Below are 144,179 nucleotides of genomic sequence, written 5' to 3' on the forward strand. Positions count from 1 at the left end.
GAATTGAAACATTGATCCCACAAAGAGAATCAGAAAATGAATCAACCACAAAGGAACCAATCAGAATGATATTTACCTACACTAAGGAGAGCCACAAGATACGAAAAACACTACAAAAATGTTGGCATGTGTTGCAAAAAGATCCGGATATAGGCAAAGAAATTGGCCAATTTCCACAAATGACATTCAGAAAAGCACCGTCCCTGTCGGATAAATTGGTCAAAAGCCACTTTGAAAAAAAGAAGAAAAAATCTAATAACTGGCTAGATGGAAGACGTAATGGCTTTACAAAATGTAGCCATTGTAAGGCCTGCCAAGTGGGACGTAATCTATCTAAAATAAAGAATACAAAAGGAAAAAATCTTCACTGTTGAAAGCACTATTACCTGCAAAACAACGCATGTGGTATACTTATTACAAAGTTTCTGTGGCAAAAGATACATCGGAAGCACCATCTGTCCTTTACACAAAAGAATATTGGAACATATTCGAGCAATTAATAATCGTGATCAAAGCTATGCTATGGCGAAACATATGCTGACCCATGAAAAAAAAAAAGGACATGGAAGGACATGACATACAGTGCATTGGCCACAGTGCCGATAAAAGAGAGAGGTGGATATAGACTGATGACCTCACATCGACTGGAATCGAGACTAATCATTCGATTTAAAACAAAAAGCCCTGGTGGATTAACCTCATAAGTGCTGCGCCAGTCCAACGGCCGATGGCACCACTACCTCGGGAGTGATGCCGTCGGCCGTTGGACGTTCCAAATGCACCTGCGCAATGGAACGTTCAGCACTGGAGCTGGACGTTCCATAGCTGCTAAGGTGTTAAATGGGGATGAACAACTTTATGTGCACCTTTGAGTAATTCTAACCTCCCTAGATATAATCTGGTTAATGCAAAGATAAACAAGGGTTATTAATGTACAATGTATATATGTCTTAGAAATTGGGCACTAAGTCCCTATATAACTCAAAATGCGCAAAATGTCCTGGTAAATAATGTGATGTTTTAGAAAATGGGTATTCACATGCAATCATACCATGGATGCATGTAGCAATGTTTATCCACTTGACTCACTGAGAGATTAAATATGAAACAAACTGCGATGTTTAAGAATGCGCAAACATGAATTATCTCAGACAAATACACATTTGTGCATACCTGTGCAAGAATATTAATGTAACCATGCACAAAACATTTACCACGTGTTTTAAATGTAAAACAATTTATTAATTTCAACAAGTAACTACCAGAACCATAATGCATCATTATAGTGCTGCTATGACTAACTGGTATAAAAGGTTGAAACTAAAGATGGACAAATGTTTGTAACCGTGAACAAGATCGTAAGATCGAAACCCGTATTAAAGGCTGTGTGCTGTAATGGTTCACTGTTAAAATAAACCTGCTAAAAATCGACATCCTGGTGGAGTGCGAGTATAATTCTTTTTGGTGGTGAATATATATATACATATATATATATATATATATATATATATATATATATATATATATATATATATATATATATATATATATATATATATATATATATATATATATATATATATATGTATATGTATATATATATATATATATATATATATATATATATATATATATATATATATAGATATATATATATATATATATATATATATATAGATATATATATATATATATATAGATATATATATATAGGTTCCTGCAACACACCACCTTTCGTCTCCTTGGTAAGCAGACACGGACCCAGTATCAGTGCAAAAACTTCAGTTTATTCTTCGTCGGCCATTACGCGTTTCACCACCTCAGTGGCTTGATCACATGACAACGCTAGTTGGATTCTGGACCAATTATAAAGCTGCACTATTTTGCACGTGACTAAGGTGAATATTAGACATAAACAAAACATTTTGGTGCCTGTATATCAGTCAATGCTTTTTAAACATATGATGTAGCAATGTAAAGCTTAGAAAGGTCAAATAGTTCAGATAAATTCACTTTCATGATTTTTACATAAAGCCAAAAACTCTAAAAAATTAACTTAATATCTATTTACAAATACAAAAATAGATTTAAATCTTTATAAATATATAAAATCTTCATTGGTAAAGGGAGCTTTAAATATATCAGATCAATGAAATTGATACATGGACCCTATAAAGAATCAGTGGATTTAACGGATGTAAAACATTTCATGTATGATATAAGAACCGCATAAATGCATTATTTCAAACACTGATTTAATTTTAAATGATTACAATGATAACCACCTAAGTTTTGTCATGTAACTAAAAAAAAGACCCATTACCCTTGAAATAAAGTGCATCTAGTGTAAAACATCTAAAATGTTAAAATTTGAAAACGATCATCAATATGGAGAAAGGACAGCTCCTATAGATAGTTCCATTTAATTATTATTACACAAGGGAAATACAACAATTCATATATTTGTTAATGGAAAGTATATCTAATTGATTGTCAGAAGGCAAAACACAGAGAAGGATTTACGGGTTCAAACCTAAACGGGGTATTATAAATTCATAAACAAGTATGCAGGGCGTCCGTATTGTTAAGGCCTCCAGGATTCTTACTATATATATATATATATATATATATATTTGCTCCAAAAATCCCCTCACACAAAGAAGGAAGTGGCCGCACTCTTGTGGTGTTATGCAGCAGTTTATTTACACACTGCAAATTTGCCTTTTTCCCCTGTGTCAACACAAACAAAGAGGCTCCCGCCATTTAAAGCATTCAAACAAGGATAAAAAAAATTCTCATTTGCCTCATTAGTTTCCACTTCAGTTTGCAAGGGTTTAGTTCATAAACATAGAGAGCAGACAAAAACATCAATCCCACTCTGGGGGCCATCTTAGAGTTTGTCTATATACAATATTTACATGGAGCATCTTTCTCTATCGTCACTTTTAAATCAAATGAATAAAATGTCATTACCTCATGATTTCAAAATAATATACTAACTCTCAGTCCTATTATTCATATGTACAGTTATATCCATCATTTTAATTTGAATGCATAACGCATAATTGAGCCCTGGATGGGCATCTAATTCATACCACTAAGAAAGTGTTAAATCAAAAACATAATTGAGCCCTGGATGGGCATATCTACAAATTACAATTCGATATATTTTGTGTTTCGCTGCAGCGGATGTGTCGTCAGAAAATAATACTAAAAGAGATTATACTCATCATCAATCATTTCATATCGAATCCAAAAAGCAATCCTCTATATCCACACAGTTTCAAGAGCATATTATATACAAGCAGGGTCAGCAATGTATTACACCTTCAGTTACGTCAGAGCCATCTTATATATATATATATACACACACACACACAAACACACACACACACCTTGTGGCATTACATTTTCACATGGGTTTTAGTTTCAGGATTAAAATTAAGAAACAAAGTTTAGAGATATCATATTTTACACAGAGAAGTGCAATTGATTCAGCAAGGAAGCCTTTCATATATATTTATTGTAGTTACTATTATCACTTTAGAATGTAATATCATTTTATCTTGTCATATTTGTTTTCCCAACTGAATGCCCTCATGTAACACAAATGACCTGCAGTGTAAGAGGTAGACCATATGTAGTTCAATTAAATATTGCAATATATATATGTGTGTGTGTGTATATATATATATATATATAATATATATTATATGCACTGTGTAGTTAATATATGCACTGAGCAGTTATATGTGTGTATAGACCGGTTGTGGCCTCAACCAGGCGGCTAGTACACATAGATGGGGCACTAATGACTCGATATTTAAATCGATGTTCATCTACATTTGGGTGTCATTTCACTTGTCAGTGCACATTGAAGGAGCTCCGTTCCCTGGCACTTATAATGGCTGTTGCCTATGTGCCAATTTTTAGCATGATTTATTCTGTGGTAAAATTTTCGTTAAAAGTTTCAGCTTCCTCATTTCTGTGGGGTATTTATTATACAAAGTAAAAATGGTAGATTGCAATATGGTTATGTGTCTTTTATAAGTATGAATACATTATTTGTTAACTATTTTGTCATAGTATGTTATATGACCAACAACCCAACTAAAATGAGTGGAATGCATTCACTGAAGAGTAGCATGACAGTTAGCTCCACTGGCTTACAGTGAGAGAGCGAGTCAAGTTTAAAGCTCTCTGCTTGTCACACAAACTCCTACAGGACAAAGGCCCCCCCATCCTAAAAAAATTCATCAGGCCCTACAAAGCTTTAAGATCCCTTCGATCTGACCATGAATACCTCATCACTATCCCCAGAGTGAAGAGGGCGCGCACTGGTGGACGGCGCTTCTCTGTCAACACAGCCCGCCTTTGGAATTCCCTCCCCCGTGACCTTGGGACGGAACCAGATTACCTCCGATTCAGGAAGCGGCTGAAAACTCACCTGTTTCCCTGATCTCCTTTTTTCCTCTCTCCCCCTTTGTTATCCTCTGGTCTGTCCGGATCTTAGCGCTGGGATACTTACGGATGACTACGCGCTTTACAAAAACCTAATAATAATAATAATAATAATATAGAGCTCGTCTGCTTGGTTTAAGGACCAAGACCTCTACAGTCAGGCCTAAATGCTGTGCAAAGAGATGAAGTGAATATCCTTACAATTATAAAACACAGAGCAATAAAAATATAAGAACGTGTTTCATGATGAAAAGTTCAAGAGAAACACAACTTTAAGAACATATCATAGGAGTTGAAAAGGCACAGAGCTGTCTAATAAAGTAAGGTCCAAAAGTGTACATTTGGCAGATATGAGGTAAAGTTAATAAATTCTAGACGTTTGCGCTTATATCTTAATGCCACCTTGAATTTCTGAATCATAGCTGTTGCTAAGTACTTGGAGGAGATAATACTGAGTGAGCAACTTCTCGAGTTCTGGAATGTTCAAGTCCTCTTTTTGAAGCAAGGAAGATTTATGTAATTGTTGCACCTATGAATCTACACATGAACTTGAGAAATAATTACTTACAACTGCATTTATATTTCAAAACGAATAGTGTATGTAATTGAGCTTATACTGTGCTTGTTCATGTTTAAAAATGTAATTCAAATATGATATTTTCAAAATGATGTAAATTGTAAATTGTAATTCATGATGAATGTGAATATGTGTTAATTATTATGAACAGGTCACATATTCCTGTGTTATATGCATTTGAATTGCATGAGATATTTTAAAGGTTTTCAGGCTTTCATTTCAACTTCTTAGAAGTATTTTCAATTTACGTTAGGATTGGAAATGTTTGAGAAGAATGTTATGCAGATCAAAGTCTGAGAGCTGCGAGTGACATATGATTTCAATGTCCACCTCTGGCACAGTGGGTGGTGACAAACCATCAAAATCAGTCAGACACAGACAGGCACGAGAGCAGTGACATCACACAAAAGACGACATTGGCACTCTCACATTGACCGATAATATCTAATTTCCAAACTATTTGTAAAAAATACAGTTTAATTGTATGTGTGAAACAGATTCTACCCCACCAAAGCTACACACATGCTATGATCTATGGGGCCACCTGTTTATTTTAAATCGCATGTTGGCAATCACCCTGCTTCTGTATGCTGAATTTTAAGTCTGTGGGACTTGTATGGTGTAGCGCGATCTTCTAATGTGTCTAGTCCTACTTTTTAAGCTCATTCTAAACCCAACATTTTACCTTAAAGTTTTAACCTACTTTTGTTGATAACTTCGCCCCGTTCCACCGCGGCAAGCTGCCGCTTGTTGTGGTGGCCGTCAATTGTGTTTCTGCACCTCCCTTCGTGTGATGCATTTCCGGGTTGCAGGGGGCAGGGGGTGGTACTGGCCATCAGCGCTCACCTCTTTAGGATGGTGGGGCCGCAGACGTGCAGAGGACGCGTGCATCAGGAGCACCGCTGGCGCGCGCCGAAGGCTCGCCTAAAGGAAACCCCGTCTGCGCCCATCCACGCCTGGCTGCCGCTAGACATGCTGGCAGTTTGGGCAGAGACAAGCTCGCTTACACCAGCAATGTCCTGCTGGCTATCAGAGAGGTAGGGAAACCTTATGCACATCCTTTGGGCAAGGGGCCTGAAGGTCATTTTTACTGTATACACTGCGGCTTTGATTCCTGGGCCTCTAGCTTGCCTTTTACGAAACCCCCCTTGGCGGGGCAGAATATTAAGATTTGCAGGCCTGAACTGCCGCTCATTAGTGAAGCACTTAGTGCCCACACCGCCACCCGCTCCTCCCCGCACTTGAAAACATTTTACCCATGAATGATACACTAGACACTTTGTTTATGGGTAAAGAACTGCTGCAGGTTTATTATCATACAACCATAGTATGACATTAGTGGGTCATCTTACGGGCGATCCAGGGCAGGCAGCCCCTCACTGCCCCGCCCGCCTGTAGAGCCAGCCAGCACTGTGGGTCGATGCCCGGACAGCAGTGCCTCACCTTGTAGATCTTTATCTTGGACTCCCGCCCCATTCAGGGTGGAGCGGAATGGCACACCCCCGGTTGGTTCAGGCCCCCCAACCGCCCGAAGGACTAGCGAGGCGCCGTCGTGGTTTCCGGAACCTCCTGCGGCTCACGGTCTTAGGCTCGGGCACCCTTACTGTGCCGGGCAGAGGTACCCTTACTGTACCTGTCTGCCGCAGAGGTACCCTTACTGTACCCGTCTGCCTCCAGATCGCCCTGTAACTCCACCTGCAACACAGAAAAAACATTAAAACGTTCCAATGATTTTGCGCCGCCTAACATGCTGCTGGGTGAGCGGACAGGGTGGGTGCAGTACTCGAGGGGGGCGGACGGAGACCTAAATCTGCACTTTAACAACTCCAGCAGTCCCTCAGTTGCCAGCTTCCTGGCCGACCTTGAAGCGTTACAGCTTACTCAGTTGGTGACGCAGCCCACACATTCAGGGGGTCACACCCTTGACCCGTTTTTTACCAATCTGACGGAAGTATGTGTCACCAGCTACACACCTCTGGCGTGGACTGATCATTATTTGATACAGTTCCACTGCCCTATCGTGGCTAGTCCATCTAAGCCAATGGTGTGTTCTGTTCCAAAAAGACGCTGGAACAAACTTAAGCTAGATGAGTTCTTCCATCTCTTATCAGCTGACCCGCTTGACGTCTCAGGTCCTCCGGATCAGATGTACGACAGGTTCACCGACTGGGTCTCCAGGGCCTTGGACACCCTCATCCCCTTGGTGACCCGCAGAACTGGTTTAGGTAAGGCCAGCCCTTGGTACGATGACTCTCTGCGAGCCCTGAAGGTGTCTTGCAGGCGCGCAGAGCGGGCTTGGCGCAAAGCCTACTCCAGCTCTAAGAAAGTCGTATATCAGGCTACAGTGAAGGTGTACCATCGGGCGGTGTGTAGAACCCGTGCCGCTTTTTATGCGACACAATTCAGGAACAGTTCGAACCCAGCAAAGGCTATCTTTAAGGTAATGAAAGACCTCACTGCCAAAAAGGTTGTAGCATCACATCAGAGCTCTCTGGAGCACTGTGAAAAGTTGGCAGAGTTTTTTCTAGAAAAGGTGAATGCTATTTACCGGGGCTTCCCTGTGGTCGTTCCCTCGGTGATGACATCATCTAAGCCTCCACCATCTGAGGGGCTGTGTTCTTTACCTTTGGTAAATCCTGATAGCCTAGGCACTTTGGCTTGCAAAGTGAAATCTGGGTCCCCTGAGGATCCACTTTGCCCCGAAGTGTTCAAGGACCTGGCGGTACATGACATCTCTCCGCTTTGTTCCTTGGTCAATGCGTCTTTGACTTCTGGCGTCGTTCCACTTAAGTGGAAGCGAGCCATGGTTCGACCGATCCTGAAGAAACCTAGCCTGGATGGAAGCAAGCCGGAGAGCTATCGGCCTATTTCACTCTTGCCGTGGCCGGCCAAGGTGATGGAGGCACACGTAAATGCCGCGCTCTCAGAACATCTCTGTCGAGCTGACATACTCGACGCTACGCAGAATGGGTTTAGGGCAGGTCACAGCACGGAGACGGCTCTGCTGTATATGGTGGAGCACCTCCGCTCCGTGCTTGACGCGGGACAAACGGCAGCGCTGGTGCTATTAGATCTAAGCGCTGCCTTTGACACCGTCTCGCACCCTATCCTTCTGCAGCGTTTAGAGGATGCTGGTGTTTCCGGCATAGCACTCGACTGGTTCCGGTCGTTCTTATCAAACCGGGCCTTTAGCGTGACCGTCCCACCCTTTCAGTCTAAATTCCACCCGTTGAACCTGGGCGTCCCCCAAGGCTCCTCGCTGAGTCCTACGCTGTTCAACCTGTACGTAAGGCCGCTAGCTGAGGTTGTCAAACTATGGGGTATGACCATGGTATCATATGCCGATGACACCCAGCTAGCGGTCACGATCAGCGGGGATGCGGAGGTCGACGCTCCTAGGTTTCAACAAGGACTGAGGGCGGTCGCTAGGTGGATGACGCTTAATTGTCTCCAGCTAAACGCTAGTAAGACCGAGGTGATGGTATTTGGTAGGCGACCGGAACTGTGGGGAGAGAGATGGTGGCCGGAGGAGTTGGGTTCCGCTCCCATCCCAGTCGCCGAGCTTAAAAACCTCGGGGTCTGGTTGGACCCTTCCCTTACGTTTGCATGCCACACTAAACGCACGGCTGCTTGCTGCTTCGGCATCTTGCGTGGGCTCCGTCCGGTGCTAAAGTTCTTTGATGCCCCCACCCGGCAACTCATGATCCAAGCTACCGTCATATCTAGATTGGATTATGCTAGCTCTTTGTTGGCCGGACTGAATGTAGCTGAGATAGGGCGCCTGCAGCGGATCCAGAATGCTGCTGCGAGAGCGGTGGTGGGTCTTCCTAGATTCTGTCCCACCTCCAGCACCATTCGAGCATTGCACTGGCTCCCTGTGGCGCAGCGGATTCAGTTTAAGGTCCTCTGCGTCGCCCATAAGATCTTGAAGGGGTCCCCTGCAATGATCCTCACGACACTCATGGCCAATTACATTCCGGCACGACCCTTAAGATCGTCAGATCTCGATTTGGCTGTGGTCCCGCGCTTTAAGCGAAGCAGGGCCGGTGGTCGCTCATTCCGAGTGCGGGCCGCTGCTCTGTGGAACTCCTTGCCCCCGGCAATTCGCGCCATGAGCGATGTGCTCTCTTTTCGTCGCGCCTTAAAAACATTTTTATTTCCTTAGTTTGTGTGTTCTGTGCTGTTTTATTTAGTTGTGTTGTGTAGCTGCCTTGTCTGGCGCCAAGACGCTCCTTAGCTGGAGCATTTGCGCGCCTAATAAAAACCACATAACATAACATAACATAACATAACGGACGCAGCCCGCGGACGGTGACCGAGCACTGGGCAGAGGCAGGAAGCAGAGAACGCAGCAAGGATGGACCAGGCCTTTTATACCTGGCATGCCCACCCCGGGAAGGCCCTCTCCCGGCTGAAGTGGCATACAGGTACCTGGGAGAGGCATGGGGGCTCCCTGGATCCCCTCCCAACCCAACCGCGCAAAGAGAAAACAGGGGGGAGGGGGTTGGACTAGTGGCCACTAATGGGCTGCCCTGCCAATGTCCCCCTGCGTGGGACGCGGGCAGCGCCAAAGTGCCCACACCGTCACCCGCTCCGCCCCGCACTTGAAAACATTTTACCCATGAATGATACACCAGACACTTTGTTTATGGGTAAAGAACTACTGCAGGTTTATTATCATACAACCATAGTATGATATTAGTGGGTCATCTTACGGGTGATCCAGGGCAGGCAGCCCCTCGCTGCCCCACCCGCCTGTAGAGCCAGCCAGCACTGTGGGTCGATGCCCGGACAGCAGTGCCGCACCTTGTAGATCTTTATCTTGGACTCCACCCTATTCAGGGCGGAGCGGAATGGCACACCCCCGGTTGGTTCAGGCCCCCCAACCGCCCGAAAGACTAACGGGGCGCCGTCGTGGTTTTCAGAACCTCCTGCGGCTCACGGTCTTAGGCTCGGGCACCCATACTGTGCCGGGAAGAGGTAGCCTTACTGTACCCGTCTGCCTCCAGATCGTCCTGTAACTCCGCCACAGCTCTGGAGGAAGCTACCGTCGATGACAGAGCCCCCCACCTCTCTGTTCCTTACTTGCATCCCACAGTTTCAAGGGCATCCTGCACATCCATGAGGAACATATCCCGACTCTGCCACCTTGACCAGACACTTCCTGGTTATGTTCAAATTATCCATGGGGCCCCTAACACTGGGGTCACAACAGGTCTGAAGGAACCGTGCAAGGTGTACCTCCTAAGACATTGCACCTTTCGTGAAGTGCCAACCTACAGATGGCCGGACCCAGTTATCCACCTGTGACCCTAGATACTTATCCCAGTAATGGTGTCGCACTACCAGATGGTGGGTCACATATCTAGCTATAGCCCTTTCATGGTGGATTTGCTGGGGACCCATCAGTGTCCCTGCCAAAGCAATGGCCATCTCCCTCCTTGGGGACTATCCTGGCATACTGGCTCTAGCGCAGGTGTAATTATCGGAGTTGGGTTATGTTGCGGTAGGCTTGAGCATCCATTTCTTGCTGCATGCCTGCAACCTGGATGTAATCGCTTTAGTTGTGTAGGCCCCTGCCTGGCAACAAGCTTAGTTAGGACCCTGTTGTAATCACCTGCCTGTACAGGGCGGCTAGCCATCTACCTAGGCGTCGGTCCCTAGCTACCAAGCTTACCTCTCTAGGCATGTCACTACTTGTCCCAATCATGCGTTGCGGGCTCTTTTGAGATCTACTTAGGCAATCTCCCTTCCAGTACTGTGCAGGGGACCTATTCTGTAGACTCGTGACCAATCACCCCTTGGGTATTCATAGGATCCCAGGTGGCCATTTGACATGCGCGCTGTTCAGATGGAAATCCAGTTGGGCAGCTTGGCCTATTACTTTCTCCCTATGCACTTTCGGTCATGGAATACTCCTTATATCTCCCCACCCTAGACCCTGAATTCCCACTTAAATCAATCTGACTCAGGCCGTACGCTTGCTAGTGCACCTAGCCCAGGGCCCACCACTTCGTGTGAACCCCAGCAGTTCGCATTAAGACACTGTTGTTACCTGCCCCGTCTAGACATGGAGCACACATCTTCAACCAGGCCAACTGTTTGCTTGATGCATGCCTCTCAGTTGCATACAATAAATGAGCTATAAAATAGCGCAAACTCCCCCGGAGATCAGAGTTCTTTCCTATCGCACTAGTCGCATTATGGAGGCTCAGCATGGGCGGAAAATCCGTTCCGCTCGCGTATTTTGCGGATTTTCGGTAAATTCGCAATCCGCGAGATTCGCGAATTTCCCGCAAAATCCGCAAATTCGCAGGCAGCGGATTTTTTTTTCTTGGTGGTACAATTTTGCGGCATGCGGCGTTCACTTACCGTCATTCAGCGTTTGCCAAGTTGTTTTTCTCGATATTTTGCGAGTGCTGCGCCATTTTGGATCTTGCTGCGGGATCCCGCGTGAGTTTGGCGACCGCGATTACGTCATCGCGGCTTGCCACCTTGCACAGCGAAAGTTTGTCAACGCGAGTACGCCGTGATCACGTATCGCGGGAGTTCGCAATTGCGAACACGTAGATGCGGCGGGCAGCAACAATCTCACACTCGCGAAACTACAAAATTTGCAATTCTGCACAAGAAATCCACCAGCAAGCAGCATAAACCTTCTGGAAATGATGATTTTTATCAGAAGAACTCCTCAGGGTGACATTTGCCTGCACTTTTTTTTGCAAGGAGTCAATTTTTTGGGGGGGGGGTGGGAGGAAGGATGTGCCCCACAGTCTCCAACTTCCTGTTCCTGTCCAGCAGGCTCCTCCCAGTTCTTTCTTCATGTGCTGGTCACTTTCATTCGGATTCTTCACCTGGAAGGATCACTTTTTGTGGATGCTGCTGGATATTTGGATTTGAGGCCTTTTTGACTTTCTTTGAATCACTTTTGGATTAGAAATTTCACAAGTAAGTTTGTTTGGGGCATTACAGTTGCTGCAACTACAATTTTGGAATTTTCGATTTTTGGGCTGTTGTTGGGGCCATTTGCCCAGGGGTACTCAGTGGTGGGTGGACTGAGTCTTTCTGTGGGGTCTCTTTAATAAAAACATCATGGAGGGCCTGGATGGCTTGGGATTGTGCTGATTTTTCTGTGATTTTCGTTTTTTTTGGGCTGTTGTGGCCTTTTGCCCAGGGGTAGTGAGTGGTGCATGGGTCTTGTCTTTCTGTGGGGTGTCTTGAATTTAAACATCATGGAGGGCCTGGATGGCTTGGGATTGTGCTGATTTTTCTGTGATTTTCGTTTTTTTGGGCTGTTGTTGTGGCCTTTTCACCAGGGGTATTGAGTTGTGCATGGGCCTAGTCTTTCTGTGGGGTGTCTTGAATTTAAACATCATGGAGGGCCTGGATGGCATGGGATTGTGCTGATTTTTCTGTGTTTTCGTTTTTTTGGGGTGTTCATGGGGACAGGCCATGTGGGTGGGGGCCATTTTGAGTGCTGCTACCCGCAGGCCCTGGCCAATTGCTGGGAGGCAGGGGGCCATTTTGAATGCAGGCAGTGTTCTTAGGTCTGCAACCATTTTACCTTGCTTTCAACCTTCATGCCCAGGGGTGGTGAGTGGTGCATGGGCCTAGTCTTTCTGTGGGGTGTCTTGAATTTAAACATCATGGAAGGCCTGGATGGCTTGAGATTGTGCTGATTTTTCTGTGATTTTCGTTTTTTTGGGCTTTTGTTGTGGCCTTTTCACCAGGGGTATTGAGTGGTGCATGGGCCTAGTCTTTCTATGGGGTGTCTTGAATTTAAATATCATGGAGGGCCTGGATGGCATGGGATTGTGCTGATTTTTCTGTGTTTTTCGATTTTTTGGGGTGTTCATGGGGACAGGCCATGTGGGTGGGGGCCATTTTGAGTGCTGCTACAGGCAGGCCCTGGCCATGTGCTGGGAGGCAGGGGGCCATTTTGGATGCAGGCAGTGATCTTAGGTCTGCAACCATTTTGCCTAGCTTTCAACCTTTATGCCCAGGGGTAGTGAGTGGTGCATGGGCCTAGTCTTTCTGTGGGGTGTCTTGAATTTAAACATCATGGATGGCTTGGGATTGTGCTGATTTTTCTGTGATTTTCGTTTTTTTGGGTTGTTGTTGTGGCCTTTTCACCAGGAGTATTGAGTGGTGCATGGGCCTAGTCTTTCTGTGGGGTGTCTTGAATTTAAACATCATGGAGGGCCTGGATGGCATGGGATTGTGCTGATTTTTCTGTGTTTTTCGAATTTTTGGGGTGTTCATGGGGACAGGCCATGTGGGTGGGGGCCTTTTTGAGTGCTGCTACAGGCAGGCCCTGGCCAATTGCTGGGAGGCAGGGGGCCATTTTGAATGCAGGCAGTGTTCTTAGGTCTGCAACCATTTTGCTAAGCTTTCAACCTATATGCCCAGGGGTAGTGAGTGGTGCATGGGCCTAGTCTTTCTGTGGGCTGTCTTGAATTTAAACATCATGGAGGGCCTGGATGGCTTGGGATTGTGCTGATTTTTCTGTGATTTTCGTTTTTTTGGGTTGTTGTTGTGGCCTTTTCACCAGGAATATTGAGTGGTGCATGGGCCTAGTCTTTCTGTGGGGTGTCTTGAATTTAAACATCATGGATGGCATGGGATTGTTCTGATTTTTCTGTTTTTTTCGATTTTTTGGGGAGTATAACTGAACTGATGTTCCTCTGTCTTCCATTGCTTTTAGGTGCACAAGATTCAAGAGAACTACCAGTGCCAGGAAGAAGTCCTGCAGCGGTGTGTGTGTGCAGCATAACGTCACAGGACGCCACGTCTGGCCACAGACTACTCTGCAACTCGTGCAACTGCGGCCTGCTGTTCTGACCTCTGAAGAAGATGGCCCCCAAAAAAGTTCCCTGTAGCTCCTCCAGTAAGGAGCAGGAGAAGCAAGTTACCAAGGAGACTGGGGTGCCGCCCGACACATTTTTTGGGAGTTAAAAAAAAAGTGTGCCTGCAGCAACAGTGGGACCTGCTGGGGACCAAGCTGGGAGCAGCACCCCCGCTCCATTGGGCTCAGTGCCACCACCACCACCACGCCAACTGAAGTCCAAGCCCTTGAGTGCTGCAGAGGCACTTAGTCTAGTTGTTCAATCACCATCGACCAGTGATGTTGGCTCATCGCAAGAAAGTAGCTGCAATGTCCCTCAATCAACACAGGTTGTTGTAACTCATCTGATGAGTGTTGAACAACCACAGCCGCAACAAAAACCACATGTGCAAGTACAAGCCCAAGTACTTGAGGAAGGAGAGGCAGCGCAAGCAGAGGTGCATGGAGGGTCACAAGTGCCCACAATAGTTGTTCCTCCAGATGTAGGGGCACATCAGGAAATCGACAATCAAGCCGAGGTATCATTTGAGGAAGCCACTCCTCCTGATCATTCATTGTCTTCCTCATCCCTAGCAAGAAAAAGATCAAGGGTGGTGTCTACATCTTCTTCAAGCACACCTCCTTCTGATGATACGGATCAAAATTTGGAACCAGCACCACTGCCGTCTGAGAGTGAGGCACACCATGATCTGACAAAGGTAGTTAAGTGTAAAAGGAAGCTCGTCCAACGTATCATAGTTATGGAGTGTGATGAGTGTGATGAGGCTCAACAAGAAGTGGCGGATACTGCTGATGATGAAGACTCTCACGACGACGACCCAGTCATCATAAAGGTCACTGCAGCCCCAGCGGGCATGCAGCAAACAGACATTTTGACCCTAGCCCGAGAAGCTGCTGAGCGTGATGATGTTGTCGACGAGGAGGCAATGGAAGAAACACCACAATCATTGGAGTTAACTAGTACACCAACACGTACCGCTTCCATATTTCTTCCTCGCCAGAAGGGACCTCCATCCACCTCGACTTTAATTAGTGGTGGTGAAAGTGCAAAACGTACTAAAGTTCGGCAATCCACATCCTCTACTTCATCTGGCATTAGCAGCAGGACCACCACCACCATTATCGCCGCCTCCTCCGGCCCCCAAAGACATTTCAAGTCCGCAGTTTGGGACTTCTTTAGTGTTTGCCCAAAAAAGGAAAACTTCGCCATTTGTAGCATTTGTAAGCTTGCAGTTAGTCGTGGTAACTATGGTACCGGAGGCCAGAGAGGTCATCTTAAGAGACAGCACGCTGTCCAATGGTTTGCGCACCTAAACGAGATCAAGGAAGCCCGAATTGCAAGTCAAGAAAACGTTGATGTTTCATCTGATGATGACGAGGAGGAAGAAGACGTGTCAAACACTTCACTTACACCCAGTACCCCTGTCAGCAGCACAGCCCATGTGAGCCACACTAAGAGTGTGGGAGAGAGTGAGACACCAATGCGAAAAAGTTCATCAGCGAGCGTAACTGGGTCGAAGAAGTCATCATCATCATCCTGTAAAGGCTTGGTCCAGGGTAACATTAGAACCATGTTGTTTACAGAAGCGCCATATGAACGCAACCACCCACTGACGCGTCTGTATAACACTAGGCTGGCTAAAATGCTAGCTCTGGACCTTCTCCCTTTTTCTTTTGTAGAAGGGATTGGTTTTCTAGAATTAGTGGCAGCGCTTTGCCCTAAATGGAAGGTTTATTTATTTATTTATTTGCGGGTTTGTAACGCGCTAGGATCACCTCCCAAAGGAGTATCTCTGCGCCTTTGGCAACCTTCCTGCACATAAACAGTGGGTATATACAATGTACACTAGTTTTGAAATAAAAAGGTTTTTCGCTGTTTTCTAAACAGGAGATACTCCTTGCAAAGTCTCAAGGAAAGTGGGAGGCTGTTCCACAGCGTTGGGCCAGCAATTGAGAGGGCTCTACCACCCTGTCTAGCCTTTTTTGCTCTCGGGACCTGCAGCAGAGCTTGTTCACTAGGCCTCAAGGATCTCAAAGGTTTATAGGGGAAAAATCTGTTAGACAAATACACAGGGCCTTTCTTCTGGAGACACTTGTGTATAATGCAACAAGTCTTGTACTTCACCCTTTGCTTGACGGGAAGCCAATGCAGGGTGTTCAAGAGGGGTTTAGAGGTGGTGCAAGGGGGCTGGTTTAGAACAAGACGGGCCGCGGTATTTTGGACTACCTGCAATCTGGCAGTTACTCCCTCATTTGCTGATAGAAGCAACCCATTGCAATAGTCTAAGCAACTCAACACTAAGGCCTACACTAACGTCCTCCTGGTTGAGTCAGGGAGCAAGGGAAAAACTTTCCACAGCATTCCGATGACATGGAAGCAGGACCCCACCACTTGGTTGCTGTGTTGCTTCAGGGACAGCTCCTGGTCCAGACACACACTGAGATTTTTAACCACCTGCTTGGGCTCCGGGACTGGGCCAAGATCTTGTGGCCACCAGTCGGGGGACCACAGGAGTTTGGCCTCACCGAACAGCATCACCTCCGTTTTTGCAACATTGCATTGAAGGAAGTTAGATGCCATCCAGTGGGCCACTGCCTTCATCCCCTGGGAAAATGAGTTCCTGACCTCATCCGTAAAGTATTTAAAAGGAAAGAGGAGTTGGGTGTCATCCGCATATGACACAGGGAAAAACCCATGGGACCTCATGATGTTCGCTAGGGGGACCACGTAGATATTAAAAAGAGTGGGGCTCGACCAAGAGCCCTGTGGCACCCCCTTCAAGATCCCCAACTCCTCTGACCTATAGGCACCCAAGGTAACTGTTTGGGTGCGATCTGTCAGGAAACTCCTCAACCACGCTAGAGCCCCACCTTCCAGGCCGATGTTAATAAGCCTGGTGGTCATGATGTCATATGACACGGTGTCAAACACCGCAGACAGATCCAACAGAACCAGGATAACAGAATGACCTTTATCCTGGAACATGTGTAGATCGTCTGCGACTGACAGCAAGGTGTTCTCGGTGCTATGTCCCCGACTGGGATGGATCCAGTCCATTTGTCTCCTCAATGTATCTAGCCTATTAACAAATTTCTCTATCACTTTACCCATGAAGGGAAGGAGAGAAATAGGTCTCAAGTTGGTAAGTTCCATCCAAGGAACGGTGGTATTCTTTCTCAGCGGTCTCACGAGTGCCCTTTTCCAATCCCTTGGGACCTCTCCCATGCTTAGTGACAGGTTAATTAGCTCCTGGATTTCTGGGCCCAGGACTTCCACCAGCATGGGCATGATGCCGGCAGGGATGAGGTCCTCAGGGCTACCACTCTTAATCTCGGTCACTAGAGCAGTAACTTCCTCTAAGGAGATAGGGGGGAAGCTTCTTAGACACTTAGCTTGTGACTTCTGCTGTGTATTGTTATGAGAAAGGCTGTTAGGATCAACCACCTCAGTTATCTTTGAGGTCATTATCTTTCCGTAGATTGCATCTATCTTCTTCATGAAGAATTGTGAGATCCCATCACATAGATCTTGAGATGCAACTTGTACAGTCTTGCATGCCGCAGGCTTAGTGAAAGTTTGTAAGATTTTAAATAAAACTTTAGAGTCTTTTCCTGCCTCGGTGAGTTGAATCGTGATGTGGCTTTTACGAGCTGTCCTTATGGCCTTGTGATACCGGTTCCTAGCCGGTTCTATTTTGCCAGAGTTGCAGTTCCAGCACTACATGAAGATGTGCTGGAGGTGATTGGGGCAGCTTTGCAGAAGAGTGCTGTTCACACTATACATCTGACAACAGACATGTAGACCGGTGGCGCAGGCGCTGATTACATGTGCATCACTGCACACTGGGTCTCTTTTTCAGGGGTTAAAGCAAAGCTAAACACAGGTGTTGACCCGGACCAAGTTTTTAAAGCTGCTCGGAAACATGCAACACTAGCCATGTTTGGCTTGGAGAAATGTCACACAGCAGAAAACATTTTGAATGAGTTTAACACAAAGGTCTTTCACTGGCTGTCCCCGAAAAAACACCAGATTGGTTATGTTTCCACGGATAATGGCGCCAATGTAGTTAAGGCCATGGAGCTGGGTCAATATTTCAGAGTGCCGTGTTTGGTGCACTGTATAACCCTGGTTGTTAAAAAATTCTTGAGTGATGTAGACAGTCCAGCGTGCGAGTTAGTGGCCACCTGCCGAAGAATGTGCAACCATTTCAGCCATTCTTTTAAGGCCCGGAAGCATCTGAAGAGCCTGCTACATGAACGTTGAATGCCAGTGAAAGCACTCATCCAGGAGGTGGCAACATGTTGGAACTCAACCTTCTACATGCTTGAGCGTCTGTATGAGCAGTACACGGTACTCGATCACTATTTCTTAACACTGGGTACAGCTCAGAAGGACCTGAGGCTAGATGCGGCGCAATGCAGCCTAGTTAAAAGCCTGACAGACATGCTTCGTCCTTTTGAGGTCTTCACACGTGCAGTCAGCAAGGAGGATTGTAATTTGGGAAAAGCTATCCCATTGTTGCGCATGCTGGAGCACCAACTGAAGGCGGTGTCTTCTATGTTTCAAAAAGATGAAGAAAAGAAAGACGCTTTTCTTTTGGCAGAGAAATTATTAGAGCGCCTACTTGGTGATGAACGTCTTAAAATGATCCACTCAGAACAGCATTACAATTGTGCTACTATTCTGGATCCACGCTACAAAAAGGCGCTGGCAGGCCAAGCATTCTTTTCTTTTGGTGATGAAGATGGTACAAAGTACAAACGTTGGCTAGCCTTCTCAGCCAAGAGGTTTGAAAGAGAACTGCAGCAAATTGAAGGAAAAGTCAGTACATCAGCACCAGCAGGCCATCCCAAGTCAAAAGAATCCACTTCTGCACCTGTGGCTGTCGCACAAGTGACCTCTCAGCCGTTAAAGACACCGGCAACCGGATCATCTGCACCAGACACAACAGTAATATTGGATGCAGAAGAGGATTGGCTAACTCGGCTTGGGTTTGGTTCTCAAAAGGTCATAGCAAAAAGTAAGCAAAGTGGAGGAACCTTAGAGGACCTCGAGTCGATGGTGCAGGACTATCTGAATGACTCAACAGAGGTCTATGTTAATGCTGACCCCTTGGCGTATTGGCATGGGAAAAAAGAATTGTGGGCACAGCTCTCCAACCTGGCTATAAACAACTTGTCTTGCCCACTCGCAAGCGTGTCTTCTGAAAGTGTTTTCAGTCCTGCTGGTGGCATTTGAACTCCCAAACGGAGCCGCCTCTCGCCCAAAAATGTGGAGAGGTTAACATTGATCAAGATGAATCAGCACCTCATACCACCAGATTACAAAGTACGAGAAAGCATGCCAGATGAAGACGAGGTGGACAGCAACGTAGATGAGGGAATTTCTTCTCTGTTAGGTGACACTGACCTCACCCTGCCTGAATTCGCAGAGTATGATGACAAAGCCTTATTCTTATTCACTGACACCGAGCCCTGAAAATGAGACAATGAATCAATAACTTTCTTTTTCGTCCTTATTCACTTTTATTCCTGTGTGTCTGTCTTTCTTTGTTGTGCACAGTTAATATAATTCAAACTTTAATCATCTAATCACAAAAACAAGCCCATCAGCAGAACTGTCTTCACTTGTTTGCTTATTGATTTGAAGGTGCCGCAGTCTGCATTCCTCAGGTTCACAAGTTCACAAGAACATGCTCCTCTATCCTCCTCCTCTAGACTCCTATTTCCCTCAAAGCAGAGGGCTGGATTACGCCCAATGAAGAAAGACTCTGCACTTGTGGGGGTGTTCTACTTCTTTGCGGGTGAGTTGACGGCTCTGGGGCCATTGCTGGGAAGCTCTAATACCGGATAAAAGTGGTTTGGACCAAATCAGAGGCGAAATTATTTTTGCGTTTTTGCTGACTTGCTTGCCTTTGAGGTGCTCTTTGGAGGGGTTCCGGGTGTTTGTGGGTGAGTTTTGGGGTCTGGGAGCACTGCTGGGACACTCTAATTTTGATTGCATTTGCTTTTCAGGAAATCCGTGGTGGAAAATGGGAGTTATGAGCTAGCTGCACAGCGCGTTTGGACCGAAGGCCGATAAATATTGTAAGTATGAGATTTTCCTTTTTGGCTGTTTGGGGGTGTTGTGCTTTTTTGCAGGTGGGTTGGCGGGTCTTGGGGCATTGCTGGGAAGGTCTAATACCGGATAGAAGTGGTTTGGACAAAATCCATGCAGAATTTTTTTTGCTATTTCTGACATTTTGCTCAATGTAGCGTTTTCGGGGGCCTGTTTGGGGGGCTTCCTCGTGTTTGTGGGTGGGTTTCGGGGTCTGGGAGCACTGGTGGCTATGGATACTTTAGATTGCAAGAGGTTTGAAGCAAATCCATGGTGGCAGAGGGGAGTTAGGGCCTAGCTGCAGAGCGCGCGCGGAGTGATTTTGGAAATAGCCAAGAAAATGACTAAGTCCACATTTTTGTACTTTTGCTTTTTGGCTGTTTGGGGGTCTTCTACTAGTTTTTGTCTGGGTTGACGGCTCTGGGGCCATTGCTGGGAGGCTCTAATACCGGATACAAGTGATTTGGATCAAATTAGAGGCAAATTTTTTTTTGCGTTTTTGCTGACTTGCTTGCCTTTGAGGGGCTCTTTGGGGGGGTTCCGGGTGTTTGTGGGTGAGTTTTGGGGTCTGGGAGCACTGCTGGGACACTCTACTTTTGATTGCATTTGCTTTTCAGGAAATCTGTGATGGAAAACGGCAGTTATGAGCTAGCTGCACAACGCGTTTGGACCGAAGGCCGATAAATAATGTAAGTATGAGATTTTCCTTTTTGGCTGTTTGGGGGTGTTGTGCTTTTTTGCGGGTGGGTTGGCGGGTCTTGGGGCATTGCTGGGAAGGTCTAATACCGGATAGAAGTGGTTTGGACAAAATCCATGCAGAATTTTTTTTTGCTATTTCTGACATTTTGCTCAATGTAGCATTTTCGGGGGCCTGTTTGGGGGGCTTCCTGGTGTTTGTGGGTGGGTTTCGGGGTCTGGGAGTACTGGTGGCTATGGATACTTTAGATTGCTAGAGGTTTGAAGCAAATCCATGGTGGCAGAGGGGAGTTAGGGCCTAGCTGCAGAGCGCGCGCGGAGTTATTTTGGAAATTACAAAGAAAATGACTAAGTCCCCATTTTTGTACTTTTGCTTTTTGGCTGTTTGGGGGTCTTCTACTAGTTTTCGCCTGGGATGACGACTCTGGGGCCATTGCTGGGAAGCTCTAATACCGGATACAAGTGGTTTGGACCAAATCGGAGGGGAAATTGTTTTTGCGTTTTTGCTAACTTGCTTGCCTTTGAGGTGCTCTTTGGGGGGGTTCCGGGTGTCTGTGGGTGAGTTTTGGGGTCTGGGAGCACTGCTGGGACAGTCTAATTTTGATTGCATTTGCTTTTCAGGAAATCCGTGGTGAAAAACGGGAGTTATGACCTAGCTGCACAGCGCGTTTGGACCGAAGGCCGAGAAATATTGTAAGTATGAGATTTTCCTTTTTGGCTGTTTGGGGGTGTTGTGCTTTTTTGCGGGTGGGTTGGCGGGTCTTGGGGCATTGCTGGGAAGGTCTAATACCGGATAGAAGTGGTTTGGACAAAATCCATAAGGAAAAGCCTTTTGGCACTTTTTGTAACTTAGGGTTTGTTAGGGTTAGCCCTAGCAGCAGGTTTGCATGTGTTTCGGGGTGTTCTAGATTTTTGCAACTGAGTTCTGGGGTCTTAGAGTACTCGTGGGAATGTGTAATTTTGGTTGCAAGTCATTTGAAGAAAATCCATGGTGGGAAAGGAGGGATTTGGCATAGTTAAAGAAAGCCTTTGCCACTATTCTTAACTTAGGGCTCGTTAGGGTTAGCAGTATTTCTATTGCATGTGTTTGGGTGGGGGGGTTTTCGAGTCTTGGAGCGATGCTGGCTATGGATACTTTTGCTTGCTTGCAAGTGGTTTGAATACAATCCACAGTGGGTAAGGGAGTATTTGGGCCTACTTTTACTTTCAAAGTACGTTTTGTCACCAGTTTTCTGCTAGGCCTCGTTTTTTGAGATCTGATTGGGGGTCTTCTACATTTTTGCGACTGGCTTTAGTAAGGGTCTGGGTGGGAGCACTGCTGGGAAAGTCTGATTTTGTTCTAAAACACAGTTTACAGTACACCTAGCTTGAGGGGAAAGATCCGCTAAATTAATTTGCCAATACGTATTTATCCTTCAAAAGGAGACTCAGACAGAGTATGCACTTTCAAAAATATTGTGCTGTCTATTAGGAAACTCAAAGTTTGACTTTTTGCACTACACAGCGTACATACCTTATATTTATTTATCAGTGGTGTTGTAATATCACTTCCTGTTTTTCGTTCAATAATTACAGGCCGGGTTTCAGTCTGTGAAATGGGGAAAAAAAGGATGGAGTCAGGCTTCACATTAGCGAGCCGCAATTCAGCATCCGCCAGGCAGGCAGTGGACAGGGTGTCTTCTGGTCACCAACATTGATGGACAAAGCGTCAGCTGGAATGGAGGAGTGCCGCTAATAAGAGGAACTGTTTGCTGCATGCAACTACTTACCAAATTCAACAGGACAACTACAACAACATACAGATACAGTATCCATTGTTTTCTTCTATGAGTGTGACTGCAATTCTTGGATCTCTCTCTGCTTCTAAATTGATCCCTAAAGCCATTCTATAGGTTTTACTTCGGCTATTTTTTAAACTTAATTTAATGTAAGAAGTGTTTCTCTGAGTGCAGAGATGGGCAAGTGAAAACGCTGCAGCCCTGTTCTGTCATTTACGGTTGTCGAAAGTACTACTTACTTTTCAGTAACAATGCATGCAGTAGTGCATGCACTTCCTTTATGTCACTTAAAAGATTTATGGTTAGCTTTGTACCCAAAGATTTCTTTATCTTCAATTATTGTTTGTCCATGCTGTGCTTTTTTTTTCTTCTCTCAACAAAACCTACCCAAAAAGAAACCCCCATTCCCATCCATTTTCCAAACCCTAACCCTCTTCCCCCGGGCTGTGTGGTTTTGATTGATGTGTGACTAAAATACATCAATAATTCTACACACTTGCTGGGGAGGATAAGGTCATAGCAACAGGCTGGTGAATGAATCCGAGGATATATTCTAGACTTACTCAGCTTCAGTACTATTTCTTGTAGTAGTAGCCAATGTCAAAGAAATTCAACGCAAGTACTAGTTATACTTTCAATACTTTACCATTTGTTAGGCTACATTGTGGCACTGTTCTAGTGTACTGTCACCTGCTATATTCTCTATCGTACCGTTGTAATGCTACAGTAAGGACAAACCAGGTTTCATTTTCTTTTTTCCATAGGCATGCAACTGCCACTGTGTCACACCACTAGGACCACCGCAATGAGGAGGACATTTCATCCGCCCAGGATTGCTAACCTTAATCGCCATTTACAGTGGAGCCAGCACTGGGCCGAGCCCTACTTTCAAACACAAATTACAGGTAAGATAAGCGTTTGGTGGGAGGTAGTATAATGGAGTATTAGGTGAGACGAGAGATTGACGGTAGTACTACTAAAGTCCTAGGACTCTTGAATTCACTTACTCTGTGAGAGGCACTTAGTGTTGAAAACATTTAGCCATTTACACTTAAAGGAAGAAAATGACAAAGACTTAAGTTTCAGGAACACAAACTTTCTGTTAAACCCCCACCCACCAGACTCAAAAGCAGTAAAAAACAGGTATGCTCAGATAAAGTTTCAAAAAGTATATTTTTGTAGCTCTAACTAAATAATCTCCCGCAAGACCCTCCCTAACCCCAACGATTGTCCTTCAAAAGTCCCAAAAACAACCCAACTCCCAATTCCCACCCCCCAAAAGTCTCTAAAAAAGGGGCAAGGGACACTACGGCAGGCTGCTGTTCACTTTTGCGGCGAGGGCATCATACTCCTTGCGGAGGGTGGCATGTTCGGAGCGGAGGCCCTCCACCAAGGTCTTATACATTAGGACCTCCTGCTCCAGGTAGGACACTCTGAGGCATAAGCGGTGCTGGCGTGCCTTGCAACTCCTGTGGGGGGCAGCTGCTGTCTTTGCTGCTCGGCGGTGGCGGTTGGCTTTGGTAGCCCGGCTCCGTACCGCTGGAGCACTGCGCTGGCTGGCAGCCCGTGGGGGCACGGAGGAGGATGCAGCTGTCCCAGTGGATGTTGTACCGGTAGACTGCGTGTCCTCCTCCTCCAGGGCCACCAGCCACCGATATTCGGCGACAGTGGCATCCAGCCTCCGTTGCCGGGCCATTCGAGCCAGCTCCTTCCTTGATGGTCTGTTTGATTTGGAAGGAGCAACTATATAAAGAAAGAAAGACATAGTCTGTAACCAATGCTCCTTAAGATTACCACAAAATGATTGAGCAGAAAGTTGTGTCACAGTACAAGTAGCAAATTAATTGAAAGCACAGTACATAACTATTGAGGACAGTATCTATCTAACCTCCCACTTTTTCATCCTTGCTCTAACATTAGTGGGAGTTTAAGGAACAAATTCTACGAGCAATATGGACTTCCATTACAGTCGACTATGACAGTACACCAGTCTTATTCTTCTTCTTCTCTCTTGTTCAGGAAAATTGGTACGTTATCTTATGCAAGCCGGCATAATGCCAGCGCAGTGAACTTGCACCCGAGAAAAACAGACGCACACCATGATGAGTGAGACAGACTTGCGTTACTGTACCGGTCCAGTACATACAGGTAGTGAAGCTCTTACTTTTCTATTACGGGTGGCACTGAGAATACTCTGTTAAAAGGGCTACTGCTTAATTAATTTAGCTTTCACCCTACAGTGTAAATGAGTACTAGAAAAGGAAAATGAAGAAGCTAAATAATCTGATTATCTATCACTTCACATGAGATGTATTTGATTACATATGGGATGACTTTAGGTGCTTTGCTTATTATTGAGTGAACAGTGATACACCCACACATGAATGACTTACTACTACTAAACTAAAGTTATTAAGAGAGGTAGGGAGTGTCCACCGTAAGAACCGGATATATGCTGTGCTTGCAGTTGCAATACAAACTACTGCTACTATTCATGGTAGTATTTGGACGAAATTACAACTTCTTTTCCTTGCCTTTCATACACTGGAACGGACGTGCGGGTGCGGTGTTACATGCTCTTCAAAGTAACACTTAGTTCATCCAGTGACTGTCTACTCTCTCTGGATACACATATGCTATCTAAGAGTATATGATATCACAAGTCAGATAGTACCATGATCCAGGCATCCATCCATTCAAAGTATATGCACACATACAGTTTCTGTTTCACCCACCCAGGCTGTTCTCCTTCCACCCATCCTTGCTTCATCATTCACCCAGCCATGCACCATACCATATTCTTTCCTTCCCAGCCACCTCGGGGACCAAGCAAACACATATCATTCTTCTTTGCCAGTCATCATTAAATTTCTCGTCCTTCCACACTTACTTACACCCTTCTTTTGCTTTTCGTTCATCCCCTCCATCAAGTTCATCTCAGATCTGATTGGGATTCTTCTCGCCAAAAACTACACAGCTAAGTCGAAGTACATTTAGAGGAGGCTACTACCTGGTTGATTTATAATACACCTGTGCAGATAGCGGGTGCAGGCTCCTTGCACTTGCTGGTGTGCCCCCTCCCCCTCCCAGAGCCCCAGACAGCACACTCTGCAGTCTTCAATCTCAATAAGTAAGGAATAAATAGCTTACCTCTGCCCGCCACCACCGTGTGCACCCTCACAGGCACACTGGTGTCGTCCGGCACTTGCACCGCATCCTCCCCAGAAGTGTTCCCCTCATCCACCACCACCACCTCCGCGCTGGCCCCGCCACCAGATGTTCCACCTACAAAGAACATTTAAGAATGTTAGAATACACCACTCACTACTATATAATATTTGGTCTAGGAATAAAGAAATGTTAAAAAAAACAGCAAACAATGTAATAATTTGTGGTTGTCTACTCTAAAGTAAAAATGTCCCTTTTTCCAGGGAAGGCTGTTGTCTTGCTGCACTTTTTGGCACAACTGATGAATGCTTGCTTTTATTTTTAACACGCACCACTTTTTCTCCTAAGAGACAGAAGCTTGACTTCTAAGAACACGAGTAAGATCAAGTTCAAACCAGGTGAGAGCTCGGCTCGACCACAAGAAATGTGTCCAATTAACCGTCAGCACTAAGCACTTTTCCATTTTCAGTTAAACGTTTACTTTTATGACAAACTTGATTTTAATAAATGTGTTTACTTTTAATAAAGCTTTTAAACTTAAATAGACTCTGTGGTTTTTGGTCCTCCCGAATAGAGTGGCTGAGCTAAAAGTTTTGGAATTTTTGCAAGCATGAGTCTGTGCCTCTGACACTTCTTGACTCCGACTCCGTACTCTTGTGCTGCGTTGGATAATCTAATAATCATTGGGGATCAATCATCTGTGACTTTGGGAGCTAAATGACTCTGCCACAGTATCTAGTCAGTAAGGAGATTGGGGGTTCAACTACAAAGTCTGTTATCACTAAGGTATGTGGAAAGTCTAACAGCGCCTATTATAATTGATAAGCTAAGCAATGCATTATTTAGTGTCCATAGTTCTGTTTGTGCAGATTTGTCCCTGCAACAGTAGTAGAATGGATTGTCCTCCTATCCAAACCAAAAGTAAAGTAGTATCTTATTCTTTCTTGGTGGTCATTCACCTTTTTATTGTTGGCAATTGTCAAAGCATAAACATTTAGAAGACTTGAAAAGACAGTATGGACAATCCCAGAGAACTGCACTCAGTGCATAGACCTATTGCTGACTAGAATGGGAGTCCAATGGAATTGCCAAATGTGCAATCTTAGTTAGCTACACAGACAGACTAATAAGAATAATCTAGTAATACCATAGGGAGTCATAGTCGAGGCAGGATAAGAATTTAGATCCAGTCTACAAGAAGATCAAAGACGATTTAGAAAAAATTGAATGAGGAACGCTAGTAAAAAATAGGTACTCTATATTAAAATTAAAACTTACTGGGGCCAGCAAAGGAGCCCTCGCCTGCCCGATACTGGGCTGCATCCTGGCGAACAGCAGCCTCCTCCTCCTGTGTCCTCTTGCCCCTGGGGGGAGCTGATGTACAACATGAAAGAAAGAAAGACCAGAAAACATGGATGAGATTTGTCAACCAAATCAAACATTTCAAAAGTACAATAACAAAATATTTTGGCGAAATAGCAAATAGACAACTATTCCACGGGATATATTGACCGATCTCATGTGGTCTACTACGTTATTAGTATTGCTTGATTTGTGGACCGTCGACTTGGAAAGTTCTTATGTAACTCACTAAACAAAGTACTAAAAAGGTTTACCTAGGACTGGCAGGCAGCAGTCCGCAGCACGCGAAGTGACAGACAAAGTCCATCGTGATTGCAGATCAGCGACAACACTAAAGTTTCGAACTACATTAACCAGTCATTAAAATACTCAAACTATCAATCCACCACCACTAATTCTTCTTATCGCCATGTGTACAAAGGAAGGACTGGACTTGAGTCTGTAGGGGCTGATTTAGAAGCCCCTTGCGGCTCTTTTGCTCCATTGTTGCGTGACTTTTGTGACGCAGCGGCAGAACAAAAGAGGCACCATGGTGCGGCGTATATTAACAACGTGACGCATATGGGAGATGCATCATGTTGTAAAGCCCTGCGCCATCAGGGGGCATTCCAGCGCAAGGGAGGGCCTTCCTGCGCAGGAACGCATCCTAAAAGTGGCTGAGGGAAATCTACAAGATTTCAATCAGTCACTTTGAGGACAATGATGCGTGACTTAAACCCTGCGCCTGCTTGAAGCAGACGCACGGCTTGATGCGGCATTGGGGAGATAGGGCACCCCAGAGCATTGCTGGAGCTGCGCCATCGTTGCGACGCAACTCCAGCAATGCCCCGCCTTTACGGCACAGATGCGTAAAGCTTTGGTGACATTTTGGGCCCATGGTGCGCCGCATTGTAAATACGGCGCACCATGGGTGGTGGTGGCGTGGCGCAAAATTATTGGCGCATCCCTGCTACTTTGCAGAGATGCAACGGTAATTAAAAATCTGACCCTTAGTGTCTAGCATTAGGCAGTTCTTTAAACTACACTCATGCATAATTTCACAGACCAATGAAATGAGCACAAAATCGAAAACAAATAAGCATAGTAGCAGCGCTACTGAGAAGGAGAGCAGTGCACCTGAAATGCACAGAAGATTTTGAAATATAATTTACCTACAATGTAATCAGCAGCATTATTGCTCTTGGTAAAAAACAAAAATTTGCAAGATAATAACACACAGAGCAGGAAAAAACATAGTAAAGAAATAGCTACTACTACTCACCAAGCCCGGGGATCTCAAGGCCGAGCAGGTCGAGCAGATCGCGTTCCCGGTCCAGGACATCCATCCAGCGGTGGGTGGCCTGGTTGTAGGTGCGCCGGACCCGAGAGTGGTGGTACATGGCCCGGCACACCTTCTCCCACCGCTTCCGGCGCTCCTGGATCCCGTACCCGCTAGAGATCTTACCGCCTGCCATGATGGTCCTGGGTAGGCGGCACTGAACATAAAAAAATAGTGCGGCCACCTCCTCCGGGCTGAAGATCTCCCGGGGTGCGACCTGCTCCCCCCTCAATCGCCCGTACGGGAGCCGGGCACGGGGTGCGGGACCCTTCCCCTTCTCGGGATGCTTCCCGGCTCCCTTTACCATGGTCTGGGCAGAAAGGAAGCTAAATAATAAAGAAAATAGAATATGGAAGAGAAGAAAAGAAAAGTGTTTAAAAAAGTAGTTTAAAATTAACTAAAAGTAGCAGAAAACACAAAAATATAGAGCTAGAAAAATAGAGGGATAGATAATAAGTAAAATAGATTAAAAAAAACTTCAAACAAGCAAAGGATGGCAGAGATTCAGAGAGGATACAAAAAGCATGCCCAGAACCATAGCAATGAATGAGAAACAAGATGGCCGCGCCCGTTCACGACCGTGTGGGTAAGTTCGCGCCAGATTTTCCTCGCGAACACACGCGAAATTGTACTAGCGAGCCACACACTTTCCGAGATTACACATCGAGCCCTGAAATGGAAATACGTCATGCAAACAAGATGGCCGCGCCCGTGAACAACCGCGAGGGTAACTTCGGGCCGTTGTGCTAAAACGCACAAACCTTGCGAACTAACACGCCGCAAAAACAACAAATCGCATATTCGCACGAATTCGCGGCTTCCGAATTCGATCTCGCGCAAGTTTGCACCCCGCGAATCCCGCGAAATTGCAGAAAAACGAGTTTTGCAAAACTGAAAGCACTCAGCAGGTGCAAGAGTTCAAACTCATCATTAGTAACCAATCCCTGTAGTGCTTCCTGACTGGGGCCCCTCCAGAGTTCAGTTGCTAGTTGCAACAATTGTATGACCCTGCTCTGACCCTTACAGCAGGCTCATAGAATAGCTACAAGTAGGCCACAAAGATCCTGGAAAAAAATTGCACTGCAACAAAAAGCAAATTACTGATAAGGAAGCAGGTGCCAGACCGGAATTTTAAAACAGTGACACATTAATAAACCAACCCAAATTAATTAATGTCAGTTGAAGCAGGGCAGGTGTGCTTGCTTTCCCCCCCCCATAATCTACAGTGATGATGAACCAGAGGGTGGCATTGATGTACCAGAGGGTGGCATGGGTGAAACAGAGGGTGGCAGTGGTGAAGCAGAGGGTTCCCTGGAACCTGTGATGATGAACCAGACGTAGAAACAACATAGCTGCGACCGTTGTGAGCCGACAAGTAAGTTCGCAATTGCGAACTGGTACCAAACCCTTGCGAACTGGCAGAAACCCTTGCGAACACAAAAATAAACGCGGATTTTGCGGATTGCGAGTTCGCAAATACGCAAATTCGCGAACGCCAGATTCGCAAAATTCGCCCATGCTTAATGGAGGCATACTTTTAATTTTTTGGCTTTCACCGAACATGAACCTGGGTCCCCACCTTGAGGTTCGGCCGCCCTAAACGTTAAGCTACCCTCAAAGAGTCGATAGCTTCCTTGCCTAGCCAACCGAAGGCTAGCCGCCCCCCTCCATGTCCGCCCAGGTCTCAACTACCCTGTGTGACATCTCCATCCTTTTGGTGCATTATGGGTGGCATTAGGCTCAGAATGACACTTTATTGCTGGCAATAACCCAATGAGGAAGCGGGAGACCCCTTACAGTAAATACTCTCATGTGACTAGCCAGAAGCTCTAAGACCAGGGTTTGGGCACCTAGTGAGATATCCCTATCTTGGAGAGTGCCTCCTGCAACACTTCACCTTGCGGCCTGTGTTCCCCTGTACCTCACTAAAGGGTTAATTTTAAATCAAGTCATTAGCTGAGAACACATCTAGATTTGGGAGTGTATGCCCATGCACTATTGATAACTCTTGCCAAAGTGGCAAGAGAGCTGGCATATATCAAACGAAAACTGCTCCAACCAGGGGGTGGGGCCCTAAACAAGTTTTTACCAAGGGCAACTGATAGTCATGCCGCCTGTCTGCGGTGCACGGGAATGCATCCATACCCTCAAATCCTACAAAATGCAGCGTAGGAACGCGCCAGGTCCCCCAAACATCCTGAAAGCGGCTGTGCATTGCGACAGGGGAGGTCATCATAAGCGTGCGCCCAAGCAACACCAGTCAAGTAAACCACAGCAGCCAGCCCAAGGCATCTGTCGCACAGACGGGCCTGGAGTGAATCAGAACAAGTGCATCCCTGTGGCTGTCTATGCCGTGACTCTTCATGAGTAAAGCACCCGGAGGTCCCTCTTGTGTACTTGCAATGATAACACCTGGTGTAAACTTGCCCCCATTGCCCCACCCTGGATACCTGCATCCTGTTCCCTTTGTGCCAGCTGAGCCAATCAGTGCCTGACTGGCATATTGCAGTTTTTGTCATACTCCCGGATATGATGCAGCAAGAACATCATTGACAAGGTCGGCGGAGTTTGCTTAGTCAATGTTAGATGCAGAATGACATAGCGGAACTGAGCTTGTACCAAGTGTTGCAGACCATCATTGACCGGTAATCCTATTGCTAACTCGCTCGCCAGGATCAGAGCCCCTTACTTGCGTACTAGTTGCTTTTCAAAGGAACACATTCCATTATTTGCCCAAGGGGTGCATGATATGCAATACTTCCATGGGGTGTAACCTGTGGGCCCAAAACCCCGATAGTCACGACACCTGAGGAGACCCGGGAATCCCAAACCCTAGCACACTGCCCGCAGTGTGCTATGACCCTTCTCTTGTTGATAGTTCCGGTGGCCCGCCCTGTGATTAGGGCTGTTTTCCAGTGTGGCACCTGCATCTGAGACAAAACATCCATTAGAGTCATGCCCCCCCCATATACCGAATGGATTCTCCGCAATGAGGCAGGGATCCAATGCCCCCCCACGCCAACAAGGTAAAGCCTGTTTGTCTGTGACGAAAACCAATCTGCAGACTCGCTCCGGTGGACTCCAATGTGAGTAGGGTGGTTCTCCAGCGTGGTTCCTGCATTTGAGACAAAACATCCATTAGCAGCCCTGCCCCCCCTCCGTACAGTAATTTGGATTCTGTGCAATGCCCCCCACGCCACAGAGGCCAACTTGTTTTGTCAGTTACGGGAACTAGTTTACCCACAAACATACTCGTCAGGAGTAGGGTGGGGCACATACTTGCGTCCCTCCATCACCTGATGCAGAAGTGTACGTCTTGCTACTAAGTCATTCGAGTATCTAAAACTATATTCTCCTTAACTATGCAAGTGACCTCCCAGTGTGTTCTCGTGGCATACTTGCGTCCCTCCATCACCTGATGCAGAAGTGTACGTCTTGCTACTAAGTCAATTGAATATATAAAACTCTATTCTCTTTAACTATGCAGGTGTCCTCCCAGTGTGTTCTTGTGGCTTGAGAGTTTGCCATATATGCAGTATTATCCTTCTACCTGGTTTGGTACTTTTGTAACATGCACACGTCACTTTTCTATTGTAACACACTGATTGCTACCTCTTGCATTGTGTTTGGTTCCGGTACTTGCCCCAAGTGTCACCATTGCCTACGTGACGTTTGTTCTTGTGTTCGAGTGTCCACCATTTATTGTAGTGTTATACCTCTCCTTGTACTTTGTATGTTCTTGTAACTTGCACACATGTTACCTTTCCTCCTGTAATGCACTGTTTGCTACCTCATTTATTGATTGATCCGCGTCAAATTGTCCACGGGGCCCGTCAACCAGACACTATGAAAGTAATGATAATAAGTGCGCTCTTTTGAAGCTTATGTAAAGCTTCCCCGGGCATGCAAATTGTAGCCAAACGGAAGCAGTGAGTTCGCCATACCTTTACTGAAGTTATATTCCTAACATTTGTCTGCCCTTGGGGTATTCACGGTCTTATGGTCGATAAGGGCCCTCGTGCACTACCATGGTTGCCCACCTTCTATGAAGCGGCAAACTTGATTTTAACTGTAAAGTGCATCGGTTTAGCAAAGTAAGCGCCAATATTCAAATGAAAGTGGGAGCTAAAACAAGTACTGCTGGGTATCTATTGTGTTCTTGAGTTAGCTTGAATAAATTTAAACAGTACCCTAGGTAAAAGCGCAGGGCAGAACTGCAAATATATTTGGCACAGCCCAACCTTCAGCGAGCGCAATTCATAAATGCCGAGTGTGTCTAATAATAGTAACACATTGTAACAGCTCCTAAGCATTACGCCCTTCCGGTTATATCCTGATCCGCCTGTGCGCCCACAGGAAAGCCCTCAATAAAGTGTCAACACCCTTTCTTCTTGTCACAAGATTGATGTAAGTAGGGCCTACGGAAGACTCATAAATCAAATGTAGCGCAAATTATCCTGTCCACAGCATCTACATAACTAATGCTGGTACTCATGAACATGTGTTGGCGTAAATACTGTGAAAAGTTCACGAGGTTCTGGCGGGCAGTTCTGAAGCACGTGAAAGGCCCCTGCAGCCAGTACCTCAAGCGCCCGCCTATTTCTGAATGTACTCTGCACACGGAAGTGGACATGCTGGGGCTGATTCTAGGAATTTCGTCTAAGAACACCAGCCCGGCACGCAGGCAAGCTTTGTTTGCGGTATTAACTTCAAGTGTGCGTGGCACAGAGCCCGATTAAAGCGCGGCAAAACATCAACTGCACAAACAACTTTTGCCAAACCAAAACTTCGAAAATGTAATCGTAACGATAATGATACCTTTTGTATGGCTTTATGCTGCAGTTTTGCCATTTGTAAGAGCCGTGAATGGCTGGAGTCACTATTACTTAATTTAAAGGTGCTCAGTTTACGGATTACTTAAGGCTGATTGGACAGAAAGTCCCATCATTGCTCAGGAAAGCATCCTGCCCTGCCCCTTGTTGTTTTCCGAGACGGACACTTGTGGGGTGTTTTGTTTTCCCCTCAGTGAGCCAATAATGTATAAAAGTGCAGCAGGATTAATCTTATCTAAAATAGCCCTTTTCCCTCAGTAAAACAACTCTGAAATGTCAAATCCTCATAAGACGGCAGATCGATACAAGAAAACATGTTTCCCGGATAATCCGAATATCACACTGATTGCAAGTGCATTACTCCTCTTCAACAATGACTACACACTGGTAGCTCGAGCGCTATCCATCTGAATCTAAACATTACGCCAATTGCCTGTGCATTACTCCTGTTCACGGCTGTCATTGCCATAGTTCCCTCATCTTAGTTACTGGATTTTCTTCCCAAGAAAAGTCACTCAGTCCTTGAATGTCACTCGTAATTGCACTTAAGATGATGAAAACGTCACAAGCAATCTGAAAGCAAGGCAGCTATGTCGCTGTCTAATGGCCTGCCCCCGCCTTCCCTAAGGGATGTCCACCTAGTGTCTGGGCATACCTGCTGCTCCCTCAGTCGGACACCCAAACAAAGGACCGAGGAGCTGCACCTTCCCCCTGGGGACCACCTACCCAGGCAAAGACGGGCGGTTGGCCCCATTGAAAACACAGGACAGAAGGGGAGTGGGGCATGTACAAGCATGGGATGCAGCACAGCGAGAAACAAAAAGGGGGGGCGCACCTGTACAACAGTACCCACACTGTAGCGGAAATGGCGGCCCTGCACATGGACAAGCCCCAAGATGGCCCCCGCCGCCACGTGGCTCAGGCCGCACCACCGGCCCATGTGGCACTAGGTCAAACCTTGGATGTGATAACTCGCAGTGCTGCATATCTACGGCTTCCTTGGAAATGGGTGCTGTCTCTTAAATGACATTTTCCAATCAATCAATGCAACATCGTGGCTCTCTAACCAAGTTGCACAATTAAGGGCCACCCATGCGCCCAGCACCGGCTGTCTGACCTCAGAGCTCCAAGCCTGAGGTGGGAACATGGCCGCCGAGTCACCCACTCCAGAAAAGAAAAAAAAAAAAAACGCTGCGAGCTTGGCACGGCGCACGGGATGAAAGGCGTACCCCGGGCGTAGCACGGACAAAGAAACCCACTGTGCAGCTTAGCCCAATTACACCCGGAACCAGAAAACCCAACAACTCAGTAGGTGCAGAGTTTGCCGGAGCTTGCCTCATGACTGCCTTTGAGGTAATCCTGCATAGTCCCATGACCCATCTCCCTGCCCAGAGGGTGTTTGTATCTCATAACAGCAGCTACCGGCACCAAGTCTCTAACCCTACCAGGTGGGCCTCTGCACACAGCGCAGCAGCAGGGGGCAGAGGAGCTACTGGGGAGAGGATGAAATAAGGCACAACCAAATCTATTTGTTCAGTTGCCCCATTAATCCCCTGCTCATCCAATCGCCTCTCCCCCCTACTCAGCAACGTGACTCGTCCCTGCTTGCAGTCCGGGGCGGCTCCGGAGAGTTGCAACTTTTAATTTCAAGAGTCTGCTTAACGCTATTTGCAAACTGAACAATTGGACCGACATTAGACCCACAGATCACCATTCTTTGGACGAAAAGGAGAAAGCAGGTCACACAGAAAACAATGAAACGCAATCCGTTTCAGAGCAATTTAAAAGTTTGGACGAGATGTCCACATTAAGCAAGAAAAGAGCTAAACCGACCGCTAAACTTTTGATCGGTGTGAACTTCATGTGGTGCTCGTGCACGTAGCCACAGGGTGCATATGACCAAATTCACTTTTTAAAAAAAAACGTTTACCGCTCCTGTTTATCTCTTTCTGGTCGTGCTCTGTAATGCCGTGCAAAAACACTCTGGAGGCCATGTTTATCACATGCCACCAAGGACACTGCGAGAGCCCCAGACAATGCTATTGGGATCAAAGCCTTCCCTGTACAATGACATGGACAGTGCATAACATACAAGGATTCATGTTCACGGTTGCATATAGACATAGCTCTGCTGAGGTATACAACTGTTACAACGCATTTTTTACTACGGAATACCATAACCACGCATCTTTTACAACGCAAATACTTTTACGACGCATACATTTACAATGTATACTGTTACAATGCAAGTACTTTTACAACGCAGGTACTTTTACAACGCATTTTTTATTGATATGAGTTTATTTGAATTCGTTTTCTTTCTTGTTTTTTTTTAAAGGGTACTAGAGTATTAATTTATTTTTTAAATATATACATATATATTTTTTTAAGGGTACTACAGTATTAATTTATTTTTTATATATATATTATTTAATTTTTTTAATAGGGTACTAGAGTATTCATTTATTTTTTAAAATATATGTATAAACATTTTAAATTAAAAATGTAATTTATTACTTGCTGTTTAATACTTGAGTATTAGTTAAAAGTAATTAAATTGTATTTATATTTAATAATAAATTCATTTTAGACTATTAGAGTATTAATGTAATGTATTATTTTAATACTTGTTTATCATACTTGAGTATTAATTAAAACTAATGTAATTTAATTTTTTTTATTTATACATTTTTATAAGTCTAAAAGAGTATTAATGTATGGTAGAATATTTTAGAAATAATTAGAATTAATTTTATTAATTTTTATTATTTATTATAAAAAATAAATATTATTATATATTTGAATATTTTTTTGGGTGATAATTTTGTTTTTATTTTGGATTCTATTGTAATTTTTGGGGATGAGCACTTTAGAGTACTTGAGTATTTTATATTTTAAAAATATTTTATCAATATTTTTTGGATTGTACATATTTTTTTTTTTTTAAAAATATAGTATTTAATAAATTAGTATCTAAATATCATTGACATTTATAACTTAATAATAACTGATACATAGTATTATTAAAATATTTAATAAATATTTAATAAATTATTACTTTAATTTACATTTTAAAATTGTTACTATTTATAAATTTAAATATATAGTTATTTACCTAAATAATAAAATGACTTTTTTAAAATTTTTAAAGTATTATTATTTTATATTTTTAAAAATAAAATGTAAAGGAATTTATAAATTGTGTATAGTAAGTATTAAATTTAGTATTTTATAAAAATTATTAATTCATAAAATATTTTATAAGAATATTATTATAAAAATTACATATATGTGTGGTAAAATAGTTTGGTATTAAATATAGTTATGAAGAAAATTAAGGGAATTTATCATTTTAATTTAATTTTTGGTTCCCACGGTTTAACATTGTTTGCTATGGGTAATTTTGTCCTTCTTTTATTTTTAGGATTATGGATATGTGTTCCGCGGTTCGGAAATAGAATGAAGTAAAGAAGAAGAAAGAAAAGGAAAATAAGGGAGATGAAAGTAGAAAACAGGTAAGTTGTGAAAGTAGATAATTTAGAAGTGAAAAGTAAATTTATAGATTTAATGCTTTTAAAAATGAAAACAATATACATATGATAAAATAAAAATAGTTCATATTTTATTTTTCAAAACAACATAGAAATGAAGGTGGAATTTATAATGTTTTAATGCATATTTTTTTCAGATTTTTCAATATAACATAATATTTATTAAAAAAATAAGTTTATAATAATATAATATATATATACAAATATACAATAGTCCTTTCTTTATCGTTGCAGCATTCTTTGACATCATGACGTTAACGTGAGGGTAAGCGGCCATTTTGAGGAGCATCGTAGCAGGAAGCAGCTGGAGGCTGATATGCGTCCGGGTAGGAAACACTTTAAACCTTTTTTAAACCAAATATTGTTAAATAGATTAACATTTATTGGAAGGAAAGGATAAGTTGAGGTTGCTCAAATAGTAAATAATGTTCAATACGAACACATGTCGCTACTCGTATAACTAGAATATGCCTATGTTGGGTCTGTGGGTGGGGGAAGATCGGAAACTTAAATGTTTGGGGAAATAGTTGTTTATCATGGAGAAGAAGTGATTTTCAGTTAATTTTTCATAATTATGAAATCGTTTTGAAAGCAATGTTTTAAAATGCATTTTTGATAGTATCGAAAGTTTTGAGAAAAATAGAAATTGAAAAAGGTGGTTACATAATTGTTGAAAAAAGATTAAACGATAGTAAACTTTGATATTTCCATTGTTGCTGTCTTTGCTGTTATCAAAGGTATTGGTCTTTTCGTTTGGATGTCTTTTATAATATGGTAACAATAGATTATGAAGGTTGAAATGGATTTTACCGATTTCTGGATATTAGGGTGTAGGTTACATTTATTGTTTATTATTGTGTTCTTAAATTTGGAAAAAAAATTACCAATTTTGCAATTTGATTGTTCAGAGGAATACGTTGTGTAGTAAATTAAGTTCTAAATACGTTGTTCTGGAAATATATTATGCTATATAAATCAAGAACATTTTATATTAGACACCAGAACTGATCTTGTAAAAATGTACATGTTTTTTAAGGAAAATCAAAATGTAATGTTTTTGGTGAATTCAAAAATTTGTATTTATTTATGTTTACACAAAACATTGGATGTGTTTTTTTCACCATTAAGAAAATGAAGATCACCTTTTTAAAAAAATGACAATTTCAAAAAAAAATTGTAATAATTACAAAAGTAATAACTTGTCAAATTTTAAGAAAAAATTGAGTGTATGTTAAGGCTGATTGTAGATTTTTTGTTACTATGTTTTGCAAAATAATAGATAAATTGATGACAGTTTTGGAAATATTAATAAAAAATAAGCATATTGTGCAAATGTTTTGCAGAACAAAAATATTTTTGATCAATCATCATTGAAAAAAAATTATCTCTATTAATTAGGTTTTATTAAAGTATTTTGTACGTAAGGTGTTTGTAAAAAAATGTATACAAACTAGTTTTTTAAAACAAAAATATAATAAAAAAATAGGAAAGGTGACCCAACATAATTTTTAGTAAATTTAGAAAAAATAAAAAATATATTTTGCCAATTAAATTTAGAGAGGATGTAAATTTAGAGCAAAGCAGGAAAGTAATGTGAAAAATATTTTTAAAAAGATAGGATGTTAGCTAGATTTTCAAGGTAATCTAGAGCCACACACAACGAAAACTGTTGTATTAGTGCCAATAGTCGTTCAGACATTTCTTTAGTTTTTTGAGTAATCCGTGAGTTTAGACTACCTGTTAGAGTTTGAGATATTCTCATTTCTTGGAAACTTTGCTCCTTCTTCAAAGTTTCCAAAAATGAGTAGAAATTCGGGTGGGGTTTTCCAATTACATGGTTGAAGGAGTTATGCCATCCCTCAATGGCATTATTCTTTTAGCCTCTCCCTGTAGGCAACTCGAATAACAGTTCCACTACTCCACATGGAAACGTGGCTTCCTCCTGCGACCCGATCTGCCTAGGTGTCCAATCCATGTGTCTTCCATATAATTTAGAATTGGTGCCAATTTATCCTCATTTGTTAAATAATAATCTGATTCTGTAATGGCAGTGTAGTACTCGTCTACACTTTCGGGAGGGACAAAACAAAGAGCAGTTAGTTTTTTTAATTCGACTTGAAGTTTGCTGTCTGTTGAGTATTCTGTAACTAGGGGTGTTTTTTGTAACTTACGCCAGAATGCCTGGGAAAAATTGAAAAAACTCCCCTGAATTTGGGTATCCGTGTTCATTTTGTTGATCACATTGATCATGCTCAATTCAAAATCCATTATTATTTTCCTAGGGCTTTGATTAGTTTTTGATTTAATCACAGTTAAAAATTCTGTGTATGATGCAGGAGTCTTATCAGGCAGCAAACTATATACTAGGGGAATTACACTATTGGTAATTTTAGCGTGTATAGCATAAATTTGGCTGAATGGATGGGGCGTGCTTTAAAACGTCCCATCCATCATCCAAATTTCACTACTTTCATGTTTTAAAAGGTTGCGGGGTGTACAAAAAATTAATATACACTTTTGAGGGTTTTCATTATCATGCAGAAGGAAAGGTTCATTAGCAAAAGAAATAGTAAGTTCGTGTGGTATAATTATGTCAGAAAAGGTATGCGGTGTATTAGTTTGAGTATTACTTGCCTGCTTTTAACGTTGAATAATTCTACGCAAATTATGGATGGTAGGCATATTACTAGCTACATGTGAAGGGACATGCTGAGCAACCTCTCTCAAAATGGATCCTGTGGAATCATTGAAGGTGCTTGCAATTACTTTCATTTCATTGACTGTTTCTCTTACATCAACTTCCATTGCAGAGGCAGAGTGGTTATGGTCTGTTGTTCTTACAATAATGTCATCGACCGTAACCGCTCTGCCGCTGCTACAGGTTGTAAAGTATTGCACGCATCTCCAATGATTCCTTGGAAAACGTATCCTTTCCTTACAATAAATGTAACCAGCATGATTAAGTAGGCGGTTTCCTTTCCTGGAGTTGATATATTTGGCAGTAGGATGTGTAGACATTTCCTGCAAAGATAAAAAGTTGGTATTTTAGTTTCTTGTATATTTCTTTATTTTCTTTTTTGGAAAAAAACAAACATTTTGTGTACAGCATAAGTTTATTGGTTTTAGAATTTTGAAATATACCCCTACACTTTCTTGTGTTTTCTGTAGTGCACCACTTTCAAGGATTTTAAATACTGTTTTATATCTCTATATTTTCCAGCACTTTCCCTACTGCAGCACTTACCCTGAGTTGGAATAGTAATTTATAATTCTGTACTATCAAGCACTTTCCCTACTGCAGCACTAACTTGGAGTTGGAATAGTAATTTATACCTCTATTCTAACCAGCACTTTCCCTACTGCAGTACTAACTTGGAGTTGGAATAGTAATTCATACCTCTATACTAACCAGCACTTTTCCTATTGTAGCACTTACCCTGAGTTGGAATAGAAACTTATACCTCTGTACTAACCAGCACTTTCCCTACTGCAGCACTTATTTGGAGTTGGAATAGTAATTTATACCTCTGTACTATCCAGCACTTTCCCTACTGCACCACTTATCTGGATTTGGAATAGTAATTTATACCTCTGTACTATCCAGCACTTTCCCTACTGCACCACTTATCTGGAGTTGGAATAGTTATTTATACCTCTATACTATCCAGCACTTTCCCTACTGCAGCACTAACTTGGAGTTGGATTAGTAATTTATACCTCTATACTATCCTGCACTTTTCCTACTGCAGCACTAACTTGGAGTTGGAATAGTAATTTATGCTTCTGTACTATCCAGCACTTTTCCGAATGCAGCACTTACTTGGAGTTGGAATAGTGTTTTATACTTCTATACTATCCAGCACTTTCCCTACTGCAGCACTTACTTGGAGTTAAAATAGAAATTTATACCTCTATACTATCCAACACTTTCTCTACTACAGCACTTAACTCGACTTATAATATTTGACATAATCTATACATTATTGAGCACTTTCTGCACAGCAGCACATATTTACAGGTACTTTAGCAAATCATTTTTTTTAAAATCCACTTTTATAATGTGTGTCAAGTTTCATGGAATATATTTACCTCAAAGATTGCAGATTCTATTAGTGGAAAGGTTGTTTTAGGATAGATGGTTTCTTTGGCTGTTGATTGACAAGATGTGGGAAGTTTTTTTATAAGATTCTGGAAAAAACAATATACATAATAAAATGTTTATTATGATTTTCGATAAATGTGAGAGCATTTTAAATGATGATATTATTATGTATACCTATTTATTATTGCATTCATTCTTGTACAGTAATAGAGTTATAAAAAATTGTTGACACTTTTACATTTCACCACAAGTTCACTATTGTTGCTCTTCTATTGAGTTGGAATAGAAATTAATACCTCTATACTAATAAACTCTTTCCTTACTGTACCACTTAACAGGAGTTAGAATAGCAAATAATACCCTCATACTATCCAGCACTTTCCCTATTCCAGCACTTACCCAGAGTAAGAATTGAAAGTAATACCCTGATACTATCCAGCAATTTTATTATTGCAGCAGTTTCCTGGAGTTTGAATACTGTTTTATATCTCTATATTATCCAGTACTTTCCCTACTGCAGCACTTACCTTAAAAACACTCGTAATTACTATACTCTACACAAATTAACATACATTGTTGAAATATTTCATTAATCTGCTTTTTAATGTATTTACCATTTGAAACGAAGCTTGGCTTTCAGATTTTCGTTTAAAAGTCTGGTTTTTGCTTTATTGTGTCCAAAGCTCTGTTTACGTATCTAAAACATGGAGAAAAAAAACCATTATTTTTATTGTTTTTAGTTTATATGATTTTTTTCCCTTTGGAAATGTTCATGTTTATTTTTTTTATTAATTTAAAAAAAACCTTATTTGTGAAAAAAAAATATATAAATATTTTACTGTTATTATTTACCACACTTTGAATATGGTTGCCACATTTCAAAATATGGGTCAGTAATTACACTACGAATGTTCGATCTAATTTTGCACTAGTTCTTATTAAAAATAAATTTATTTACCTTTTGCTTAAGATGTCGGTTCACTTTATTCAGTCAGAAATATAATTGTATTTATTTATGAAGTGATGTTTTCTGTCAAAGTAAAAAAAAAAACAGGGATGCATTAAGTGTTTTATTTCGGCTTGTTTATTTTAGAGTACTCGAAATAAATGTGAAAATGTACCTTCTATTTATTTAAGCACAGTACTGTTGGTAGTGTTTTGAAGTATATTGTCTGTGGTTACACGTCTTTTTCCTCCAAGTCGTGAGTCCCTCGACTAATAAATTAAATACATTTTTACCACATGTTATAGCAAAATATATTTTTGCTTTATTAATTTCTTATTTAGTTAAATAATCGCATTTTGAAAAAATATATATTTCGTTTTAAAAAATATCGGCTTTTCAGTTCGTTTATCTGTTTACATTATTCTAAAATATATGTTTTAAAGTAATTACATTTATAAATAATAATATTTATAATGTTTAACATTTTCGTAAATTCGTTTAAAATAAATTAATTTCTTCAATATGTTGTCAACTAATAACGTTACTCACTTGTAAATCGATTAATACTTCTTCTCAGTTGTGATAACGAATTAGAAAAGGTGAAAAGGTCAGAGAGTCAGGTTTGGCGTCTGGTCACTCTGGTAGTTGAGGATCAACTGGTTCTAAAATGGTGTCTGACTCGTATTTATAAGTTTAGGTTACTGACTCAGTTTTTATTTTTAAAATATGCGTTAGAATTGCTTTTTTTGTTCTTTGTTTTATTTCTCTGTAAACGTTTATTTTAAAACTTAGGTAAAAGATATGTTCTTTGCGTTTATTCTGCCATTTTGGCATCCATTTAGAATGTTGTGTTGTGGTATAATTTATAAAAATAGTAGTAGGACTATTCTATGAGATACTGTTTGAAAATGGCGGCTAGTTTTAATTCCATATATGTATGAATTTGTTATGTGTTAAATATGATGTAATTTATTTAAATATATAAGTATATGTTTCATTTTTTTTCGATTTCGGAATGTTGTCTAGTGAAATAAGAGCATTTTTAGCAGTAAGAGTATTAATTTAAGTACCCAAGTATTCATTTTCATACTCGAGTATTAATGGGTTTTTTTTGCGCTGATTTGGTTTATAATGTTGTAGTTTTTTTTCACATTTTTTAATACACTTCCCCACCCAAAACCCCTATTTTCCCTGCATCCCGTGGCAGGTTTTATTATACAAAATAAAAAAATATAATTATATATTTTGCGTTGTAATGGTATGCGATGTTATTTGTTGCGTTGTAATGGTATTTTTACATTTACTTTACTATATTGCATTGTTATAGTACTCGTTGTAAAAACATGCGTTGTAATAGTTTTTGCGTTGTAAAAAATGCGTTGTAATGGTATGCGTTGTAATAGTACGCGTTGTAACGTCATATATCCCTCTATTGATGGCCCGCACTAGAGTTGACCCCCTTTGGCCCTCCTGGACGTGCAAACCACTCGGCGCCCCCTGCCACATAACCCGCCATTCAAAACCAGGGACAGTAAACATCCACAAAACTCTTGCTCTCCTCCCCCTCCCAAGCCTTGCCAGGGGTACGAGCCCAGTCAAGGCTGCATTCACTTGCAAAAAGCCCGCAGACGGGCTCGGGAAACAAGCCAGCACTCACCGTAAACCCATCGAAGAAAACCCGACGCAAGACCAGTGCAGCGAAACAGGCATGCGCAGGACGACCAGAACAGGGACGGACATGCAGCACTCAAGGGGGGCGGACGGACGCAGCCCACGGACGTTGGCCGAGCACTGGGCAGAGGCAGGAAGCAGAGGACGCAGCAAGGACGGACCAGGCCTTTTATACCTGGCAAGCCCACCCCGGGAAGGCCCTCCCCCAGAGGGAGTGGCATGCAGGTTCCTGGGAGGGGCATGGGGGCTCCCTGGATCCCCTCCCAACCCAAGTGCGCAAGGAGAAAACAGGGGGGAGGGGGCAGGACTAGTGGTCACTAATGGGCTGCCCTGCCAATGTCCCCCTGCGTGGGACGCGGGCAGCGGCATTCTCAATGTTCACAAGCTGTTGCAGGATGAAGCTCCTGATATTCTTTTTTTAACGGAAAGTTGTTTGTCAGCTGACATGGTGGCAGAGCCCAGTCTGACGCTCCCCCAAGATTTTAATATCATGACTCTTAACAGAGACTCTAGGGGGCGGTGTTGCAATGGTTTTTAAATCCTGTTATACCTGCACCTTCACCAAAATGGTTGTGGCTGGCTGAGAGTGTGCACGTTTTGGGATTTCCTTTAATGCAGCTTTTACCTTGTTGGAATTATTGATGTACCGGCCCCCAGGACCTTTAAAGAGTTCGGGACAGCACTCATAGAATAAGTCGGTTCATTGGTAACAAGAGCACCCAATTTTACTATAATTGGGGACCTGAATTTGCATTTGGACAATCCTCTGTATCCAGAGATAAGTAGCTTTTTGGCAGACTTTGAGGCAAGTCAGTTGGTCAACTGGTCCAAGGCCCTACTCTCTGTGCTGGCTACTTAGGGGATCCAGTCTTTTTGAACCTCCGCTCCCTTACAGTCAATCCCCCAGCCCCGGTGTACTGGTCTGACCATTACTTGATATCGATGAACCTAGCTGGGGTAGGTCCCTTTCAGATGCTGGCTCAGCACTCCTCCTGCAGGCGCCAATGGTATAAATTAAAGACCGAAAAATGTCATGAACTTCAATCCACAAATGCCCCAAACCTACCGGATGACCCAGATGCTGCTGACAAAGCATTGTCAGACTGGATTTGTCAGCCACTAGACCTGCTCATTCCAGCTAGGTGGTCCAAGTTCTGTAATACCAAGTCTAGCCCATGGAACAGTGATAAACTTGCCAGCATGCGTAAAATCTGCAAAAGGTTGGAACAGGTGTGGAGACGTGACTATGATTTGTTAGCAAAGGGGCACTCTTAGGCAGCTATCATGGACTACCAGGGGGCCATCCAGTCAGACTGGGCAGCCTATTACTCAGTTGAGATCAAGGGTAGTAAAACCCCTGCTAAATGTATCTTCGGTATACTTAAAGGTCTTAAACAGGCAGAGCTAACCCCACCAACCCGCATGATATCAGACGAGCAATGTGAGGCTCTCGCCACCTTTTTTGTGGAAAAAGTGGAGAATATCTACAATTCTTTCTTGCTAGTCCTATCTTTGAGCCCAACAGATAGTCCCTGCACAACCTATACTCTTGCGTATTTTCCATCAATTTCCTAGGACGAGCTGCGGGTGCTATGCAGCAAGGTGAAATCAGGTTCTCTTGCTGACCCTCTTAAACGGGAGTATTTAATGAACTCCTTACCCATGCTCCTGTTTTCTTTCTGTCAGGTGATCAACCTGTCCCTGTCCAAAGCAGTTGTTCCCAGGACATGGAAGCAAGCAAAGGTGACTCTCCTGTAAAAAAAGCCTTTCCTGGACACAACCTAATTGGAGAACTTTTGTCCCATATCTCTCCTGCCACGGATATCTAAGATTGCTGAGTCCCATGTCAATTCCATCTTGACAGGCTATCTGGGAGACAATAACATCCCGGACATTTCTCAGAATGGCTTTTGCCCTGGCCACAACACGGAATCAGCCCTCCTAGTAGTGACTGAACATCTAAGGGCTGCACAGGGTGAGGGACGAACTTCGGCACTGATTTTATTAGACCTTAGTGCAGCGTTTGATACGATCTCCCACCAGATTATGTTGCAATGGCTGGAGGAGGCGGTATTTCGGGCTCAGCCCTTGACTGGTTCATCTCTTTCCTCTCTGAGGGGACCTTTCAGGGGTCAGCTCCCACTTTCTCCTCCTGGATCCATTCTATTCAACAACGGGTGCCACAGGGCTCAGCATTGAGCCCTAAGCTATTCAATCTGTACGTTTAACCCTTAGCAACGGTGGCTAGGAACAGAGGCCTGACACTGGTATTGTACACTGACAATAATCAGTTGGTAGTGGAACTTTCTTGCACCTCCGCTCAGGATGCCTGCATGTTCCGGAGTCATCTTATGGCCATCTCTGAGTGGATGTCTGCCAACTGTCTGCAGCTTAACGAAAGCAAGGATGAAATCCTGTTGGTTGGGCAGGATGGTAAGCTATGGAGTGAGCATTGGTGGCCTACCACCTTAGGGTTTGTCCCCACCCTCAAACGGATAGTAAAGAATCTGGGTGTTTGGGTGGACTCCTCTCTCAGCTTTCAGGCCCCAAACAAGAAAGTGGCAGGGGCCTGTATGGGAATTCTATGTGGGCTCAAACCATTGCTAGGTTATTTTGACCAATCCACTCGGTAGGTCATTGTCCAGGCTGCAATCCTGTCAAGATTAGACTATGTCAACTCGCTGTACTTGGGGACCAACAAGTCAGAGATCATAAGATTACAGAGAGTCCAGAATGCGGCAGCTAGAGCCCTCCTTGGCCGCCTGAGGACTTGTTCTACCTCTGCCGCCATTCGTCGACTACATTGGCTGCCGGTGGTCAGACGTGTTCAATTCAAATTTCTTTGCATCGCGTTTAAGATCCTGAAGTCCTCTTCCCCGGCCATTCTGGCCACCCTGCTCTCGCCCTACAGTCCTTCCTGCCAACTTCGTTCATGGGTCAACACTTGGCTGTAGTTCCCAGGGTAAGGAGAGCACTGGCTAGAGGACGTGCCTTCTGCACACTGGTGGCCAAAATTTGGAACTCTCTTCCACTGTCTATCCGCAGCCTATACTATTATTTGGCATTTTGTAAGGCAACTAAGACCCACCTTTTCCCTTCACTGTAGGTTCCTTTACTTCTTTTGGTGGCCGCTCCTGCTGACTGCTTTAGCGCTGGGACGCCCCTTTGCTGGGGCAGCTGCACGCTCTATAAGCTATTTAACATAACATAACGTCTTAATGTCACAGGGAGGCATGTTACATAGTCAAAACCATCTCCTGTGTGGTTACGTAATCCATTTTAGGGACGCTAACTGTGAAAGTAGAGCAATTTGGGAGTGGTGTTTACAGTAGTAATACATCTCAATTAATTGAGGCCACACTGCTGTTGCCCAATGCTATACTCCTAATTATTTGCTTTAAAGTGCACAAATGGGTAATTAACATATGTATGAATCACTACCTTATTTGCATGCTTTTGCTACTTCCATCTGGCACAACATATGCAAAGGCTCGTTCAAGCCCTTTGTAGTTCGGACACTAGGTGTGCTTGTCTGTCCTTGCCTTTGACTGTGCATTTATGCTTGTTTGGGGAATATGTGTGGGGATTGTTTGTGTTTTTCTGTGTTGGCTGTGTGTTTATTTTGCAGGGTGCATGCATGTCTGGGGGTTTTGTTGGTCTTTTTACAGGCACACTGCTCTGCATAAATTAATTTGCCTTTATCGTTGGAGGAGAAATTCACCTACAGCTGATTTTTGTCTGCCCAGTAGCCAGAATCACTTGATTGATCATCAGTTTTATTTATTTTCATGTGACATCTCAGTCAATATAATGCGCTCTGTTGCTGCATACCACAACCATACATTTTGACCCATATTTCTTACGAGACAGTAAGGAGCATGCGAGGGGTGCGAAAAGATTAACCATAAAAAAATCTGTTCACAGGTCTCAGCAGATTGACTAGATGTAAGTATTAATGGACATTGAACAAATTATACTACTGGAACAAGACTCTTGAGATATATTACAATGGATGAGATTTTCTAAAATCATGGATTTTTTTTAGGTAATAATGAAGTGAATCAACCTGGAAAGAGAAAAGAAGAGAAAGAAAGAAAGAAAGAAAGAAAGAAAGAAAGAAAGAAAGAAAGAAAGAAAGAAAGAAAGAAAGAAAGACGTTAAAAGCAGGCACGAATTGAAGAAGGAAAGAGAAAGAAAGAAAAAGAAGGAAAGATGGACGGAAAGAAGGAAGGAAAGAAATAAACAAATGAGGAAGAATGAAAGAAAGACAAATGAAAGAAGGAATAAAGCAATTAGGGAAGAAAAAGAGAAAAAAAGTAAAAAGAGGATAACTTACTACAGAACAATTTCAAATTGAAACCATCTGGTATGATGGGATGTGTATCAGAAGCATTGGGCTATCACAACAGGCCCTAAACATATAGGCAACACTAAAGTAATTATAAAAACTAAAACAAAGGCACTTAAAAGAAAACGAGCTTATCTGTGGATGTGCTCCTTATTAGAGAACAAAGTACAGTCACTTAAAGTGAATTTAGACTGTGACATATGTAGCCTGAATCTCTGCCCCCATGCTATAAGCTGTAGTTGGTTGAAACAAAATTAGAATAATACAACAACAGACCAATGGATGAAGAGAGGTGGCTGAAACCCCTTTATTTAAGTATACTATACATATTATAGTCAAATCAAATGCCCTTGCTAACGACACACCTAAAAAGAGTTGTTTCCATAGTTTCACATCATCTTTAGAATTATTTTTGTGCTGTATTTTGTGATCATATTTCGCTATCTTATCTCATTTCCCTTGTTTTATAAACATGACCTTTTAGCTGTATGGCAGCAATCATGACATGTAAAGCCCCCTTCGTTTTTTTTTTAACCATTCACTTGTTTGTTGGAGAACGCAAAATAAAAAGATTGGAAAAGAGACGAAATTTTAGAGCGTTAATTGATTGTGCGATTACTGAAACAAATAGTTTTGCTGAATAATGAGAACATGCACTTTTCCTATTGTATTTCCACAACTGAGACAAACGGGCAGTAAAAAAAAAGGCGGTTACATCACTGAGTAATCTCCTTTATTCGTTTTAGTCAGGTTAATCAGCCTACCAAGCCACTTGATGTTAAGGACTCTGCAACAAAGCAGTTTCTCATTAAATGCTGCCTGGCACCACTCTCTAGAAGCGAAGGCACACTCAAATCACTGAATGCCTTTGTACTCAAGGCTCCTGCCAGGCCGCGGAGTCCAGCAATGGCACAAGCCCCACACACTTCCTGGCAGCCATCCAGCCCTATGCCTGCCCTCAGCAAGTTGCATGGGTATTTGCCAATCTAAGCAGCACGGGTGGCCACGCGAGGATGGCACGCGACTGCCTTGGCGAGTGGCCAAACATTCCGCTCCGCGATTTGACTTCTATAGAAGAGGAAGTATTCTTTTCTAATCAGCGCCATTTATATGGTAAACCTGCGCCATGATACAAAAGAGCACACATTTATCTACATTCCCTTTTTGCTGCTACACCTCGTTTTTCCAGTCTCAATGGAGCAGGTCAGGAATGTGTACGTGGGGTTATTTTAGTACCCATGGGCTGAAGTCTCTTGACTGAACGACCCCGGAGTCTTATCAGGCAGCTCGCAGGTGTGCTCCCATATTCAGCGTCCTGCTAGCCGCAGAGCAGTCTGGGTAAGCGTCGAGTGTCTGCAATCCAGAGCTGCCACGCATTACTAGGTGGAGATGTTGTTCTGCAGTTGCAAGGCAGCGCGCATGGACACAAACTTCGTTCGCTCTCTGCGTGTTTCTGGCATTCCATTTTTCTTTAAAATGGCACCCTTTTCTAGATCTTTTATGGGTTTACCTTTGTTCAATTTTCAGTCTTTTCCTAGATCCTTTAGAAACAAACCCAAATGCTATTACATCAGACATTATTTTAAGATATGTGTAGTACGTCTTAGTAGTAGGTCAGAAAGATAGCTTAATGTGTCACAGAGTAGCAAATGTACCCTCATGTCCTGTTTAATTAGGCACTATTCAGTTGGAAGCAGATACATAACATTGCTTTAGATAGGTGTAGCCTTAAAATATTATTCAGAAAGAACTAAAAATAAGTCTGACTCCCATCTTTGTTTTACTTAATAATTCAAGGTACATGCATTCGCATGCAGGGATTAATTTAACGGATGTTTCACTTGTAGGGGTATTCATAGATAATGCGTGCTAATGATAATGGCTTCGTGTAGCTCGTGCTTACGCCACAGATTGTTGTGAAATATTAGGCTGTGAGACGCTCCGGTTTGATGCCAGGTGGAAAAATCAGTGCCAGTGATGATGTTAAGCTGAGATGTAAGGCAGTGATGGGCCGTACAACCCCCACCTTCCAGTTCATTTCTTCCAGATCGCTGCGTATTCCCCTAACACCCGATCCGAAAGCGAGTTAGTGCATTTTCCATAAAGGGTTTCTGCGCTCTGTTAACCAATGTAACGTCAATCTATTTATTTATCATCGTTGACTTTCTTCCTCGGTGGCAGCAATGCATACTTATGGCTCGTTCATAAAAAGAAAATATAATCGTAACAACCAATAATAATGTGTATATATCGCATAACATCGTGTAAATGACAACCATTACCAAAAGTGCATTTGAGCTGCTTCCATGCCTAACGTAATGGGAGTGTTGCTTAGCAACAGTGATATTCGCGCTATAGCATGGAAATCTTCGGCCCTTTTTGATGAAAAGTAGGTCACACCCATTTTAATAACCTTGAATATCATTATGCTTCAGTGTGCAATTCGCAGGGAGGGGCACTGTCGTTTTCTTAAAGCTGTCAAGCTTTTTTAGTGATAGCAATTTTCTCTGCAATAATGAAAGTTTGGTAGGCGCAGGGGAGCTGGATCAGTCACACAATATACTATCAAAACAGTATGGCAACTTTCAGCCAACAGTGCAGATTTACTTAGCTAACGTAAAGAAAAGTCATAATTTTGCTAAAGACACGAGGTGAGAGGATTACACTTGGTTTTTCTCACTTTACCACAAAGAAGCAAGAAAAACACACTTCCCCAGAATGTCTGGTGAGAATTTTAGCCAATTACAACAGGAAACCCACCACCAATCGGAGGAGAGTACATCCCTTAAAGTACCACCGCTTCAGTCAGTACTTCCTCCTTTCCCTCATGACGATGATGATGATGATGATGATTAAATATATTCCTAAAGCGCATAGTGTTACCCTACTTGGGTGTCAAAGCGCTAAGATAATTGAAGCCAAGTTATGTTCGCTGGAACAGCATGTCTTTCTGCTCCTACGAAACTTCTAATGATTTGGTTCCTCTCTTTGAGGAAGTGGCAGGCTATTCCACAACTTTACAGATAGAAAGGAGAAAGATCTACTGCCCTTCTACTTAAAATTTAATGACAGTGAAGTTACGAGTAGTGCTTTGCCTGATCTTAAAGACCTACTTGAAACATACTGTTTCTTCGAAATACTCACTGGTCCAGTATGATAAAATGCTTGCTGAGTCAGACAATCCATTTTAAAAAGCACTCTCTGTCTTACCATACCACACTCTGACATAGCAATTCTAGTTCCTTCAATGTAGCATAGATTGAGTCATATTTTCTTCTTTGTGTTATGAGGCTCGCCGCCCAGCTTTGGACCCTATGACGTCTTCCCATCATTTTGGCTTGGAGTCTTAAGAACAAGACAGGACAGTAGCCAGGCATGTCAAAATCAGATAAACACTCCCTCCCAGGAGTTACTCCTGGTAGGGAACCAGAGGCTCTGGAGTCTCAAGTGTGAGCTGGCCTCCCAACACAACATATGTACACAAAATAACTTCCCCAACAATTTATAGAGATATGTGATGTATCCCTCCCAACGCTACTCAGTACAAGTGTTGGACATACAAAAACTGTAACGGATTTTCCTCACACACCACCAGGTGTCATGCGTCATCATGGGACAATCCTCGCTCTCCAAAATCTTAGTTTGATGGAGTACAGGCCTACACATGGAGTAAGGGGGTCAGGGGCGTAACACAGGCCCCTGCAGCCCCCGCATTGCGGGGGGTCCTCACCCTCCAGGGGGCCCCGTCAGCAACGCACTTCTGCTGAGGAGCTCTAGATTGAGTTCGTTACGCCACTGCAGGGGGTCACTTCTAATTAAGAATGTATCTATGATATAAGTGTGTTAAAAACCAACGTGGCATCCTAAAAGAGTTTGTTCATTAGACATGACACTTGGTGAATAAAATCAATTGTGGAGGTTTGGGGAATTTGTACCCCTTCACCACTGTTACTGTCTACATGTTTCTACCTTCTGCCTGAGTCCGTGGCTTTTCTCAGGACGGGCATATGGAATCCTAATGAGGCAATGTGCTTTGCCTCCAGACCAGAGTGACCTGTGCCTACCTCTTACTAACCTAGCTTTCCAATGCATGTAGATAGGCAAAAATATCCTCACCATTTCATATTCTACATGTTGGGAATGCATCATAATGCTTGTATATTTGAAAGCATGCAAAACTCGCATGCTTTGTGGTGGTGTGGAACTTCACATGTAAAGTAAAATAATTTCATTGTTACCACTTTGAGACCCACTCACGATCTTCCCCAATGATGGGTTTTCTACGCCAGAGCTACAACTCCAATGAGCCTTCAACAGGAAGTGCCCTTGGGTTACATGACATATTGACACAGAGACAACCCCTTATGGAGGTAGCTCTGGTTTCAGGAACAACAGTTCCGCTGATTGTAAGTCTCTTCCAGAATAAAAATGTTCTCTCTGCTCTCAATCAACCAATCAGTCCATCAGGGGAATTGTAAGTGTGCTACTCACCCGGGAGTGTCTCAAGGCGCTAGGGAGGGGGATACTCCGATCTGTTTAGCCGAAGAGCCAGGTATTGAGGGTCTTTCTGAAGGTGTTCAGGGAGGGGAAGTGTCTGATGTCTGCCGGTAGCTCATTTGAGGTCATGGCTGCAATGTGAGAGAAGGATCTTCTCCCTGCACTGTGGATTTGTGGGGTTTCAGTCAGTGCGAGGTTGGAGGATCGGAGGTTTCATTTGGGTACATGGAAGTTGATTCTGTCATTGAGGTATTCAGGTCCGTTGTTGTGTAGGCATGTTGGACTTGGCCCTTTTGGCAGGTTCACCCCTAAACTTTTTGCATTTTTAATGTGACCTGATGTTAGTTGTCTTTGGCCTCTGCGCACTTTATCATTGTGGCCCAGTGTAAAGTGCATGCGCACTCTGAGTGCATGTGGTGAGATGGACCTGCCCTCCCACAGGAATGCATGGGGTTCTATGTGTCCATGGTAATTCCTGGTGTGAGAGGAGTGCAGGGGCTAGTCTGGTAGGTGCGAACTCATGAGAATAAATGCTGAGCAGTGGTGTGCGCCGATTTATTGTGACTGGTGGAGAAGTGCCTCTTATAGAAGTTGGCATTTCTGTGTGCTGTGCGTATGCCTCATGTGGAGTGCAAGTCTGGCTTGTGACTGACAGGGGCTGGATGGTGTGCCTGGCTCCAGGAGCCAGGATGGGTCTGCCCGGTGGTGAATAGGGAGATCTGCATGTAGATGTGAGGGAGGAGTTGCACCCGGGACCAGAATAGGGCTGTGCCTTCCCTCCACAATGCTGGCTCCGCCCCCTGTGGTGCAACTGAGCACCTAGCCCCCACCTGACAAAGAGGAGAGGAGCTAAGCACAATAAAAGTGCTCCAAAGCTCCCACAAACCAGTTGCATCTGTTTTTCCCCAGCCATGTGCTGTATGAACAAAGGAAATATGTGTATAAATGTAGGGGTTGTGACCCCAGTATTCTGGTGTGCTTGTCCTGACACTGGGGGCTGCTGCTGCTGGGCTCCAGGAGGAACCGCCACAAAGGACTGCATCCCTGCTGGAGGGCCCTGTGTGCTGGCCTGCCTGAGCCCAGCCTTGTGCCCCCTGAACTTTGCCATTTATTTTTGAAGAGCACGTTGCTCTCTGCAGCTGAGGAGCAGCACTTCTAATTTCAGTAGCAGCAGAGAGCTGCGATTCTTTTAAAAAGGAAATCCCGGTATGGAGATTCCCCGCACATAATTGCCGCTTTTGTGCATATTGGAGGTGGATCGGGAGCCCACCCAGTGTTATTGCCGTTTTGAGGTTTGATTTCTGTACCTAGCGGGTGCCCACCCTGCATTGCGGCAGCCTTTGAGTGCTTCTACGCACCTTTGAACCAGCGGGTGCCCACCCCGCTTCTATGCGCCTTTGAACAAGCTGGTGACCACCCCGCAGTCCTGCCGCCGAAAGTAATAGCCGTCTGCAATCACCGCCGTGGCCCGGAAGCTGCCTGACTGTTGGCGGGGCCTGGGTTGTCCACGGAAGCCAGTGCCGGCTGGAGCAGGGCTCCCTTGAGGAGAGGAGAGCCCCGCACGGCAAAGAGTGAAACTGGAGCAGGCAGCCACAGCGTGACGCTACAGAGAGATCTTTCAAGAGGGACCCCAGTAGGTAGGGAGGTGGGAGTCCCACAGGCAGCCACAGCACGACCGTGAGAGACATTCTGCCAGTGGAGGAGAAGCTCCACAGTACCGCCACAGAGATCACCGGGGACGTGAGGAGACCGGTGAGTGGGCCTAAGTGCCAGGAGAAAGAGAGCACCAAGGAGTGGGGCTTTGCTGTATGCCCTGTCTGCATTCCCGGGCTGGTGCTTGAGCGGTCCCGCTAGATAGCGGGCCGCTCTAAAATTGGGGGAATATTTACACAGTGAGCCCAGAGCGGGGCTCCAGAGGGCTCATTGTTCTAGTACAGCTGCATCGCTGAAGCGGGCAGCTGCAACGTGGCCACATTAGTCTCCAGGGCCCCTGTGGGGGTCCAGGGGCACAGCTGTGCCCGTGTTTGGTGGTCTATTGGGTCCCCTAGACCCAGTGGGACAGAAGAAGCACCATGGTGCCAGAGCTTGTTTTTACTCAGTTCCTCAGCTGCCCTGCAAGCGCGCAGGCTGCTGCAATGTTGGGGGGAACATTTATTTTCAGTTAGGGTCCCAGAGAGGGGCTCAGATGGCACGGTGGTGCCAGGGCTTATTTTACAGCTGCCCAGCAATTAGTGGGCGCTGCTACGTTTAGGCATAAACTCTTGCGCACTCTTCTTTTGCTGCATGCGCAGCCAGACCTGACACTGTTGGACAAAGGGCATATGAGCCCCATGGAAGGCCAGTTGGCCTGGGGTCAGTACCTAATGTGATTCTGGTGCAAGGTGATTGCATACTGTGTTTATGATGGTAAATACATAATGTGTTTATACTGGGATGCCTATGGCGTAAATGTGATTTAGGCCTAATGTGATTCTTACCTCAGGTGTTTATACCTACAGTGATTGCATACTGTGTTTAAGCCTAATATGTTTTATGCCTAATGTGAATATTATTGCATAGTGTATTCCTAACTTTTACCAATAGTTACTGGTTGTGCTCTACATTTATTAGTTGTGCTACATTTACAATTGGTGATTTGTGATTGTTCTGACAGTGTCCCAATAGGCCCTGTCAGGTGTATATAATCCCCTGAAGATACTGCCCTGTGCCAGTTGGCACAGTGTACATTGTGTGATTATGATCTAATGTGTCTATGGTAATACAAAGGCTATTTTTATATATAACCTTGTGTGGAGTTCCTTTTGTGGTGTGCCTAGTGTGTTGCTGTTGTGTGTGTTGTGCAAACGCTTTACACATTGCCTCCGGGATAAGCCTGACTGCTTGTGCCAAGCTTCCAAGGGGGTGAGCAGGGGTCATCTTTGGCATGTAACTTCCCAGCTCTGACTAGAGTGGTGGTCTCTGCCTAGCTTTGGCACAAGCCTTAACCAACCAAAGATCCCATTTCTAACAAGGCATTTGGAGGCGTAAGTGAGGATTTTGAAGGTGACTCTTTTCTCCACATGGAGCCAGTGGAGTCTTCGTAGGTGTTGGCTGATGTGTTTGAGCTGGGGTATGCCGAGGACAAGTCTGGCGGTGGTGTTCTGTATTGTTTGGATCTGTTGAGTATGGACTTGTGATGCCGGCATGGAGTGCATTTCCATAGTCCAGTCTGCTGGTGATGAGTGCATGGGTGACTGTCTTCCTTGACTCAGAGGGGATCCATTTGAAGTTCTTGCCAAGGATCCGGAGGGTGTTGAAGCAGCTGGAGGTGACGGCGTTGACCTGTCGGTTCATTGTGAGAGATGAGTCAAGTACAATGCCAAGGTTTTTTGCATGGTTTGAGGGGCTAGGTGGGCGTCTAAGGGCAGTCTGCCACTAGGTGCTTTCCCATGCTGAGGGGGTGGTTCCCAGGACAAGGACTTCTGTTTTCTCGGGGTTGAGTTTCTGGCAACTGTTGGTCATCCAGACTCCAATGTCATGCATTCCTTTCTGGAAGTTGAGTTTGGCGGTGGTTGGATCTTTGCTGAGGGACAGGATGATCTGGGTCATTGGCGTAGGATAGGATGTTGAGGACGTGTTGTCGGATGATGGCTGTGAGGGGGGCCATGTTGATGTTAAAGAGGGTCGGACTCAGTGATGACCCATGTGGGACACTGCAGGTGATTTCCATGGGATCAGAGAGGAAGGGTGGTAGTCTGATGCTTTGGCTTCTTCCGGTGAGGAATGGCCGGATCCATTCCAGGGCTGTTCCTTTTATGCTGCCGTTGTGTAGTCTGGCGACTAGTGGGCGGTGGGAGACGGCTCTACTCCATACTCATAAAGACGAAGGAACAGATGCATCTAGGCTTATCATAAGGGACACACCTTGACGAAGCAAGAGATTATTTGATCACAGGGCCACAATATTCCTGGATATTAATAAATGTGGATGAACGTGTATGCTTCACACTAAAAGCTTTACCCCACCTTTTCATTACACTTTAAAGTGTGACTCCAGGGGTCCCTGTACCCTTCTTCCATTGGGCGTAGAAAACCCATCATTGGGCTAAGATTGCCAGCTGGTCACTGTAATAATGACATGATTTTACCTCACATGTGAAGTGTCACAAAACCCCAAAGCAAGCAAGTTTTGCATGCTTTCATATTTACAACCATTGTGGTGCATTCCCTACATGTAGAATATGGAATGGTAAGGATAATCTTGTCCATCCACATGTACTGGAAAGCAAGATTAGTTAAGAGGTAGACACAGGTCACTCTAGTTTGGAAGAAAAGCACATTGCCCCATTAGGATTCCGTATGCCCGTCCTGATGAAAGCCAGAGACTCAATTGAGTCACAAGGCAGAAACATGTTGACGGTAACAGTGGGGATTGGGTACTAATTCCCCTTATCTCCACAACTGATTTTAATCACAAAGTGTCATGGCTAGCGAACAGACTGTTTTAGGATGCCACATTGGTTTTTAACACACATATCACAAATTCATACTTAATTAGAAGTGCCTCCCTGACTCCAGATGAAGGCCTGCTCTCCATCAAACAGAGGTTTTGGAGAGCGAGGATTGTCCTATGATGAAGCATGGCACCTGGTGATGTGAGAGGACAATCTGTTAAATGTTTTTGTTTTCCCAACACTCGTACTGAGTAGCGTTAGGAAGGATACTTCACATATGTCTATAAATTTCAAAATTCCAGGGTAGAGTATCTTGTGTACATATGGCAAAATCTGAGCCTGGAATGTATTAGTCTGACTAAAACAATAAATAAGCAAACCACTCAAGCATCATACGAAAGGGACATTGAAAGGCTTCAACACAAGCTCCTCTTTACAGCTCTGGACACTTAATACATCATGGGGAAAGCGTAACCATATGTAAACATCCCCTTCGACCTCAGTCTCACTACAAAATCACCTATGTAAGGTTGTGTAAGGTTACTGCTCTTCCAGTCCGTGATTTCAATCCTTTCTGGGCACGATGGGATGGGCAACAATCGTGCAGGCTATGCAGCTACCACCTTGAGTCTTGGCTGCATCTGCTGTGCGGCTGCCCCCACTTTGTGAATGATCAACATCACCTCATAATTCCGCTTTGCTGGGGCAACTCCCACAGACGCTACAGGGAAGTATCAGACGTATGCTTCACCAACAACACAGCCCAAACCCTCACACATTGCAAACATTGATAACGTTAGAAGGGAAGATATTCCTGCAGAGGACTATCCAAGCATCCATTAGTATGTGAAGTGAAGCCTACCCTGATGCACCACCTGTTAAACTCAATGAGCATTATAACTTTATATGGCATGGCTAAATTGCACTATACACTTTGTCTTATCTTTAGGAAAAATCGTTCTAATTTATTATTTCAATAAAAAACTCCTGATTGTAATGATTTTTTGTAAAACCTTTAAATGGCATTTAATTACTGACTGGATATCTGTTTTTTATGGGCAACTGTGTCATCCTGTTTACCCACATGTAATGATTTCTATTAATCTAATTTGAATAAACAAGTTACCTGAAATTAGTCTGACTGTCAAGTAAAGGACGCACTTTCCATAATACTCCGACATGCAAAAAATAAGAGGCTGAGGCCATAGAAATGTGTTTATACATACTGATCTGAGTGTATAGCTACTCCTAAGATTGTTGCTGTTGGTACAAGAGTCGGTTTATTTCCTTGCGATTCAAGCCATCAATTAAGTGCATATATCATTGATGAGTGCCCAAACTATAATACTTTCTTTTTGTTTTTGTTTTATGTTAATGCACTGATACTCATCCCGTGTTTGACTTCCTGAGTACAGTCTTGAAAGTTATTGCTAGTCACCTTTTCATTCCTCTACCACCGACACTATAATTTGGGTGTCATCTGCATAGGACATCCAAGATCTCCCAAATTTCCATATCAAGGTTGATAGCGGTGAGATGATCAGGTTAAAATATGGTTGGATTCAGAAAGAGCTCAAAGGAACACCAGATGATGGAACTCTCTTACAAATCAGAAAATTAGGATATATTAAGCTAATCTATTGCTTTCCCCTTTCTCTCAGAGTTTTTAATCACTGAAACAAGGATGAATGGGAAACCGTATCAAACGCAGCACTGACATCCAACAGTAGTGAGTTGCACAATCTTCTGTGCTAAGCAGAAGGCTAATATCATCTAGTACTCTTACTAGAGCGGTGTCTGTGTGATGCAGAGAACTAAAACCAACTTGAACTTTGTACAGTAAATCCCTAGAAAAGTCCAGTGATCATGAAGCCAAGTGCAGCCAAAATTGTGATGTGAAAAGTGATGAAAATTGGAAAGAACTCTAGGTGACGTGAGCTACTATTCCCAGTGTGCAGCCAGGTTTCAAGTTACATCAGGTAAGAAGTGGTGTCTGGCAGTTATTGTTTCCTGGACACACCAAAGTTGTTAATCCCTTACCCTCTCTTCTCAAATAGTTGTTCCTTAAATTGAGGAGCAAGACAACAAAGAGAAAAATATGTAAGAAAAAGAAAATGATACAAAAAGTATGTTATTGTTTATAATGTTTTTCATTGTAAAACTAAAATACAAGCACATGACAGCCTGTTTGATAGTTAGAATTAGTAAAGATCTTAGCAACAATGAGTCATTCACATTGAACACGTGCTACTGCAAGGGGATGAGTGATTCAACAGTCATGACCTCATCACACACATCGCATTCAGCCAGACATACACAGCAAACCCACATAAGACTACAAGCCACTAACAAAACACATTTTTACCATATTGTGATGAGCCACGCAATCCACAATTCAGTTTTTTGATTACATCAGTGCTTGCCAGTTCAAGCGTCTCATGACCACCTGTCTGGTAACTGCAAGCAAGCAGTCCCTTTGCCTCCCGGTAGCCCAATAACCCATACTGCAAAAACGAAAAAAATGCACAGAAAATCAGATTTATAATAAATGCCCCTAAAGGTAAGAATGAGACTGTGCTTATACAGGTAAGAATAAATGTGTTCCCAGAATTAGAGCGGGTTGACATGTTTATTTTTGGATTTTGGCCAGAGATGTGCAGATTGAAATGGAAGGTAGACTGAGAACAATTAATGGCAGCTATGTGTGATTTTAAGAGGGATGAAACGCTATATCACTGATATAAGGAAGAACATGCAGTTATTGCCATTGGTAAATGTGACTATTCACACTACTTTCATCCCCCATGTTACCAATTTCAGAACTGCAGCAGAAAAATGCTGCTCTAAATAGTGTAGGTATGTGGAATGCAGGAATTCCAGAACCTTCACTGTGTGAACAGTTTTTTTGTTGTTTTCCTGACTGTTGGAAAGTGGGTTATTAGTAGTGGTAAATATTAATCTACCACTGGCAATAAGGCCACTAACACAGTCTAGAGAGTCTGGAGTCTCAGTACATTATTCCCATGCTCAACTCTGGTAAGCCTGACTTTGAGCAGGAAGACTTAACTTAGGAGACAGCGATGTACAGCATTTACAACACCAATTCAGTAATTAATTAAGACCAAAAACACAAAAAATTCCAACACCAATTTATAAAATTAGGAAATAGTTGTATCTTTAAAATGACATAAAAATGACCAAAATCCAATGTTGGGAACCAGAGATATACATTTTCAAAGAATAAACACTTTTCAGCACTTAGAAACCTATAACGCCACATTGGGACTTCTGGTTGCACTTGACTGGGATAAAGTCAAACTTTCAGGCCAACCGTGATGGGGCCCTGCGTGGATACACTGACTGGAGGTCTCCGTCAAAATTTTACCTTCCAACTTAGAAACGTTTCTGAAGGTTTTTCTGGTAGGTTCCCGCAATGCCCCTCACCAGTGGTTGGGGATCTACAATGGTAAAAGTTAAGTGTGCACTTTTTCCACCAGGGCCTATAAAACATTATTTATAAGGCCCATGCTTTTAGTTACATGACACCCAACCCAGGACACCTAGAGGAGGCCTTCAAGGTTCTGAATATGCAACAATATTGTAGGTTGTCACATTTTAAGCGCCCCTACCGCCAACAACAAGTTTGCAGTAAATTTACTTTTTAAAGCAGTGCTGCAACAGAGGGCTGCTTTTAAAACGAACTCAGGTGCTCAGCAGTGCACACATGCAAGTGCAGAAAGGGCTGTTGGCCTCTAAACTGCCATGCCCTATTATATACTAGAGACTTGTAGGTAGTTTTAATCCCTCTGCCCTATTATCCACTAAGGACTCATAGGGTAGGTCATGCCAATTGTAAGCGTAAGGTAATATATTGTGTACCATAATGCATGTGGGTGATTTCACTTGCGTTTTCGACATAGCACTGGCCCTGGGCCTGAGGAGACAGAGCCCTGGCCAATTCTGAGTTAGTTACCATCAGTACAAATCAGCAGAAGAATGGGAGTGCACAGGGCACACAGGATGACTTTGCAACACTGACTAACCATATGTTCTCTCAATAGATTTCTAATTAGTAAGTTTAAATAGATTTTCTCATGTTTTTGATGTTTCATCAGAAGAGCACAAGTCCCATACCCAAACCAGATGATGGTTATGTTCCCCTCAGAAGGCTTTGTACATACATGTCTACTTCCATTTTATGTGTTCCCATACCCCATTTAGAGGTTGGGAAGGCAATTTCCCAAAGGCAGCCCTACAAGGGACATACACATTCCAACTAAGCTACACGTGGTCCTGCTACATCATTTAGCAGAGGGATGTGTGGTTTTCCTGTGACAGCCCCTCCAACACAGCTCCCACCAGCATTTGTTCCATTCAGGACTGCAACATCAACTGAGGTGGCCCTGCAGATATAAGTCCCTAAATGTCAACCATGTACTGAATGAAAACTGCCAGCAAGTGAGGACATTAATTTTGCTATTTGCAAATTAAGATCCATTTACTGAAAGCCTGGCTGCAGAAAAAAAGCATAAGGTTCTGCATTATGTACATTGAAAGGCGGATGTCAAGTGATACTCAGTAGGTGCATCACATATCCCTGTGAAATAATTTTATTATTGGGCTTTGACATACTGAGTTGGTTTTGTGTTTTACAGAGGCCCAGTCTCCTCTCCTGTAGGGAATAGGAAGGCTGAACTACGGCTACCCATTCTTCCGCATTTCATAAAATAATTCCTCCTAAGAATGATAGGTTGTGGGGATTGCCTTGGTTCTACATAATGCTACATATTCTATTGCTGATCACAAACTGTTTAGAAAAAAAATTAATGTACATTTTTATCTAACAAGTTAATTCTTAGCTGGTTTTGCTTGAATTTTATTCATCTCAATCTAGTTTACCTTTATTCTTGTGCTCTCTATTATTTTCATGTAGTGTCAAGATGCCTTTTAAGTTGAAAAAAGCACCGATAGATATCCTTATTCATTTCTCAAGGCTATGCCCATGCTACCGGCACTAGGAAGAGAAAAACAAGCTTGTGGCTAACACATTGATTTTCTCACAGCCTCCAGGACTTCAGGTTAAAGAGATGAAGAGAGGTGAATGGAACTGAGGTGTATTCCATTGGTACAACAGATTACAAAAGTCACTTCAAGACCCTGCTTTGAGCAATTTGGATCTTAACGTTTGGCCAGCAGGTGAGAAGATAAAAAAGGGTTATTGACGCAGTGGTTTTGACAGAAAGCCTAGAGATATGAGCTCCCTGTCCTAAGCAGGTCAGGACTGGTGGGCACATTCTCCAAAATATATTAGGCAGCGTTTCCCACACTGTGGGTCGCAAGCACATTTTTGGTCGGTAGCAAAAGTCCTAGCATTAAATAAGTAAAGATGCCTTTAAATGCTGTATTTATCTTGGCACATTTATTGAATTGCACAGACAGAGGTAACATGTCAGGCTAAGTCCTCTGAAAAATTGTTGCTAACTTTTTTTTAACATAGATCACTTTGCAGTCAGAGAAACAAAAGTAAAGAGGATTATGTGACAATCTTGCAGGGGTACTGGTAGTGTGAAAATAAAAGGCCTTAGGATGCAATTCTTTTTGAAAAGCACAACAAAATGTAAATACCTGTAAATGAACTGTACACATTCAGCAGTTAGGAAAGCGAAAATGAAGCACATTTGTTTTTAGTTCTGAAGTGTGATGGAAACAAAGAAGATTTTAATAAGATCAAAATGCTTTACTTGGCAGTGCAAATTTTAAATATTCACTGAAATCCAATTTCCATATATTATCATTTTTATGCAGTATAGTTTTGTCAGTAAAACGGTATTTCTATACTAATGTAATGGCCATCTCAATGTAAAATTTGCTGTAAATGACAGTGTTCTACCACATGATGTTTTGGTTAGATAAAAAAAGCTCCTGCCTCATGTCCATTAAAGCTAGGTTTGTCGCAAAAGTTTATTGTTGTAAAATTGGGTCATTGGTTTTAAAAGTTTGGGAAGCAATACATTATGGAAAGTAAAGAAACAGTGCACCGCTAGGAAGTATATGGCTGTACAGACTTCAAAGGCCACTACAATCTGAGAAGATGGAGGGGACCAGCTTACTGCAATATAAAGCACCTTTCCAAACCCAGCCAGATGTGATACTACACGTGGCTGCTGATTGTCCAGAAAGTGGTATCCATATGCTGGTAGAATAAGATAGTAGACAGACAGCCTGAACAATTAAAGCCCCGGATCTGGGATTACCATACACCCATAAATCAAATATTATATAAAGGAACTGTAATGTGGAAATAGGAATATGAGTAGATACTAGGTCTATATATGATTTTCCTAATAGGTGACATAATATCTTCACTCTGATTAACATAATTTTCAGCTCTTTACCCATCAGTAGAAAGCTCATCTTTCTTTCTGTGACTGCCTACGGTTCATCTGTATTAGGACAAAGGATAGTGAAGCCGTTTTATAGGGAATGGGTGCTCCTTCTGAGTGAAGCTTTGTAGAAGAAGAAACTATTGTAGTATTTCTTCCCACTAATCTATAATACTCAGAGTCTCTTGGTATCTATCTCATGGGTGGAAGGGGACTGCAAGGGCCTGCTAGGCAATGGGTGGACTTTCTTTACTAAGAAACCCTTCACACCACACTTTGAAATCTCAAAATGTTTAGAAGTCAATGCAAGGATTATTTACTCTAAGGCACTGTCAACTAAAGGGCACCCTTCTGTTTATATGATGTTTCGCCCCCATTCTTGCTTAGAAACCCAATGACTTATCTCTTCTACAAAGAAACATACCTTCACGTGTTTGGTCACCTGTTTGTCCAGTGACACTATTTCCCTTACTATAGCATCTGAGATAAATGCTACTTCATAAAAGGCCCGCTTTTCACTACTTACCTGTGACCCCACATCTAACCATGAATTGCCATTCTTCAGTAATGTCTGTCAATCTGCGTCGACATCAGGGCACAGCTACCATTGATTCAGTAGCTGAAGTTGCACCAAGGCAGAGAATCTTGAGGCGTCCATTGAACCCTGGTAATTGCTATATTTTACTATCCAAATAGCAGACAAAGGGGCCATTTTCTGTATTTGTACCAGGGCCCATGGCATTCTTGCTATGCTACTGGTAGACTTGTCCACCCATTACAAGACTCCAGGGGCCAAGACTCGTCATAGTGACCAAAGTACTCTATGCGCTGAGAACATTGGGAAAAAATCGTTCTTGACTTTGAAACACTCTTATTAAATAATGATTGCATTTATTGAGGAGCACACACTGTAGCATCATACTATTACGCTAGGACAGGTGTCAGTTAATAAGTGTTTGTTTACCTTACGTATCCATTTTATTAGCTGTCATACCACACAATATAGGTTTTCATACATTTCTACATTTTTCTTTCACAGACATTATGTATTGTTGTTTTGTCCTGCTAGGAATTCAATATATTTGTGTCACATGCGTATGAGGCATTGCACTTTTTAGGAAGGGGATCCCAATATAATAATAACAATAACAACAACAATGATTGCAATAACAATAACAATAATATTTATTATTGATATTCTTATTATTGTTATTATTATTAATATTAACCCCTTCCCTGCTGCCGTCGGCCAATGGCCGACTGCAGCACTACCTCCCCAGTGCTGCCGTCGGCCATTGGCCGACGGCTCCCCACCCGCGCACGAAAACGCCCGGACCGCGGCGGAATTACCGCCACGGTTAACGGGTTAAACCTAATATCCTTAGGGTGGTCTTCACCTAAAAGTTTGGCCTCATAACCGCATTTTTGTTGCAGATTCTGTTTGTTGGCAACAGGACTCCGAGCAATTTACCACTGCTGACCACTGCTAAAGTGCATGTACTGCTCCCCTAAACATGATAATATTGGTGTATACAAAATTGGCATATTTAGTTTACTTATAAGTCCCCTGTAAAAGTGGTATACCATATACCCAGGTTCTGTAAATTAAATGTCACTAGTGGGCCTGCAGCACAGAGTATGCCACACACACAAATATCCCTTAGAACAAGCCTCAGGCCTGCCACTGCAGAACCTATGTGCACAGTTTACTGTCACTTCGACTTGGCATTCAAAACCCTGTACCAAGCCGCAAACTCCCTTTTAGTACACATTAGTCACCCTTAAATAAGGCCTTAGGTAGCCCATAGGGCAGGATGCTGTGTAGGTAAAAGGTAGAACATGTACTTTTAAGTTTTGTATATCCTGGAAGTGAAAAGCACTTAAATGCTTTTTTTACTACTATGAGGCCTACTCCTCTCATGGGCCAGCACTGGACATTTCATAATACACTTTAAAACTGTAATTCTTGATTATAAAGGAGTGGCTGTGTCATGTTTTATATATTTTGAATAGTAATGATAAATCCTTTTCACTAGCAAAGTTGGATTCAACATCATTATTTTAGAAATGTTGCTTTTAGAATGTGAGCATTTCTCTACAGCTCTGTGTACCTGCAGACTGCATCCAATATACGTCTGGGGTAGGTGACACCTACACTTTGTACATTCCCTCTAAAAAGTCACAAGCATATGAAGGTTAGGTGTGTATGAGTACTAATCTGCATTCTGATGGCTCTTCCTGGGCAGGAAGGGAGGGAGGAGCTGACACTTACACCAGAATAGGCAGTGTCCTGTCCCTACACAAAGGGCTGATTACCCCCTACAGCTAGTCTGGAACCAGGGCTGAAAAGTAAGGGCTTTTGTGCACTTCAAAGACCCTTCTTTGAAGTCACAACTTCTTCAATTCACAACTGGATATAAGTACGGAGGATCTGACCCCACCAAACCAGACACTTATGGACCTGTAACTGAACTCTGTCAGAAGAACTGCTGTGCTGCATCAAGGACTGACTGACTGCACTTCTGATTTGGAAGAACTGCTTTTCGCTTTGCTGCCTGCTGCCTGCTGCTCTCTGACCCTGTGGAAGGAGAGCTGGACTCTGCCTTGCAACTGAAGTGATCTCCAAGAACCTGTTGGCTTACCTCTTGTTGTGTCAGACTCAGGGCTTTCAAAGACTCTACATCTCTCCTGTTCTACTGGAAGTGTACTCAGATGCTTACACTAGAGATATTGAGCATTTCCAGTCTGTGTTTAGCAGAACCGGAGCATCAACCTTATTTCAGTAGTAGAATAATCACATCGCTCTTGAAACCAAGGTATCGCTTGGAGAACCGGACACATCGGAACCGTGCATTTTTGCAGCAGCAGTCTGGATATATCAACACATCCCCTCGACTTCATGGAGAAACCTGGTACATCACACTTTGGAACCAATGCATCTCAGTTCTTCATCTTTGGAACCAATGATTCATGACCACTCTATGGTTAAATTCGATGCATCACTTCACTGCTGGCTGGACATCAATGCATCTTCCCGGAAATCCTGTATCTCGCTGTTGGGACCAGGATCAAGGTACTTTGTTCACTGGACCTGCGTGGCTCTTGTCCCAGGCCCGCACTCCATCATGGTTGGCCTGAACTGTTGACTGTGTCCCGGTCCAGCATGACCAGATAATACCCTTAGTAGCTTATTGCTTCTAAGTACTAAAAACACATTTATTCTTTAAAACCTAATGTTTTGACTTCTTCTTATTCTATTTTTGTTGTTTTGGTCTGGATTTATTTATAAAATTAGTGTCTATTTTTCTAAACCAGTGTGGAGTCTTTTGTGGTGCTCTCATTGTGTTACTATGTGTTGTGCTGCACAATTACATTACACATTGCTGATTTTGATAAGCTTGACTACTTTGTGTTAAACTGCCATAGGAAAATCACAGGTTATCTTTTAGTGTGTATTTGACTTACCCTGACTAGGATTGGGGTTTCTGCTTGCATAGGGCGCATGTCTCTGCCAACCAGAAACCCAATTTCTAACAATCATTAGTATTATTTTTATCAATCACTAATTGAGTGCTACTAAATCAGCTTAGATAACACTATGGGGCATATTCTCAAGAACGCCTGATAACCACGCAAAAGTTACTTAACGCAACCCCAACATCGCGGGTAATCTACACCGTGTCAACCAAGTATTCACAACATTGCGGTAACATGTGATAGTCACCAGATAACGGGTCAACTGGCCGCGATGAAATCCACGCCATGCCGCAAAAATGCAAAATGCAATAAATCCTGCAATGAGGCCAATCGTTATACAAAAAGCACCTAAAACCAGCAACAGGCCTGCAATCCAGCACGTCTGGTGGGAAAATGTAACATAACAGCAGAGTAAGATGAAAACCTGCAAGCACAACCCCACAGCTGTGACGCAGAACAAGTGACCATTGTCCAAATCAGCTAGCCATTTCATCACACACAGCCACAAAGCATATACACATGCATTCAGTATGTAACTTGCACCAATGCGGAAACAAACATGGTACATACTGTGAAACCGCATCTCCGCCTCACATTGCAGAGGGACAAACAACACCCCCGGCACACCGACGTGCCATGTACATGGCCAAACAAGAATGACAACACGGGCAAATGCAGGGACCTTGACTCCCCCTTGCACACATGTTGCCGATGTCATGGGCCTTAAATCACAGGGTGCATCCCTGCACCATGGCGGGACATATCAGAGCACAAAAGAATCCCTGTTGTCACATGTAGGCCACAAATGACAGCCAAAATGGAATGATATGGGACACATGTGAAACGCCTAAGAGCGGGGTTCCCTAACAACTGTGACACACAGAACTGGCAGTTCGAATACGTGACACCATAAACAGCCCCACTGCCCAGAGGTGCCACACCCACCATCCATCCACAAATCCCTCAATTGGCAGCTCAACATGTCCCACCCACACTCGTCTGAGTGAAGTGCCTGTACAGATGAGAGACATACACGCAGGGAATGTGATTCGGAATGCTTTTATTAGCACATGCAGCGCCTGTGGCAGTCAACGTACTGTCAAAACAAGGAATGCTGTGCCGTTCCTCAGAGGAAGGATGTACGAGTCACACTACTGTTTGGATGCCACTTGGTATCACTGAGATCTGCAGTTGGGCTTCTATTTGTTGGATGTAATGCCCTCACACACCCTTTCAGGTGTCATGCTTCATCATCTGGGCTGCTCCTCGTTGGGTCGGCGGTGCAATACCCAACGGGCTCACCTCTAACAGGGGCACTTTAATGGAGGTCTTTTATCCAACAGCTGTTTTGTGAAGTGCGGGTGTGGGGCCAGAGGTGTGTAGATGTGATAGTGGGTTTAAAATAAGGCTGTGAGCACCGGTGACAACATTTATTCTGGAGGTCTCCTGCGCTAGTTAAAAAGAAGATAATCGGCACTTGATGCAATGCAATGTTTCCTACTTAAGTGTCAGTTAGTGCGTGTTTGTAACGGTTGACATGTTTCTCGCGCTTGTGTTCAATAACTCGCGATTCTTCATGATCTTAAAAATGTATTATTACGGAAACTGTCTACACTAAAGGATCTGCATCAGTATCCAGTAGGCTAATGAGAGTGTCACAAAAAAAAAGGTGCTTAATGTGTCAATGTACCTGCGATGAGCTGGATCTACCTGTAATAAGGAGACACAAAGGCATAAAAAAAAAGAAAAGGGTATGGGTCTTAAACCATGATAATAGTGACTTCATACATCATTCGGAACACGCTGTTAAATGTGCAACTAGCGTCTTGATTAAGTAAAAACAGATAAAAACCATTGTGAAAATATATACTCAGCGGGCAAAGGTGGACTGCTTGCCCCTGTGGATAATACAGCAGAAAACTTGATGGTTGATGTTGAACAAAGGACTCACCTAATATGTCTAGTTCCCAGGCATCGATTCAGAAAAGGGGGTGGTGATGAACAGAGTGTCTGAATTAAGCAGACCACTCTTACCCAGTCCAAAGATCAGGGCTTTATCCATCACCGTTTTTAGTTCCCAGGCATCAACAGTACGCAGCGGTCAGCACATCAGGTTTAGGCTTCTATAAAATTGACTGTGTATGGAGGGATAGTAAGGATCATTAGAGAGATGGTGGGGTTGCGGTTCTCAATTTCATTTGTCTCTATTCCGTATTAAAAGATATTTGTCTATAGTTGTCATTATCTTGGAAAGGTTTTTCTCCCATGCTGAAGTATGCAGAAACTGAAACTCTACATAATGCCGTTCAGTTGTTATACAATAGCTAGTTGGAGTCGGGTATAATGGAATATACCCTTTAAGTGTGTAACTTATTCAAATAGGACTGGCTGTAAACAATATAATGGTATGTTGCACACATCTTTTAAGCCTTTAACCAATGTACATGGAACATTGCGCCTTTCATGCTAGGCTCTCTTGTGAAGATGTAAAAGGTCTCTTCTTGACCCATTATATGTTAATCCCAAGGGTCTAAACACCTATTTAGATACAAATTGCTGAGAATGCCCTTAAAAATACACTCCCTAGTCCAAGCTTCAAAGCTAAACTCTCCGAACTGAATAACGAACTGGCAGAACACAAGGAATACTTAATGAAACAAAAAATCACGAAGTTACAAAAAGACATCAAGCGCTTTGACAAGGAAAAGGTCTATCCTTACCTTAAAGCGGAATATGTCCCGCCCGGAACGGGCTACCTGTCAGACTCGAGCGCAACATCCTGAAGGAGAGGCTCCAATAGCAACAGTGACTCCAGCGGAGATGATTGGATACCCAATCAACAAAGGGGAAGAGGGGGAAGACAGGGCCGCAACAGGTACCCGCAACCCCACTACCAAGGTCCCCCCTTTTGGCAATATCCAATGTTTCCACAGGCCCCACCCCAATGTGGACCTCAGTACCCGCCACAATTTGTACCCCAAGGCGCAAGCCAGCCTTTTTTAGGCAGAGGCTGGGTCAGAGGGCGCGGGCGAAAAAGAGGCAGCCAGCAGGAGAAAAGAGTACAGTGGGAAGAATCCCCAGTACGGGGAATGGACACCAGGAGCAAAGCCAACAAGAAGTGAGCTTGGTGGTGAATTTATCTAGAGGCCAGCTAACTGACAATGAAGAGGAAGTTCTTTAAAAGGGACTCTGGTTCATCCCCACTCCCAAAATTGACAATTTCCAACAAACTTGCAAATTACATCAATTCTTCCACAAGATAAGGCTCAAAGCTTTCTTTGAATGGCAAAACTTTTGAACCAATTGCAGACTCGGGGCTACACAATCCATCATCATTCACACCCCACAGTGTAATGATCCCCAACGAAGTACTTACCTATGAACAGGCAGTACTAAAAGATGTCAAAGCCCTTTCCGGAATAAATCACTTCAACAACATCTCGAAGGAGATGCTATCATTAGAATCTCTAGCCAATGACCACACCATCACAATCAAACAAGCAGACAAAGGGGGCGCCACGGTCATAATGGCTACACCAGATTACGAGACAGGATGTCTCAGACAACTATGCCCCAATTCCTGTCAACTCCACTGAACGTCTCAAGAAAACCATCATGGGACTGGTCGAGTCTGCAGAATGTCAAGGGTGGATAAGCAAGAAGGAAGCAGCCTTCCTAGTCAAAAAGGACCCAAGGACCCCGTATTTCTACGTACTCCCTAAGATCCACAAGGGGGTCACACTAGTACAGGCCGCCCTATAGTCTCAGGGATAGACTCGGTTCTAGAACCACTATCGCAATTTTGCAATCATTTTCTGCAATGACTAGTCAAGCACCTCCCCTCATATATACAGGACACATTGGATGTTCTACACCTGTTGAATCAGTTTCAGAACTCCGACCAGATTGACTTCCTCATCACCCTAGACGTGGAGGCCCTCTACACGAACATCCCAGAGAGGGCCACACTTGGGGTGATTGAGGAAGTACTCAACGCTACTCCTTGGGAGTCATTGACACCGCCTGCGTTTGTTATGGAATGTGCAACATTAGCCTTGACCGAATTCTTTTCGAGTTTAAAGGACAGTTTTACCACCAGACTCAAGTTACGTCAATAGGGAGTATCTTCGCCCCTAGTGTGGCCTGCCTTTACATGGCAGAGTTCGAAGGTAAACACATTTTCCATGACACCAATCCATACCAGACTAACATCAGATTATGGAGACGTTTTATAGACGATATCCTGATCTTCTGGACAGGCAATAGCGAGTCATACAACACATTTTTTCAATGGATTAACAACTTGAATCCATATCTAAACTTCACAATCATGGCATCCCCATTCCAAATAGCCTTTCTGGACTTGACCATTATGATTGAAGGGGCAATTTCACCACCACTATGTACAGAAAGAGTACTGACCGTAACAGCCTCCTACATTTTACTAGCCACTACCCGAAAGCACTGAGAGAAAACCTGCCCTTCGGGGAATTTTTAAGGGTGAGGAGGAACTGCAGCACCACTGAAAGATACAAATATGAGTCTAAAATCCTTACTAATAACCTCACAGCCAGAGGCTATCCCCGCAGGAATGGTTCTCTAGCAAGGAAACAAGCACAGAATAACCATAGGGAGAGCCTGCTGGAGCACAAATGAGAGGGACCTAAGGAAAATGAACTGATGACATGTGTGACTACCTTCACACCCGCCTCAGACAAACTCAAGAAAATACTGATGAGACACTGGCATATCCTGAACACAGGATTCCTCAAGTTTGAACCACCATAGTTCGCGTTCAAGCACTCTAAGAACATCAAGGATATCCTTATCCAAACCAGGCCAAAGAAAAAGACAGTGGACCACCAAACAACCCTGTGGCAATTGCCCACGGTTAAGGGACACTATCCTTGTGGGATGTGCAGCGTTTGTGCTTTTACGACCACACACAAAATCATCAAGCTGAATGACTATTTCACCTGGGAAATGAGAGGTCATACGAATTGCAACACCACAAATGGCATTTATCTTCTGATCTGCCGATGTGGCCTTTACTATGTGGGCATGACCATACGCCCCATAAAGATACGCATCTCAGAACATTACAGTAACTTCTGCTGCAAAAAGAACAACACGAAAATGTGTGCACACTATTTAGAACTCAACCACTCAGCTGATTCATTGAGAAGATTAGTTCTTGAAGCAAACTCAAAAACATCCAAACAGAACCTTTTCACCAAAGAACAAAGATGGATACACCGTTTATCCACAGATAGCACAGGCCTCAATGAGGAGATACCGTGGAGTAATATTTAGTCTCGACATAGCAATGTCATGTACTTTTTGTACTCCATCCTTCAGGCCCAGAGACACCGCCTACACCTGAGCTAAACAGGACGCATCCTACACCTGAGCAAAACAGGACTTACATTTTACTACATGCACATTGAAGGTAAGAATGGGACTAGGCGACCAGTCCATCACGCCCAGGAACACCTATACACAACGTCCAAAGAAACTGCATCCAACCGATTGTAAAAGAACCTTCAAGACCTTTGAGTCTTTGGTACACTCTAAAAACCCAGTTCCACATATAAACCTCAACAGGAAGTCCCAGTTCCAGGGTACTTATTTTTGCTGACAATAAGCCATGGACTCTTATAACATTGCTAGGGTTGTTTTACTCATAGTCATTTAACATCATGACTCCTACCCGACGAAGGTTGTTTTATAATGTGGCCGTTGAAACAAGAATATATCAAGATTTCGATAGGTAATTGCAAACCCAAGCACTTAATTCAACCAGACATCTTGGCACCTACACATCATATTAATCCACTGTTTGAGTGGGGCTGAGGGAATTACTCTAGACGTACCAAGTCATTGTTTGATAAGGTTTTGGGTAGGACTAAGGATAGAAAACACAGTTCTGTCATGGCCGCTCAAGTAACAACAACTAACCATGTGACCTACTAATCAGACACTCCCGGGTAACATGACGCCGATGTTTGTTGAAATACATGGTCGCCCATCAAGCCAGCACCTCCCGGACTCGGCGGCATTTGTAGGTTGTACGACAACGCACACGGCAGCAAACTGTGAGTAAGCCTGCACTGGTGTTCTTGGGATGTATTCCCAACATTACGCGAAGGAATCTCCTAAAACGATGGGTCTTTATGTAAAGTTATACATTGTTTAAACAAGCGTAGCCATTTTTAGCATTGGCAGCTACAAATGATGCTTGGAGCCGTTCGAGCGGCTCTATCTCATAATAAGTTAATGTGCACACGTAGACCACAGAACCGCAACGGGGGTTGGCAGTCGGCAACAGTGGTGGAGATTTAAGTATAATTTAAATGACCTCTTTAACTGACACCGCCGGAGCATTTCATGGCATATAGCGCGGGCAGGACGTGGAGATCTTTAATACACCATGCTGCTTCCGAGTGACTCTTTAACTGACTCCGCCAGAACCTACCATGGCACATACCACTGGCAGAACGTGGCGATCTTTACAACATTACGCTACTTCTATGCGCAGAGACACAAGCAAGACACTGCAAGTTGTATCTAAATAGGTGTTTAGACCCTTGTGATTAACACGTACTAACTGACACTTAAGTAGGAAACATTGCATTCCATCAAGTGCCGGTTATCTTCTTTTTAACTAGGGCAGGAGACCCCCAGAATACATTTTTTCACCGGTACTCCCAGGCTTATTTTAAACCCACTATCACGCCTACACACCTCTGGCCCCACTCCCGCACTTCACAGAATGGCTGTTGGATAAAAGATCTCCGGCAAAGTGCCCCTCTTAGAGGTGAGCCCATTGGGTATTGCACCGCCGACCCAACGAGGAGCAGCCCAGATGATGAAGCATGACATCTGAAAGGGTGTGTGAGGGCATTACATCCAACACACGTATGCCCAACTGCAGATCTCAGTGAGACCAAGTGGCATGCAGACAGAAGTGTGACTCGTACATCCTTCCTCTGAGGAACTGCACAGCATTCTTTGTTTTAATAACTTGATTTGGGCACATGCTTGTGCTGGACCTCCCACTCCTGAGTAGTGGAAATTGCACCTCTTCTCTCTCCCCCTTGTTGAACACAGTCAACGTACTGTGCCATTACTGCAACCAGAGAAGAAACTGTCAATGATAAAGTCCCTACAGGCTATTCCTACTGTGGCTACAGTGGGGTGCGGTTAGCCTGCCTCATCTTCATCACCATTGTCTGGTGCATCTGGCACCCTTATCCATGAGGCTTTGTTGCATACACATATGTTGTGCAACACTTGGATAGCGTTCTAACATTATCTTTGACTTCTTAAATCACAATGAGGGTTGTTTGGACTGGTGCAAGAGGTCCACTTTAATTACCGGACAGCATATACCAGGCCAACTTCTCTCACATTATATCAGCTAAAGCTCAAAAAATTGTATCTCTACCATTATTCATGCATAACAATAAATTGATATGTCTTTAGGACATAAAACTATATATAAAGTGGTAATAGAATGTCAAGGGTTATGTAGACTGCAACTCAAAATCCTAAAGACTGGCAGGTCATATAATTTCAAATGTCTATTAGTCAAAAAGCCTTTACACCTGCTGACATTACTTCAATTTCTGTGTCTATATTAAGTGAGATCAGATTCAGTGGGCCTGATTCCCAAAAGTAAATGTACACTTTGGTGTAAGGTTAAACATTTTTTGCTATTCACAAACATATTTTATGCATATTATATTTTCGACTGCAGAGTCTCCTAACTCATAGCAGAGACTCTGCACATAAAAAGATAAGCCTGTCCTTTCATTTTATGTAAGGAGTCTCTACCACAAGTTCAGAGACTCTGCAGTCACAAAAAACGACTCTTATAAGTCATTCATAAATTGCCCAAAAAAATATAAATGTACACTAAAGTGTGGGTTTACCTCTGTAAATTAGTCCCAGGTTATATAGTTGCCCTGTAGGGCAGCTGCATGACCACATTAATAATAAGTGGATTGTCATACAAGAATTTATACAAAGGTGTAAATGGCGGTTAATATATCCATAAAAAATTGAGGTTAGGCACAAAGTATATTAGATTATTAATAATTGTCCATAATTTAAATGAAGGTCAGTGTGCCCGGAAATGTCACGTTATATCCGAATGCATTTGTAATCAGATGGATGGGATATCAGTCACATTTCTAACAGAGTACCACTCGCCAAGCTCTAAGTGAGGCCCTTAGCCAGAAGTAAAAACTTTGACCAAAATTAGGCTGCTTTACACATCCAACCAGTTCATTGAGGTTGACTTGAAATTGCACATAGCTCACCGTTTCATGTGAGCAGTACTTGCCATTGGCACTTTTAACATTTTTTGCTATTAAATCTTTTAAAGTTCAAATCTCCAATCCCACTTAATTAACATTTGTCATTTTGGTACCATTTTGTTAATTAAAGTTTCCTCTATTTTTATAAATTAGAGTGGAATTTTTATATTTTTGGTGATGTTTTAACTGTTTTGGTGCTTTAAAATGCTTCACACATTTTCTCTGTGTTAAGCTTGTCTGCTCTGGTTCCTGGTACAGCACTTTCCTGTGTATTTACTGTGTGTCTGTGCACATACTTTGTCATATGCTTCTATTATATATTGTCTGCATTGTAATTTTTACATACTCTACCTGGTACAAGCAGGAGTGTCCTTGTCTGTCTGATGTTTTTCTTGTCTATGTTTACTCTGATACCTTATACACACTTTACATATAGATAATATATATATATAACCCACCTAATTATCTTGACATATACCCCTCTCAATGCCCACATCACTGACTCAATACTCTTCCAAAGGAAATGCCCTCCACTCCTACACTGATTGACCTTCAACTGCAAAAAACAATTCCACACTTCCACTGAATGCCCCTCTGCTGCAGCAGGCAGTCATCTCGGCAGATCCACCCTTAGCAAAGACCTAAGTTTGCAGCTATTGCAATGGGGTCGCACATCAATGTCCCGCTGCAACTCTACCATTTAAAGATACAACCCTAACTCATACCGTATTAAGCTTGCATTACACCTCTCCAAAAGTGGTACAAACAATTTCCAGCATAAAACCCTCAAAGAACATCCTGACATCTTCTACAATCCAGCAAACGGGGGCCTTAAAACTGACTGCATCTTCTATACCTAGAAATCCGCCAAATGGAGAGACAACTTCCATAAACATCTTCACGTAACCAATACCACCAAAGTCCTTCATGGATCTAAGCTCTCTATACCTCATCCCAGAACTTCAGGGGAGATTTTTCCATAAACATTTATAAAAACAGTAATGTCATAGTCCAAGCATCTGAACCAAATCTTCCCATCTTTGATCTCAACTTCCCTATGATTTGCACCTCCAAGTCATCTGGCTCTGTCTCCCCACCCCCCCCCAGAGAATCAACCACACCACCCTTTTCCAGAGAACTACTTCATGCATCCTCACCTGCTCTTGTTGGTTCTTTTGTTCCCAATTTCTTTTTCACTATCTCTATTTTCCCTCTGGACAGCCTCCTGCATTACCAGGTGCCCCAATTAAACGGTTTTGCTATCAGAATCACTTTACCCCTCCCCTTAGCACTCCTCAAATGCCCAGTTAGAGCTACCTATCACACCTGCATCATTTCCGTCCGCCAACATAAGCAGGTTGAATTCCACCTCAGCCTCCACCCCAGAGTCCAATGAGCTCCAGCATACCCTCTCCTTTACCGACCAAACCATCTCTCAGCTGTTCCCTAAAATAGTACTCTGGCAAGCCTCAGCATACTGCCCTTCCACTACTGCTCAAGCATCACTCAACTGATCCCTATAACAGCACATCTAGAACATGAAATAAACAATATTTTGGAAGACATTTTGTCAATGCTCACTAACACAAAAAGCAGCCACTTCCTGCCCCAACCCCAAACATCTAAGCTGAACTCCTATCCTGCCAATCACCCTCACTTTGACACACAATCACTCACTACCCTGTACAGTTTTCCCTACTTTAAACCTAGATGCACCATGACTGGAATGTCGCAGAGAGAACCCGAAAGACCGAGTAACACTCTTGAAAATGCCCCCTGCCAATTCTGTCACCACAAGATTTTGACCATACTTGACATGAATAGAAACCCGTACACAACTCGCCCACTCAGGCTGCCCATCCAACTACCTACTGTCCAACTCTACCAACCTGATCAGCAACCATTACCTATGCATTCCTGCATGCTGCTAAACCATCAATCAGCAGTCATCCATGCCACTGAAATAGCAAAAACAATTTTTGCTATATAACATTGACATCTGCTTTCTAACTGAAACATGGCGAAAAAGACCACTCCTCTCCCCTTCTCGACTCCCTCATCCCTTCAGGCTTCATAATTATTTGCTGTGACCGCAAGGAACAAAGGGCTGGTGGAGTAGCCATCATACATAAAATAGGCCTTTGCCTATCTTCCTTCCGCAACAAGAAACACCCTACCTTTGAATACCTAGGAGATCAGTTCTCCCCCAAGGGCCTGAATCCTATTAAACTTCACGTCACCGACCACCCTCCAGGTAACATCCCACAATTCATCCAAGAACATTGCAAACCAACCTAAAAGGTAGCACAGATATTATATTATTAGACCTAAACCTGGGCTAGAATGATGCAGAAGATCTTACACCCTAGTCCTATCCACCCTATCGGAAGCTAATGATCTCACCCAACATTGCCATAAACAAACGCATTTCAAAGGTTCGACCCTTGATGCAATCATCTCTAAATATAACATCCTAGCCCTCCCTTCTATCCTACAATCAGATCGGTCTGGTCTGATCATCATCTAATCCTCATATATCTGAACACCACCCAATCAAAGCCACACAAGCACTGGGTGAGGAACATACTGTTATGTATTATTTTAGGACCCTATTGTAAGTTTCCCGATTCATGCCCTTACATAGGTATAAATAACCATATCCTTATATAGGTCATAGAAATCATAACCATATTTAGGCATAGCTCATGCATCCAAATACGGCAGGACTACTTCCACTAGTTCCGAAAATCCACAATGATTTATTAGAAAACTCAGCTTCAGCAGCTAGGGACTTCCCCTTGCTTGAATATTGATTTGTCCAAGAACTCATGGAGTTTTCAAAGAACCGAGGCTCTTTGATGATGTTATTATGTCCAACTGTACGGCAAACTCAGCACTTTCAAGGTATAAATATGCCCACACTCACCCAAGCAAACACACAGTGGTTTGGAGCAGTTTGACTATCTACTTGCCCGACGCGCCCTGCTACAACAAGTGCCGAAGGAAGCCGACCCTCCAGCAGACGCACTCAGAGAGACGCTGTCTTTTCTCCTGCCGAGAAATCCAGCTCCAGTGTTTCCAATCTACCCTTGCCGGTTGTTGTAAAATTGAATCCCGAGACTGACCTTCTCCATTCTAAACTAAAGTACAGAGCTGATTAGACCCTAAGGGAAATTTTGGACAGATTCTTTGCAAAAAATACTACATTTATGCTACACCTCACTTACTTCTTCCCCCGTACTAAGCTTAGGTTAGGTACACCGGGGTAGGCGTATTTTAGAAGCACGAGTTGAGTACTTTTAGCCTCTGTTATTTATGTATGTATTTATCTATGGTTTAGGAACCATACAATGCTCTTACAGTATTTATCCTACTCTTTATACTGTACGCATTATATTTTACAAACTGTGTTACAATTGTAGCAGTTCATTTCTTATGCTTGAGAAAGAAGACTGTTCAATAAAACCTTTCATTGAAAATCCCAGTCTTTCTACTTTCTCTGCACCTCTAGTGAAATGAAGCATGCACGATTGACTGAGTGAAATATCTATCTATTGTTTCCACGACTCAGAAGATACGTTTTATCTTGGGGAAACAAAGTTGTCATGTGTATGCGGTTGTCAGAGACTAATCCCTTCTTGTGACCTCTGAGCTAGCTGGCACACACAATTAAGTCTAATATATTCGATAGAGACCTAGTCGACCTCAGTCCTACGTCGAATCTATAGGATATATAATACCAATGTGCAGAGCCCATTGGGAATATAGGAACTACACTACATGGCGCCCAACGTTGGGTAAGGCACTAATTTAACTCTAGATGCCAGAGTAACTCAGTCGTGCTATTCACAGAGATCACTTCATCCCGTAAAACTCCAATAGACATCTGGAGTGGGTTAAAGGATAAAATATCCGCCTTAAAATGATTAGGACGAAAAATCCTATGTATTAGTTTTTGTTTTTTTCAAAACAGTGTTCCAAAATATTCTGCACCTTATATTTATTTCCTTGAAACTTGCTCTGCAAAAACTTTCATTAAACAATGTCAAATAATGACAACAACGCAACTGGTGGAGCTGCAGCAGCCCAACTGGGTTTAGACATTACAGGGTTTAATGAAGATGACGCGGATGCCATAATCATCCCAGAAAACGTAAGAGAAGCAATAGCTGTTAAGCTTATAGAAAATGGCTTATCACCGAGAGGTGGTAGGGTTATATTTGTCATGGAGGCACATGAATATTGGCAGACGGAGGTATTCTAATCATGGATTGTCTTTCCACAAGCAAATCCAACAATACATGTGTTCTACTTCTACAAGACGGAGGAACATCCAGTGGAATACGTTCCTTTCGAGGATGTGAAATTCCACTAACTTACCAAGAGCATCAGCTCTGATTTAAGGGCACCCTACAACATCAAAATCACATTACCAGGTTCGGTCCACTAGGTAGACCAGGAGCTACATGGCCGGTACTAGCCAGCTATATACCACATCCTAACATTGAAAGAATGTCAGATGTAGAATTGTTAGCTCAGCTAAAACAATTAATTAAAATACATAGACAATTGGTACAATATGTCATGCGGACCGTAACAGTCCAGCCTAATATAGGAATTCCACAGCAGATCCTTTGGCTGAGGTGGTGCTACCTTGGGGAGTACAATTGGTAACATATGCTGATGATACTCAGCTTATCATCTCCTTGTCCGGGCAGGAGGCGACTTATAACAACCTATCCTCCTGTCTTAGCAAAGTCCAAGAGTGGATGAATGACTCTTTTTTGAAGCTAAATGGAGCTAAAACAGAGGTCATGATGCTGGGACATAAACCACCTACCTCTGTGGATGTGTGGTGGCCGGACTCCTTGGGGCAGCCTCCGACACCTAAAGGGACAATCAAAAGCCTAGGAGTGTGGCTGGACCCAGCCCTTAACTTTCAGGTCCAAGCCCGGAAGGTAGCAGGGACTGGATATGCCCTCATGAGAGCACTCAGAAAGATTTTAGGACTACTTCCCTTTGAGGCCAGAAGGATCCTAGTACAATCCCTTATCTTACCACGATTAGACTATTCCAACGCAGTCTATCTAGGGGCTCCTAAAGGGACAATCAAGATCCTACAGACCATCCAAAATTTTGCTGCCCGAAAGCTATTTAAACATCCCACGCAGAACCTCTGCCAAACCAGCATGGAAGCAACTGCACTGGTTGCCTGTACAACAACAAATCAAATTCAAAGCAATGACTATTGCTCATAAAGCCCTGCATAATTCCGGACCAGACATTCTTGTACCTTTGTTCAGTCCTTATCAAACATGCAGAACCCTGAGATCCAGTAATAAGAACCTACTGGTAATCCCCAGGATCAGGAGATCGCGCACCGGGGGCAGGCGCTTTTCTTTACAGGCTGCAAAACTTTGGAACAATCTTCCAGACGCTATTCGCTTGGAGGAGAACCACCTCAGGTTTAGAAAAATGCTGAAAACCTTCTTATTCTGCTAAAATTAATGGAGATGATTGGACCACTTAAGCGCTGGGATGCCTCAGGGTAACCATGCGCTATAGAAATGTGTAATCATTCATTCATTCATTCATCCCTCATCAGGGAAACACAAAAAAAATCACACCACAGACTATACAGTCAGTAATCGGAAAGCTGCCCGCAAAAAGGGAACAAATTCCATTTTGGTTAGCCCAGAAAATTACTCAAATAAAGGCAGTATTTCCTGATAGTACACCTCATGAGAAACACAGGATTCTAACAATCTGTTTACCAATGGGGATTGCACCACATGTAGAGGGCTGTGACACTTGGGGTACAGTCTTTGCTTCAATCTACACAAAAACACATGGTGTCCCGTCTATGGTGGTAATACCAGACGTTCTGAGACAGATTCAAAATGAATAAGGTCCAGAACCGGCATTGAATCTAGGTATGAAATTACTGAAAGATTTCAAACAGGTCTCAGCTATCTTATTAGCTAACATTAAAGGTGAAGCTAGCATCAGTGGCAATCCGCCAAAAATTAAAAGAACTTGATAGTACTGAGCAACCGTATGAACTTGCCAGAATTATTGAAAAATCATGTGAAGAACAAGGAAGAGATAGTTTGGGGGGGAAACCTGTAAAACCTGAACTAACAGAAAATCCTGAAAAAGTTTTTATCAAAAACAATCTAACTACTCCTAAAAAGAAATGGGAAAATAGTAGACAGTCACTTCCTAAAGAGAAGCGCTCTCAGTCCAGAGGTAGATCTCCTCAAAAGGAGCTCTCTGAAAAGAGATATAACCTTAGAAAAAGGGATAATATAAGAAAACCTGATAGATATCAAGATACTGATACACGATCCTCTAGTACCTTTCAGACTTCCTCGCAGAAATACGAAAGAAGAGGACGATCAGAACAAAAAGAAGAACGTGTGAAGTCCAAAGACTATTAACACGTTCCAAAAAATTAGAAAACTCAATTCTCCAAAAAGAAGGTAGCAAGTATTAAAATCAAACATGCCGAGGATCTTGAGGACACAACTCAAGAATGAGGAGTGGGTCCAGACAATACTGGACAGCGCAGCAGAGGTCACCATAGCTTGCAGGATCCTGAAAGATCATCTGGAGACAGTGGATCTGAATGAATGCATTCAGGTTGAAACTGCTGACACCAGGGTTAGTGTGCCCCATAAGTTATATGAAGTAACACACAGGAAAGAGGGGGACATAACTAGAAAAATAAAAGCACTGTTTTGGGAAAAACTATCTAAGGGTTATGACATCCTTCTGGCTGAAAAGACTGGCCACCTAAATGTGTCAGGGAGTGGCAACATGGCAAAGAGATCATTATGCCAGCCTTCTCTAATCATATTCCTATTCATAAAAAATACACCTATGCCAGAAAATGGGCTGTGCTCATGCTCCAGACTCATATAAAAATCATGTGGGACGGGATGAGGATTTTCCTCACCATAAAATCCTGTTGAAAAATGAACCTACTGCTCCGAAGCAATATCCAGTAAAGCAGGAAGCTAAAAAACAAGTCAGGGAGATCTTAGATCAATTTGAATACCAAGGGGTGATTGAAACATGCACCTCGTCAATGAACAATCCTTTGTTTCCTGTCTCGAAACCAGACAAAACATATTGTCTAGTTTTAGACTACAGACACTTAAACTCTTGTTGCAAAACTTTTGCAGTACAAAATGCACACAGTGCAGCACTGATGAATAATATAGTTCGAAAGAAATGTAAAACACTTTAGACATTTCAAACGGTTTCTTCTGTCAAAACATTGCAGCAGAAAGCAGGTACTTAACTGCTTTCTCAATTATGGGGAGACAACAACACTTTTGTCATCTCCCCCAGGGATTCAAGAACAGTCCTGGATTATTTTCAGCCAGAGTAACAGGGGGCCATATTATCAAGAAAGGGTGATACATTATCAGGTTCTGGTGTTAGCCTGGGCTTCTATGGGTATTTACAAGGGCATATTATCAAGCCCATTATCGCCGCTTTATCGGCAGTTTCCTACCGATAAAAGCGGCGATAATGTATTGCCCTTTTTTGATAGTATGGCCCAGAATTACTACAAATGTACGATGATGAGGCATTATCTTATGTCGATGACATCTACCTTACAGATGATGATTTGGACAGGCACTTGAACAGGGTGAACACCATAATACTTGGGTTCGCCTCAGAAGGGTATAAATTCAACTTTAAAAAAACAAGAATTGCCACCTCAACGTCCTATTCTTGGGATAAGAACAATCGAGTGAAGGCAAAAGCCTGGCAGGAAACTTTAAAAAAAAATGTGCGCTGCTCCAAACTCCAAAAATGCTGAAATCTTACAGTCAATCCTAGGATTCCTAAACTTCGGAAGAACTTACATTCTGAATTACGCAGAAAGGGTTAAACCTCTCTACGAACTAATCAAACCTGCTTTCAAACCAACTAATTGGACTCAAAAACACAAAGACATGTTGGCAACAACACACTTACCAAACGTGCGACAATGTACGCAACCTTGTTATCCGAATCATCCCAGGGAGATGCGGATTCACATACCTAACCTTTAACGAAGGTGAAAAGGTACCAATAGCTTAGAAATCACACTTGTACACACAAGCTGAAATGAAATTCACTTCAACAGAAAAAATTCTGACAGCTGAGGAAATAGAAATTTTTAGGTAACCAATGTGTCCCCCACTCGCACCCTATCCATGCACCCATGTTCCATGTATGTCGTGTAATTCCCTTCCCGTGCCTGCCATAAAGATGCATATGCATTTGCGTCCAACGTTAACATGTCAGTTATTCAGTCCTCCAAGAAAACCACGTTAATTTGGCTTTTAGGCCTATGGTGCCAACGTCTTTACATGGTGCACTTTTAAATCACGCGAAACACACGTTTTCCACGTTTTTCTGGCTCAGTCGAGCCAGGCCCTTAATTGAGGCTCCGAGTCTTTTCTGTCTCTGAAAGCTGCAGTTTAGGTATGCATCCCTGACCCCTGCCTCACTTCCTGCCCAGCAAGCGGTGCCCGGCTCGGCCTGGCCTGCCTGCCAAGACAGTATTTTGCCTACAGTTATCTGCTCAGTCTCCTCGAAAACACATTCCAGTCTAGTGAAATAGGTAAACATGTTTCCGGCTGCAGAGCAAAGGGCCCTGCCTTCCTGTTCTCCTTGCAAGTAATTTACTGAACCCGTTACCATGGTAGGCCCATGGCCCCCGCGCATTGCACCAAGACACGTATGCACGCACTAGCATTCAGTATTGAACGGCCTCTGCCCGAGAGACCTTTTACTTCAGACAACACATCCTCTAAACATAAGATACCAGATATGCTATAGGTGCAGGTCGTTCTGACATCCCAGACACCAGGCTCCTCTACTTGTGCTAAAGTCAAGCCCCCCAGTTCTCCCCAGCTACACGTCTATACCACGTCATGCTCAGTTGCGCACGCACACAGGGTAAAGGTTTCTGCTGACCCTGCAGAATTTCTCTATGCATCCACCCCCCTATGACACTTCTGTGACGTTTCCAGTACACACCTCCGTGTACGCCCCTGTACACGCCCTCTTTTTACGCCCATGTGTTCTTATCTCTCTCTTTTCACTTGTTACGCCTACTGTATTCATTTCAATTATACAGTTTTACTATATATAATGTGTGATGTTAATAAAATGTTGAATATCCCTTCCTGAACCTTAGTGGTGATGGAACTCGATGTCCCGGTTCTCGAGAATCTTAATTAAAGCCCGTATGACTCAGATACCACGGACTCTGCCTCTCATTTTATTGAGCTATCCTTATTGTCATTTAATGTATAGAAAAATAGTCCCGGTAATTTTATTTACCACATAAATCTGGCGCCCGAATAGGGACACCTCCCCTTCATCACGCGCCGGCGATGTACGCAGGCCCCTGACCCCTTCTACAGCCGTGACGGATTCCTGTGCACACCTGCGGGTTTTCCTGCTATCTCCCTCAGGCCCACGGAGGAGACGGAGACTGCGGTCCGGCATCCAGACGAGGCGGTGAGGAATGCGGAGAGTCCCGACCAGAGCCCAAGCCGAGAGAGCAAGGTCCGAGGTATCCGGAGGCCCACCTGTTCCGAAGCGCATGCGTAGACGTCGTAGCAGTCCAGTCCAGTCCAGTCCAGTTTCCGAGGCCTTCAGTTTTGCTTCCCGGTGAGTACCGTTGTTGGGAACGCATCTAGACAGGTTCATTAAATTGTGCCCGGTCAAGACGGGTCTGGGTACACAGACCCGGTCCAGACGTGTTCACTTAGGTGAATACGGTATGACGTGTCTCTTTATGGGACCGGTATGTCTGTACTGTTTTAGAGGTGCATCTAGTGATTCAGTATTCTAGTATTGTTTCTCGAGAATTTCAGAACTTGTGTTTTCTATGTACCAGATAGTATCAGTCTGAAATGTTTTAATGTGTTTTATGTCGTGGTATGAATGATTGTTTGCTATTCATTACTGTGTTTATTGTGTTCACATTCAAGTCAGTCCAAATATGCCGCTATTCTCGAAATTACGTCAGATAGGAACTAGGAAAGGGATACTCGAAGAAGCAGTTCCCGTCCCGCCTAGGGACACTCCAGGACATTTTATGTACCATAAGCATGGCTTAGATGCCATAATGTACTTAGACTTGTGGGTTGATTATACAAAAGATCTGGAAGAGAAATATAGATGGCCTGTCTCAGGGACATGGGATGCTGAATGCATCATGAGAGTAGAGGAAGCACTATGGAAAAAGAAAGCCAGACAATCCCAGAAAGATGCTATAGAATTGTGGCGTAAAGAAGCGCATAGGAGAACAGAGAAAGAAATTAGGAAAGCAGAGAAAAGTAGAGAAGAATCTGAAAAAGCTAGAGAAAGAGAGCTACTAGAAGAAGGTGAACGAGTTAGAGCAGAACAATTAGACAGACAAAGAAATGCCCTTATTACAGGCATGTATCCTGTTCTCGCTGAGGGCCTACCCAAGGCGACCCCGGAAGTACCCCGTAACTTGCCGCCACCATTGGTCCCGACTAAATTACGTCATAAACAGACCGCAGCGGAAATTTTCCTTTCTTCCTATTTAGATGACACTGTCCCAGAATATGCAAACAGAACTCCTCCTCCAAATGTTCATCCTCCCAACCCTGTTCACATTCCTGTTGATGACACGATTTCTCCCACTGTCTCACCTGCCGCTGCTCCTGCCACTGGTCCTAGCAATCCTTTTAATCCGCCTGCAACTCAGGGCCCACCTGCATTACCTACACCTACTTTACCGCCTACACCGCCACCAGCGACAGCACCGCCAGTGATAGTTGACGATCCCGCTTCAGGAGGAGCAGTAGGAGGTCCCCCTATCACCCCGCCTCAAATAAAACGAACCACACTCAGAGAAGCAGCATTACAATGCACACCAAAAGTAACTACATACACAGCTCTTAAACAGTACCTTACTGATTGCAGATATGATCCAGTACCAGGTGAAGACCAGATGATCCTATATTCAATACATTTACGACGGGTTACAAACTATTTGACTATTTTTCCAGATATGAGAGAACATTTAGATAACATATATCATTTTATCAGAACGGGGGAGGACCAGAAAGTATTCATGAGGCCATGGCACACAACAAGGTGGAGACACAAAATATGATCTTACAGTTTTTGATAAATTGTTTGATAAGGGAACAAGACCAGCCAGGTAAAGATAAAGAAGAGATGAAAGTCCTGATAAAGTGGAGTGACAACATAGCTGATGGTAAACATAGTAAACAAAGTTGTATAGAGTCCATGTACAGAAAGATTCGTAAAGAAATTTTAGACATACACGCAAGGGAAAAAGCAGCGAGAGAAGCCGAGAAAGCGGAGGAAGAAGTCTCAGAGGACGAAGATATAGAAACTGAAACCCCGAATACAATAGCGTATGTAGGTAGGGCGAGACCTTTTGAAAGACCTTTTGACAGACCCATACGTCTAGAAAACCAGAAACGTTTTCTTTCTCCCATACCAGAACAATGTTCTCTTGAGCATTTATTCCAAGTCACTGATAAAGTACTGAAACAACTAATTGGTTACAGTGAACTTAGTACCATGCATGAACAGGAACTAACTCAGTCAGCAGTCCAATGGGCTGGCAATACTAGTGTATATAAATATGACGCAGTAGCGCAAACGTTTTTGAGTCTTTCCCCAGACGAACAGCGACTAGCTGGTATGTACATGATCCAACACCTCATTACATTGTATGAAAGTCAGCATTCTGATCCAGGTCCCTTATATAATATTTTGGAAGAATTACTACTAAAGAGATGGAGAGGCCTAGGTACCGATTTAATTAATGTCATTCTAGAACAACGACACAAATACAGAACTTTCCTGACTCCACATTTTGTTCCTGTTCCACCTCCAGTAAGGAAACCATTTTACATAGACAGACAGAATCCTTTACGAGAAGTTCATCCCGTCCGGACGGAAGGGGGTGAGCTTCAACGAGTATTCATATACACACCCTTGACCAAAATGGAATTATTGGAAATGAAAAAATTAGTGCCCTGTCATGATAAAGATCCAGCAGGGTTCCACCGTGAATTAAAAGACATGCTCCTCATGGGGGAGTATACGTATCCCGATATCCTTAAAATGTTAAAGGTACTGTTGCCAGCCGGCATCTACGAAAAACTAAAAGAAAAAGAATGGGAGGTGGGAGAGAAAAAGATTGATTGGACAGTATTAGAAAACAAAGAAAATACACGAGTCCCTGGTATTGGTCTTGGGGAAAAAGCCAAAGCATTACCCGAGTTGTTAATACAAGTTTTACCAAGATTACTAACTACGAAAAAGGAAGACTGGGATGCTATCTCAGCCTGCAAACAGAAACAAGACGAAGACACTAGTGATTTTTATTCTAGATTCGAGAAATGTTTTATTATTAATAGCGGCCTGAAAACAAGTAGTGAATCGTATCCACATCTTTTTGTGACCAAATTAGTCGAGAATTCCTTACCACAGGTTAAAAACAGAGTACTGAAGGTTGAGATTACATGGCAAGCTAATACACCTTCCCAAATGTTACAAATGTTACAGTACCACCAGAATCGAATCAGAGAGGAACACGAACATGAACAGAGACGTATTAAAGACACGAAAATGAAAGTACTAGTTGCCCAGTCCGTCCTAGCAGCTGATGGTCAGAAGAGGGGTACGACACAGACTAGTCATACTGCAGCTCCTGTTAAAGGGAATTGCAACTACTGTAAGCAGCCAGGTCACTATATAAACGAATGTGCCGTTCTAAAATACAATATTGCTACAGGCAGGACGAAAGAAAGACCGCGTCCACCTAGACAAGAACATGTTCCACAGAATATTCCACAGAACACGCAACCTCCACAGAATGCACAACAGGCAGTAGCTGTACCCCAGCCCAAACCCATTGCTGCCACACAACATGTTACACAACAAATGTACCAGTATGCACAGTCAGATTACCCCGATTATCAGCAGTACTCATGAGACAGCCTAGAGAGGGAGGTTGGCTTGCCCCTTATCGAGGTTCCTGTAGATCAAGAGGGTCCCTATGTACATAGTCAGGTATTAGGGAAAGACAGAACATTTTTGATTGACACAGGGGCGAGCAGAACTACCATCAGTCATGACGAGGTTCCAGGGGCACCCCTCTCAGGCTCACAGAATGTTTCCCTGGGATTTTCAGGAAAGCCTATTGTTAACGAAGTGTCAAAGCCAGTTTCTCTAGAAGTTGGTCCTTTGTCTCGTACTACATACTTGTTACTTACGAAATCATGTCCTGAAAACTTGCTTGGTATTAAAACAATGAAAGCACTAGGAGCAGTAATTTGTTGTTCTCCGGAAGGAGTGAGATTGTTTTTACGCGATTTTAAAGGACATTATGTGTTGAGAGATTTTGATCCTAGATTGCAGAATGTACCACAGCACTTATGGGCGCAAGGTCCAACTGATGTAGGTTGCATGCATATTACACCTTATCGTGTTACTCTCAAACAAGGAGTTGTACTGCCCCGTATCCGACAATACAAGTTGCCACCTGAGGCTGTAGTGGCCTTACTGAAAATTATTGACGAGCTCATTACACAAGGAGTGGTTGTAGAAACCGACTCCAATGTATGTAATTCTCCAATCATTCCGATTCTTAAACAAACTGACCCGACTGCACCACCGGTCTACAGACTGGTGATCGACCTTCGAGAATTGAATAAATGCATAATACCCCAGTACCCAGTGGTCCCAGACATTTCTTCTCTATTGACTGCCATTGATTCCGGAGCAGCGTTCTTTTCTGTTATCGATCTCAAGTACGCCTTCTTTAGTGTCCCCATTCATCCAGAAAGCCAGTATCTCTTCGGATTCTGTTTAAATGGCCGGAGTTTCAAATATGCACGTGCTCCTCAAGGGTTCACAGAGAGCCCTAGTATTTACAGTCAAGCACTGAAACGACAACTAGACAGTATTCACATGCCTACTGACACTGCCCTACTCCATTATGTTGGCGATCTGTTAATCACAGCACGGACCGAACGTGACTGAGAACGCGCATCACTGACAGTCTTGTATTTTCTGGCCGAAAAAGGGCATAAAGTGTCCCCTTCGAAGCTACAATTCTGTGCCCAGCAAGTGGTATACCTTGGACACTTGCTGTCCAAGAGGGGTAGACAGTTGACACCTGACCGTATCCAGTTAATTGCACATCTGCCACAACCCCGGACACAAAAGGAAGTACGGGCCTTCATTGGCCTCACTTCTTACTGCAGACAATGGATTCCCCAGTATGCATATCTAGCCAAGCCACTCATACAGTTGACAACACAGGAGGCAGCGACTTCGACTGTCCTCCCTTGGACTCAGGAAAATACACAAGCTTTTGATGAACTGAAGAAAGCTCTATGTCAAGCACCTGTTTTAGCGACACCATGTTACAGCAAACCTTTTACACTTTTTGTCACTGAACGCGATGGCACAACATTATCTGTTCTCACACAAGATCAAGCAGGAAAACACAAGCCTTGTGCTTATTTCTCTAGTACATTGGATCCAGTAGCCCAGGCTCTGCCTGCGTGCCTTAAATCAGTTGCAGCAACAGCTCTAGCAATCAGACAAAGCGATTCCATAGTGTTAGGACATCCCTTGACAGTACAGGTTCCACACTCCGTGGAAGTTCTCCTAAACAGGACACAGACACTTGACCATAGCACGACTGACAGGATATGAACTGACGCTGTTCCAACCACACATAGAAATCAGACGTTGCAACATACTAAACCCTGCTACACTGTTACCCTCAATCACAGCAGATCCTACGCCACATGACTGTGTGGATGTCATCAATACCGTAACCAAGCCAAGACAAGACTTGACAGACATTGCATTACCCGACCCAGACCTGACACTTTACGTGGATGGTTCATGTATGAGAACAAGTACAGGAGAGTTAGTGGCCGCATATGCAGTGACCACTGAAACTGAAGTCATAGAAACACATTGTATTGACACATTGTCTGCTCAAGCAGCAGAGCTCATCGCTCTGACCCAAGCCTGCATACGAGCCAAGAACATGAAAGTAAACATATACACGGATTCACAGTACGCATTCGGAGTCGTTCACGACTTCGGCGTTCTCTGGCAAGAGAGAGGTTTTCTGACCTCCCACGGAGCCAAGATACAACATGGTCCCCTCATTCAAGCTCTGTTAGAAGCAATACATTTGCCTACAGCCATAGCCATAATGAAATGCAAAGCACATACGAAAGTCACCGACACTATTTCCCAGGGTAACGACCTGGCAGATCGAACAGCCAAACTCACAGCTCAGACTCAAACAGACATATCGACTGACACGACAAAGACTGAAGTAACTCCACTGACACATTGCATCACAGTCAGGGATCCCACACAAGATGTACTCCACATACAGACACATGCAACTCCAGATGAAATCAAGAGATGGACTGAACAAGGAGGGATCCAGACAGATCAGGGATGGATGACGAAGGGAAGAGCCACATGGTTTCTCCCCGACTCTATGGTTCAAGTTATCATTAATACAGCACATAGTCCATCACACTTAGGAGAAAAAGCCATGTTAGACAGCATTCAGAATCTCTGGTTCAACAAGCATTTACGTGCAGCAGCAAAACAGAAAGTACGTACCTGTATGATCTGTTGTCAGTTCAATCCAGGCAAAGGCATTCCCATGGAACAAGGTGGATTTCATCCTCCTGACCATCCTTTTGAAGTCCTCCAGATGGATTATATCCAGATGGACAGATGCCGAGGATTCAAGTATGTCCTCGTAGTTGTATGTGCCCTTTCCCGATGGACAAAAGCGTACCCAGTCCCAGATTATACTGCTGTAACCACTGCCAAACAGTTGGTCCGTGAATTCTTCCCGCGATACGGCTTGCCCCTTGTCGTGTACTCTGATAATGGACAGCCATTCTCGTCCGAACTCATGAAACAGGTATCACTCCTGTTAGGATACCAGTGGAAATTTCACTGCGTACGACACCCCGAAGCAGCCGGTCTCGTTGAGAGACATAATCAAACTCTGAAAACACGGTTAGCGAAGGTCTGTGCAGAAAAAGGAGTAGATTGGATGGTAGCCCTGCCGGTTGCCCTCTTTTACATGCGTATGGTAGCTCATTCCAGAACCGGACTATCCCCGTATGAAGTAGTCTTCGGCCGTCCCCCAAACATGTGGGGTACGCCTATGCCTCGTAAGATTACAGATGTTGATAGTAACATGCTGACAGATTACCTGGCTTCCTTGATGTCTGCACTACTCTCTTGTCGTTCACAGGTCGCGGCTGCCTTCCCGGACAACACCCAGGTGAAACCGCATGAAATTGTTCCCGGAGACCTGGTGTTGGTCCGCAACTTTGACCGCTCAAGCCCTCTGGAGCCCAGGTGGAAGGAACCGAAATTGGTGTTGATGACCACGAGGACCGCTGTGAAGATTGAAGGAAGAAAAGGGTGGCTCCACTCCAGCCACATCAAACGATTTCATGGACTGTGTCCAAAGACATTTCCCAAGGACTGCCCCGATACAGACTCTAAACTCCCCCTGTTAGAGAAAACTCCACAACAGGAGTACAAAACAAAGTTGAGGTCTAGTAAGTCAGACAGCGTTTAATTGTTTAAGTCCCCCTCGGGTGAAGCGGTTAGACAGGTTTCTGACATGTATAAGATAGACCCAAATAGTCAGAGAGATAGGCGAATCGAAAAGAGAGAAAAATATTGCAAAAACCTGCACAGCAGATGCGTCATTACTTTAATTTTTATGTTTGTTCTGAGTACATCGATTGTATGCATAAGTTTAATGCTACAAGTATTCTTTCCTCCTCTTGGTTCCCATGTACATACTTCCTCTAATGACACTGTAGAGCACACTTTCAGTGACCTGCCCCCTCACGAGCTGTCCTATCGATTAGCAATGCGCAACAATACTTTTATCCGTATGTTACACCTTTCTCACCAGACCAGCAATGCCACAAATTGCTGGGTATGTGGCCGACTCCCTCCCTCCCTTATCCGTTCACACATAATGGTTCGTGCGGAGCATGGTTTACTTTAATGTCCTCCCTAGACAGTAAGTCCACCGTTTCCCAAGGCAATTGGATATGGGGGAACCTGAATACAGTTATGAATAAAATATGTTTCCCAGACAAGGAAGGTCTTCCCCAAAGGACAGGGACCGATCTAGAAAATGAAGTGTATGGATTAGGTAATTTTACACTTAACCTCATGATTCTGAACGTTCAATCCGAGACTAATTTGGACTTGCCGTTTATTTCAGTTTTACCAGTGAAAGGTGAATTATGAGTCAGAAAGAATGGTTCAGTACACCCAGGACACAGTGATTGTAATACTGTAGTCGAATTCAGTGATAAAGGAAAGTCTACTTTCAAATCTTCCCGCCATTCTTATTTTATATGTGGTCAGACAGCCTATGTACATCTGCCCTTGGATTGGGATGGAACGTGTTATATCGCGTTCCTATTGCCACCTGTTTTCCTAGCCCCACCTGATTATCATCGAAATTCACATCTTGTGCATATAAGACATAGAAGGGAGATCAAGACCCCGATTGTCGATCAGACTGAGACAACATGGGAGCAATATACAGATTTCAATAAAGGATTCTTTTTCTTTGTGGGTCCTGTCCAAAACAGTAAACTGATACGCAAATTAACCAGAACTTTGGAAGCAGTAGTGAATGAGACTACTTCTGCTTTAGGTAACCTGACCGAAGAGCAGTCCGCTATGAGACTTGTTGTTCTCCAAAACCGCCTTGTTCTTGACGTCATCCTGGCCGATAGGGGCGGGGCTTGTAGAGTGATCGGATCCAGTTGTTGCGTGTTTATTCCTAATAACGCGCCATCAGTGTATAAAGCGATAACAAGGCTTCATGAGATAGCTCACCTGATACACCAGAATCCTGGCACCTGGACTTGGTCCGGTTGGCTCTGGAGTGTGATATCTGCCTGGGGATGGAAAGTACTGTCATTCCTAGGGATAATACTGCTTATTCTATTCAGTTGTTGTCTCTGTCTGCAATGTGGGCAAGCGATTTGCGGCTTGTGCGCCACAGCTTGTATTCCCCGTCCAAGTTCACGTTCCCGTTCCAATGTGTCCCCCACTCGCACCCTATCCATGCACCCATGTTCCATGTATGTCGTGTAATTCCCTTCCCGTGCCTGCCATAAAGATGCATATGCATTTGCGTCCAACGTTAACATGTCAGTTATTCAGTCCTCCAAGAAAACCACGTTAATTTGGCTTTTAGGCCTATGGTGCCAACGTCTTTACATGGTGCACTTTTAAATCACGCGAAACACATGTTTTCCATGTTTTTCTGGCTCAGTCGAGCCAGGCCCTTAATTGAGGCTCCGAGTCTTTTCTGTCTCTGAAAGCTGCAGTTTAGGTATGCATCCCTGACCCCTGCCTCACTTCCTGCCCAGCGAGCGGTGCCCGGCTCGGCCTGGCCTGCCTGATAAGACAGTATTTTGCCTACAGTTATCTGCTCAGTCTCCTCGAAAACACATTCCAGTCTAGTGAAATAGGTAAACATGTTTCCGGCTGCAGAGCAAAGGGCCCTGCCTTCCTGTCCTCCTTGCAAGTAATTTACTGAACCAGTTACAATGGTAGGCCCATGGCCCCCGCGCATTGCACCAAGACACGTATGCACGCACTAGCATTCAGTATTGAACGGCTTCTGCCCGAGAGACCTTTTACTTCAGACAACACATCCTCTAAACATAAGATACCAGATATGCTATAGGTGCAGGTCGTTCTGACATCCCAGACACCAGACTCCTCTACTAGTGCTAAAGTCAAGCCCCCCAGTTCTCCCCAGCTACACATCTATACCACGTCATGCTCAGTTGCGCACGCACACAGGGTAAAGGTTTCTGCTGACCCTGCAGAATTTCTCTATGCATCCACCCACCTATGACACTTCTGTGACGTTTCCAGTACACACCTCCGTGTACGCCCCTGTACACGCCCTCTTTTTACGCCCATGTGTTCTTATCTCTCTCTTTTCACTTGTTACGCCTACTGTATTCATTTCAATTATACAGTTTTACTATATATAATGTGTGATGTTAATAAAATGTTGAATATCCCTTCCTGAACCTTAGTGGTGATGGAACTCGATGTCCCGGTTCTCGAGAATCTTAATTAAAGCCCGTATGACTCAGATACCACGGACTCTGCCTCTCATTTTATTGAGCTATCCTTATTGTCATTTAATGTATAGAAAAATAGTCCCGGTAATTTTATTTACCACATAAATCTGGCGCCCGAATAGGGACACCTCCCCTTCATCACGCGCCGGCGATGTACGCAGGCCCCTGACCCCTTCTACAGCCGTGACGGATTCCTGTGCACACCTGCGGGTTTTCCTGCTATCTCCCTCAGGCCCACGGAGGAGACGGAGACTGCGGTCCGGCATCCAGACGAGGCGGTGAGGAATGCGGAGAGTCCCGACCAGAGCCCAAGCCGAGAGAGCAAGGTCCGAGGTATCCGGAGGCCCACCTGTTCCGAAGCGCATGCGTAGACGTCGTAGCAGTCCAGTCCAGTCCAGTCCAGTTTCCGAGGCCTTCAGTTTTGCTTCCTGGTGAGTACCGTTGTTGGGAACGCATCTAGACAGGTTCATTAAATTGTGCCCGGTCAAGACGGGTCTGGGTACACAGACCCGGTCCAGACGTGTTCACTTAGGTGAATACGGTATGACGTGTCTCTTTATGGGACCGGTATGTCTGTACTGTTTTAGCGGTGCATCTAGTGATTCAGTATTCTAGTATTGTTTCTCGAGAATTTCAGAACTTGTGTTTTCTATGTACCAGATAGTATCAGTCTGAAATGTTTTAATGTGTTTTATGTCGTGGTATGAATGATTGTTTGCTATTCATTACTGTGTTTATTGTGTTCACATTCAAGTCAGTCCAAATATGCCGCTATTCTCGAAATTACGTCAGATAGGAACTAGGAAAGGGATACTCGAAGAAGCAGTTCCCGTCCCGCCTAGGGACACTCCAGGACATTTTATGTACCATAAGCATGGCTTAGATGCCATATTGTACTTAGACTTGTGGGTTGATTATACAAAAGATCTGGAAGAGAAATATAGATGGCCTGTCTCAGGGACATGGGATGCTGAATGCATCATGAGAGTAGAGGAAGCACTATGGAAAAAGAAAGCCAGACAATCCCAGAAAGATGCTATAGAATTGTGGCGTAAAGAAGCGCATAGGAGAACAGAGAAAGAAATTAGGAAAGCAGAGAAAAGTAGAGAAGAATCTGAAAAAGCTAGAGAAAGAGAGCTACTAGAAGAAGGTGAACGAGTTAGAGCAGAACAATTAGACAGACAAAGAAATGCCCTTATTACAGGCATGTATCCTGTTCTCGCTGAGGGCCTACCCAAGGCGACCCCGGAAGTACCCCGTAACTTGCCGCCACCATTGGTCCCGACTAAATTACGTCATAAACAGACCGCAGCGGAAATTTTCCTTTCTTCCTATTTAGATGACACTGTCCCAGAATATGCAAACAGAACTCCTCCTCCAAATGTTCATCCTCCCAACCCTGTTCACATTCCTGTTGATGACACGATTTCTCCCACTGTCTCACCTGCCGCTACTCCTGCCACTGGTCCTAGCAATCCTTTTAATCCGCCTGCAACTCAGGGCCCACCTGCATTACCTACACCTACTTTACCGCCTACACCGCCACCAGCGACAGCACCGCCAGTGATAGTTGACGATCCCGCTTCAGGAGGAGCAGTAGGAGGTCCCCCTATCACCCCGCCTCAAATAAAACGAACCACACTCAGAGAAGCAGCATTACAATGCACACCAAAAGTAACTACATACACAGCTCTTAAACAGTACCTTACTGATTGCAGATATGATCCAGTACCAGGTGAAGACCAGATGATCCTATATTCAATACATTTACGACGGGTTACAAACTATTTGACTATTTTTCCAGATATGAGAGAACATTTAGATAACATATATCATTTTATCAGAACGGGGGAGAGAACAGAAAGTATTCATGAGGCCATGGCACACAACAAGGTGGAGACACAAAATATGATCTTACAGTTTTTGATAAATTGTTTGATAAGGGAACAAGACCAGCCAGGTAAAGATAAAGAAGAGATGAAAGTCCTGATAAAGTGGAGTGACAACATAGCTGATGGTAAACATAGTAAACAAAGTTGTATAGAGTCCATGTACAGAAAGATTCGTAAAGAAATTTTAGACATACACGCAAGGGAAAAAGCAGCGAGAGAAGCCGAGAAAGCGGAGGAAGAAGTCTCAGAGGACGAAGATATAGAAACTGAAACCCCGAATACAATAGCGTATGTAGGTAGGGCGAGACCTTTTGAAAGACCTTTTGACAGACCCATACGTCTAGAAAACCAGAAACGTTTTCTTTCTTCCATACCAGAACAATGTTCTCTTGAGCATTTATTCCAAGTCACTGATAAAGTACTGAAACAACTAATTGGTTACAGTGAACTTAGTACCATGCATGAACAGGAACTAACTCAGTCAGCAGTCCAATGGGCTGGCAATACTAGTGTATATAAATATGACGCAGTAGCGCAAACGTTTTTGAGTCTTTCCCCAGACGAACAGCGACTAGCTGGTATGTACATGATCCAACACCTCATTACATTGTATGAAAGTCAACATTCTGATCCAGGTCCCTTATATAATATTTTGGAAGAATTACTACTAAAGAGATGGAGAGGCCTAGGTACCGATTTAATTAATGTCATTCTAGAACAACGACACAAATACAGAACTTTCCTGACTCCACATTTTGTTCCTGTTCCACCTCCAGTAAGGAAACCATTTTACATAGACAGACAGAATCCTTTACGAGAAGTTCATCCCGTCCGGACGGAAGGGGGTGAGCTTCAACGAGTATTCATATACACACCCTTGACCAAAATGGAATTATTGGAAATGAAAAAATTAGTGCCCTGTCATGATAAAGATCCAGCAGGGTTCCACCGTGAATTAAAAGACATGCTCCTCATGGGGGAGTATACGTATCCCGATATCCTTAAAATGTTAAAGGTACTGTTGCCAGCCGGCATTTACGAAAAACTAAAAGAAAAAGAATGGGAGGTGGGAGAGAAAAAGATTGATTGGACAGTATTAGAAAACAAAGAAAATACACGAGTCCCTGGTATTGGTCTTGGGGAAAAAGCCAAAGCATTACCCGAGTTGTTAATACAAGTTTTACCAAGATTACTAACTACGAAAAAGGAAGACTGGGATGCTATCTCAGCCTGCAAACAGAAACAAGACGAAGACACTAGTGATTTTTATTCTAGATTCGAGAAATGTTTTATTATTAATAGCGGCCTGAAAACAAGTAGTGAATCGTATCCACATCTTTTTGTGACCAAATTAGTCGAGAATTCCTTACCACAGGTTAAAAACAGAGTACTGAAGGTTGAGATTACATGGCAAGCTAATACACCTTCCCAAATGTTACAAATGTTACAGTACCACCAGAATCGAATCAGAGAGGAACACGAACATGAACAGAGACGTATTAAAGACACGAAAATGAAAGTACTAGTTGCCCAGTCCGTCCTAGCAGCTGATGGTCAGAAGAGGGGTACGACACAGACTAGTCATACTGCAGCTCCTGTTAAAGGGAATTGCAACTACTGTAAGCAGCCAGGTCACTATATAAACGAATGTGCCGTTCTAAAATACAATATTGCTACAGGCAGGACGAAAGAAAGACCGCGTCCACCTAGACAAGAACATGTTCCACAGAATATTCCACAGAACACGCAACCTCCACAGAATGCACAACAGGCAGTAGCTGTACCCCAGCCCAAACCCATTGCTGCCACACAACATGTTACACAACAAATGTACCAGTATGCACAGTCAGATTACCCCGATTATCAGCAGTACTCATGAGACAGCCTAGAGAGGGAGGTTGGCTTGCCCCTTATCGAGGTTCCTGTAGATCAAGAGGGTCCCTATGTACATAGTCAGGTATTAGGGAAAGACAGAACATTTTTGATTGACACAGGGGCGAGCAGAACTACCATCAGTCATGACGAGGTTCCAGGGGCACCCCTCTCAGGCTCACAGAATGTTTCCCTGGGATTTTCAGGAAAGCCTATTGTTAACGAAGTGTCAAAGCCAGTTTCTCTAGAAGTTGGTCCTTTGTCTCGTACTACATACTTGTTACTTACGAAATCATGTCCTGAAAACTTGCTTGGTATTAAAACAATGAAAGCACTAGGAGCAGTAATTTGTTGTTCTCCGGAAGGAGTGAGATTGTTTTTACGCGATTTTAAAGGACATTATGTGTTGAGAGATTTTGATCCTAGATTGCAGAATGTACCACAGCACTTATGGGCGCAAGGTCCAACTGATGTAGGTTGCATGCATATTACACCTTATCGTGTTACTCTCAAACAAGGAGTTGTACTGCCCCGTATCCGACAATACAAGTTGCCACCTGAGGCTGTAGTGGCCTTACTGAAAATTATTGACGAGCTCATTACACAAGGAGTGGTTGTAGAAACCGACTCCAATGTATGTAATTCTCCAATCATTCCGATTCTTAAACAAACTGACCCGACTGCACCACCGGTCTACAGACTGGTGATCGACCTTCGAGAATTGAATAAATGCATAATACCCCAGTACCCAGTGGTCCCAGACATTTCTTCTCTATTGACTGCCATTGATTCCGGAGCAGCGTTCTTTTCTGTTATCGATCTCAAGTACGCCTTCTTTAGTGTCCCCATTCATCCAGAAAGCCAGTATCTCTTCGGATTCTGTTTAAATGGCCGGAGTTTCAAATATGCACGTGCTCCTCAAGGGTTCACAGAGAGCCCTAGTATTTACAGTCAAGCACTGAAACGACAACTAGACAGTATTCACATGCCTACTGACACTGCCCTACTCCATTATGTTGGCGATCTGTTAATCACAGCACGGACCGAACGTGACTGCGAACGCGCATCACTGACAGTCTTGTATTTTCTGGCCGAAAAAGGGCATAAAGTGTCCCCTTCGAAGCTACAATTCTGTGCCCAGCAAGTGGTATACCTTGGACACTTGCTGTCCAAGAGGGGTAGACAGTTGACACCTGACCGTATCCAGTTAATTGCACATCTGCCACAACCCCGGACACAAAAGGAAGTACGGGCCTTCATTGGCCTCACTTCTTACTGCAGACAATGGATTCCCCAGTATGCATATCTAGCCAAGCCACTCATACAGTTGACAACACAGGAGGCAGCGACTTCGACTGTCCTCCCTTGGACTCAGGAAAATACACAAGCTTTTGATGAACTGAAGAAAGCTCTATGTCAAGCACCTGTTTTAGCGACACCATGTTACAGCAAACCTTTTACACTTTTTGTCACTGAACGCGATGGCACAACATTATCTGTTCTCACACAAGATCAAGCAGGAAAACACAAGCCTTGTGCTTATTTCTCTAGTACATTGGATCCAGTAGCCCAGGCTCTGCCTGCGTGCCTTAAATCAGTTGCAGCAACAGCTCTAGCAATCAGACAAAGCGATTCCATAGTGTTAGGACATCCCTTGACAGTACAGGTTCCACACTCCGTGGAAGTTCTCCTAAACAGGACACAGACACTTGACCATAGCACGACTGACAGGATATGAACTGACGCTGTTCCAACCACACATAGAAATCAGACGTTGCAACATACTAAACCCTGCTACACTGTTACCCTCAATCACAGCAGATCCTACGCCACATGACTGTGTGGACGTCATCAATACCGTAACCAAGCCAAGACAAGACTTGACAGACATTGCATTACCCGACCCAGACCTGACACTTTACGTGGATGGTTCATGTATGAGAACAAGTACAGGAGAGTTAGTGGCCGCATATGCAGTGACCACTGAAACTGAAGTCATAGAAACACATTGTATTGACACATTGTCTGCTCAAGCAGCAGAGCTCATCGCTCTGACCCAAGCCTGCATACGAGCCAAGAACATGAAAGTAAACATATACACGGATTCACAGTACGCATTCGGAGTCGTTCACGACTTCGGCGTTCTCTGGCAAGAGAGAGGTTTTCTGACCTCCCACGGAGCCAAGATACAACATGGTCCCCTCATTCAAGCTCTGTTAGAAGCAATACATTGGCCTACAACCATAGCCATAATGAAATGCAAAGCACATACGAAAGTCACCGACACTATTTCCCAGGGTAACGACCTGGCAGATCGAACAGCCAAACTCACAGCTCAGACTCAAACAGACATATCGACTGACACGACAAAGACTGAAGTAACTCCACTGACACATTGCATCACAGTCAGGGATCCCACACAAGATGTACTCCACATACAGACACATGCAACTCCAGATGAAATCAAGAGATGGACTGAACAAGGAGGGATCCAGACAGATCAGGGATGGATGACGAAGGGAAGAGCCACATGGTTTCTCCCCGACTCTATGGTTCAAGTTATCATTAATACAGCACATAGTCCATCACACTTAGGAGAAAAAGCCATGTTAGACAGCATTCAGAATCTCTGGTTCAACAAGCATTTACGTGCAGCAGCAAAACAGAAAGTACGTACCTGTATGATCTGTTGTCAGTTCAATCCAGGCAAAGGCATTCCCGTGGAACAAGGTGGATTTCATCCTCCTGACCATCCTTTTGAAGTCCTCCAGATGGATTATATCCAGATGGACAGATGCCGAGGATTCAAGTATGTCCTCGTAGTTGTATGTGCCCTTTCCCGATGGACAGAAGCGTACCCAGTCCCAGATTATACTGCTGTAACCACTGCCAAACAGTTGGTCCGTGAATTCTTCCCGCGATACGGCTTGCCCCTTGTCGTGTACTCTGATAATGGACAGCCATTCTCGTCCGAACTCATGAAACAGGTATCACTCCTGTTAGGATACCAGTGGAAATTTCACTGCGTACGACACCCCGAAGCAGCCGGTCTCGTTGAGAGACATAATCAAACTCTGAAAACACGGTTAGCGAAGGTCTGTGCAGAAAAAGGAGTAGATTGGATGGTAGCCCTGCCGGTTGCCCTCTTTTACATGCGTATGGTAGCTCATTCCAGAACCGGACTATCCCCGTATGAAGTAGTCTTCGGCCGTCCCCCAAACATGTGGGGTACGCCTATGCCTCGTAAGATTACAGATGTTGATAGTAACATGCTGACAGATTACCTGGCTTCCTTGATGTCTGCACTACTCTCTTGTCGTTCACAGGTCGCGGCTGCCTTCCCGGACAACACCCAGGTGAAACCGCATGAAATTGTTCCCGGAGACCTGGTGTTGGTCCGCAACTTTGACCGCTCAAGCCCTCTGGAGCCCAGGTGGAAGGAACCGAAATTGGTGTTGATGACCACGAGGACCGCTGTGAAGATTGAAGGAAGAAAAGGGTGGCTCCACTCCAGCCACATCAAACGATTTCATGGACTGTGTCCAAAGACATTTCCCAAGGACTGCCCCGATACAGACTCTAAACTCCCCCTGTTAGAGAAAACTCCACAACAGGAGTACAAAACAAAGTTGAGGTCTAGTAAGTCAGACAGCGTTTAATTGTTTAAGTCCCCCTCGGGTGAAGCGGTTAGACAGGTTTCTGACATGTATAAGATAGACCCAAATAGTCAGAGAGATAGGCGAATCGAAAAGAGAGAAAAATATTGCAAAAACCTGCACAGCAGATGCGTCATTACTTTAATTTTTATGTTTGTTCTGAGTACATCGATTGTATGCATAAGTTTAATGCTACAAGTATTCTTTCCTCCTCTTGGTTCCCATGTACATACTTCCTCTAATGACACTGTAGAGCACACTTTCAGTGACCTGCCCCCTCACGAGCTGTCCTATCGATTAGCAATGCGCAACAATACTTTTATCCGTATGTTACACCTTTCTCACCAGACCAGCAATGCCACAAATTGCTGGGTATGTGGCCGACTCCCTCCCTCCCTTATCCGTTCACACATAATGGTTCGTGCGGAGCATGGTTTACTTTAATGTCCTCCCTAGACAGTAAGTCCACCGTTTCCCAAGGCAATTGGATATGGGGGAACCTGAATACAGTTATGAATAAAATATGTTTCCCAGACAAGGAAGGTCTTCCCCAAAGGACAGGGACCGATCTAGAAAATGAAGTGTATGGATTAGGTAATTTTACACTTAACCTCATGATTCTGAACGTTCAATCCGAGACTAATTTGGACTTGCCGTTTATTTCAGTTTTACCAGTGAAAGGTGAATTATGAGTCAGAAAGAATGGTTCAGTACACCCAGGACACAGTGATTGTAATACTGTAGTCGAATTCAGTGATAAAGGAAAGTCTACTTTCAAATCTTCCCGCCATTCTTATTTTATATGTGGTCAGACAGCCTATGTACATCTGCCCTTGGATTGGGATGGAACGTGTTATATCGCGTTCCTATTGCCACCTGTTTTCCTAGCCCCACCTGATTATCATCGAAATTCACATCTTGTGCATATAAGACATAGAAGGGAGATCAAGACCCCGATTGTCGATCAGACTGAGACAACATGGGAGCAATATACAGATTTCAATAAAGGATTCTTTTTCTTTGTGGGTCCTGTCCAAAACAGTAAACTGATACGCAAATTAACCAGAACTTTGGAAGCAGTAGTGAATGAGACTACTTCTGCTTTAGGTAACCTGACCGAAGAGCAGTCCGCTATGAGACTTGTTGTTCTCCAAAACCGCCTTGTTCTTGACGTCATCCTGGCCGATAGGGGCGGGGCTTGTAGAGTGATCGGATCCAGTTGTTGCGTGTTTATTCCTAATAACGCGCCATCAGTGTATAAAGCGATAACAAGGCTTCATGAGATAGCTCACCTGATACACCAGAATCCTGGCACCTGGACTTGGTCCGGTTGGCTCTGGAGTGTGATATCTGCCTGGGGATGGAAAGTACTGTCATTCCTAGGGATAATACTGCTTATTCTATTCAGTTGTTGTCTCTGTCTGCAATGTGGGCAAGCGATTTGCGGCTTGTGCGCCACAGCTTGTATTCCCCGTCCAAGTTCACGTTCCCGTTCCAATGTGTCCCCCACTCGCACCCTATCCATGCACCCATGTTCCATGTATGTCGTGTAATTCCCTTCCCGTGCCTGCCATAAAGATGCATATGCATTTGCGTCCAACGTTAACATGTCAGTTATTCAGTCCTCCAAGAAAACCACGTTAATTTGGCTTTTAGGCCTATGGTGCCAACGTCTTTACATGGTGCACTTTTAAATCACGCGAAACACATGTTTTCCATGTTTTTCTGGCTCAGTCGAGCCAGGCCCTTAATTGAGGCTCCGAGTCTTTTCTGTCTCTGAAAGCTGCAGTTTAGGTATGCATCCCTGACCCCTGCCTCACTTCCTGCCCAGCGAGCGGTGCCCGGCTCGGCCTGGCCTGCCTGATAAGACAGTATTTTGCCTACAGTTATCTGCTCAGTCTCCTCGAAAACACATTCCAGTCTAGTGAAATAGGTAAACATGTTTCCGGCTGCAGAGCAAAGGGCCCTGCCTTCCTGTCCTCCTTGCAAGTAATTTACTGAACCAGTTACAATGGTAGGCCCATGGCCCCCGCGCATTGCACCAAGACACGTATGCACGCACTAGCATTCAGTATTGAACGGCTTCTGCCCGAGAGACCTTTTACTTCAGACAACACATCCTCTAAACATAAGATACCAGATATGCTATAGGTGCAGGTCGTTCTGACATCCCAGACACCAGACTCCTCTACTAGTGCTAAAGTCAAGCCCCCCAGTTCTCCCCAGCTACACATCTATACCACGTCATGCTCAGTTGCGCACGCACACAGGGTAAAGGTTTCTGCTGACCCTGCAGAATTTCTCTATGCATCCACCCACCTATGACACTTCTGTGACGTTTCCAGTACACACCTCCGTGTACGCCCCTGTACACGCCCTCTTTTTACGCCCATGTGTTCTTATCTCTCTCTTTTCACTTGTTACGCCTACTGTATTCATTTCAATTATACAGTTTTACTATATATAATGTGTGATGTTAATAAAATGTTGAATATCCCTTCCTGAACCTTAGTGGTGATGGAACTCGATGTCCCGGTTCTCGAGAATCTTAATTAAAGCCCGTATGACTCAGATACCACGGACTCTGCCTCTCATTTTATTGAGCTATCCTTATTGTCATTTAATGTATAGAAAAATAGTCCCGGTAATTTTATTTACCACATAAATCTGGCGCCCGAATAGGGACACCTCCCCTTCATCACGCGCCGGCGATGTACGCAGGCCCCTGACCCCTTCTACAGCCGTGACGGATTCCTGTGCACACCTGCGGGTTTTCCTGCTATCTCCCTCAGGCCCACGGAGGAGACGGAGACTGCGGTCCGGCATCCAGACGAGGCGGTGAGGAATGCGGAGAGTCCCGACCAGAGCCCAAGCCGAGAGAGCAAGGTCCGAGGTATCCGGAGGCCCACCTGTTCCGAAGCGCATGCGTAGACGTCGTAGCAGTCCAGTCCAGTCCAGTCCAGTTTCCGAGGCCTTCAGTTTTGCTTCCTGGTGAGTACCGTTGTTGGGAACGCATCTAGACAGGTTCATTAAATTGTGCCCGGTCAAGACGGGTCTGGGTACACAGACCCGGTCCAGACGTGTTCACTTAGGTGAATACGGTATGACGTGTCTCTTTATGGGACCGGTATGTCTGTACTGTTTTAGCGGTGCATCTAGTGATTCAGTATTCTAGTATTGTTTCTCGAGAATTTCAGAACTTGTGTTTTCTATGTACCAGATAGTATCAGTCTGAAATGTTTTAATGTGTTTTATGTCGTGGTATGAATGATTGTTTGCTATTCATTACTGTGTTTATTGTGTTCACATTCAAGTCAGTCCAAATATGCCGCTATTCTCGAAATTACGTCAGATAGGAACTAGGAAAGGGATACTCGAAGAAGCAGTTCCCGTCCCGCCTAGGGACACTCCAGGACATTTTATGTACCATAAGCATGGCTTAGATGCCATATTGTACTTAGACTTGTGGGTTGATTATACAAAAGATCTGGAAGAGAAATATAGATGGCCTGTCTCAGGGACATGGGATGCTGAATGCATCATGAGAGTAGAGGAAGCACTATGGAAAAAGAAAGCCAGACAATCCCAGAAAGATGCTATAGAATTGTGGCGTAAAGAAGCGCATAGGAGAACAGAGAAAGAAATTAGGAAAGCAGAGAAAAGTAGAGAAGAATCTGAAAAAGCTAGAGAAAGAGAGCTACTAGAAGAAGGTGAACGAGTTAGAGCAGAACAATTAGACAGACAAAGAAATGCCCTTATTACAGGCATGTATCCTGTTCTCGCTGAGGGCCTACCCAAGGCGACCCCGGAAGTACCCCGTAACTTGCCGCCACCATTGGTCCCGACTAAATTACGTCATAAACAGACCGCAGCGGAAATTTTCCTTTCTTCCTATTTAGATGACACTGTCCCAGAATATGCAAACAGAACTCCTCCTCCAAATGTTCATCCTCCCAACCCTGTTCACATTCCTGTTGATGACACGATTTCTCCCACTGTCTCACCTGCCGCTACTCCTGCCACTGGTCCTAGCAATCCTTTTAATCCGCCTGCAACTCAGGGCCCACCTGCATTACCTACACCTACTTTACCGCCTACACCGCCACCAGCGACAGCACCGCCAGTGATAGTTGACGATCCCGCTTCAGGAGGAGCAGTAGGAGGTCCCCCTATCACCCCGCCTCAAATAAAACGAACCACACTCAGAGAAGCAGCATTACAATGCACACCAAAAGTAACTACATACACAGCTCTTAAACAGTACCTTACTGATTGCAGATATGATCCAGTACCAGGTGAAGACCAGATGATCCTATATTCAATACATTTACGACGGGTTACAAACTATTTGACTATTTTTCCAGATATGAGAGAACATTTAGATAACATATATCATTTTATCAGAACGGGGGAGAGACCAGAAAGTATTCATGAGGCCATGGCACACAACAAGGTGGAGACACAAAATATGATCTTACAGTTTTTGATAAATTGTTTGATAAGGGAACAAGACCAGCCAGGTAAAGATAAAGAAGAGATGAAAGTCCTGATAAAGTGGAGTGACAACATAGCTGATGGTAAACATAGTAAACAAAGTTGTATAGAGTCCATGTACAGAAAGATTCGTAAAGAAATTTTAGACATACACGCAAGGGAAAAAGCAGCGAGAGAAGCCGAGAAAGCGGAGGAAGAAGTCTCAGAGGACGAAGATATAGAAACTGAAACCCCGAATACAATAGCGTATGTAGGTAGGGCGAGACCTTTTGAAAGACCTTTTGACAGACCCATACGTCTAGAAAACCAGAAACGTTTTCTTTCTTCCATACCAGAACAATGTTCTCTTGAGCATTTATTCCAAGTCACTGATAAAGTACTGAAACAACTAATTGGTAACAGTGAACTTAGTACCATGCATGAACAGGAACTAACTCAGTCAGCAGTCCAATGGGCTGGCAATACTAGTGTATATAAATATGACGCAGTAGCGCAAACGTTTTTGAGTCTTTCCCCAGACGAACAGCGACTAGCTGGTATGTACATGATCCAACACCTCATTACATTGTATGAAAGTCAACATTCTGATCCAGGTCCCTTATATAATATTTTGGAAGAATTACTACTAAAGAGATGGAGAGGCCTAGGTACCGATTTAATTAATGTCATTCTAGAACAACGACACAAATACAGAACTTTCCTGACTCCACATTTTGTTCCTGTTCCACCTCCAGTAAGGAAACCATTTTACATAGACAGACAGAATCCTTTACGAGAAGTTCATCCCGTCCGGACGGAAGGGGGTGAGCTTCAACGAGTATTCATATACACACCCTTGACCAAAATGGAATTATTGGAAATGAAAAAATTAGTGCCCTGTCATGATAAAGATCCAGCAGGGTTCCACCGTGAATTAAAAGACATGCTCCTCATGGGGGAGTATACGTATCCCGATATCCTTAAAATGTTAAAGGTACTGTTGCCAGCCGGCATTTACGAAAAACTAAAAGAAAAAGAATGGGAGGTGGGAGAGAAAAAGATTGATTGGACAGTATTAGAAAACAAAGAAAATACACGAGTCCCTGGTATTGGTCTTGGGGAAAAAGCCAAAGCATTACCCGAGTTGTTAATACAAGTTTTACCAAGATTACTAACTACGAAAAAGGAAGACTGGGATGCTATCTCAGCCTGCAAACAGAAACAAGACGAAGACACTAGTGATTTTTATTCTAGATTCGAGAAATGTTTTATTATTAATAGCGGCCTGAAAACAAGTAGTGAATCGTATCCACATCTTTTTGTGACCAAATTAGTCGAGAATTCCTTACCACAGGTTAAAAACAGAGTACTGAAGGTTGAGATTACATGGCAAGCTAATACACCTTCCCAAATGTTACAAATGTTACAGTACCACCAGAATCGAATCAGAGAGGAACACGAACATGAACAGAGACGTATTAAAGACACGAAAATGAAAGTACTAGTTGCCCAGTCCGTCCTAGCAGCTGATGGTCAGAAGAGGGGTACGACACAGACTAGTCATACTGCAGCTCCTGTTAAAGGGAATTGCAACTACTGTAAGCAGCCAGGTCACTATATAAACGAATGTGCCGTTCTAAAATACAATATTGCTACAGGCAGGACGAAAGAAAGACCGCGTCCACCTAGACAAGAACATGTTCCACAGAATATTCCACAGAACACGCAACCACCACAGAATGCACAACAGGCAGTAGCTGTACCCCAGCCCAAACCCATTGCTGCCACACAACATGTTACACAACAAATGTACCAGTATGCACAGTCAGATTACCCCGATTATCAGCAGTACTCATGAGACAGCCTAGAGAGGGAGGTTGGCTTGCCCCTTATCGAGGTTCCTGTAGATCAAGAGGGTCCCTATGTACATAGTCAGGTATTAGGGAAAGACAGAACATTTTTGATTGACACAGGGGCGAGCAGAACTACCATCAGTCATGACGAGGTTCCAGGGGCACCCCTCTCAGGCTCACAGAATGTTTCCCTGGGATTTTCAGGAAAGCCTATTGTTAACGAAGTGTCAAAGCCAGTTTCTCTAGAAGTTGGTCCTTTGTCTCGTACTACATACTTGTTACTTACGAAATCATGTCCTGAAAACTTGCTTGGTATTAAAACAATGAAAGCACTAGGAGCAGTAATTTGTTGTTCTCCGGAAGGAGTGAGATTGTTTTTACGCGATTTTAAAGGACATTATGTGTTGAGAGATTTTGATCCTAGATTGCAGAATGTACCACAGCACTTATGGGCGCAAGGTCCAACTGATGTAGGTTGCATGCATATTACACCTTATCGTGTTACTCTCAAACAAGGAGTTGTACTGCCCCGTATCCAACAATACAAGTTGCCACCTGAGGCTGTAGTGGCCTTACTGAAAATTATTGACGAGCTCATTACACAAGGAGTGGTTGTAGAAACCGACTCCAATGTATGTAATTCTCCAATCATTCCGATTCTTAAACAAACTGACCCGACTGCACCACCGGTCTACAGACTGGTGATCGACCTTCGAGAATTGAATAAATGCATAATACCCCAGTACCCAGTGGTCCCAGACATTTCTTCTCTATTGACTGCCATTGATTCCGGAGCAGCGTTCTTTTCTGTTATCGATCTCAAGTACGCCTTCTTTAGTGTCCCCATTCATCCAGAAAGCCAGTATCTCTTCGGATTCTGTTTAAATGGCCGGAGTTTCAAATATGCACGTGCTCCTCAAGGGTTCACAGAGAGCCCTAGTATTTACAGTCAAGCACTGAAACGACAACTAGACAGTATTCACATGCCTACTGACACTGCCCTACTCCATTATGTTGGCGATCTGTTAATCACAGCACGGACCGAACGTGACTGCGAACGCGCATCACTGACAGTCTTGTATTTTCTGGCCGAAAAAGGGCATAAAGTGTCCCCTTCGAAGCTACAATTCTGTGCCCAGCAAGTGGTATACCTTGGACACTTGCTGTCCAAGAGGGGTAGACAGTTGACACCTGACCGTATCCAGTTAATTGCACATCTGCCACAACCCCGGACACAAAAGGAAGTACGGGCCTTCATTGGCCTCACTTCTTACTGCAGACAATGGATTCCCCAGTATGCATATCTAGCCAAGCCACTCATACAGTTGACAACACAGGAGGCAGCGACTTCGACTGTCCTCCCTTGGACTCAGGAAAATACACAAGCTTTTGATGAACTGAAGAAAGCTCTATGTCAAGCACCTGTTTTAGCGACACCATGTTACAGCAAACCTTTTACACTTTTTGTCACTGAACGCGATGGCACAACATTATCTGTTCTCACACAAGATCAAGCAGGAAAACACAAGCCTTGTGCTTATTTCTCTAGTACATTGGATCCAGTAGCCCAGGCTCTGCCTGCGTGCCTTAAATCAGTTGCAGCAACAGCTCTAGCAATCAGACAAAGCGATTCCATAGTGTTAGGACATCCCTTGACAGTACAGGTTCCACACTCCGTGGAAGTTCTCCTAAACAGGACACAGACACTTGACCATAGCACGACTGACAGGATATGAACTGACGCTGTTCCAACCACACATAGAAATCAGACGTTGCAACATACTAAACCCTGCTACACTGTTACCCTCAATCACAGCAGATCCTACGCCACATGACTGTGTGGACGTCATCAATACCGTAACCAAGCCAAGACAAGACTTGACAGACATTGCATTACCCGACCCAGACCTGACACTTTACGTGGATGGTTCATGTATGAGAACAAGTACAGGAGAGTTAGTGGCCGCATATGCAGTGACCACTGAAACTGAAGTCATAGAAACACATTGTATTGACACATTGTCTGCTCAAGCAGCAGAGCTCATCGCTCTGACCCAAGCCTGCATACGAGCCAAGAACATGAAAGTAAACATATACACGGATTCACAGTACGCATTCGGAGTCGTTCACGACTTCGGCGTTCTCTGGCAAGAGAGAGGTTTTCTGACCTCCCACGGAGCCAAGATACAACATGGTCCCCTCATTCAAGCTCTGTTAGAAGCAATACATTGGCCTACAGCCATAGCCATAATGAAATGCAAAGCACATACGAAAGTCACCGACACTATTTCCCAGGGTAACGACCTGGCAGATCGAACAGCCAAACTCACAGCTCAGACTCAAACAGACATATCGACTGACACGACAAAGACTGAAGTAACTCCACTGACACATTGCATCACAGTCAGGGATCCCACACAAGATGTACTCCACATACAGACACATGCAACTCCAGATGAAATCAAGAGATGGACTGAACAAGGAGGGATCCAGACAGATTAGGGATGGATGACGAAGGGAAGAGCCACATGGTTTCTCCCCGACTCTATGGTTCAAGTTATCATTAATACAGCACATAGTCCATCACACTTAGGAGAAAAAGCCATGTTAGACAGCATTCAGAATCTCTGGTTCAACAAGCATTTACGTGCAGCAGCAAAACAGAAAGTACGTACCTGTATGATCTGTTGTCAGTTCAATCCAGGCAAAGGCATTCCCGTGGAACAAGGTGGATTTCATCCTCCTGACCATCCTTTTGAAGTCCTCCAGATGGATTATATCCAGATGGACAGATGCCGAGGATTCAAGTATGTCCTCGTAGTTGTATGTGCCCTTTCCCGATGGACAGAAGCGTACCCAGTCCCAGATTATACTGCTGTAACCACTGCCAAACAGTTGGTCCGTGAATTCTTCCCGCGATACGGCTTGCCCCTTGTCGTGTACTCTGATAATGGACAGCCATTCTCGTCCGAACTCATGAAACAGGTATCACTCCTGTTAGGATACCAGTGGAAATTTCACTGCGTACGACACCCCGAAGCAGCCGGTCTCGTTGAGAGACATAATCAAACTCTGAAAACACGGTTAGCGAAGGTCTGTGCAGAAAAAGGAGTAGATTGGATGGTAGCCCTGCCGGTTGCCCTCTTTTACATGCGTATGGTAGCTCATTCCAGAACCGGACTATCCCCGTATGAAGTAGTCTTCGGCCGTCCCCCAAACATGTGGGGTACGCCTATGCCTCGTAAGATTACAGATGTTGATAGTAACATGCTGACAGATTACCTGGCTTCCTTGATGTCTGCACTACTCTCTTGTCGTTCACAGGTCGCGGCTGCCTTCCCGGACAACACCCAGGTGAAACCGCATGAAATTGTTCCCGGAGACCTGGTGTTGGTCCGCAACTTTGACCGCTCAAGCCCTCTGGAGCCCAGGTGGAAGGAACCGAAATTGGTGTTGATGACCACGAGGACCGCTGTGAAGATTGAAGGAAGAAAAGGGTGGCTCCACTCCAGCCACATCAAACGATTTCATGGACTGTGTCCAAAGACATTTCCCAAGGACTGCCCCGATACAGACTCTAAACTCCCCCTGTTAGAGAAAACTCCACAACAGGAGTACAAAACAAAGTTGAGGTCTAGTAAGTCAGACAGCGTTTAATTGTTTAAGTCCCCCTCGGGTGAAGCGGTTAGACAGGTTTCTGACATGTATAAGATAGACCCAAATAGTCAGAGAGATAGGCGAATCGAAAAGAGAGAAAAATATTGCAAAAACCTGCACAGCAGATGCGTCATTACTTTAATTTTTATGTTTGTTCTGAGTACATCGATTGTATGCATAAGTTTAATGCTACAAGTATTCTTTCCTCCTCTTGGTTCCCATGTACATACTTCCTCTAATGACACTGTAGAGCACACTTTCAGTGACCTGCCCCCTCACGAGCTGTCCTATCGATTAGCAATGCGCAACAATACTTTTATCCGTATGTTACACCTTTCTCACCAGACCAGCAATGCCACAAATTGCTGGGTATGTGGCCGACTCCCTCCCTCCCTTATCCGTTCACACATAATGGTTCGTGCGGAGCATGGTTTACTTTAATGTCCTCCCTAGACAGTAAGTCCACCGTTTCCCAAGGCAATTGGATATGGGGGAACCTGAATACAGTTATGAATAAAATATGTTTCCCAGACAAGGAAGGTCTTCCCCAAAGGACAGGGACCGATCTAGAAAATGAAGTGTATGGATTAGGTAATTTTACACTTAACCTCATGATTCTGAACGTTCAATCCGAGACTAATTTGGACTTGCCGTTTATTTCAGTTTTACCAGTGAAAGGTGAATTATGCGTCAGAAAGAATGGTTCAGTACACCTAGGACACAGTGATTGTAATACTGTAGTCGAATTCAGTGATAAAGGAAAGTCTACTTTCAAATCTTCCCGCCATTCTTATTTTATATGTGGTCAGACAGCCTATGTACATCTGCCCTTGGATTGGGATGGAACGTGTTATATCGCGTTCCTATTGCCACCTGTTTTCCTAGCCCCACCTGATTATCATCGAAATTCACATCTTGTGCATATAAGACATAGAAGGGAGATCAAGACCCCGATTGTCGATCAGACTGAGACAACATGGGAGCAATATACAGATTTCAATAAAGGATTCTTTTTCTTTGTGGGTCCTGTCCAAAACAGTAAACTGATACGCAAATTAACCAGAACTTTGGAAGCAGTAGTGAATGAGACTACTTCTGCTTTAGGTAACCTGACCGAAGAGCAGTCCGCTATGAGACTTGTTGTTCTCCAAAACCGCCTTGTTCTTGACGTCATCCTGGCCGATAGGGGCGGGGCTTGTAGAGTGATCGGATCCAGTTGTTGCGTGTTTATTCCTAATAACGCGCCATCAGTGTATAAAGCGATAACAAGGCTTCATGAGATAGCTCACCTGATACACCAGAATCCTGGCACCTGGACTTGGTCCGGTTGGCTCTGGAGTGTGATATCTGCCTGGGGATGGAAAGTACTGTCATTCCTAGGGATAATACTGCTTATTCTATTCAGTTGTTGTCTCTGTCTGCAATGTGGGCAAGCGATTTGCGGCTTGTGCGCCACAGCTTGTATTCCCCGTCCAAGTTCACGTTCCCGTTCCAATGTGTCCCCCACTCGCACCCTATCCATGCACCCATGTTCCATGTATGTCGTGTAATTCCCTTCCCGTGCCTGCCATAAAGATGCATATGCATTTGCGTCCAACGTTAACATGTCAGTTATTCAGTCCTCCAAGAAAACCACGTTAATTTGGCTTTTAGGCCTATGGTGCCAACGTCTTTACATGGTGCACTTTTAAATCATGCGAAAGACATGTTTTCCATGTTTTTCTGGCTCAGTCGAGCCAGGCCCTTAATTGAGGCTCCGAGTCTTTTCTGTCTCTGAAAGCTGCAGTTTAGGTATGCATCCCTGACCCCTGCCTCACTTCCTGCCCAGCGAGCGGTGCCCGGCTCGGCCTGGCCTGCCTGCCAAGACAGTATTTTGCCTACAGTTATCTGCTCAGTCTCCTCGAAAACACATTCCAGTCTAGTGAAATAGGTAAACATGTTTCCGGCTGCAGAGCAAAGGGCCCTGCCTTCCTGTCCTCCTTGCAAGTAATTTACTGAACCAGTTACAATGGTAGGCCCATGGCCCCCGCGCATTGCACCAAGACACGTATGCACGCACTAGCATTCAGTATTGAACGGCTTCTGCCCGAGAGACCTTTTACTTCAGACAACACATCCTCTAAACATAAGATACCAGATATGCTATAGGTGCAGGTCGTTCTGACATCCCAGACTCCTCTACTAGTGCTAAAGTCAAGCCCCCCAGTTCTCCCCAGCTACACGTCTATACCACGTCATGCTCAGTTGCGCACGCACACAGGGTAAAGGTTTCTGCTGACCCTGCAGAATTTCTCTATGCATCCACCCACCTATGACACTTCTGTGACGTTTCCAGTACACACCTCCGTGTACGCCCCTGTACACGCCCTCTTTTTACGCCCATGTGTTCTTATCTCTCTCTTTTCACTTGTTACGCCTACTGTATTCATTTCAATTATACAGTTTTACTATATATGATGTGTGATGTTAATAAAATGTTGAATATCCCTTCCTGAACCTTAGTGGTGATGGAACTCGATGTCTCGGTTCTCGAGAATCTTAATTAAAGCCCGTATGACTCCGATACCACTGACTCTGCCTCTCATTTTATTGAGCTATCCTTATTGTCATTTAATGTATAGAAAAATAGTCCCGGTAATTTTATTTACCACTCAGCGGTTCAGACTGCTGTAGCAAAGGAGAGAACCCTCGCACAGGATAAATGCATTAAAGTCGTTACACCTGTACCTGCTTTAGAGGCAGTGACGAAGGCAAGCATTCCAAATGCAAAAGCTCTACATCCGAGATGGATACAATGGGTTAATTCTCCTGCTGCAACAGACGTTGAATACGATTTTGACCCTTATTTGAAGATACAAGAATTTCTCCAATACGAACGAGAATGTCCTCTGCCTACTGAAATTCTAAGTCTAGAACATTACGGCTGTATAATATATACAGACGGATCAGCACAGCCCGTGATTTGGGGCAAACAAGCTTACAGTTCTGCGGCGCGATTGTTAAAGGTCGCTGGCGCGATGGTAAATTCAGACCTATGGTAACAAAAACTCAATCACTAGGACACTGTACAGCTCAGCAAGCTGAACTCCAAGCATTCAAGATGGCGCTGGAAAATACAGATCGCGAATTCCCCACACTCATAGTGTGCGATTTGTATAACTACGTCCGGAATTACAATGAATATCTGCAGACCTGGGTTCAAAATGGTTTTAAAAACACAAAAGGTGGCACAATCAAGCATAAAAAGCTTTGTGAACAAGTCGTTTTTTTACAGAAAGAACTACAAAAGACTCACGTGATCCACACACTGAGTCATCAGCGTGATGGCGTTCACGTTGTAGGGAATTCATTGGCTGATGAAGCAGCAAAGGCAGCTGTACAAACAGCTTCCGTAACTACAATTAATCGTTCAAAAACAATAGACGGTGAAACCATGCTCACTGTCAATGCCACGAGCAAAGGCAGCGGAGCCGCGTTACCTCTAAATTATCCGCTCGAGTATACATACATAATTGATGCAAACTCTATTCCTTTTGCTCGAATCCCTGAAGTGGGGGATAGAGTAATTCCAAACAGGAACAGGAGAGGTGCTCTCATTTTTGAAGCTCAAATGGGAGAGGGTCTGATACATCAAGGATCTCTAAATCTCTACTAGAACTAGAAGAGATGTACTGGTGGCCAGGGATGAAAGCTCACGTATACAACTTCGGAATTAATTGCGATGACTGTTACAAATACCACAGCTTTGAACACCACCAGATTCCTGACTACAGTGTAGCCAGCCCAGTACAGACACCACTGTTAGACAGCATAAGGCTATCTACATGCAGACATCCAAATGGACTGATGCAGTCCCACAAATATTAAGGGAGATTCATTTGGATGTGGCCTCAGCGCTCAGCTGACGCCCGAACTGTTATAAAAGATTTGCGAGTCTTTATCGGCACATACGCAATCGGCAAGCTACATTCTGACCAGGGTCCTGCGTTTAGCTCTAGGGCTTACAAGGAGGCCATGGCCAGCTCGGACATTGCATTGCGGTTTTCGAGTCCATTCTATTCTGAGGGAAATCCAGTTATGGAGAGAAAAAAACGTGACACAAAGCAATCTATAACAGCTAGGGTATTAGGTTCGGGTGATGGGTGGGTCAAACATCTAATAAATGTCCAACGTAGTCTATATAACCTGCCAAGAAATTCTCTGGGTGGAATCACTCCATGTGAAATCCTTTTTGGTACTAGAATGTTGGTTGAAGACCTCAATCATCACACTACAGTGGTGGAACAAAAACCCTTTGATAAAGCTGTTTTACAGGACTTAAATGAAACAAGAAGAAGTCTAAGCAATACCAGCGAAAACCAACGACCACCTGTCCCAGCAAGACCTGTCTGGGTTCCAAAGATTGGGGATCTGGTCAGGGAGAATATAGCGGATAAGAAGGAATTTGGGCCTTCCTACAGAAAACCAGTACCTGTACTAGCAATCCACAGATCAAGAACAGTACTACTGCAGCCCCTTGCTGGAAAAAAGGAGAACCAGTCTGTGTCAACCACACCATGTGGCCGATAATAAGTAGAAGGCCCAGTGGACTCCCAAGATGTAGCAGACGACCAAATCTTGTTACTATCAAAGAGGTTCAAACTGACTCATCACCTTTGAAGATTCTAAAGGGAGAAAAGAAGGACTATGCAATAAAGCAATGGAACTTGTGCCTCTTGAAACCCAAATAACGGTTTGTCAAGAAACTCCTGTCTACAATGAAGTAGCATCTGACTATACAAACATGTCAAGAGAACAAGCAACTCCAGGGATTTCAAAGAATCCGGATGCAATACCAACTATTGACAGAACTGCCTCTGGCTATTTTATCAACTTTGATAACTTTTCTGAGGATCCCAGTGAACCTGAAACTACGCCAGCAAACAAATCTTCCAAGGAGAAAGTAAAGGAACTTGGTTAAGAGCTTACAAATACATATCTGGTTTCACCTTGAGTTGAACTTTGGATTGTGTTAGGTGTACGTTATCTCCTGCTATGGCTCATTCTTGTGTTAAGTTAGGGAAAGCTGATAATTAGAAAGCACATTAAAATGGACGCAGCAAGCAAGAACATCAACTTGCTTCTGAAGCCACACAAATCCTCTCATTGTGAACAACGAGACCTGTCATCAGTAAACATCACAGCGGTCCCACTACCTGGTGGAATGGCATGGGATACAACTGATTATGACATTTATGGCCCTGTTGAGCTGCTAAGGATTCCTCGTCAATTTAAGGTTTTCTTGAGGGATTTCGTCTCACCAAGCACATTTTTTGATGATTGGGACTTTAAGACTGTTAATAACATGATGGCAGACTTAGAAATTTCAGCAAAATTTACAAAGCATGAATACTTAGAAGGTTCATCAAATTATGAAGAAATGTGTTGTTTTATATGGCCGGGATGCCTGTCACCCCCTCCCAACACAATCCCCAAGGATGGGAAGACGGACGCAGTTCTGAACTTTTGGAAGACGGGAGGGAGTTACCCTCCCAGCCGTATTTATTAAAATATGAAACAAAATTAAAACATTAAAATAACAGTTTCATATCATGTACAATTTTATATTTATGACATTACGATGCAGACATGTTTATTGGCTAACCTTAACAAATCTCTAATACAAAGGTTCTCCTAGCCGAGTCTAAGCATCCTGCAAATGCATACTTTCTAAATAAAATTGTACATCCTAACATTACGGGCCAACGGCAAGGTCGTAACCGGTGTCAGGTCCCCACACCACAATTCCCCCCTCACGGTTTGAGTGGCGGGCGCACAGAGGACTGTACCTCTATGCCAACTTCCAATTTCCCTTGTCTTAGAGGGGGCCCCTTATTTAACTCGACGCCATCTTAATGGTCGTCCGAGGACTCGTGTGAGGTGTCTAGAAGGTAGCGTGGACCCCCCTCCCACCCCACACTGTTTCTCACATCCGCCGTCGCGGATATCCTGGCCCCGGGAAATTCGTAGGAGGGGCATCTAGCCGCCTCCTCCCCTGGGAGGGGCCTATGACCGCCTTCCCTTCGGCGACCCCATACTTAGTGGGTGCCGCCTCCCCGTGTGAGGGGCCAATGGCCGCCTCCCCCCGGGCGCTCCCATCCATAATGGGTGGCGCCCCCCTCTAGGGACCTTGAAATTACTGCTCACCGATCATGACCTTACCGCCCGACCAAAAAATAAATACGACGTTTTATCTACCTATTGAAGAAAGAAAATTAAACTTAACGTTGCAATATTTATCGTCTAACTTAAACATTCAACACATCTAGACTGTGATACTCTGCTCCACTGGGGAGGAAAAATGTTTATGCAGCAAATCATTTTATTGCAGTACAGACATCGACATCTTTATTAACCACTAAATCAGGAGAAAAGGATATTATCAAAGCCAAAACCAATTTTATTGCAATACTAACGTTGCCATAAGGGGCTGGTGGGTGGGTCAAAAATTGCTCCTTGTTCCGTCGAGGGCTCACGTGCAACGAGACGGTGCAGCTTCCAAGCACAGGAACAAGAGGATGCTTCTTTTGATTGTTGCTCCTTTTATTCCTCTTCGGGAGGGCGTGTACCCTCCTCTGGTACGCCTACGGGGCGTGGCCAACGGTGTAGGTGTCTAGGACAACCCTCCTTGGGCGGGAAAAAGGCGCGCCCCGGCTACGCCGCTTCGGGCATACCAGCCGAGACACGCCCCCGCCCAAAATGGTTTCCCGGGGGGATCCGGGCCCCCTACCATACGTTCGGGGGGACCGAGTGGTCGCCCCTTTCCATATGGCCGGGATGCCTGTCACCCCCTCCCAACACAATCCCCAAGGATGGGAAGACGGACGCAGTTCTGAACTTTTGGAAGGCGGGAGGGAGTTACCCTCCCGGCCGTATTTATTAAAATATGAAACAAAATTAAAACATTAAAATAACAGTTTCATATCATGTACAATTTTATATTTATGACATTACGATGCAGACATGTTTATTGGCTAACCTTAACAAATCTCTAATACAAAGGTTCTCCTAGCCGAGTCTAAGCATCCTGCAAATGCATACTTTCTAAATAAAATTGTACATCCTAACATTACGGGCCAACGGCAAGGTCGTAACCGGTGTCAGGTCCCCACACCACAATTCCCCCCTCACGGTGTGAGGGGCGGGCGCACAGAGGACTGTACCTCTGTGCCAACTTCCAATTTCCCTTGTCTTAGCGGGGGCCCCTTATTTAACTCGACGCCATCTTAATGGTCGTCCGAGGACTCGTTTGAGGTGTCTAGAAGGTAGCGTGGACCCCCTCCCACCCCACACTGTTTCTCACATCCACCGTCGCGGATATCCTGGCCCCGGGAAATTCGTAGGAGGGGCATCTAGCCGCCTCCTCCCCTGGGAGGGGCCTATGACCGCCTTCCCTTCGGCGACCCCATACTTAGTGGGTGCCGCCTCCCCGTGTGAGGGGCCAATGGCCGCCTCCCCCCGGGTGCTCCCATTCATAATGGGTGGCGCCCCCCTCTAGGGACCTTGAAATTACTGCTCACCGATCATGACCTTACCGCCACAGGCCGGATAGTTGACCGGCTATCCGGCCCCCCCACACTCCTACTAAAGGTCATGCTTTTACAAACCCCTTAACCATGCTATGAAGTCTCCTATGAGTAAGACATTTCCCTCCCGGGACAAATGGACCCCATCTTCGAGATACATGTGATCCCCCCGAATACATCCATGCGGAATACAGTGCAACAGCACCGAGCGAAACAACCTACCAAGCTTGTTATTGACTTTCTTTACAGAATGATTCAAAGCTGATACAGAGAGGGCCCCCCGCCACACCTTCCTGGGAATCATGTGTGACCATGCTATCGTGCACCCCGGGACCCTTCTTGCCAACCAGCTAACAGTGGATAGAATTCTCTCGAGTAGTACTCGCCTCCCGAGTGTCACCAGATCATTGCCCCCCAGGTGTACTATGATTACAGACGGCGGTGACCTTGTCCGCTCTAACAGTCCCTCAACAAAAAATTGAAATTGGTCAATACAGAGCCCGCCCCTTCCGTGGAAGGTCACCCTGAACCCGTATTCCCCAGCTGCGTGAATCATGTCACCTGCTTTGAATACGTCCGCGGCACGCCTCACGTATGAGTGGCCCACGACCCACACCACTCTCTCCTCAGTCGGTGATCTTTGACCGCTGGTCCCCAGGTGTCGGGTCGACTGCACAGTCCGCCCCGCATCGCATGCTTGCAAAACTGTAAACCAAACAGAAGACAAGAAGCGTGAGTGCATGACATTGGCTTCACAACATGTGCAACCGCACATACCTTTTATAACAGTTCGAGGACCAACGCCCCAATTGTTTCACCTTTTCCACTCCCAGACCTCTGGCTGTAGCCTCTGTAGCAGCCCCGATACTAAAGGAATGGGTCCCAAAATCGCCCGGGTCCAAGCCCGCTGCCGCGATTGCCATTGTAAGCACCCGCTGAAACTGAAACCTAGTCAGTGGGGTGGCGTCGGTGTGTCTCAGCAAGCTTCCCCCCCATGTTACCGCCCTCTGCGCTAAATATTCCTCAACGCATTTCACCGGGCACGTGGAGGACCCTCGCATGCGCTGGACAACAATACTGTCCCCTTACCATTGAATCACCCTTGATCAGAATGTGTTCCCGACACAGTCCTCCCCCCACATCCTGCTTATTTTTTGCCACCAGCTCGCTCACCCGCATAGCCCCATGGAATGCTAATGCGAAAGCGGCCCGGAACAGCACTGCCTCGGACTGGGAGGAACATGTCGCGGGGAGTACTGACATCAACAGGGACAATCTTTCCAACCCAATCGGGCGCCTCTCGTCAGCTCTATGACTCTCGAGGCGTTGCCACCCACGTAGTGCCTTCTTTACCAGAAAGGACGATGTGGGGTCCTTGATGCCATGCGCCTGTGCCATGAATGCAATGGCGGCCCGGTGCCTATTGGCCGTTGCCGCAGATCGGCCTGCCTTGTGGAGTGCCACTAAAAACTTTAGAACATACTCCTCCTGGCCCAAATTATCCCCTCCTGCTGGACCCAAAAATGCACAATAGGAACGAAACGCTCCTTCGTATGCCTTCCTTGTCCTGGGGGCTAGGCTTGCTCCCACGAGGTCCTGTTCCGGGGCACCGAGTAACCAGAGAGCTTCGGGAAATGGTGCTGCCACTAGGTCCGCGGAAGGTAGATAACCCCTGAAGGCCTGCATATGGGAACGAGAGAGTGCATCAGCCGCTTGGTTCAACACACCCGGCACGTGCCTCGCCCTAAACTGTACGTTCAGTCTCATGCAAAGTAGTACAATTTCTTTTAGTAATCTCAATATCCACTTGCAGCGTGCTGCCTGATTATTTATACATTCAACAACGGTCATGTTGTCGGACCAAAACACCACTGTGCAATCACGAAACTCATCCGGCCATGCCTTCAGAGCCACAAAAATAGGGAACAGCTCAAGAAACCCAATGTTACCTGTGAGCCCACTGGTGTGCAACCACGTCGGCCATGTTTGTGCCGACCATCGGTTACCGAAGATGGCGCCAAATCCCACGCTCCCTGCCGAGTCGGTCCACAAACCCAGCTCGTCCGAGGACGCTGGTGCCTTGCCCCACACCACTCGACCGTTGAAATCCGCCAGAAATGCCAACCATAGGCGCATGTCCTGGCGAACCTCTGCAGACAGTCTGGTGCGATGGTGTCCTTCCTTGAGACCAACCATGGCTTGTGCAATAGAGCGGGAAAAGGGGCGGGCCATTGGTATCACTCGTAGGGCAAAGTTAAGCTGACCCACTGTTTGTTGCAACTGATGGAGAGTAACCTTCTCTTTGCTAATGCACAGTTCCAGGGAAGCCCTGAACTTCGCTACCTTCCCCACCGGCAAACGGAAACATCCTTCCACCGAATCAAGCTCAATTCCAAGAAACTCGAGTGAAGTGGATGGTCCGACCGTTTTACCGGGTGCCAATGGCACCCCGAACCTCTTCATGAGAGTGCAAAATTCCTGTAACGCCAGTGCACATTGTGTGTCGCCAGCAGCCCCCAGGAACAAAAAATCGTCTAGGTAATGCATAACCTGGGTATGGCCAGTGGCTTTGGTGAACGCCCATTCCAGAAAACAACTGAATTTTTCAAAATAGGCACAAGAGATAGAACAACCCATTGGCATACATTTATCCATGTAGTAGCGTCCCTGAAACACAAAGCCTAACAGACGCTGATCCTGTGGGTGTACCGGGAGCAACCGGAACGCTGACTCAATATCCGATTTAGCCATCAGCGCTCCGGGCCCCAGGCGATTCAACATGGCGACGGCCTCATCGAAGGATGCATACCGCACCGAACAAATTCCTGGATCAATCGCATCGTTCACCGAAAGACCCCTTGGGGCCGACAGATTATGAATTAACCTAAACTCACCTGGGTCCTTCTCAGCTCCCAACGGTGAACAAACAAAATTAGGGACTGGCGGGTGCCTAAATGGGCCAGCAACCCGGCCCCGGGCAACCTCTTTTGCAATCTTACTTTCCACCACTGCTGTATTCTGCTGCACCGACAGTTGGTTTTTACATAGTGATTCCCCCCGAAAATCCCCCGCCGGGATGTGGAAACCATACGAGAAGCCATCCCGCAACACCCCAGCGGAGACATGGTCAGGGTATTCATTTAGCCAGGGGATCATTGCCATGATATCTACGGGGGTAGGTAGCGGTACCCCGTGGTCGACATTAGACCTGTTTGGTCCCTCCTCTACCCCCTGTATCACCATTCTTGGCTCTGCACGAACTCTCAGGGTGCGAAGAGTGTCCGCACCCTGCACACTCATGCCTGAACTTACATGTCCCTTGTGGCCTCGTGCACTTGCCTCTGTTAAAGTTCCAACAAACCCCTTTTTTACCTCCGTTCCCACCACTCCTTGGTTGGTGGTCACCAGTGGCGCCTGCTCGAAAGGGCGCCGCCGAATGTTGGCGGGAGGGCGCCGACCCATTCCCGCCAAGCGAAGACGACTTTGTCGGGCCCGGCAGGAGCTGCTTCTGCCAAGAGATGGAGTCGAGACAATCCCACGTCAGAGATGAATCGTGCTCCTTGGCCTTACGAAACTTACTATCATAACCCAACCATTCATTGCCTTCATATGATTCATAGAAATCCATTATACGCGTCTGATAGCAGGCCAATTCGGTCAACACTTCGGGCCTACGTTCCCCCATGATAGCGGTAAACATCGCAAATGCCCTGGCCCAATTTGAGATCGTCTCATCCACCCTGAATCCCGCCATTTTTGCACGCCACACATTCGGGTGCCACAAATCTTTCTGACTTTTAACATACTCCACCTCGTGGTGGTCAGTCAACAGAGAAAACATATTTACATATTTATCAGCCCAAATCAACTCTTTCGTGGCCAGCGGGATATGTTGGACCACCTTTTCCCTTCTTGAGGGTATCGCTCCCTTCCTCGCCATTGGCAATGGCTGCTTACCCGAATCCGTAGCTGGTCCCGCTGTCTTTCCAATGCCAGACGCCGGTCGTTCCGAGGGAACCTGTGGGGGGACAACAGGGAGATTCGCCTTCGCAGCATCTCTCGATTGCCGCAACTGCTTCATTAGTAATCTGGCCTCTTCGGCCGTGTCTCCTGGTGCCGTAGCACCTTCGGTATTTTTGCCGAGCCATGCGGCTAACTGGGCGGCCAGCTCCGGAGGCATATCCTCCTCGTTAGTGGGCGTCACTACAACCGGAATCGGTTGGCCTGCGTCGGGGATCGGAACCGGGGTCTCTACTGGACTAACCGGACTTGCCGGGGGTGACTCGGGAACTGTGGCCTCCCCCCCTGCTGCCCTGTTCCTGGCCCTTTTACCTCTCCCAGCGGGGACTACTCCCGGCAATGCTGGGCCAATTACCTTCTTCGGTCTGCCCGAGTTGTTCATTGCCGCCATCTGTTTTTTCATGCTCGCCATTTCCTTCATTAACATGCGGAGCATCTGGTCAGTCCCTGCCTTCTTTCCGGGCTTCTTGCCAGGCATCGTTGTCGGATATTCGATCCTTGTTGCGTACGAGGTCCTGGATCCAAAGGTACCGAGTCGCTGAAAGAGAAACACAAGAATGACAAGTTCTCAAAAATTGCTCCTTGTTCCGTCGAGGGCTCACGTGCAACGAGACGGTGCAGCTTCCAAGCAAAGGAACAAGAGGATGCTTCTTTGGATTGTTGCTCCTTTTATTCCTCTTCGGGAGGGCGTGTACCCTCCTCTGGTACGCCTACGGGGCGTGGCCAATGGTGTAGGTGTCTAGGACAACCCTCCTTGGGCGGGAAAAAGGCGCGCCCCGGCTACGCCGCTTCGGGCATACCAGCCGAGACACGCCCCCCGCCCAAAATGGTTTCCCGGGGGGATCCGGGCCCCCTACCATACGTTCGGGGGGACCGAGTGGTCGCCCCTTTCCAATCATTTTGGCCATCATTACTTGCATAAATCTGTAAACCCTCTAAAAGGTAGTTCTAAAACGTTTCTTATAAAAATTCCATACTTCACAGGTTTAAATGTTACAAACCCAGAAAGTTTTTACTTTAAAAATGTGAATAAGACAGGCATGAAAATTATGTTGACAAATACTAAACAAATTTATTCTGCTGCCTTTTATGCTCAATTGTCCACCTTAGGCTTTGACTTTTGGAAAGACAACGTTGAGACAAAAACTGTTGGGGGCACCAAAGACTGGCAGGTACAAGGTTTAGAACATTGTTCAGAGCCTGCATCATCCCAGAACAAATGATGTTCCTAAATGACACTGTTCAACAGACATCTTGTCTTGGCATTGCTGAGATAAAAGATTTAAACAAGCCGTCCATACCTAAGCCCACACCTGATAGTAATTTAACTTCAAGTGAGGAGGTAGACGTAAACCATATTTTACAACAAAACAGAACAAATACTGAATGGAAAAAATGGTTAATCTGGCCCACAGACACGAATAACTGTCAAGATAGATTCCTGAACAAAACACAAGGGTTCACAGTAACTTGACCAGATCCAAGATATATCCAAAGACAACTTCCAGGGATGATAGCAACTTATAGTGTAGGAAAACCTATGCCTTGAATGTCTGCAGAAATTCACACTTCCAGAAATAAAACAACACTTATCTTTGCTTAAAGATGGCGATGATTTACGAGAATTCTTAATAGGATCTCGTAATCCACGTCATAAATATTTCATATACGCCGGTATATATGCTGCTTACAATGAAGGTGGAAAGTCACGCAAATGGAAACAGCTGAAAGAATACGAGAAATTGATTGTAATACTTTAGAGAAATCACTCTCTGTAGTTGACAATGGGTTAACAACTCTGTCGTCCATAATTTATTCTTTGGACAGCATTGTATCATCTGCCATAGACATAATGGACAGGGCTCGCTAATGCTACAACATGGTCAGTCTCAATTACGTTCTAGAATGCTATTAGGCTGGACGTTGCAAAACCTTTGTTCAGGCTATGTGCCTTGGTGTCTAATCAACACTACGTCACTGTTTACTGTATTTACAGATAAACAAATCTTGTTGGCACAGAGGGGGGCAGACTATATGGTGCTGAGCATTGAAAAACTGGAGAGATTACCATTGACCGTTTCTGAGAAACTATCAGTTGAATGGATAATACATGGCACCATCACAATACCAGAGACGAATTTCCAGTGTCAGTATTGCTTAAAACACATACCAACAGGCCTGTATGAAAGGTTGGGTAAAGAATAGATTAAGTCGACCTGGGATTTACCATACACACACAAATGTTGGAGTGGGGGTAAGGAAGTATTTCTTAGTGGTAAAAATTTTGAAAACTCACAAAGCGGTACACTATTGTGTCAAGGTATAAATTTACACGGAGCCTGCGAAGGTTCTTCCAATAACCTTTCTTGCCACCTGCAGGGTTCGCTCACAGCGGTGATAGATCCAATTTCCAGGCAGCTTTCCAATGGTAGCTACATTATGTTAAATGATCCCAGCTGTTGTGGAATGATGCCAGGAATAAGCTATCTCGTTACTGTTTCAGCCAGGGTCACTTGCTGTATGCAAGTAATGTTTCCTAAAACTAAGACAGACTGGGAGTCGCCACTATGGCCTTCACTGAACATCTCTTCTATACGGATTGATACTTTAAGCTGAATGAAAGCCATTCTTTTGCGAAAAACTATGCCACTGACCTCGCCCAGAGAGACGTATGATCTGCAAGTTGCAAGGTCCTCTGCAGAGATACATGCATTATTATCAACAAACTGCCCAGAACATTTATCAGAAATGTTAGGTCGTATCTTTAACATGTCTGATACCAGCGGTATTGCACATGTATTTAAGACGATTTTTTCGGGTGAGTTAGCACCCTTTGAAGCAGTCCTGGGCATTTTTCCTTACTTCATCCACTCAGTGTTCGGCGGCCTGCCTCTCATTTTGGGACTGGTAGCAGGGATCTTATTTTCATTCCTCCTGCTCCGTTATGGCACATCCGGCCACCAGCGATACCAGAGCCAGCATAGAAAATGCGCTGCAGGCTATGAGGTACCATGACAGAATAACACAGATCCTTGGCTAGGCTTGTTTGAGAGATCTGAATACCACATGGTTCCTGTCATTCAGACCAATCTGGCAAGATTGCATCTTACCTGTTTTACGATGCCTGCTTTGTGAAGAGGAATGCGTGCTAGATGTCTGTCTAACACTACCATTGGTTATGCCAACGGACGCTGATGCATTACTGGGTCCGGTAACGGCTCATGTGTTGTGTTGCCACCAGCGGCTACCAATTCTGATGTCGGCATTCATTGAGATCTCACCGGCAAATCCAACTGGAGGTGAGATACGCGGACCAACAGGCACACAGGCACCATCTGACATGAACTTTGCTAACACGGCTGACGCTGACGGCAATGTTTCGCATCTGTGCACAAATGACCTTCTTAATAAAGTAATCGAACTTTCATCTACTGTGGTAGATGATTTCTTTGCCAGCCTTGATGACTTAATGTTTTCTCCTGACACCGAGAATAACTTTTGAAATTAGCACACAACGTTCTTTTGAACTCTGAAATTCGACCTTCAATTTTTTCAAAACAAAAGCTACCAAGTTTGGAACTCTATTTAACTTTGGCAGAAAAAGTAATCTGCTTAAAGTAGAACTATTCGAAGAGAACAAGAATTCCTTGAACACTTCCTAGAAACAATATTAGCCTAAATCCACAGACAAAAACAGTTTGTATATTCCGCTATGGGATGGTCTCGACCTTTTTCTTCTGTAACTAAGAGCCATTTCATGAATGTAATTTTCGTGATTCATTCAGTTAGCATTACTAATATCATATCATATGCTTACAATGAAGTCATTTCCCTTAAATGTGTACTATACAAAATGCTCACATTGTTTGTGTGCAACCATTTCAAATGCATTTTATATGATTTTTGGGGGTTGTAAACACATGCTCTAGATTATATGTTTTAGTGCTTGAACTTAGATGAACATGATAACGTGGAGTGGGCGTTATGTATTATTTTAGGACCCTATTGTAAGTTTCCCGATTCATGCCCTTATATAGGTATAAATCACCATATCCTTATATAGGCATAGAAATCATAACCATATTTAGGCATATCTCATGCAGTCCAAACACTAGTTCCGAAAATCCACAACGATTTCTTGGAAAACTCAGCTTCAGCAGCTAGGGCCTTCCCCTTGCTTGAAAATTGATTTGTCCAAGAACTCATGGAGTTTTCAAAGAACTGAGACTCTTTGATGAGGTTATTATGTCCAACTGTACTTCAAACTCGGCACCTTCAAGATATAAATGTGCCCACACTCGCCCAAGCAAACACACGGTGGTTTGGAGCAGTTCGACTATCTACTTGCCCGACGTGCCCTGCTACATCAAGTGCCGAAGGCAGCCGACCCTCCAGCAGATGCACTGAGAGAGACGCTGTCTTTTCTCCTGCCGAGAAATCCAGCTCCAGTGTTTTCAAGCTACCCTTGCGGGTTGTTGGGTACTCGAGTCCCGAGACTGACCTTCTCCATTCGAAACTAAGGTACGGAGCTGAAAAGACCTTAAGAGAAATCTTGGACTGATTCTTGACAAAAGAATACTACATTTATGCTACACCTCACATACGTCTTCCCTCGTACTAAGCTTAGGTTAGGTAGGCGTATTCTAGAAGCACCAGTTGAGTACTTTTAGCCTCTGTTATTTATGTATGTATTTATATATGGTTTAGGAACCATACAATGCTCTTAAAGTATTATTTTATTCTACTATTTATATTGTATGCATTATATTTTACAACCAGTTTTATGATTGTTGCAGTTCATTTCTTATGCTTGATAAAGAAGACTGTTCAATAAATCCTTTCATTGAAAACGCCTGTCTTTCTACTTTCTCTGCACCTCTAGTGAAGCAAAGCATGCACGATTGACTGAGTGAAATATCTATCTATTGTTTCCACGACTCAGAAGATACGTATTATCTTGGTGAAACAAAGTTGTCATGTTTATGCGGTTGTCAGAGACTAATCCCTTCTTGTGAATTCGAGAAAGTTTCTAGTGACCTCTGAGCTAGCTGGCACACACAATTAAGTCTAGTATATTCGATAGAGACCTAGTCGACCTAGTCCTACGTCTAATCTATAGAATATATTATTCCAATGCGCAGAGCCTATTGGGAATATAGGAACTACACTACAATATACCATATCCAACAGGCTGAATTAGAAGCATTAACCCGTTCCCAAATCATACCTCCATCCAATTTATCCTTTGCCGACAACCTTACCAACCACTGTAATACAAAAGTAGCACAACTCGTAGATTCAGTCGCCCCTCAGAAACTCAAGAAGTCAAGAAAGTTCCCCTCCAGTTTCCGGTTCAATAAAGAACTTAACAATAAGAGGAGACAAATTCAACTGGCTGAAAGAAATTGGAGGCAGCAGCCCTCTTTAACCAATCTCTCAATCCTCCAGGCTGAATGGCTAAATACAAAAAACACATATTCTGTGAAAAAGCCTCCTTTTTTTAAGTTGCCTTTGACTGGCACCGACGTGGTATTCGGACTGACTGACCTCCAGTTTGTGGTTCCAACACCTCAATCACAATGCGACCGCACATGGTGTGGGCACATACTACCATTTCTGAATGGGAGCTTGTGCTTCTGCAGTAAACTGGACATAGCACAAGCTCCCATTGAGAAATGGGAGATTCTGTTAATCCCTGCACTGTGGGGCAGGCACCTCAATGTGTCTGCCCCACTGTGCATGGTGCAGGGATTAACAGTGGCTCCCGACCAGAGGACGCAGGCAGAGGGGGGACCTTCTATGGGCCCTCAAACTCGCTTTCTGATAGGCTTTCAATGTCGGAAAGCCCAGCATTATAATCCCAACAGTGGAAACGCCGTCCAATGGGATTATGTGCCGGTTTCCAATTGGCCGACAGGCTCCTGGAGCTCATCAGAAGCCAGCCGTAATGACCGGCCAGTGTCACTTTCAACTGCCTAGATTGTAATTAGGCAGTCGTAAGTGAAACCGAGATGTAGTTCAGAAAGTCTCCGACTTGAAGTAAGAGGCTTTCCGAAACACATCCTAATAGGGTCCTGAGTATCAATCACTTCTTTCTCATACTAAAAAAACTAAAATAAAGACCTGTCTGGTCAGCCACCATGGAACAAGATTCTGCATTGTTTAGCACGTGATTAATTAAACATTATGGCTAAGAATCTTTAACATCCATGTGGACGAAATGCAGAGATGTTGGAAAAAGTAGCAAATGCTCCTGCAAAAAAGAATAGCCTTAGATTATCTACTGACATCAAAGGGGCATATTTGTGCAATAGAAGGACACAGTGCTGCACATGTCTCCAAAAGTTCACTCAACATACATGACCAAATAAATTGCATCAAAGAGTATTTTTTAAAAATTGCATGAGATTTTAACATAAAAAGAATCTGGTCTTTGCTATCTGTAATCTTTAGAACTTGGGGAATGAAAATATTTGAAATAGTTATTGCTGCCATTTTAAATGTGATAATGTTGTGTGGTTTAATACAACAAATAATGTACATCATACTACACCATTGTGCAAATAATGTCCACATTTATCCACTTGCTACTCTTGAGGATGATGAACATAGTAATAATAAGGATGCAAAGGCTGAAATAATCTGCCTATATCCATCTAAATTATGAAGAAGGATGTTGCCTTCAGCCAAAGAAGGGAGGAATGAGAAAGCAAAATAATTTATTTCGTGCTTTAATACAAATCCTTTATTATGATCATATCATTGCATATGTAAGACTTAACACGCACTGATATGTTACATGACTGAATTTCAATGCTGTGTTTATATTAATATGAAGTACACATTAACTTAAATATATCTGTAACATTTTGTGTATTTCTGAGACCTATAAGCCAGTTTATCCAGTGTTGTACAATTCCACATTTCCTGCACTCTTTAGTAAGTGTAGTCTCAGTATGAGGATTGGCAGCTAGAAGGGTGAATTTCGGAAAGTCATGAACTCAGCATTTGTTTATGTAGCTGCATATCTTCTTCAAAGGTCTCATTGCAGGAGAGGATCCTGCGTCCTGCTCATCAGCTTCTTTCACATGTTGATGTTTCCATTGGATCACTGACACAATATCGGACTAAACAATATTGTGTAATGCAAATATAGTATCAGTCAGTCAAAATTGAAATACAAAGCTAATTACAACAAGGCAACAATGCTCGTTAGCTAAAAGTTGTAAGGTGTTGTGAGATTTAAAACCAAGGTTGCATAAACATGGTAATAAATATTGTTGTCTGGGATAATCATACAATTTACAAAAAAATATTAAATGTGCCATTGATTGCTTGGAGATGTTGTCACAGGGACAAGGGAGGCAAGGATTAAACCCATGTGCCCTGATGGAGTAATCTACTGTAAAGTGCATAGTGCTAAGTTGAAAACCAATTAGATAAAATATTAGTTATTTGAGACCCATGTTAAACAATGTTCTGTCCCTGCTTCCTGCTTTAAGTCAAGATAACACTGCACTGTCCTCAGTCATTGATTTTTGTCAAATCTATCTTGATTTTTAAATTGACAAAAAAAGGTTTTGACCGTGGACTTAGCTATATTATCGAATTTGTTCGGTAAATAAAAAAGATTGGATAGGCCTATATCAGCGAGACCCCTTTTAACATGTACAAGACAAGGGATTAAAAAGGGTACATCTTGCCTCAGTCTCCTATACAGAACGGGAAAAGCTAGTATGTTTTAAATGCCAGATCTTAAGCCAAACGTGAAGGGGTGTTAACCAGAATAGGTTCTCTAAAAAAGGAAGCCCAACCTCTAGATGAGCAATAGGACTGGATGTACTTTTAGGAGTAGCTAGCAGCCTATGAAAACAGTTATTCTCAATTTTCTGGAGGCTAGCCAGAGAAATGTACCCTCACACGCCTGCTCCATAGCCCCCTGGGGGAAAGCATTGATGTATGTCATTACATTGCATACTAATACGCATGCCACTACAACGCAGGTATTACTACGCGATGTAAATGACAACGGCATGCCATTACATTGCATACTTTTACCACGAGTATGCCTTTACCACGCATGCCATTACAACGCAAAGGCATGCATGGTAAAGCTATACTTGTGGTTAACGTATGCAAGGTAAGTGACAACCCTACCCCTACACAACCCTCCCCTGACCCCCAGTCCTCTCCCTACAATAACACTACACTACCCTGCATGATCCCCGACACTGATCGTAAATCGTAAATCATACGTTCTTATATAGCGCCTTTTCACCGTAAGGTCTGAAGGCGCTTGATTTGGGAACCCGTCCTGGCTTTTCCCTGCGAGATAACCCCTACTGGGCATCCCCAAGGCGAAAGCCAGGCATCCCATCACAGTGGGGCCGTAGTGGAGATTAAGCAAGCTATTGCCCAGAGTTGCAGAATGTGAACCCCTGATTCGAGTAGGCACCGAGGCGAGAATTATCGAGTCCGTGGACATTTTGAGCTCAAGACCCTGCCGCGACAGGGATTGAGCCCTGATCCCGGGTCTGACCCTCTGCATCCGGGTCTGCCTCCTCTAACCGGTGAGCCACACTTCTCCACTACCCTAAAACATTACACTACAACACTACCCTAAACCTTAAAACACTACACTACTCAAACACTACCATAAACTCTAAAAAACGACACTATACAAACACTACAACACTACCCTAAACCCTCTTGCAGTACACTACTCAAACACTTCCCTAAACCCTAAAACACTACACTACACAAACACTACAACACTACCCTAAACCACTATGCTACACAAACACTACAACACTACCCTAAACCCTAAATCACTACACTGCAAAAACACTACAACACTTCCTTAAACCCTAAAACACTACACTACTACACTACCCTAAACCACTACCCTCACTACTCTCACCCCCACACTACCCTAAACCCTAAATAACTACAACACTACCCACAATACTCCCACCCCTACACTACCCTTAACCCTAACACACTACGACACTACTCTACCCTAAACCACTACCCACACAACTCTCACCCCTACACTACCCTAAACCCTAAAACACTACAACACTACAACACTACCCACACTACTCCCACCCCTACACTATCCTAAACCCTAAAACACTACGACACTACAACACTACCCACATACTCCCACCCCTACACTACCCTAAACCCTAAAACACTACAACAGTACAACACTACCCACACTACTCCCACCCCTACACTACCCTAAACCCTAAAACATTACAACACTACCCACACTACTCCCACCCATACACTACCCCAAGCTCAATCAGCCTTACCTCTTTCCTCATGGCTCCTCTCCAGCGGCGCCATTTCTGCTCCCGGTTCCTGCTTCCTGCTTCTTCAGAGGTGCACGACGTTGTGAGGAAACCGCCTCAGTTTACTCACAACGATGTGGATAGCCATTACACCGCATGCGTTGCAAAAGCGCATGCTGTGTAACGGTATGCATAGTTTTTACTACGCGCTGTAACATCGCATGTATTGTAACGCATGCGATGTAATAGCAACGAGTAGTAAAAGTTGCGTTGTGATGGCTGTTTCCCACGGAAAGCATTCACTTATTTATAGATTAAATTTCTCCTTTATTGACTTTTGTCCTAGTTTTTTCAAACTTTTTAAAATACTGTCAATAGCCCCTGCAATTTTTCAGTTCCTCTTTATTAACACAGCATCCCAGCTGAATGTATCCGAAAACGTTATACTGAGATAATTAAAACTCTGGACTTTTGTGATGGAGATACCATCCGATATAAAAAGAACTGAGTTTTATTTGGGCCGCAAGTCATAATATGTGATTTGGGAAGTTTAATTGTTAGGCTAAGGTCATCCATGAATGTATTAAAAATGTGAAGGAGCAATTGCTCACCATTAACAGTGTGGGCGATCAACACTGCATCATCTGCGCGTGATAAAACAGGTACCAAATGATCAAACTTTTTGATGTATGCGAGAGATTCAGTACGGGACTTTTTGAAGTCTGAATGGAACACCTATTACATCAGGTGGTTTACGTAAATGACTCTTTTTGTGCATAAGAGATGACATAAGGTAACTACTGTCTGTATACCTCGAATATAGCACGATGTATATACAATGTGCTTACATCACTTACCAACATCCCCTGCAATATGAATGAGGGGATTTGAACATGCTAAGAGTGAGCTGATTCGAGCAGTGAGGGCTCTGACTATCTCGGTGAGCAATAAGCTTTGTGTTTTTAATGTAGAGAAAGAACAATCCACCTTTTAAAATAAGGATTGGTGTTGTGTGTTTCTTTCCTAGAGTGGTGCCTCCTTTGCCCTGAGCTTGTTGCCAGGTGGGGTGAGGTTTTCCCTCCATACTCTTGAGGTAAAGTTGGATGGTTTTGTTCAAGCCCACCATGAGGGCATACTTGATGGCTATTTCTAGCCACATAGACTGTTGAAGGCAAAAATGCAGTTTTCTTTCCAAGACTGTTTTGTATATACCTCTTATTTCTTTTATAGATTTTCCAAGAGGTTTAAGTTATCCTGACTGTGAGAAGATTGTTTCACAGTGTATCCTTTATGTTGTTTGTGTTTTGAGTTTAAATCACTTTTATTCACTTTTTGCAGTAGCATTTAACATCTACAAGGTCCTGATGAAAGCACTTGGTATACTTTTTCCGCATAGTGCTGAAACATGTTGACCAATACTTACCTACGGATGGCTATCTATTGAAACTGTCCGATTGCACTGTTTTTAATTGTTGTTCGTATCAGACATGAATAAAATTGGAGTCTGATTACGCTTCAATTTTAGAAATCACATTACACTTTTGCACTGCACTATTCTCCCATACACTCAACAAAATATATCTGCTCACATCTGTATTGACAAATTTTGAAAACATCCTTGGGCTCCTCCATTATTAGGGTGGAGTGTTAGCCCTGTTAAAGGAGACCCAGATGATGAAGCATGTCACCTGGAATGGTGAGTGATGGGAATCCATACACATTTTTTGTATTTTTAAAGAGTCTTGGTTAAGTCTTGGTATTTTTTGCTCTTCATAATTAGACTTCGGGGTATATATTGTGTATTGACCAAATGATCGCCAACTCTGTGAAGATCTTTTCCTTTTGCAATCAAAATGGTCTCAGTATGGTTTATAAATAGGGCTCCCAGGTTTATGCTATTTATTTTTTTGACATTTCTGTCTGTATTTTTCCATATTTATTTTTTGCTCATATTTCCTGTATTTATCGCTGTTTATTTTGTATTTCTGTATAAATGAAACTGCAATGGAAATTTTTCCACATTTATTTAACTGCTAAATGTATGTTCACATTTTAATATCCAATAGGTTTCAGCAGTATACAGTACAATAGCGTTATCTGAAAACACTTACATTAAAAAATAGCATACATATCTGCACTTAATTAATCTTAATTTGGAAATCTATTGTCTTTTTTAATCTCCGCTACCTCTCAATCTGTACACCCACTGACCTGACACTCATGACTGATAGTAGAAAAAATAATCCAAAGAAGGCCTATTTTTCAAATTTTTCTGTATTTAAAAATAAATATAGAAAAGAAAAAAAAATAGTTTTCTGTCTCCATTTATCTGTAAAAATCATTAAAAATGGAAAACTGGGAGCCCTACTTATATAGAAGAGCAATAAAAAAAAGTACCAAAATACAGTCTTGTCTATGCTGACATGCAACGCACTGCGCCATTGCGCATACCTAATGGTAAGGCAGCGTGGGAAGCGGAACTCACGTCTCCCTTAACAGATGGTCAGTGGCAGTACTGCTGCTCACAGTCCCGAGCATTATCCCCAAACTAGGAAACTTGGGCTCATACAATTTACATTTATGCATCAGATGTATTGCACCATGGAGGGGTTGCACAGCATTGGGCTGGGAGGGGACTTTAGATGTGGCAGGTGCTCCCCTCCAAAGTCAGATTTTCTGCACTTCTCCTGGACATGCCCGGTAAAGCCACATATTGTGTGGATAATTTTGCTACACTAGGTGACATATTGGGACTCCCACTCAAATATTGTTCCCTAGTAGCACTACTGGGATTTGTGAAGGCGGTATCTCTGGACAGGCCCAAACTGGCTGCACTCATGTTGCTTCTAGCTAAATGTAGGGTGGCCATGAGGTGGGGGTGGCGCACCCTTAATAATGGCTTATTGATGCTGCCTTTTACCAGGAACAGTTTATGAGCTACTAGGAACTCATGCTGATGAAGTCACGACCGTGAGACATATGAGCCCCACTGGAGGAACATTTGAGTAGCCATACACCAGTTGAGCCTGAAAATAGTGGATCTGTATAATTAATGCACACTGAACCATAGAGTATAGGTTTTGGGCCTAAAGGAAGGGCCCTTCCACTCGAATGAGAAACCCTCTCTCAGGAGCAAGAGGTGTACTTCAGACTGCTGTTGCCTGAAGCAATATGCGCACCTGTTCTGCTATACTAGACAATGCTGATTGTTTGTTATGTATTGTATTGTGTTATGAATAAACTTCTACATTTAAAGGTGTTTCTCCCACCAGCGGGATGTACTGCATTATGTATTCATAAGCGGTGTTCATGGTACGTGATACTCAGGGGCACGTGCATCAACAGAAATTGCATTCGCAAACAGTGCGAATCGCTAACTTAGCCCGTTTGCGAATGCAATTTCTATTTTTGGAATGCATCAATTATTATTCAAAATAGGAATCACAATTGTCTTTGCGATTCCTTAAAAAGTCGCAAATGGTATTGCGAGTTGGTAAGGAATCGCAAATTTAAAGAATCCTTAATTTTTTTGCGGAATGCATGAAAATTCGCTATTAGCGATTTTCATAGAAATCGCAAATAGGAATTCCTAAAAGTAGAAGAAGTGTGAGCAGGTGGTATTTTTTTTTTCTTGCAGAACATGTGCAAATGATTAGCCAACTATAAAAGGGGTTCCACATTACCTCTGGAACTCTTGCAAGATGGCAGCAGTCATTACACTAGCACGAAGGTGGCGTTTGAGAGCGGCAGGAAGGACGAGAAGAATACTTAATGAAAGAATATTTAGATTGCGCATCACTTTGCTTGGGCAGACACAGGCAGACATATATGATAAGTATAGGCTTAATGCTGACTCTATTTTAGATATGATAGCAGAATTAGATCTCATATTGCATAGGCAAACGCGTAGGACGCAAGCCATACCCACCCATGTACAGGTGTTATGTTGTCTACATCTTTCAGCCTCTGGGTCCTTTCAAGGTGTCATTGCTGTTGATGGGGGGGTTTCACAGAGTACATTGTGTAGATTTTTTAAAGACTTTCTCAATGCAATGCTCCAAAGGATAAACCATCACATAAAGTTTCATACCACTCAGCAGGAGTTGCTTCATACCAAATTAGACTTTTATAACATGGCACATTTCCCACATGTAATAGGATGTGTTGATGGAACACATGTACCCATTTGTCCCCCAGAAGAAAATGAGTACATTTTTAGAAACAGGAAAAATTAACATTCATTAAATATTCCAGTAATCTGCAATGCAAAAGGAATCATCACTGACTTAGTTGCCAGTTACCCAGGGAGTGCCCATGACTCTTACATTTTTAAACATAGTGCCATCCATGCTCGCCTGTTGTCTGGAGAATTTGGAGACGGATATTTATTAGGTAAATGTAATTAATCAATGTCTTATGTATTTCATTTTTGTGCTTTGGCATTGAACTGGTACTCATTTTAAATTTTCACCATTAAACATAGGAGATAGTGCATACGGTGTGAGGTCATACATAATCACACCTTACCTGACTCCAACAACCAACAAAGAACAGCAATATAGCCATGCCCATTTTTCAACTCGCAGTATAATAGAGAGGACTTTTGGGGTGATGAAGTCAAGGTTCAGAATTCTGCATAAGACTGGAGGAGCACTGCACTATCGGCCGGATGTTTGCTGCAAAATAGTTGCAGCTTGTGCTATCCTACACAACCTAGTAACTAGGAGAGGCCTTGGGCTTGATGAGGAGGATGTGCTACCAAATAATGACAAGCAGCCTCAATAACCCCATGCTAGACTACATGGACCTGACGCAGCAGAAGGGAGGAGAAGAAGGGCAGAAATCACTCAGCATTATTTTTAAAATAAAGGTGAGATAAATTTAATTTGCATTCAAAATGTTTATTTCAATAATTGTTCAAATAATATGAAGAGCTTTGCACTCCAGAAACATTACTGCATGTATGTAGGAGAATAACATAAACTTTTATCAAACTTTAATCAGTCAAGGTGCACTTTTAAACATATTCCAAAATCATGAGCATATTATGAAATTATTTCAGAAAATCATTTCTTCCTTCCACGCAAACCTAAAGCTTTAGTTTTAATTTTTTCAGAAACTATAGGTTCTCTTGTGTGTATGTTTAAACCTCCGTCAACAGAATTATTTAGGTTTTCTATAGTTTGCATCTTATTAGCAGCACTTTTCATGGACATCATACCTTCACATAGTCGTGCATTGCTAGTAGTTACTCTATTCAAAGCCCTTGCATATGTGTGCATGCTCATCATTGTTCTCATGTGTCTATTGCAATTTGCAATTTTCTGAGCTTCCATGCAATGACAAATAGTCTCCAATGCATTTGCCATGTGGTTTAAATTGTCACATGACGCCTTTTGTGCATCTTCAATCACTTTTGTTAATGATGTGACACTTTTACTCATGTCATTGATGTCTTCACTGATTTGACTCAGTTTGCCCTTCATAATCCTCATATCCTTCCCTTGCAGACGCTGCACTTTCAATAACTTCAGTTCAACCTCACTTGCAAGGGCATTATCTTCTAAGGAGTGTCTTGGATTGGAAGACCTTGGCCTTCTTCTGAAGAATTTTTGGAGCTTTTTACAACGACTTGACTGTTTGTTTGATGTGCCAGTGATTCCTTCACTTTGCTGTTCAAGTTCTGTGACAATATGTTCTTCTTCAGTGTCTGAATCCTGAAGCTGACGCACTCTCTTTCTACCTTGCAATGTGTGCACAGTTGGTGAAGATGTCTCTGAGTTTTGCTCTAATGTGTTCTGTAAATCCATGTTGGTGTCTTCAAAATTATTTTTTTCAGTTCTGTATCAACATCTATTAATGAAAAAGTGCATTCACAAAATCAATGTAATGAAATGGCATGTTGTAAAAAAACACTGAAATGCACATTTCTTGGGTAATAAACATGCTAAATGCATGACTTTGAAGTACCTCAATAGTGATGTGTTTTTTGTGAAAAATAAATATTAAAACTTTATGAAACTTGTACTAAACATGTTAGAAAAACTACAAGTCCCATGATGCACTGCTTCCTTCATTAAAATGCCTTTTAAACCTACATATGATAATGCAAAGAGTAAAATAACTTTATGGCTTTTAACCTTAGCACCAATGAAATGTTTACTTACAACCTGCAACCTAATTTGCTGTAAATTAAAAAATATTTCGCACAGTAAACTTACCTTGTGAAGTGCCAGCATGCTCAGAGGTGTCTATTTGAATCACTCCAAAGACTGCTTCTGTCACAAGGGTCCCCTCAACCAAATCCCCCAAGGGGGTAGTTGGTCTGTCCCTGGGAGAGCCTCCACCAGTTTTGTTGGCACTTTTTATCCTTGTCGCAATTCTTTCTTTTGCGCTAGAGCGTAAGTCATACCACCTTTTTTTGAAGGTTGGTGATATCTCGGTGGGCAACCCCCACAGGATTGACTTTTGCCTGTATGGCCAGCCACAGTTTTCTTTTGACTGCTTCTGAAACCTTCAATGACTGCTTCCCAAAGAGCTGTTCCTGCCTCTGAGTAACCTCCTCTATCAAAATCTGCAACTCCTGTTCACTGAACTTTATCTTCCTTTTTCTTGCTTGAAGGTCTTGACTAGCAATTTCTGGCTCCATTTGGTCCTCTGCTGCTCTCCCAAAACACTCCTCCTGCTGCAGCACACACAGTTCAAATGACCAACTGCCACTCTGTAGTTCAAACTAGGTTTCAGGTGTGCCTAATCAGTGTGTGTGATTTCTGGGTGTGTTCTCAATGCAATGCATGAATTTGCGAATTCGCAATTTTGCGAATTTTTTGCGATTTCTTAAATTGCGAATTTGCAAAAAAATCGCAAAAAAATTTGCGATTCGCATAATTTTAGCGATTTTTACAGAATCTCTAAAAAATCGCATAAATGATGATGCATTCCATTTTGCGATTCACAACTTGCGATTCCTTAAAATTCACAAATTACAAATCGCAAAACGGAACAATGATGCATGTACCCCTATGTGAACATTGGAGGTACACGGCATACCACATGGAATTAGTGGCTGCCTGTCGAGAGTACTGTAAGCAGTTCTTCATACACACTTATTGTATTGCTTCTGACCCAAAGATAGCAGCATTCAACTTTCATAAATACTGGCTATAAATGTATACATGTACATGTGTATCGGATGCATAAAGCACACCAATGCTTACTGTCAAAATATGCCATGATTGTGTATGAAGTCAATAAATTAAAATAAAATATGAAAATAAAAAAATACAGTCTTGTCTCACAACCTTGGTTGAGTAAAAAGGTGTAGAACAGTCTACATTTAAGTTATAATGTACTCTTACCTTGGCACCACTGTGCATCCATGCAAGAAAATCAACCAGGGCAAGGTCAATCACTGCACTGCACATCATGGACCATAACTTGCCCCTATCAACCATATCGAAGGCACTAAAGAGGTCTATAAACGTCAAGTGGAGGGCCCCTTCCATGGACTGAGCATATTTCACTGAAATTAAGAGGAGATTTAGACTCTACTAGAATGTCCTGACTAGGCATGGGCGGAAAATCCGTTCCGCTCGCGGATTTTGCGGATTTTCGGGAAATCCGCAATCCGCGAGATTTGCGAATTTCCTGCAAAATCCGCAAATCCGCGAGCAGCGGATTTTGCTCGCACTGCTCGCACTGTTCGCGTGAGTTCGCGCCCCGCGAATAAGTGCGAAATTGCAGAAATACGATCTAAGCAAAACTGAAAGTAACTACTTACCAGGTTCAAAAGTTCAGGCACATCATTAGTAGCCATTTCCTGTAGTGCTTCCTGAGGGGCCCCTCCAGAGTTCAGGTGCCAGTTGAAACTATTATGTGACCCTGCTCTGAACCTCAGAATAGTTACACATATGCCACAAAGGTCATGAATTACAGCTAAGGGAGACAAGCAGGAGCCAGGCTGGAAGTTAAAATCCATTAATCAGCCCCTAATTCATTATTGTCAGTTGGGGCAGGGCAGGTGTTGTAACTAATTTTGCAACAATGAAAGCACTTAGCAAGTGCAAAAGATCACTAATCAGGGCGCACTAAGGAAGCAGGTGCCAGCTAAAAAAATATTCTGTGACACATTAATCAGCCCCAAATTAATTCAGGTCACTTGAGGCAGGGAAGGTGTGCTTTGCTTTGCCGAAAATAATGTACACTGGACAACCAGAGGGTGTGGTGATGAAACAGAGGGTGGCATGGGTGGGCCAGAGGGTGGCATGAGTAGTCAGAGAGTGGCAGTGGTGACAGAGAGTGGCAGTGATGAAGAAGAGTGTCCCAAACAGGTTGGACACGTAGAAACAACAAGTTCGCAAAACTTGCGACCCGACAGGTAAGTTCGCAAATTGCGAAATTGTAAAAACCCTCGCGAACTGGCAGAAACACGGGCGAACACACAAAAAAAAAAAATCCGCAAATTCGCGGGAATTCGCGGATTTTGCGGATTGCGAGTTCGCAAATCCGCAAATTCGCGGATTGCCAATCCGCAAAATCCGCTCATGCCCAGTCCTGACCCTCGGCCTGAAGCTGTATTGGATGTCAGAAATAAAAGGTACTTTCAGGAGCACAATTTGCCATGGTTTCTTAAAGGACTCGGCATATCATCTTTGGCGATGTATTCAGGAGGGAGATGGGCCGATAAGATGGTGGGAGGCTTTTGTTTTCCTTTAAAAAAGTATTGTATCAAAAATATTGTTTACAAAAATATAGTTTTTCTACCCTTATAATTGTAATGTAAACATATTGAAAAAATATATAATTTCACAGTAATATCATATATAAAAAGCAAAAATAATGTTTCTTAATATATGCATGGTTTAAAGTTATGCATCTTGAATATTTGGATATATACCATTAATAAAATGCTAATATTATTTTTCTCACTAATATTTGATACTGTACATAAAAAAAATACTTGTATAAAATCACATATATACATTGACGAAGGCCAGGAGGCTGAAACGCGTTTGTCAGTTGATTGTGTTTGCACAAAAATCATGAAATAAAGCATCTTCAAAAATGGCCAGAGTGCGCAGCATCCTTGAACTGTGTTTTGCGTGACTACGCGAGTTTCATCCCCGCGGCTGTGGCACCCGCTGTGTTGGGAGCTGGGAAATTGATGAGCATCGTAGCGAGAAAAAAGTAAATGTTTATATATGATTATATACACATTTACATAATGTCACACAATTATTTAAACATATATTTTTTACATTATATTATTTTTTCATTTAATTCTTCACATTTACTACTATAGAAAACACATTTTATAGATAAGAATTGCATTGGAGTCTGGGAATAATAGATATACTATTCCCTCTCCAGGTTATGCAGCAGTAGAGAAAGTGTAGGGCTTCAGAGGGGTTACATTTACTATTCCCACTCCAGTTTATTCAACAGCAGGGAAAGCGTTGGACTTTGGAGGGGTAATATTTACTACGCCCACACTAGTCTGTACAGTGGTAGGGAAAGCACTGGACTTTCGGAGGGGTTAACCTTACTATACCTACTCCAGTCCAAGCAACAGTAGGGAACGCATATGTCTTCGGAGGGGTTAAATTTACTGTTCTCACTCTATTCTTTGCAACAGTAGGGAAAGCATTAGACTTCTGAGGGGTAAGATTTACTATTCCCAATCCAGTCTGTGTAACAGTATGGAAAGGGCTGGATTCAGAAGAGTTAAATTTACTATACCCACTCCAGCCTGTTCAACGGCTGGTAAAGCATTGGACCGTGGGGTAAGGTTTACTATTTCAACTACTGTCTGTGCCACTGTAGGGAAAGTATTGGACTTAGGAGGGATTATATGTACTATTCCCACTCCAATCTAAGCAATAGTAGGTAAACTACTTCACTTCAATCACATTACATATTTGAATAACCCTATTCATTTAGAAAAAATATAAAACATTAAATATATAAATATTAGTACTATATATATATATATATATATATATATATATATATATATATGTATATATATATATATATATATATATATATATATATATATATATATATATATACATATATATATATATATATATATACATCCAACTTAATTGAGAGTGCCTTAATGAAAAAGTCACACAGAGAGAGCTTTTCTCTATATTTATTGCAGACTAATTAGGCGCTTGCTCAGCTGAGAAAAAGCCCCGCTGCTCCGTGAGCGGACTTGCAAAGCCGGACTACCGTGATGCCGGGATGAGAGAGAGTCCTGAATTGCGCTAAGGCAATATTGTCAACAAAAACTGTGCTTTCTCACCTTTGGTTAATCCACATGGGTAAGAACTATTGTTTTTATGGAGCAATAATCGGCAGCACTCACATGAGGAAATTAATGAACTACAAGTACCGAGAGACAGTTTCCCGAGAGGCAATTTGCACACGCCCATTTGGGCAGGACTTGGCATTCAAATTAAATTAAGCATGGCAGCAGTGACTTTGCATCAGATAGTGAACAAGGGCAAAGTGCTGCCCGAAACGCGTTTGGCAAGATTGAGGAACCGAAGTGGAGATCTGGTTCTGTTTGCAACCTGCAATAAATATGGAGAGAAGCTCTCTCTGAGTGGCTTTTTCATTGGGGCACTCTCAATTATGACGGATATTTAGCGGCTTGCTCAGCCGCGAAAAAGCCCTGCTGCTCCGTGAGTGGACCTGCAACGACGGACTATCGTGGCGCCGAGAGGAGAGAGAGTCCTGAATTGCGCTAAGGCAATATTGGCAACAAAAATTGTGCTTTCTCACCTTTGGTCAACCCACATCGGAAAGAACTATTGTTTTTATGGAGCAATAATCAGCAGCACTCACATGAGGAAATTAATGAACTACAAGTACCGAGAGGCAGTTTCCCAGGAGGCAATTTGCACACGCCCATTGGGGCGGGACTTGGCATTCAAATTAAATTAAGCATGGCAGCTCTGACTTTGTATCAGCCAGTGAACAAGGGCAAAGTGTTACCCGAAATGCGTTTGGCAAGATTGAAGAACCGAAGTGGAGAACTGGTTCTGTTTGCAGCCTGCAATAAATATGGAGAAAAGCTCTCTCTATGTGGCTTTTTTATTGGGGCTCTCTCAATTACGTTGGATATTTACCGGCTTGCTCAGCCGTGAGAAAAGCCCTGCTGCTCCGTGAGCGGACCTGCAACGCCGGACTACCATGACGCCGAGAGGAGAGAGGGTCCTGAATTACGCTAAGGCAATATTACCTATAAACTATGGCTGCGATACATAGATGACCTATTTATCATCTGGGAAGGTCCAAACAACATCGCCAAGTCATTTATTGAGGAACTCAACAGAAATGATCTCAATCTGACCTTGGAGGGCAATATCAGCAAATCTGGGGCAGTCTTTTTAGATCTTAATGTGGAGGTTGCTGCAGGGAAACTTGCGATGAAATTATTCCGCAAAAAGACCACAGGAAATACTCTACTCCACGCAGAAAGCAGCCACCCAAGGGCCCTGATTGAGAGCATACCGTATGGAGAATTCCTCCGGGCTTGGAGGAATTGCAGTAGGGACTCTGACTTTGAAATAGAAGGAGAGTGTATGAAAAAACGATTCATGGAAAGAGGCTACAAACAAGACACCATAGAGTGTGCTTATGAGAAGGCCAGAAAAATCAGTCATTTATCCCTCTTGACACCAGAACAGGGTAGGTGGAACGGGGAAAATGAAACAATCAGGTTCATTTCCACGTTTCACTCCAAGTCATGGAGGGTACAAAAAAGTTTGCAAAAACATTGGAAAGTCCTTAG

Source organism: Lissotriton vulgaris, chromosome 4_1, assembly GCF_964263255.1.
Source record: "Lissotriton vulgaris chromosome 4_1, aLisVul1.2, whole genome shotgun sequence".
Lineage (NCBI taxonomy): Eukaryota > Metazoa > Chordata > Amphibia > Caudata > Salamandridae > Lissotriton > Lissotriton vulgaris.